The sequence below is a fragment of the Magallana gigas genome, chromosome 7, assembly GCF_963853765.1.
Source record: "Magallana gigas chromosome 7, xbMagGiga1.1, whole genome shotgun sequence".
Lineage (NCBI taxonomy): Eukaryota > Metazoa > Mollusca > Bivalvia > Ostreida > Ostreidae > Magallana > Magallana gigas.
The window spans coordinates 51,476,212-51,620,390 of NC_088859.1; the positions used below are offsets into that span (position 1 = coordinate 51,476,212).

The 144,179-nt window shown below is 35.8% G+C and overlaps 13 protein-coding genes across 13 annotated transcripts; 1 reads left to right on the top strand and 12 right to left on the bottom strand.

Moving 5' to 3' along the window:
- Positions 1 to 478: 478 nt before the first annotated feature.
- LOC105317904 (sushi, von Willebrand factor type A, EGF and pentraxin domain-containing protein 1) lies at positions 479 to 29,686 on the bottom strand. The gene is made up of 34 exons (XM_011414711.4): positions 28,808 to 29,686; positions 23,698 to 23,953; positions 23,209 to 23,385; positions 22,775 to 22,936; positions 22,504 to 22,683; positions 22,132 to 22,311; positions 21,108 to 21,308; positions 20,705 to 20,953; positions 20,386 to 20,622; positions 20,013 to 20,204; positions 19,793 to 19,917; positions 17,865 to 17,940; positions 17,637 to 17,777; positions 17,254 to 17,478; positions 16,729 to 16,890; positions 16,308 to 16,469; positions 15,734 to 15,895; positions 15,494 to 15,643; positions 15,189 to 15,302; positions 14,952 to 15,065; positions 14,663 to 14,864; positions 13,948 to 14,105; positions 13,672 to 13,870; positions 13,187 to 13,359; positions 12,841 to 13,077; positions 11,430 to 11,597; positions 11,100 to 11,273; positions 6,083 to 10,834; positions 5,491 to 5,664; positions 4,945 to 5,127; positions 1,261 to 1,356; positions 1,059 to 1,154; positions 857 to 950; positions 479 to 779 (listed from the first exon to the last, which is right to left on the bottom strand). Exons 1-34 carry the CDS (start codon positions 29,318 to 29,320, stop codon positions 689 to 691), a joined length of 10,575 nt encoding a protein of 3,524 aa, XP_011413013.3. The 5' UTR covers positions 29,321 to 29,686; the 3' UTR covers positions 479 to 688.
- Positions 29,687 to 33,780: 4,094 nt separating this feature from the next.
- LOC105317905 (uncharacterized) lies at positions 33,781 to 41,473 on the bottom strand. Its single transcript, XM_011414712.4, has 8 exons — positions 41,244 to 41,473; positions 40,990 to 41,109; positions 39,735 to 39,970; positions 37,196 to 39,105; positions 36,907 to 37,077; positions 35,534 to 35,814; positions 35,251 to 35,436; positions 33,781 to 34,589 (listed from the first exon to the last, which is right to left on the bottom strand). The coding sequence occupies exons 1-8, from the start codon at positions 41,334 to 41,336 to the stop codon at positions 34,095 to 34,097; spliced, it is 3,492 nt and encodes a 1,163-aa protein (XP_011413014.3). The 5' UTR covers positions 41,337 to 41,473; the 3' UTR covers positions 33,781 to 34,094.
- Positions 41,474 to 44,503: 3,030 nt separating this feature from the next.
- On the bottom strand, positions 44,504 to 49,561 carry LOC105338048 (uncharacterized). The gene is made up of 5 exons (XM_034459060.2): positions 48,109 to 49,561; positions 47,470 to 47,637; positions 46,381 to 46,658; positions 45,607 to 45,792; positions 44,504 to 45,499 (listed from the first exon to the last, which is right to left on the bottom strand). Exons 1-5 carry the CDS (start codon positions 49,445 to 49,447, stop codon positions 44,606 to 44,608), a joined length of 2,865 nt encoding a protein of 954 aa, XP_034314951.2. The 5' UTR covers positions 49,448 to 49,561; the 3' UTR covers positions 44,504 to 44,605.
- On the bottom strand, positions 49,479 to 54,346 carry LOC117684940 (lim and transglutaminase domain protein ltd-1-like). The gene is made up of 8 exons (XM_066065880.1): positions 54,200 to 54,346; positions 53,897 to 53,968; positions 53,710 to 53,736; positions 53,206 to 53,232; positions 50,748 to 50,846; positions 50,335 to 50,570; positions 49,576 to 50,117; positions 49,479 to 49,504 (listed from the first exon to the last, which is right to left on the bottom strand). The coding sequence occupies exons 2-8, from the start codon at positions 53,936 to 53,938 to the stop codon at positions 49,479 to 49,481; spliced, it is 999 nt and encodes a 332-aa protein (XP_065921952.1). The 5' UTR covers positions 53,939 to 53,968; positions 54,200 to 54,346.
- Positions 54,347 to 55,634: 1,288 nt separating this feature from the next.
- On the bottom strand, positions 55,635 to 61,363 carry LOC105338049 (uncharacterized). Its single transcript, XM_011443019.4, has 8 exons — positions 61,175 to 61,363; positions 60,616 to 60,750; positions 60,270 to 60,511; positions 57,603 to 60,157; positions 57,303 to 57,470; positions 56,900 to 57,165; positions 56,598 to 56,783; positions 55,635 to 56,408 (listed from the first exon to the last, which is right to left on the bottom strand). Exons 1-8 carry the CDS (start codon positions 61,208 to 61,210, stop codon positions 56,253 to 56,255), a joined length of 3,744 nt encoding a protein of 1,247 aa, XP_011441321.3. The 5' UTR covers positions 61,211 to 61,363; the 3' UTR covers positions 55,635 to 56,252.
- Positions 61,364 to 61,988: 625 nt separating this feature from the next.
- Positions 61,989 to 69,141, bottom strand: LOC105338050 (uncharacterized). Its single transcript, XM_034459062.2, has 8 exons — positions 69,085 to 69,141; positions 68,783 to 68,920; positions 68,141 to 68,382; positions 65,139 to 67,825; positions 64,871 to 65,035; positions 64,425 to 64,705; positions 64,131 to 64,316; positions 61,989 to 62,877 (listed from the first exon to the last, which is right to left on the bottom strand). The coding sequence occupies exons 1-8, from the start codon at positions 69,139 to 69,141 to the stop codon at positions 62,755 to 62,757; spliced, it is 3,879 nt and encodes a 1,292-aa protein (XP_034314953.2). The 3' UTR covers positions 61,989 to 62,754.
- A 3,002-nt stretch (positions 69,142 to 72,143) lies between these two features.
- LOC105338051 (uncharacterized) lies at positions 72,144 to 77,382 on the bottom strand. Its single transcript, XM_011443021.4, has 7 exons — positions 77,224 to 77,382; positions 76,702 to 76,836; positions 75,980 to 76,212; positions 73,599 to 75,670; positions 73,218 to 73,498; positions 72,933 to 73,118; positions 72,144 to 72,746 (listed from the first exon to the last, which is right to left on the bottom strand). Exons 1-7 carry the CDS (start codon positions 77,272 to 77,274, stop codon positions 72,516 to 72,518), a joined length of 3,189 nt encoding a protein of 1,062 aa, XP_011441323.3. The 5' UTR covers positions 77,275 to 77,382; the 3' UTR covers positions 72,144 to 72,515.
- Positions 77,383 to 78,756: 1,374 nt separating this feature from the next.
- Positions 78,757 to 79,212, bottom strand: LOC105338059 (substance-K receptor). Its single transcript, XM_011443032.4, has one exon. It carries the CDS (start codon positions 79,210 to 79,212, stop codon positions 78,757 to 78,759), a length of 456 nt encoding a protein of 151 aa, XP_011441334.3.
- A 4,769-nt stretch (positions 79,213 to 83,981) lies between these two features.
- On the bottom strand, positions 83,982 to 85,487 carry LOC105338052 (pyroglutamylated RF-amide peptide receptor-like). Its single transcript, XM_011443022.4, has one exon. It carries the CDS (start codon positions 85,226 to 85,228, stop codon positions 84,191 to 84,193), a length of 1,038 nt encoding a protein of 345 aa, XP_011441324.2. The 5' UTR covers positions 85,229 to 85,487; the 3' UTR covers positions 83,982 to 84,190.
- Positions 85,488 to 93,085: 7,598 nt separating this feature from the next.
- On the bottom strand, positions 93,086 to 94,108 carry LOC105338060 (bombesin receptor subtype-3). Its single transcript, XM_011443033.3, has one exon. It carries the CDS (start codon positions 94,106 to 94,108, stop codon positions 93,086 to 93,088), a length of 1,023 nt encoding a protein of 340 aa, XP_011441335.3.
- Positions 94,109 to 96,291: 2,183 nt separating this feature from the next.
- On the bottom strand, positions 96,292 to 100,730 carry LOC105338053 (E3 ubiquitin-protein ligase TRIM56). The gene is made up of 2 exons (XM_034459065.2): positions 100,585 to 100,730; positions 96,292 to 98,654 (listed from the first exon to the last, which is right to left on the bottom strand). The coding sequence occupies exon 2, from the start codon at positions 98,651 to 98,653 to the stop codon at positions 96,671 to 96,673; it is 1,983 nt and encodes a 660-aa protein (XP_034314956.2). The 5' UTR covers position 98,654; positions 100,585 to 100,730; the 3' UTR covers positions 96,292 to 96,670.
- A 13,751-nt stretch (positions 100,731 to 114,481) lies between these two features.
- LOC117684942 (FMRFamide receptor-like) lies at positions 114,482 to 115,685 on the top strand. The gene has a single exon (XM_034459069.2). It carries the CDS (start codon positions 114,589 to 114,591, stop codon positions 115,600 to 115,602), a length of 1,014 nt encoding a protein of 337 aa, XP_034314960.2. The 5' UTR covers positions 114,482 to 114,588; the 3' UTR covers positions 115,603 to 115,685.
- Positions 115,686 to 128,629: 12,944 nt separating this feature from the next.
- Positions 128,630 to 130,265, bottom strand: LOC136270147 (QRFP-like peptide receptor). Its single transcript, XM_066066810.1, is given in 2 exon segments — positions 128,630 to 129,847; positions 129,850 to 130,265. Coding segments are annotated over 2 exon segments (1,245 nt in total). The 5' UTR covers positions 130,048 to 130,265; the 3' UTR covers positions 128,630 to 128,800.
- Between the last annotated feature and the right edge of the window lie 13,914 nt (positions 130,266 to 144,179).

The following is a 144,179-nucleotide window of genomic DNA, read 5'->3' on the forward strand; positions in this document are numbered from 1 at the left end:
TTGAAATTGTGCACAGCATTCCATACGAAACCTATCAATTTGGACCTGTTTATTGTGACATTATATCAAATTATTAAATATTGTTCCCATTCGTTTCCATCAAATTTTACAGTCTTTTTTCCCTCCCATTCATGGGTAAACATTCATATATGGGTATCGGCGACAATATGGGGTATTTTAACAAAAGTTTGCAAACTTAATCTCAAAATTAAAATTGTTCTCTCATATTTCTTCCTTATGACAATTTTTATAAATTCTTTTAACTCAAGTTGGCATTAATATCAAACTTTAATCGATAGTTTTCAAACGAAAAAAAACATTGCAAATCCTGCCTTAGATCACTGGACTACAATTTTCAAAATCAATATTGTATCACCGATTATTCTTTATTCCTTCATATACGTGTAATCATTACGAATAGCCTCTATTTTATTCTTAAACAAACCAAGGCACTCTATATTGACGAAAACAAAAAAGATAATAATAAAAAATAGTTTATTTAGGTAATACGAAAATTTCCTTTTACTGTATATAAAAACAATAAATCAACTTTTATACGACGTGTTCGTCGTTTACCACAGTTATATTTTCTTTTGTCTAACTCTGATGTAATAAAACAAAGAATTTATGACATAGAATATAAAGAAAATTGAAAGAACTGGCGCAAATAGTCCAGCTAGGTGACGCTTCACTGCCAAGACCATCCTTCCGTCACGGTTGGCCGACTTGTTGTCGTCTGGCGCGCACGCGCCGCTCGTTCAAAAGTACGTAGATCTGACCTAAGAAACAAAGATTTTTCTTATAGAAGGATAACAAACTCTTTTATGTATTCCTTTGCACTAAAACAATTTCTTACTTTTCACAGCGAGGACCCTGGAAGCCATGTTGACAGTGGCATACGTTCGGCTTTTCACAGATTCCGTTATTTTGACATGGGGGGTTGCAAACAGCTGAAAACACCAAATAAATATAAAATAAAACAAGAAAGTCCACTAAGTAGACATTTAGACGAATTGATGGGTTTTTATTGACTCCTTATATGAGAACAAAATACTTACGTTTTTGGCATCGGGATCCTGTGTATTCAGGTGGACATGCGCAAAGGTAAGGTGAAATACAATGTCCTCGATGTAAACATGGTAGAATGCAAAGTGCTAAAATAGACGATGGTATGAATCAGTACATACCTCTATAAGAGAATGATTGTGTTTAATTGACAAATATAGTAAAAGATAAATGCACTGTATAAGAATGACACACCTTTCTCGCACCGTTTGCCGCCGTATCCAGGTGGACATTTACAGCCTCTGTACCCGAGGCAGGACCCGCCATTTTGACATCCACCCCTACACGGCACTGAAATTAACAAAGAATGGACATCGCACTTATCTGAGTGTGTTGCTGATACAAACTCATCTATACACCGTTATTGTGATACAAACTCATCTATACACCGTTATTGTGATACAAACTCATCTATACACCGTTATTGTGATACAAACTCATCTATACACCGTTATTCTGATACAAACTCATCTATACACAGTTAGTGTGATACATACTCATCTATACACCGTCATTGTGATACAAACTCACCTATACACCGTTATTGTGATACAAACTCATCTATACACAGTTATTGTGATACTAACTCATCTATACACCGTTATTGTGATACAAACTCACCTATACACTGTTATTGTGATACAAACTCATCTATACACCGTTATTGTGATACAAACTCATCTATACACCGTTATTCTGATACAAACTCATCTATACACAGTTAGTGTGATACATACTCATCTATACACCGTCATTGTGATACAAACTCATCTATACACCGTCATTGTGATACAAACTCACCTATACACAGTTAGTGTGATACAAACTCATCTATACACCGTTATTCTGATACAAACTCATCTATACACAGTTAGTGTGATACATACTCATCTATACACCGTCATTGTGATACAAACTCATCTATACACCGTCATTGTGATACAAACTCACCTATACACAGTTAGTGTGATACAAACTCATCTATACACAGTTAGTGTGATACATACTCATCTATACACCGTTATGCTGATACAAACTCATCTATACACCGTCATTGTGATACAAACTCATCTATACACCGTTATTGTGATACATACTCATCTATACACCGTCATTGTGATACAAACTCACCTATACACCGTCATTGTGATACAAACTCATCTATACACCGTCATTGTGATACAAACTCATCTATACACCGTCATTGTGATACAAACTCATCTATACACCGTTATTGTGATACAAACTCATCTATACACCGTCATTGTGATACAAACTCATCTATACACCGTTATTGTGATACAAACTCACCTATACACCGTCATTGTGATACAAACTCATCTATACACCGTTATTGTGATACAAACTCATCTATACACCGTTATTGTGATACAAACACACCTATACACCGTTATTGTGATACATACTCATCTATACACCGTCATTGTGATACAAACTCATCTATACACCGTCATTGTGATACAAACTCATCTATACACAGTTAGTGTGATACAAACTCATCTATACACAGTTAGTGTGATACAAACTCACCTATACACCGTCATTGTGATACAAATTCATCTATACACCGTCATTGTGATACATACTCATCTATACACCGTCATTGTGATACAAACTCACCTATACACCGTCATTGTGATACAAATTCATCTATACACCGTCATTGTGATACAAACTCATCTATACACAGTTAGTGTGATACAAACTCATCTATACACCGTCATTGTGATACAAACTCATCTATACACCGTCATTGTGATACATACTCATCTATACACAGTTAGTGTGATACAAACTCATCTATACACAGTTAGTGTGATACAAACTCACCTATACACCGTCATTGTGATACAAATTCATCTATACACCGTCATTGTGATACATACTCATCTATACACCGTCATTGTGATACAAACTCACCTATACACCGTCATTGTGATACAAATTCATCTATACACCGTCATTGTGATACAAACTCATCTATACACCGTCATTGTGATACAAACTCATCTATACACCGTCATTGTGATACAAACTCATCTATACACAGTTATTGTGATACAAACTCATCTATACACCGTTAGTGTGATACAAACTCATCTATACACCGTTAGTGTGATACAAACTCATCTATACACCGTCATTGTGATACAAACTCATCTATACACCGTCATTGTGATACAAACACATCTATACACCGTTATTGTGATACAAACTCATCTATACACCGTCATTGTGATACATACTCATCTATACACCGTTAGTGTGATACAAACTCATCTATACACCGTCATTGTGATACATACTCATCTATACACCGTCATTGTGATACAAACTCATCTATACACCGTCATTGTGATACATACTCATCTATACACCGTCATTGTGATACAAACTCATCTATACACAGTTAGTGTGATACAAACTCATCTATACACCGTCATTGTGATACAAACTCACCTATACACCGTCATTGTGATACAAACTCATCTATACACCGTCATTGTGATACAAACTCATCTATACACCGTTATTGTGATACATACTCATCTATACACCGTTATTCTGATACAAACTCATCTATACACCGTTATTGTGATACAAACTCATCTATACACAGTTAGTGTGATACAAACTCACCTATACACCGTTATTGTGATACAAACTCATCTATACACCGTTATTGTGATACATACTCACCTATACACCGTCATTGTGATACAAACTCATCTATACACCGTTATTCTGATACAAACTCATCTATACACCGTTATTCTGATACAAACTCATCTATACACAGTTAGTGTGATACAAACACACCTATACACCGTTATTGTGATACAAACTCACCTATACACCGTCATTGTGATACAAACTCATCTATACACCGTCATTGTGATACATACTCATCTATACACCGTTATTCTGATACAAACTCATCTATACACAGTTAGTGTGATACAAACTCACCTATACACTGTTATTGTGATACAAACTCATCTATACACCGTTATTCTGATACAAACTCATCTATACACCGTTATTGTGATACAAACTCACCTATACACCGTCATTGAGATACAAACTCACCTATACACCGTTATTGTGATACAAACTCACCTATACACCGTCATTGTGATACAAACTCATCTATACACCGTCATTGTGATACATACTCATCTATACACCGTCATTGTGATACAAACTCATCTATACACCGTCATTGTGATACAAACTCATCTATACACCGTTATTCTGATACAAACTCATCTATACACCGTTATTGTGATACAAACTCACCTATACACCGTCATTGTGATACAAACTCATCTATACACCGTCATTGTGATACATACTCATCTATACACCGTTAGTGTGATACAAACTCATCTTTACACCGTTATTCTGATACAAACTCATCTATACACCGTTATTCTGATACAAACTCACCTATACACCGTTATTGTGATACAAACTCATCTATACACAGTTAGTGTGATACAAACACACCTATACACCGTTATTGTGATACAAACTCATCTATACACAGTTAGTGTGATACAAACTCATCTATACACCGTTATTCTGATAAGATATTATTCATTCTGTAATGTTTACATTAAGAACATTTTATATTAAGGTACGTATTTGATTTTGTTATCTTTTTCAATAATTAGTAATGGCAAGAAGAATCATTCTGAAATTAGAAGGTAGATCTGGTGGGTAGTTTAATTAATGACAATCCAGTCTCCTTAAAAACCAATGTACATGTAGTGAATGGTCATCCACTCAGAATTCACACTGTAGTACCTTAAACGAAGAGAAATCAGAGTTATGTATTTCTTAAAAAGTACGTACAATAACACGCTATTTGTCCATCCCATTGGCCAGTGTCCAAGCACGTGATAATTGGAGGGTTTCTGATTGGTTGAATTCCAGGTCTACATTGGTAGCGGACTTGATCTCGATAAGAATAAGACCTTCCTTGCACTCTGATGATATTTATCATGTCTGTCACAGGGGGTTTCCCACAAAAAAATTCTAAACAAAAATTATCTATGTCAAAAGTGTTTCACTCATGCATTTTGAAAATACAATATTCTTCATATTATCCTTGCAAAACAAAATAAAAAATTACCGTTTACTAAATGTCTCATTTTATTTTACAAATTAAAAAAGATGCAGTTTTTTAAAAAAGGAATAAGTTCAAACTTATTCCTCTTTAACATGAATATACATTAAAAATACCGATAGTTGTATATGTAATTTTATTCTGCAAATTTTGAATTAATTTATCACCCGAAATATATTTATATAAACAATCATTCTATCAATTTAGTAATATGCTCTGTTAAGATTGCTATCCACCGTAAGTATTTGTCTACATGTATTTGACTAGCTTACTTCTACAATAGCCGGTTGGTGTTGACCATTTCCCGTTTGATTGACAGGTAACATCTAAACTTCCGGCCGTCTCAAAACCACCCTTACAACTAGCTGATCTTGTTTCTCCATATGGAAATTCTTGGTTGAAATCTTGTGTATTTAAAACGCCGGTTTCTCTCGGACAATGTACAACTGTTTGGGGATAAAGAAAAAGGTGCTTATGACTTACAAACACAATAAAAGTGATGGTGATAAGCTTCTGTAAATTTACAAATACTAGTATTTTAATGTGCTGTCCACATTAATACAATTTTGTTAAATTCAAAATTGTCAACTATAACATTAAAAAGTGACGAATAAGATACCAAATGTGACTGACTGATTAGATAAAATTTACATGTGAAACCATGAAATATAGAATAGTCGGTTTTACTTTTTTATGCCAATTCGATATCAGTTTGAAGATCAAAAACAGCCAATAAAAAAAAACACACACAAAAACAACCAACCAAACAAAAAATCCCCAAAATACAAATAATAAATCAATCGAAATTTACAAATAAAAACAATCAAAGCAAAAACAAACAAACGAATTAGCAGCACCACCTACTTTGACAGTTAGAAACGCTAGAACTCCACGTTCCAGAGGCTGTGCAGGCTATCGTCTTGCTACCCAGTAAGTCGTAACCATCAGAACATCGAAACACCAGAGAATCCCCAGAACGATACGTTCCGCTGTCAATAATAACATTGGGAGGAAGATCAGGTGCGGGACAAAGCTCCATTACACAAACCGGAAGTGAAGAATCCCACAATCCACTTCCTCCACACTGAATTCTATCGTTTCCCTGAAGAGAATATCCTTGATGACATCGGTACACAGCGTAGGAGGAGAAAGTAGTTGATTTATAACTAAGTGTAGCATTTGTAATCGATGGCGGACTTCCACAGTCTACAGGATCACAGCTAAACCGTTTACTCACAGACCAAACTCCAGTGTTTGTGCACACAGCTATAGGATCGCCGACCATCGTGTATCCATTGCTGCACATATAGGTCGCAAGAGAATTGCTTCTTTGTCCAGATACTGATACGCGAGCGTTAGGAATTTCAGGAGGTTCGCCACAAGTTATTAATTCACATCTAGTGACGTTACTGGACCATTTTGCGTTTGAACCACACACAATGGTCGCATCTCCTCTCATCTTGTATCCTGAATGACACGTATATGTCACAACGCCTTGAAAGAAGAAGTTGTTCCCTAAAATATCAGCGTCAGAAACTGTTGGAGGGGGTCCGCAATTAATTCTCTGACACAGAGGAGGAGGGTTGGACCAGGTCCTGTCGGCCCGGCATATGAGATCACTTGCACCAGTGAGTTCGAATCCCTCATCACAGATATAAGTGACACTGTTCCCGTAGGTGTACACATCGCCCACTATTACACCGTCCTCTATGGGAGTAGCAGGTCCACAGTCCACCGGATTACACGTGGGTCTAGCTCCACTCCAGGAACCAGTTTCAAGACAAGTCATTGAAGTTGATCCAGACAGAACGTAACCCGATCGACATGTATATGTAACGGCGCTACCGAATGTAATGTCTGTGAAGTGAGGATCACCATTCGCTATGTAACTTGGTTGTTCGCACTTGATTTTGGTACAAGTTGGTGCTGTTCCCTCCCACAGTCCTTTGCTGTTACACAATAATCTGCCTTGGACAGTCATTGTATATCCAGGTAGACAGCTATACGTTATTTCATCAGATGAATAATATTCGGTAGTATTGATGGAAACGACAGCGTTCGGGTGTATGGGAGGATCGCTACATACTACTCTTTGACAGTACGGTTTATTTCCGCTCCACTGACCGCTTCCAGTGCAGATTCTTTTGCTGTTCCCGACTAATTCAAAGCCAGTTGAACAAGAATATTGAACACTATCGCCAACATATAATTCATTGTATCGAACATTTCCATTACTTATGATATCAGGAATTGGACACGCTATTCTTTTACAGCTAGGAAACTGTGCGATACTCCAGCTTCCATTTGACAAACATGTTATATGACTCTCCCCGGTAATAATGAACCCTACATCGCAGAGAACAGATATATTGCTGCCAAAAGTTATTGAATCGCCAAGTACGTTTCCGTTCGCAATCGTTGGAAAAGATGGACATTGAACCTTTAAACATGTGAATGAGACGAGTGACCACGATCCACTTGCCTGACATTTACTTGTCAGAGAGTGGCTACTTTGGCTTCTATAACCCTCATTACAAGTGTATTCAACCACTGAATTAAACGTGTAAGTTGTATTCAATAGTTTGGAGGCAGAATTTTGGATCACTGGTGGAGGTCCACATGCGACGGAAGCACATACGGGTAACTGACCCAACCAGGTTCCAGATCCTTGACAGATGTGCTCTGTGTCCCCTTCCTGAATCACAAAGCCTTCATTACATTTGTATCTTACCATATCGCCATAAACAAAATCGGCCCTGCCGTTGTCAAGAACAATACCACCGTAAATAGTGGGTGGAGAAGGACATCTAATGACCTCACATGTTGGATCTTCCTGGGTCCAGGTTTCGGCTGTGGTACAAAATCTTCCAACTGATCCAACAAGTATATATCCTTCATTACATGTGTAGGTAATGAACGAGCCTATATTTCTAGAAGTCATCTCAATTCTACCATTACTTATGATTGGGATCGGGCATTGCTTTACCCTACAAGTAGGCTCTATGCCTGACCATTCACCTGATGTTAAACAAGTTCTGAGTGAGTCTCCAATCATTCTATAATTTTGTGGACATGTATAATGAACATTACCACCAACAGTCAATGTGGAATATGATGCACTTAAAACAATTGTGTCGTTTGGTAAAGAACAGGTAATTCTTTCGCATACTGGGCTAGATCCGCTCCACGAGCCATTTTCGAGGCAAGTTATTATATCATCACCGATAAGTCGATACCCAGGCACGCAAGTAAATTGTAGAGAAGAGTTGAAATGGTTAGATGGTCCAGAGATAATGCCATTATCTATTTGAAACTTTCCAGAACAGTACACAATATTACATATTGGATTGGATCCGCTCCATGAACCATCTGACAAACAAACTCTTGAAGATGGCCCTGTAAGAGTAAATCCCGTCTTACATGTAAATACAGCGGAACTTCCTACTGTTATATTACCAACAACGATTTCCCCATTCATGAAATTATCAATATTTAGACTGGTCGTGTTGCATTCTATAGGGACGCAGTTGGGTGTGTTGCCATGCCACTGTCCATCTTCCTGAAACTGAAGTGTAGGGTCGCCAACAAGCCTGTAACCATAAAGGCAGGAATATGTAATGTTGTAACCATTGCTCAACACAGAAGCATACTCCACATTTGGTTTTTCCTTCACTTTAACACACACGGGGCTTCGGCCGCTCCAAAAGCCACTTTCCAAGCAAGTCCTTTCTGACGCACCAAATAAAACATAACCACTGCGACACTGAAATGTCACGATTGAGGAGTATTCAGTCTTAAAGTTTGAGAAAATGCCATTTCTAAGATGAGGTCGAGCACAATGCACAACTTCGCAAATTGGGATTTCGAAATCCCATTGTCCAGAGATGAGACATTGTCTTCTGGATGCCCCGTTTAAGTTGTATCCAGGATCGCAAATATAGGTTACAACCGATTGGTAGGTCGATGAGTTGCCAAAACTTCTGCCATTTGAGATGACCTTGGTCGGGGTGTCGCATACAATAGGATTACATGAGGGGGCCGTTCCTGACCAGCTACCTGAAGATAGGCACGTTCGTTGCGACGAACCAGTCATGTTGTAACCAATATCACATTTATAAGTAACTATTGAATTGTACAGCATACCAGATACATTTCTTTCTCCATTTAATATATCGTCCGGTTCCACACAAGACTTTGGGGTACAAACTGGTTCATCGCCACTCCACGACAGTGTGCTCTCACAACGCCGGAAGTCAGTGCCATTAAGCTTGTAGCCCGTGTTACAAAAATACAACACAACGGATCCAAGCGACCTGTCCTTAAAATCAAATCTCCCATTTTCAACTGGTAGAGGAATCGGGCATTCGTCTGCGGCGCATGATGGGACTTTGCTTGACCAAGATCCGTCGGGTTGGCAAACTCTTATTGATTCCGCTGTTAGTATATACCCTTGCAAACAGAAATACTCCACCCTGGAACCAAAGACATCACCAGTTGTAGTGTAGTTCCCATTTTGTATAACCTCCGGTGTTGGACAAGTTATAGCTTCGCATACCGGCGGTAACGGTCCCCACTCTCCGTTTGCCAAACATCTCAGATAAGAAAAACCGTTCAATCTAAATCCTGTTTCGCAAGTGTAGTTGACGGTGTCCTGGAAATAGACTCCACTGGATGTTTGATGGCCGTGGATAACAGGCGGGGGACTACCGCATTCTTTCTTTGTGCATCCGGGCGCTGAGCCAGACCACATGGCACTTGCTTCGCACGTGCGCTCTGCCTCACCTTGTAAATCATACCCTGGATAGCAGCCATAGGTTGCTATACTTCCATATGAATCGCCATTCTCTTCAAACACACCATTTTCAATAGTCTCCGGTTGGCCACATGAGACAGGGGAACAAACAGGCGCAGTACCACTCCACTCCTTGTTTGACTGACAAACACGTGAACCGTTTCCTCTCAGGACATACCCATAATTACACTTGTAGGATGCCACGCTTTTAAACGTATAAGACAAAGAAGTAACATGTCCGTTTGCGATTAACCCTGGATCTCCACATTCCACAGGTAAACATTCTGGGGGTGAAGGATCCCATGATCCTTCCTCTAAACATTCTATAACATTTGTCGGGCCAAAGAGTTCATATCCTGGGTCACAGTTATACGTTACACGACCAAGATAAGTCAAACGCCCAATGTCTGAATCGGAGTGTAGAACTGTAGGTGGGTTAGGGCAGGTAACAATTTCGCACACAGGGATGTTGCTCTCCCAGTGACCGTTTGGTAAACAGCTGATCTGTCCTGTTGGATTAACTTCAGACAACCGAAACCCAAAATTACAGGTGAAGGTCATAGTGTGACCGACAGAGTATTCGGCTTTTGTATCTTGGGCCACGGCATTAGGGACCGAGGGCGTGTGTTTACAAGTCTGGGGGTCACAAGTAGGCACACTTTGGTCCCAGGTGCCGTCCTTTTGGCAAAAAACAAAATCATGATCGGTTAGAAGTTTGTATCCCTCTCTACAACTAAATATCACCGTATCACTTGCCTTGTAGTGTTGTTTAGAGGGTGTTGATATGGTATTTTCTGACAGAAGAGGAAGGGTACACGTAATTTCTACAAAAGAAAAATTCAACATTTAGCTCAAATACATTATTTTGGAGTTCTGCCAGTAAAAACTAAAACCATATATTGATATTTAAGTGTGTTAATGAGCTATATGTTTTATACGAGTCCTTGATTCTTTCACCGATCAACTCTTTTGATACCTTTTTAAATGTTTTTGTGCAAAAAGCTTACCTCAATCGTATTAAAATTAGACCTCTATGATTCGCTGTTCGAGACATACAATGTAACAAGCATAGGGGTGTATTGCGCTCACCTTCACAAGTTGGAGTGCTGCCCTCCCAGGTACCGTTCTCATTACAGTAACGCCTCTCGGGGCCCCTCAGCCTGTAGTTGTTGTCACAGCTGTAGCGGATCGTGCTCTCGTAATCGTATCTCCTTCCTGTTATTATTCCATTAGGGAGCCTTTCTGGATACCCACATCTCACACCTATTATAAAAGAAATATTCTCATTATATTTCATGTGAGTTTAAAACTCTGACGAGAGAATTATTTTCTACTCATTAAATGCAGTCATTTTTTCATAAAATGAAACAATTTGTTTTTGGTCGAGTCATGTTAGACCTGAGCCAAAAATACACCTACGTAAACACTGAAAGTCTGTTCCGCTCCATTCCCCCGTAACCAAGCATTGTCGTATGTTCCGTACCAAGAATTCAAACCCCCGCAGGCAGGAATAGGTCACAGTGGCCCCGGGGTCATTAGAAGAATACTCAGCCTGTGCGTACACGGGAGTGGCGGGCACTGGGCACCCTGCTCAGAGAGAAACGCGAGAGTAAGTCAAGTTAAAAAGCTTCTAATTAACTTTTGCCGCTGTATAAATACGATTTTATTCAAGAGAATGACAAGTTAGTTAACAGCCGTCTTACCGTTAACTCGGAGCATGTCGTTTTACTGGTCTCTGTTGAAGCCAGAAGCATTAGTGATTGCCTTGTATATTGAAGCAGTCGGTATGGAAGCTTGCTATTCAGTCGTACATGGATCAGTTAAATCGTCAAGCAATACATGTATTTTATGTCTAATGTTACTTATATACCTTACATGCATTAGGTTAGTGGCAAGTGTTTGTCACGCCATGTTTATGAAAACGCATTTTGTTTTGCAAATATTACAAAGGAAAACGACGTTTTTTTTCAATTTTTCTATTTTTTATTTTCTACTCGGGGACAATATTAAATTCACATGAACTTGCAATGCAGCACATGAGTGACATTTTACATTATAACAAGAATTGTAGATACAATTATGGATCTGTGACTTTTTCACTTTACAAAGTTTTCAAATATATGAAATGAGACCCGAGCTCTGCTTTCACACATATATCACAGTCTTGCTTGGGTAAGTGCACAGATACAGTTTATGTCACCCCTGATTCATTCATATACCACCTCAGTCCAAACACTGATGTTACACAAATAAATTATAAACAAAAGTTATAACACTATAATTTTCTAATATTTATGAAGTCTTCTATTGTTTTTGAGACACGGATGCATTTAACTTTTTTCCCTGTTAAAATTCTTATCAATGTTTCACAATTATAGCAATACTACTGAAAGTTTGGGACTCTTAGTCTTACAAATTTAGATTTCCATTCAAAAACGTGGTTTTTGCTAACTTCAAATTATATATTACATGTAGTTGATCAAACTGATTTCCACCAAAAGCTGCAGATTAAATATCCTTTTCTCTTGTACATTACAACGAATAAGATGACAATGAATACAAAAGCTTTTATATTCATAATATGATAATACATACATAATTGTACATTTAGCATCGAAAATGTATATGTATATACATATACAAAAACATGCATGCGTCGCTCGATTTCACACCATTATTTCGCAGTTTCTGACAAGAGGATGAAAAATATGCAATATAGTTCAAGCACATAATATATAATACAATCATGTAATAATAAACACTGGTTTAACTGGAATAGCACAGCCTTGATGTTAGCGTAACCATTCAAGCGTTCTCAATCACTCGTTACCTTCACAGAAGTTGGACGGTTCCGGTCTGAGAGCGCCATGGAGCCCAGTCTGGATGTCCACCCACGCAATCACGTTACCTTCGAACTTCTTACACGAGACTTTCATGTTTTCTATCTCGGTGAAGGTCAGTTCCCTGTCCCAGACATTTAGGTGGGTGATCTGACCTACAAACGACTCGGCGCTGTTGTAGGATCCGTCACTATCCTGTTCTTGGCCAATCACAAATGTCCCACCACCTAGGGGTCATAGGGTCAAAATGTTAAATCTCCGAAATATTTATCATAAACAACGTTATGGCAAGCTTAGGATCACTCAGAGGCGGCGAGCTGTTAGTAGATAACAAACCTTTGATGACCTGGCCCGGGGCCAGCCCGTTCCCAGTGTCGAACGTCACCCCGTCTTTGTAGATCTTCCACCCTCCTCGATTTGATGACCACGTGAACACGATATGATGCCACCCCCCGTCATTGGCATCCACGTCAGTGCTCACTTGTTGGTTGTTCACATATACAACAAATCTACAACATACAAAACATTATCGGCCGTGTGTCAATATAATGAGACTACATCCTCGTAAACCCACCGTCAGTCTCGCTAACTTTAACTGAGGGTGGCTCAACTCGCCGAATATTTCTCGCTCTCAAAAATAAAATCCATGACCTTTTCTGATTTCATGTCGTTTCCTCACATTTTCATGTCACCATTCAAGATGATGCATAACTGTAAGAAAAGTTCAACGAGTTGCTTACGGTCAGTGAGAGTATGCGAGGCTGCCTGTTGGTTTCCGATGACGTCATAGACAGAAAACCCATTAAAATTGATGCACATACCCATCATAACTTGTTAGTGTAAAGGCATTGTCCATTTCTGGACTCGATGCGTAGGAAAATGGAGTTCCCTGGTTAATGACGTCATCTGTTCTCATCCAAAACGAGACGGTTGCCGATGCCAGGTCTTTGTCGATAGTGGTAGAAGTGTAATTAAAGGTTCCGGCGAAGGGGAAGTCTAACAGATACTCCACTTCAAGCTCTGATAAAATATTAGTACATAATGCTAGCTTGTTCTTGATTTCGAAATAACAACAGTGAGGGCCCCTACCGACTTACCTCTCTCGCATCTTTCTCCGATGAAACCTTTCTGACAGTGACAGGTGAAGCCGTTCACATGGTCCTCGCACCTGCTCGCATTTAGACACGGGTCGGGACTGCAGTCATCGATGTCCACCTCGCACTGCTCCCCAGTGAAACCCAACATACACTGGCATCTGAATAAAAGAAATGTATTAAATTTGATAATCTGCAGTTTCGGGCAGAAACAAGCCAGTTCAAGAAATGTTTACATTCTTATCCTCAAAAGTACAAGATGGCCGCACATCCCCCTTAAAGATAACAGGGATTCGAGCATTGGTCACTTTTGCATGTAGTTTTCTATGTTTTTGTGCTACGGCTTTGAAATCTTAAAGTGGAATAAAACACCCGTCAGGAGAAAGTCACTAAAATTAACATTAAATTATTTGATTATGAAAGATATAATGATGAATAAACTGTGCACGTCGCAGAAAATGCGTACGTTTAGGTTTAAAAATGAATACCTAAAAAATTAATTCAGTAAGTTACAACATAAGCCTCTGCGGGATTCGAACTCGGAATGTGCGGATCACCAGGCCGACACTCGGTTATTGGGTAAGTTACATAATGTCGTCTATAAAATCCTTTAAATAAAAGTAAAACGAAATGTCGATTCGATCAGAGGTCCGCCATTTTGTGATGATCCACATCTATAACCTACTGCTCCCACACTCATATCATAACAAAATCTAACCGATATGACGCCGTTCCGTCTTCACATGTGCCGCCATTTTGACACGGAACGCTTCCACAGTCGTCATGGTTGATTTCACAGTTGGTGCCCCGGAATCCTGTAGGACAGGAGCAGTTGTACCCTCCTAACCTTTGCTGGCACACCCCGTTATTCAAGCACGGGGAGGGGGTGCAGAAGTCAACTGTTGTATTACAAGTCGGCCCTGTTCAAATGCAATTATTTAACAACGTTATTCAAGGAATGTGGAAGTTTCCAATCAAAAGCATTATTTATTGAGTGATATTCAGACCTTTGAAGAATTCCGGACAGCTACAGGCGAAGTCATTGGCTAGATCCTGGCAAGTGCCGTTGTTCTCACATGGCATGCTGATGCAATCGTCTATATTTATCTCACACTTACTTCCTGAATTTTGAAATTAATATTATTTGTTTAACTAAAGGTAAATAGCATCGTTTTAGTTCAGATTTCCATATTTGGAAACATTCAATAATGAGTTTGGCTGTTTTAGGATGGATTTCCACATACCTGTAAACCCTGCGGCACAGGTGCAGGTAAAGTTAGTGAGGTGGTTGTTGCACTGTCCTCCATTTAAACATGGCGACCCTTCGCAGTGGTCCAAACGGGATTCACAATATAAACCTAAATGTACAAATGTTTTTTCCCAGTCAAGTTCTGTTCTTGTTACTAATAGATAAATACGTGATGTCACCCTCACATACATCTAGATCTTGGCACGGTACAACTGTACAAGGAACCAACAATTACGCACATGGATTACAGAAACTAGCGAAAGATTAAAGAGGGAAAACAGTTTGTAGTTTTATTTGTACCTTTATATCCTGGAGGACAGTCGCACGTGAATCCTATCAGCTTTCTCCGGCAGGTGGCGCCATTCTGACACTTGCTCTCGAAGCAGTCGTTGTACACTACTACTTCCGGTTCGTCCGCCTGTAGCTGGTTATCGGAGATCGCTTTGGAACCTTTTAACCGAAAGTATTGAATTCAATGTCTACCAAAATAACGTAAATGCATGTTTTAACATTTAAATATAGTGTAGTCGAGTGACGTACCGCTGCAGTTCGTGACGTCAGTAGACGCCGTGAACATCGTCAGTGCTTTTCTGGGACACTCATAGCAGACTGTCTGTCCCGGATCTGACTGATAAGTTCCCTTGGGACACGGGAAGCAAGGCTTCAGTCCGGAAGAAGACACGTAACCTGGCTTGCAGGGCTCTGTAATGCAATCGAGAACGAGTCTCTATTGTGAATTCAGGGTAATAAATAACCTCTACCATATCCCTAGCCAAAGACAATTATACATGATATGACACGGGAATGTGTGTATCTTATTGTTTTCTATAATAGCATACATCATAAGAACAAGATACGTTATAATGCAATGCGGCATAAAATCAATCAATACACAGCGATACTATAAAGTGACGCATTATACAATATACTCTCATTTGATGAGACAATTCGATTCCATACATGATATAATACGAAATGATACAATATTATTATGATTTGAAAAACAACGAAACTTTATGTGACACTATTCTGTAAGAATGAAATTACTGCGTGTAACTATACTAAGAGTTAATCATAAATTCCACTCATTATCTGTAGTAACTCCTGGACACACCTTCACACTTTTCCAGCACCCTGGATCCCCTCCGTTTTGTGGTTGTTCCAGGTGGACATTTTACACATGTGGTCTGTCCGTACTCCTGTTGATAAAACCCGACCTGACAGGTGGCGCACCGCTCCAGCCCGTCCCATGAGTAGGTGCCCGGCAGACACTGGGCTAATCGGGGCCATTAAGGTAGAACCAAAATTGTTTATTATTCATCTGTGTTCAATGGTATATAGGCAATGTTTTTTTAATTCGTATTTCGCATCGATCAAAGAGAAAAAGATATATCAACAATTTATTTGTCATATTTTACAACTACAGAAGGCCAGATTGTTTTGTTTATAAGTTGTACCTAAAATTAACATTGCGCTATATATAGAAACTATGATATAAAACCCCCCAGAAATTATAGATTATATCTCTGTCTGACCTTTGCACTCCTGTTCAGACTTAGAGTTGTTGTGGTCTGTCGTGGTGTTGATTGGACACACTAGACACGCCACACTGCCCTCTAGCGGCTGGTATGTCCCAATCGGACAGCCGGAACAGGATTTAGAGACGACGTTGAAAAATGTCCCCACCGGGCACTTCACTGTTTGTAATTAATGCGAAATAAAAAAAAAAGATTTAAAGAAGAAATATGAGATGTTTGATTAGTTTAAATGAAATTAAAATATCAATTTGGTTTTTTCATTTTTTAGAGACTTAATATGCCTTATTCCGTATTAGTTATTTGTCTTGTGGATAACTTCTGCAGAAAATACATAAACCTTGATATTGTTTGATTACTTCCTATATACATGTATAATGTACTAAACCAATGGTTATTAGTAACCAATATCATTAACCACAATATCTATTTATGCTCTATCCCTGATACTTTTTTCTCTTTTCTGTTGTTGGATGTAAAATAACTGATAGTCACTGTCTGTGTAAAGTTTTGCGAACCACTCACCACAGGAGGTGTTGACCAACACCCCTCCCTCCTTACACTTGTAGCGGGGGCCCGCCTTGCTGATGGTCAGATTGGCGAACTTGGCCTTGGTGCCGCCCACTTTGATGTCCAATGTTCCCCCACCCCCCTCCGTCTTCACCACCGTCAGCATCCCCTTGAGCTGCTCCGTGACCTCCTGTGTTTGATTGGCTGCCGGTAGCTGCCGGGCCTTTTTCTGGTACTGACCTAGATAACGGACAGAGAGAACCAGGGTAAGGTGAAGAAAACACAGGTGCATAGATTTTAGACACCATACAAAATGTAAGCATTAACGTCAAAACTGTCATTGATTCTCTGTAAAACAATTGTTTTGAGATGAGATCAATCTTTGAGAGCAGGCTTGCCTCTAACAATGAAGTCAAACGTGATTGAGCTGGCGACGTGAGCGTCAGATCCCCCCACGCTATCTCCGGACTCCTTGGACACGATCCGGACAATGTCACGCCGTCGTCTTCGTCCCAGAATTATCTTGATTCGGTTGAAATCTAAAAACAATCAAAACAAAAGGCAAGCGTGAAAATATTTTACAGATATTTTAAATATTATAGTACCAAATCATAAATGACCTTGACCTTCGTCCTCCTCTTCACAGGTCGCCTCCATGTCAGCCACCTCACAGATCATATTAGCGGCACACAGACCGTTTATCTAGACGTGGAAGAGAGAAAACGGTAATACACCACCATGATTAAAGATTATTGATCAAAACGTTAAAAAACTAGTGGGTATTGTTTTTTTTACAAAAAAACACATGTCTCCCCTTCTCCCCAAGGATTGTAATATGGGGCAAATTTAACAATTGAAAAGAATGATGTCAGCTATATGTTACCAAGACCCAGACAAAATTTTATTATCTTTTTCTTAATTTGACCTTGAGTAAAACATAGGCAACGTCATATATAAATCAATAGTACATCTAGGTGTATTATAATTGCTCTTTGTTTAAAGTTTGAAGCCCTTCTGTCAAAGTATATTCAGGAGTTGAACAATGAAGTTTTTTCTAATATGACCTTGAAATAAAAATTCTAGGTCAAGGTCAAAAATTTTGGTAAGGTTCAACTAGGTTATATACCATCTATCTATGATACAAGTTAAAAGTCTGTATGTTAAAGGAGTCTTGTGTTATGGTCCGGACAATATTTTTTATGAAAACTTGACCTTTAAGTACAAAATAGGTCAAGGTCAAAACTTTTGGTGGCATGCACTCCTTCTCAATACCATCTACCTATGTTCCAAGTTTGAAGTCTTAATGTCAAAGGGTATTTAAGTTATGACCCAGACAATATTTTATTATTTTTTTCTTAATTTGACCTTGAGTAAAACATGGTCAAGGTCAAATATTATTCAATAGTACACCTAAGTGTATTATTATTGTTCTTTGTTTAAAGTTTGAAGTCCTTCTGTCAAAGTATATTCAGGAGTTGAACAATGAAGTTTTTTCTAATATGACCTTGAAATAAAAATTCTAGGTCAAGGTCAAAAATTTTGGTAAGGTTCAACTAGGCTATATACCATCTATCCATGATACAAGTTAAAAGTTTGTATGTTAAAGGAGTCTTGTGTTATGGTCCGGAGAATATTTTTTATGAAAAGCTTGACCTTGAAGTACAAAATAGGTCAAGGTCAAAACTTTTGGTGGCGAGCACTCCTTCTCAATACCATCTACCTATGTTCCAAGTTTGAAGTCTTAATGTCAAAGGGTATTTAAGTTACGGCCTGGACAAATTTGGATGAAGAAGAATAAGAAGAATAAGAAGAATAAGAAAGTCGACAAAAACAATATGTCTCCCCTTTGAAAGGGGAGACATAATACACTCAGCACAAAACTCATTTATAAAAGCTTGTAGTAAGTAATGGTGATGTACTAGTCTACATAGTAAAGAAGATAATTTATTTTAGCGTTACAGAAAAAATCGCCAGTATACGGCTCAAATATTTAACGATTTATCTTGAAAGTGAAAAAAACTAAGTACAAAGACATTTATTTAAAAAAAACATAAAAAAGGGGAACGTCTATATTTCACTAAGCTCAGAAATTATTTTAAAAAAAGGACGTCAAAAAGCCAATTATATCATCATTAAAGATATAACGTCAACGTACTACTCATTACGAAGATCAATTTATCAAAACGTTACTGAAAAAAACGTCAATGTTCTAATTGGCTAGATATACTATTTATCTAAACGTTAAAGAGAAAGCATCAATAAACCGCTCATAACAAAGACTATTTTTATCTTAACGTAGGAGAGATTAAATCTATAAACCAATCAGTACAAACACCATTACTCTAAACGTCAATATTTTAATCGGGTAAGTGGCTTTTATCTAAACGTTAAAGAGATTATCTAAACCTTATCAAGAACGTCAAAATGCCTATCAAATTTGACGTACAAATATACGAGTTATCTAAACGTGAGAGACATTTTAAATTAACGCTTACCATAGAACGTCATGATACCATTTAGCACAAATGTCATTTATCTAAACGTCAGTACTTACCACACCAGAGAGAGTTATCTGGAAGTCCGTTTGGATCTGGTTTAATACTAAATGATCACGACAGGGAACTTCTGCTATATATGTAATGGAGGCCGGGAGCTCTATACTATTGGTCACAGTTTTAACTACAATGAAAATAAAATTAAAATCTAGAATTGAACCTGAATCTTGTTTTTAAAGGCCAATTACAGTATATATTATAAATGCATTAGATATTAACCTGAGCAGTCTGAGTAAGGCATTTTATCTTCAGGAGTCCACACATTATCATAGGCGCAGAAATAAAGGTCGGCGGGTGGTATGGCGAAGGCAAACCCTTCATTGCACGACACATTACAGTATACCCCCTCCGCTGTCTCGTAGCAATGCCGTCGTCCGTTCACTGGCTCTGGGGGATACTGACACGGGTGAGCTAAAATATAAAAAAAAATGCGATTGCAAGAAATACAAAGGAGCATTTATATTGGGTTTTATTGTTCTTACAACTGTACCTTGAACTGATATAATTTTAACTTTTTGCTTTATTTTTTCCGATTATTCACTATTTTTAATTGAAAAAATCATCAAAGTATGTTGACACAAGGACATCTTACGTATAACTTCGATTTCCAATTTACAGGTACTGTTATTTCCACTCTCATCAGACGCTGTGTAAATAACTATGGTCATCCCTCTCGGAAACAGTCCAGGCGCATGCGTCCTTTCCACTTTCGGTGTCTCCCCAGAGTTATCGCTAAATTGTGGCTCATCCCAGATGACTTCCGCATAAAAAGTGGATGACACGGTAGGATTTGGGGAGAAACAACTGTCAACCCTTGGAGGGGTAACATCTACCAAACACAATATGTACATTGAGAAAACGGACCAAACAAAGTTCCAGTGACGAACAACGTGTGTTGGCTGTTCACTGACCTGCTATGTCCACGGAGAACCTGCATTTTTCCCTGTTTCCGCTGAAGTCCTCGGCTATGTACTTGACGTAAGTCAGACCGATGGGGAAGCGTTTGGGCGGCTCCACGGCCGGCACCGCCGTCATGATTGGGAGAAGTCCGGAGTTGTCCAGCGCGAGGGGCACCTGCCAGTTGACCTCTACTGCATTGTCGTCGTCAGGCGCCACCAACTTAATATCCGCGGGACAAAGCAGGAAAGGTGGAGATTTGTCTGTGGATTGAAATTAATCTTTCCTTAAAAACATCAGATATGTAAATCCCATCACACACCACACAAAGAAATTAAAAATTCACATTATCTATTTCCCTATAAAAATTTTGATTAGTTTGCTTTCAATCGATTGCTGCAAATTCTACTTGTGTACCTTCACATCGGCTCATCTCGCCGAAGGACTCGGGCGCCCACATCCCCTCCGGCGTACATTGTTTCCTCTCCGGACCCACTAACGAGTACCCGGACAGGCACTCCACCTGGCAAATGGTCCCAAAGGACACCTCTTTAGCCGTACAGATAAGGGGCTTCACCACCCCGTCCCTGACCTGGGGGAGGGGCTGACAGGTGATCTCTGTAATCAAAGGGAAAAGAGCAGTGTCTATACATGAGACTAAGAGACTGACATAGAGGGAACACTTCTTATCAGGTTAATACCTTTATTAGATTTTATCAAAATTTTCCATTAAATAATATAGTTTCATAAATCAATTAAAAAACAGATTTAGTGTGCCAATATGTCAATAACGATAAGTTAATCGAATGTATTGAATATGGAGATGATGTTGTGGCCCTTCCCTCTTAAATGTACGGGCCATCTTAACATTGTTTATCAAATTGATATCTCTGGCAAGACTGTGTTAAGCTGTTTACTGAAGTGAATCGCCTTAATAATGAAGCCCATTTTGTTGTTCTATTTTTTACATACAAATGTTTTATTATTTACACTGTCGTCTTCATTAATTTGTTAAATTTTAAAATGCCTATATGCTCACTACCTTGATTAAGCCTGTCTGTCTTGTGTCTGTCTTGTGTCCAACTTGTGTTTGTATTGTGTTTATTTTGTGTCTGGCTTATGTCTCTCTGGTGTCTAGTATATTGTGCCTATCTGATGTATTTGTCTGGTGTCTCATAGTGTCTGTCTAGTGTCTATCTGGTGTATGTCTAGTGTCTGTTGCCTGATGTCTGTTTTGGTATCTGTATAGTGTCTGTTTTGGTATCTGTCTAGTTTTTGTTTGGTATCTGTCTGATGTCTTTTTGTTATCTATCTAGTGTCTGTTTGGTATCTGCCTATAATGTCTGTTTTGGTATCTGCCTAGTGTCTACCTAGTGTCTGTCTTGTGTCTACCTAGTGTCTATTTTGTGTCTATCTTGCGCCTGGCTTGCTCCTGTCTTACCCTTACAGCGGGTGGGGATCCCCGTCCAGTAGGCAATGGCCAGACACTCCCGTTTCCGGGAGCCCACCAGCTTGTAGCCCGTATCGCACGTGAAGCGGCAGACCGTGGAGAAGGAAAAGTCGTCACGGTCACAGATCATGTTCCCGTGTTTGGGTGTAGGTAATGGCGGACAGGTCTTCACTGCAGCAATAGATAATGAGGGGTTATATCATCACAACTTCTCATTAGCCAAAGAGGCTTTAACATTTACCTTAAAAACCACTATAAATTATGTTCAAAATAAAGGCCTTTTGCTCGATTTGTCACAGAGTAGTTTATGCCTATCGCTAGTACGGAAATCAGTTGACCAATCACTTAGTACGCAGTGCTTACTGACACACCCGGCCTCCTCTCCTGACCAGACCCCGTTCTCCTGACAGATCCTGAGACTGTTCCCCCGTAACTCATACCCAGGCTTACACTTGATTCCACAGGCCGCATTAAACACGCTGTCACAGTAGTCGTTCACGAAGTAACCATTGGCTGGTTTCTTCAACTCGGGACAACGAAGCACTGCAACAAATGACCATGTAACTAATATTTTTTTCCATGCAAAAATAGGTTGGAAAATTGACTAAAACAAATAAGGTGTGATTGGCTTTACCTGAGCAGCCCGTCCCGTTGAAGGTTCGGAAACCTTTCTTGCATGAACACTGGCTCACGTGCGTGGCCCCCAAAGCTGTAGACTGGTTCTCATCTGGACATTTTTTGCACGTGGATTCATCGCCCAGAATTTGATTGTCTTTATACGTACCCGGTGGACACGCTGTTATGAAGGTGAATAACAAACTTATTTTTTTTTCAATTCAGATTTAATTCATTATATTGAAATTGACTTTGTTGAAGTTTCAGAGAATTAATATGTTTTTTTTTTAATTTAGGAAAGTGAAAATGTGGCTTTTGCTGTCATTACTGTATTTTTTATCTACCGAATAAGAAACGGCACCTGATGACATACCTTTAGACATCTATGTACAACACAACAAAATAATGTTGATCATGATAACGTTTTATTTTTACTGTGAATTTGAAACTTACGGAAGCATTCTCCATAGAGTCCGGTCCCGTAGTATCCCTTCCGGCAGAGACATTCAAAGTTACCCGTATAGGTGCCACAGCGGCAGGTCGCCATCTTGTCACAGCATGGCGACCGATTGATGCAGAGATGCTCACATTTGTCTGTCCTCTGTGTCACGTATGAACCTGTACCCAAATCTACATAGAAATTTATAAAAGAAATATTGAGGACCACTGTTTGGGATACATGTGAATTGTTCATGTATGTTTTTTTCATGTTCGCCATGTATATTTTAATAGATATACAATATAGCCCGTGTATATGTACATTATATGTATATGTACATGTACATTTAAAATGCATGATCACAAAAATGCGAGATTTCACTGCAAAAGTATTCTTAATTCTGTCCACAAGCATTGGAATTGATTTCTTTCAAGTGAAATTTCATTCACAATCAATTATCATTCTTGAATATTTGAACCTGCAATAAAAAAAACATAACATGCCTTCGTGCAGGGCCCGGCGAGCCAGCGCCTCGAACTCTTCAAACGTGTCCAGGATATAGCACGTCTCGTTCTTGGGGTCGGACGCCATGTCGTGAAGTTCCCGGACGTTCCCGTTCCGGATGCCAAACGTGAAGATTTTGACGCCGATGTCGCGCAGATACTTTGCTTCCGACCTTGGGTCGCCGCCATTGGAGAATCCATCAGTGACAAGGAATATAGCTTTCTGGGAGTTTCTCCTTGATGTTCTCAGGACCTCCTTAGAAATAAGGGTTAAGCATATGAGAGTTCTTAAAGAGACAACGTTTAACGACTGTATTTGTCTTTCTAATTTGCCCCAATGATAACGATTTTTACGGAATTTTCCAGCATACCCTATGAAAAACCACCGCAGCCCTTATGTGGACGAATTATTGGCCTTGTGATAAATCTTTGAACAATCTTGAATCTACACCTTTCAATGTGATGTTTTAAATTGCGCCAGATTGTCTTTTGGTCAGAATTTGCTCATATATTACTAAGAGTCATGATAGTTTTAAACTAGGAAAAACCGCTGCAAAGGAGAAACTTTTTTTCACATACGTCGAGGACTGAACACGATTAAATCAGTAGACTCACTGGGTCTTTCAGCGTAAGTGAAGTGAAACACCTCACTTATTGTTTTTGTTTGTTCTAGTGTCTTATTCTTAAAACAGCCCGCCAAATCTCTGCACCAGTTATAGTTTAACGTCTAATGCTGTATGAATGATAATTCGAAAGAATTAATATTGATGAATTTTTTTTAATACTCCGGGGGAGGAGGAGGGGGGAGAATCCGAGACCTATTTTCAATAATTCTACTATTTAAATTTAAGAAATTTGAATTTTCCGGGGAGGGGGTGTCCAGCCCCGACCCCCACCCTTCTAGATGCGCGCATGTTATGATTGTGGTATATCTATTGATTGTTAGAACTTTCAAACATATCCTGGAAATGAAGAAAGGACAAGTTATGAACCTCCTAAATTTCTATTTCCACCACTTTTTGCCTAATATTTCGATAGTCAGAAATATCTGTGTGCCCGAACTACATTCATCCACTAAAATGAGAAAAAACACTTTTTCTGTTTTGAAATGTCACATATAAAAGTTTTTAATACACAACCAAGAACAGAAAGTCTACAGGGATTTTGCAATGGAAACGACATGAAAAATACCCGGATGACAATGTTGAAAAATTGCGCGAGGTGTCTCAAATATTAACGAATGGAGAAAAGATGTAAACCTTTCCCATTACAAATCTGCGTGAGAAATTTCTTTTCGAGTGACAATGAAGAAATGGGGCATTTTTCTCCTTATATCGATTTCAATTTTACTACTTTGAGAGGTATGTGTATTCTCGCTTCTAAATTCGTAAAATAGTGACGGAAACAGTTCTATAGTCTGTCCCAAGTTATAATTGTTTCCATCACTTTTTGATAATTTTAAATTAAAATACACATACCTTTGAAAGAAATACAGTTGAAATTGATAAAATGGAAAATATTCAAGAGATCTTTATTGACATATTATCTTATTACACTCATTAAAGTTCACTGGAACGAAAACAATTTTCTTACGAAGATTTATAATGGGAATCGTTTACATCTTTTCACCATTCGGGACTCACTCGGAACCCTTTCAAAATTTTTAATGTTATCATCCGCGCTTTTAATGGCTGATGCAATGCAAACTACCCGTAGATCTAGACTTTCTATTTTGGATTGTGTATTGAAACATGAATCGGTGGAAGGGGCCTTTCAAAACAGATAATATGGGCATTTTTCTAATTAGTGGATGAATCGTAGTTTGAGCACAAACGGTAGTTATGATTTTCGAAATATCCAGCGAAAAGTGGTGGAAGCAAGAACTCCGGACAGAGTATAGTAACCTTGGACAGACTTTAAAATATTCTAACTACTGTAAAATCGTAACAACTAATTAACAACTAATTAACAACCATGAAATCATCGCCTTCGATTATTGTCATGTTGTAAATTTTGTATTTACCACCACCCGGTAAATTCAAAATTTACAACATAACAATATCATGTCGACGCATGATAAATGTAGCAAGAACTTTTGTTGAATTTTAAGGTGTTAAAGATTTACATATATTTTTAACACGTTACAAGCACATTGGCGCAGATGGTGTAAGTTGTCATTAACTGATTTTAACTGATGCTCGTGAATACAATTTTCATCGGACGACGACGCATGATCTGTAGTGGTAAGTCAAAATTAATGCGCGCAGCAGTTCAGTTACGCACAAGTTGGTACATATTAGCTTGTTCACACTCGTAGAAACCCCCTGAGAAATTGTGTAACTTTGGAATAAATTGGTCTTACTAAGTAAGAAATTACTTATTCTTACGTTTAAGAAACATGTATGAACGTATACAACGTAAAAACGCTCTAAACGTGATCTGGCCAGTAGCGTTCTCATCAGCTATTTGACATTGTTATACTTTCATGTTAAATACTGAAATCTGATTGGTTTAGACGCAGTTCATAATCTGTTCTATTACCCTCAGCGTTAGCAACGCACTTAGCAACGGGTAACATTACGAATTGTTACATGCGCGAAAATCATGTGCGTACGGTTCGCCTTAGAATTCACGTTATTCTTATTTAAAAGCAGTGATGTTTTCTTTAAAATTAAGACATTCAGTATAAGGATTCTGAGCGGTCTCAAAAAAGTATTACAAATAATGTTATTATACTTTCATGTTAAATACTGAAATCTGATTGGCTTAGACGCAGTTGATAATCCGTTCTATTACCCTCAGCGTTAGCAACACACTTAGCAACGGGTAACACTACATAAATAGTGCCTGTTTGGGAGGGTAACAGTTGAAATTGACACCCCGAAAAAACCATTGTCAACCGACGCGAAGCGGAGGTTGACAATGGTTTTCGAGGGGTGTCAATTTCAACTGTTATCCTCCCAAACAGGCACTATTTATTTTGTTATACTGAATGTCTTAATTTTTAAGAAAATTTTACTGCTTTTATATAGGAATAACGTGAATTCTACAGCGAACCGTACGCGCATAATTTTCGCGCATGTAACATTTTTTAATGTTACCCGTTGCTAAGTGCGTTGCTAACGCTGAGGGTAATAGAAAATATTATTAACTGCGTCTTAACCAATCAGATTTTAGTATTTAACATGAAAGTATAACAAAACGAATTGTTACATGTGCGTAAATTGCTATATAAAAGCAGTAAAAATATTCTCTAAAATTAAGACATTCAGTATGTAAAAATAAATAGTGCCTGTTTGGGAGGATAACAGTTGAAATTGACACCCCTCGAAAACCATTGTCAACCTCCGCTTCGCATCGGTTGACAATGGTTTGCTCGGGGTGTCAATTTCAACTGTTACCCCCCCCCCCCCCCCCCCAAACAGGCACTATTTATATAATGTGGTAAAAAAAAAGTACTTGCCCAAAACACCTTTGTAAAATCTATAGGTAAGTTATAAAAACATAAAGAGCTAAATATATGCTGTATAAATGAAGCTTTTATAATTTTGATATAATACCAACAGGTTTGTTGTGTATGTGTAACGATAGACACATTAATTGTATAATTGTTTGAGCGCTAGCAGCATGCCATTTCTACCTATTTGTAATAACAGCTCCTTTTCCTTGATCTTTTTCTCATCAAGCTATCAATAATAGCGTATTCATATGCCTGCGTGTTCGGTGTAATTTACATATGTTGGGTATAAGTTGTCTAAACCGTTTTAATGTAACATTGCCTCAAAGGTGTTCAATTATGAACTCATTTAATTTTTTTTAAAGGATGAGCATCACAGAAATGGGTCAACATAGAGTGTGCCCTTCTAAATGTTTTATAGAATAGTCTTGCATATGTCATCTGTGATCAGGGGATTCATTTTTGGGAGTTGATTTTAATCAACTCTCCTATGCACTTACTCGGGCAAACTGAAAGTGAAACAGTGTTTGGACCTAAGCACAAATCAATACCGCTGACAACACTTAGTTCCTGAAAATAATCGATAAATTCGATGCAATGTATTCTGAAGCATTGTTTTTCAAGAAAACTTATTTATTAATACCATGAAAATAGTAAGATTTTAAATGGTACAAACAGTTTACATATCTTTTGAAGTCGTATCATGTATTCATACGCTAGACTTCAATGTACTAGTCTCGTTCAACCAGACGCTCGGCTGTCTCCGTTAATATCCGATAAAACAGAGAGTCTCTCTTGCTTGTCGGAGATAAATGGAGACAGTTGAGCGTTTTGTTGAACAAAACTAGAGTTCAGTCATGCCTTGATCCATACAATTTCTCAGAAATATTTCGATTACTGATACTACTTGCCATGCAAAATCACATATATCGCTGATTTTAAAATAAATGATAATCGATAAAATCAACTTCCGTCAGTACTTCAGTACTTTGATTAATTTATACTCTCGTCTAATGGCTAACAACACGGCAATACGCATATAAAGTGTGACCCATTTCTTTAAGAAAAATAATTCATAAAATTAAAATCACGTATCACACACGATCGGATTTCCCCACATTACATGTAATGTGTACACTACAGACAGTTTGGGGATTTAGTTTGTTCTCTACATCATTAATTTTCATTATTTTATCGTCTAGATTTGTCGTAAACACCAAAAAAAAAAAAAAACAAGTTCCCCTTTAAGTAGAATTATAAATGAATCGTAGAATGCTTAGTTTTTGCCCGATTTCTGGTTTTAGATTCTTCTAACGAGAGAGTCCGATGTTATCTAACCTACAGTGAAATCTACACGCGTGGAATTTCCCTGGGATGGGGACTAATGTGTTTACTGAATATATTCTCGTCGTCATGCGTCTGACGTCCGTCTTCCAATAACAAAACTTTTTTTTTCCATATTCAATGTCATATTTTTCATTTATATAAATTCCTATTTTTAAATATATAACCTAATCTAATTTTGAGGTTGAATAGGAATGGGATGGCGCAACATTAATCTCAATTATTTGAATAATTCACCTGATTCTTTTTATCTTAGAGCATTAACAATGAATCCCTGTAATCAGGCCGCCGTCTGTTTGAGGTTCTTACCTTGGCCTCCTGGAATGCTCCAAGGGTGAACGTCCCTCCCCCGACGTACTGAATGTTAGGGACATCCTCCTCCAGCAGCGTGCACTTATTCTTGTCTTCCAGCGGCTGACCCACGTAGTCAATCTGCTTCAGGACGCGACCTTTGGAGGAAAATGTGATCACACAAACTCTCGTGTGGTTTGAATCGACCGTGAAGTCTGCCAGCAGCTTCCGGACGAACTTGATCTCGTACTCGAAGTCACGGCGCCCAACGCTTGAGGAGCTGTCCACCAGGAAAATTATATCCACTTTCTTGTTACTCACCCGCCTTAACGCCTGGATGTGACGCTTCAATACAGGCCCCAACGTGTCCACTTTACTCTTTGACGCGATTTCTTCCTTTGTTCGCCGGAGAACCGATTCATTGCTGATAACGTCTGCGTCGTCATCGTCCTGGGCAGACGACAAAACACAAAGGTTAATGAATAGGAAACAGAAACAGGAAACGTTCCATATCCATGAGGAAACATACATTGCCGAGCTCAGAAATGAGATCGTCTGCTACTTGTTTCCAGAGCGCGGACATTTGATACCATTGAATGTAGAGAGAAGTATCGCGCTTTCTGAGGGGGGAGATGGACGTTATCAATGACTGCGAATTAGCCTGGCATTTCAACACTGATTTTCCCACTGATAATCAGATCTGTAAATTTTTGAAACATCGTAGAATAAATATTTACATATGTTACGCTGCGTACGTTTTTGTACGTGCGAGGAACAGTGATGTCTGACCTTGTTTCCAGGGCCTCACCGGGAAAAAATACGCGTATTGCTGTACTGTATGATAATCCCTCAGCAACACGAATTATATGAGATGCCCGTCTGGTTGTAAATACCACTAATGTTCGTTAAATTTGGAATTCATAACTTTCATATTTTAGAATACATGTTATCCATTGGCCGTGGGGGTGGAAGAAGTGAGGGGTGTCGATTGATGTTACTGATGTATAATGTACATACATTTACAAAGCATGTTAGGTGATTGTTTTGCCTAAAGAATGATTTGACGATAGCGTCATAACAACTGTCACAAACCATTCGCATTTTTGAACGAAGAAAATGTCGAAACTCGAGAATTTAGAATGTCAGATCTAGAGCTAGCAGACATGAGACATGTCGGAAGCATTTCGAGTCATTGCGTCACACGGAAACCCCGCTCACAGACACACAGACAAGGTGGTGTCTATATGGACAGTATAATCCATGGATCATTATATCTATGTAATTATGTACATGTTTTTTCTACTGCGCTATTCATAATAAATTATGTAAAAACTATACATGTACTTTATTTCTATTATATACTACCGGTAATATTTTATATATGATTTTCTCATAATAAAAAATAAACTTTCCTAATAATACACACAAAGTCTATGAAAAAACCATATAACGCCAAGACCTGTGATCCACATGTAATAGTTCATTGTAAAAGATATCAAGATTCGATTCGGTATAATTTTTTTTTATAATCCGGTCATCGACTTTCAACTTGGCATTATTCGTGTTCTGACTCTACGTCAAATCATGAGAAACGGGCTATACATGTATGGAGGGTAATCGTGTTCAAAAATCCAGACATGTAAACTTGTAAATCCGAATATGCAATCGTGTTGATGTGTGAGCCTGAGTATGAATATGTGTAATTCTGATCGTGGAACCTATATAACTCGGGCATAAACACGTGTAAGATTTGACTCAGTTCCTTCGCATGATGCACATTTTGCAACTTTATTGTTTACATTAGTTAATTAAACCTTCAACTTTGCATACTTTCAATCCGTAGTTTCTGCATTTGTAACTTCAGGCTCGGCAATAGCACATCTGACATGATACAAATTGACAAATTTGACAGGACCTTATATGGCAACTGCCTTGCTGCGGGAAAAGGCATGCCGTAACCGCCGGAATGAAAGAAAAATAAACACCGGTATTATTTTTAGAAAAAAAAATTGAGGTATGATTGAAACTGGACCAAACAGGAAGAGGTTCATGTAGAAAAAAAATCGTTGCTGATGTGACGAATGCGCTAATTTCCGTAATATAATTCTCATGGTATTATAAAAGGAAATGCCTAATATCTTATTTCTCTAAAAAAAAATTTGACATGTAATTTAAACTGGAATATAAGTAAGTGCGTACTCTTTTCTAGAAATGAGACGGATCAAGAAATTTCCTAAAGGGGTGAATATATTTTGAGCGGCATGGGGTTCGAAGACCGCCGTGAGGTCGCATGTAACTCCATTGCTTCTGAATTCTAAGAATTTTGAGAGAGAATTTTTAACCGGGTTTCCGATTATTGAAAGAGTAAAAATTGCAGGCGGGGGAGTGGCTGTCAAAAAGGTACCCTTATTGTACCAATAACTCCTCGAACAGTTTTCAAGATAGGAAGTTGTTCTATTGCAGATCATTTATACATCAGAGGTATGCAAATTGCTAGGATTTTGATTTCTGATAATTTATCAAAAAATATCAGCTGTTGAACTTAGTCATTTTTGGGTAAAAACATTGCATATAGAGTACCCCATTTTTACTCATGTTATTTTTCTGAATTAGTTAGAATAAACGACCTGCAAAAATTTGGTAATTTTTCGCGGAAAAATTTATGTTACTTTACATGTATTAATACTTTTTATTGTTGTGTAAGTGAAAGATAAATAATAACACAATCTTCAATAATAATAAAGAACTAGCGCATATTTTTTGTGCGCTGTAAATTGAAGTTTTACTATGGGAGGCACTGTAGCTCCCAGGTCGTCCATCTGTATTTTTAGGCAGGGAGCTACAGACCTGCAGCTAGTTCACAAGTGGCTGTAAAGCTGTATTATACTAGCTCTCCAGAAAATTTTTATCAACCAACTTCACAAAGTGAGTCTGTATTGAACCGACATTCAGGACGTCATACTCATATCCCGTAATAATTGCTTGAAATAATAAAAAAAATGCCAAATTTTACCTGCATGATAGGCTTTCCCCCTATATATTGCCGACAATGCAAAGAAACATTTCTTAAAATAATTTATATACATTTTAATTTCACGACAGTTAACCTTATCTTTGGAATTTTTATTCATTTGTTTTAAAGAGGATGTCGCTTCTTATGTCTCATATTAATCACAATCTCAAAACCAATGTCTTTAAATAGTTTGTTTTTCTCGATAACTTTGCAACTCAGCTGACGGACCCCGTGTAGTTTTTCATCCGAGGCCTATACTTTAACAATTTGTTGCATGTACTCTAATAACAGTGGCGTCGGAAGCAAATTGAAAGGGGGGGGGGGGGGGGGGCTAGACTAATCATGGAAAATATTGACAAGAATTCCCATAATCATGAAAATTCTAACCCGTGGGGGAGGGTATACCAATAACTCTTACCTGTCCAATCCCCCCCCCCAAATCATGAAATTCCTAAACCCTGGGTGGTGGTGGTGGGGGGGGGGGGGGGTGCTAGTATACCTACTATGACTCTAATTTTCAATATCACTATTAATATTTCATTCTCTTTAAGGTCTTTTAAGGAACAATTTTGTTTGTTGCGAGGAAAAAGTAGGGGGGGGGGGGGTTGAATCCTCCCTGTTGCTATGTCCCTAATGGTTAGGTCTAACTTGGCAAAAAAGTGAGGGGGGGCTAAGTCCCCCCATAGCCCCCCCCCCCCCGGTTCAGACGCCTATGAATAAAAATGCGTACTAGTATATATCTTTATACACGTGTATTCAAACAAAGTCATTAAAAGTAATTTTTTTCAGTTCTAAGAGAATTCTTTACTCGCATCTTTTATACATTCTCTTGATAAAATGTACACCAATCTCATAATTTAATTTTCCGTAAACTAATACTCCATGAAATGTTGTTATCCAGAGATAGTATGGTAATAGGCTTACCTAATATTTTTTTTTATTTATTCCGTTCCTATTCCGGCGATTACGGCATGCCTTTACCTGCAGCTAGCCCTTTTTTATCAGTGACGTCACTGTTTCCATATAAGGTCATGTCAAAATTCGACAAACTTGTAGACTTTACATTTGTCAATTTGTATCATGTCAGATGTGCTATTGCCGAGCCTGAAGTTACAAATGCAGACACTACGGATTGAAAGTGTGCAAAGTTGAAGGTTTAATTAACTAATGTAGACAATAAAGTTGCAAAATGTGCATCATGCGAAGGAACTAAGTCAAATCTTACACGTGTTTATGCCCGAGTGTTATAGGTTACACGATCAGAATTACACATATTCATGCTCAGGCTCACACATCAACACGATTGCATATTCGGATTTACAAGTTTACATGTCTGGATTTTTGAACACAATTACCCTCCATATACATGTAGTTTGAGACTACCGGATGAGTCTGAGAAGTCGTTTTGGTTTGCTTCGGAATTAAGGTATTGTCATATTGGATGAAATGCGTCACGTGACTGCTGTCATCAATTCTGAAGACGGTGAATGGCAATAAAAATGGCCAACGAAATGTGTTTGTCTTTGTTATATTAGTATATTAACATTCCACGTATATTTTGCATGTAAAGCTACTGCAGATATAGCACCATAACACAGACAGGATACTAAAAGGTTAAATCACGAGTTTTAATTGTGACGTCACAAACGTTGAACGCTGATAAATACAACGTCACAAGCGAAAATCAAAGATCACGCTTGTGGCTGTTACTGTGGCTCTCTTCCATTAATTTGAACTTACCCATAGGATAATACAGTAATTTGAGGTATAATTGGCATTTGCGTACAACGCAAGAAGGTAAAAAAAAATGTAAATATAAGCATTAAATCCTTATTTTTTGAAAAATATAGTCTCATAACTGCAACGGTGTGTGCAAACAAATTTTCATAACGCGCTAAGGCGCGTTATTCAATTTGAATGCACACACCGTTGCAGTTATGAGACTATATCTTTAAAAAAAAAAAGGATTTAATACTTAAACAAAAGGTCCTCGCCAAAACAAAAGCTGATTAGGTTTATTACCAACTGTCCAATGATAAAATACTATGTCATGCTAGTATTCTGTAACAATGTTTTTATACATGTATCTTCTATTAAAAATATACATGTAGTGTAACAAGAAAAATCACTACATACTTATGTTTTCATCACTATTATTCAACAATTAAAGTCATCAGTAGAATATGCAATATGCATGTGGCCTTTAATAAATTAAATACAATGACATTTTAACAACTTTGTACGTACATTGATGATGAGTAATCTACAATAAATAAGATAGCGGATGCGAATTCAACCTTTCCAATCCGGAATGATACCAAGCTTCCTTTGATTACCGAATCCTTTCTTCTTGGTATTTCTGTATTCAAATATCTTGATCCCTCGCGGCGTCAGAGTGGAGGGGGTGTTGGAGCCGTTGGAGTAGAGCCCCCGGGGTGTGATTGGGGGGAGGGGCGGCGTGGTACGGGAGGTCCCATTGGTCATGCCCGTTCTGTCTGACAGCGGGCGGGTGCTGTGTTTCTGGGACTGGGTGTGCGCCGTGGACGGTGGACCGTGCCCGTTAGGACGGTGCGGTGACGTCTTCTGCCCAGGGGCGTGCCCATTCTGATTGGTGCTTTTGTCGAACTGGTTGAGATTTTCCTGGGTAAGGGGCATCACCTCGTTGCTAGTCCCGTCCGACCCCTCACTCTCGGCAATTGTCTCCAGTTCTGTGGCGTCGTCCGGCGCGAAGTTCTTACCCCCCAGGGACACCGCAGTGGCCTCGACCTCCTTCAGTTGTCTTGTTCCCTGTCACAAAAATAAATATCAGGGATAAGGCCATGTATGAATACATCACGTTTATCTTTATATCTCCAGCTTTCTTATTATATCGTTATATCGTTATATCTAACTTCAATTCACAATAAACTGCTGAACAGGGCTTATATGGTGTACTTTCATGTATGGCAGATGATCTAAAATCGTGCAAAGTGACAGTGGTTTGATTTACGTCTAAGAGGTTTACTGCAAATCACTTCTTTTGTAATCTGTTTTGCAAAACTGCTTCGTGAACAGTGAAAACTGGTGTACAATGGTGAAAGCTGATAGTGTTTATGAACTGCCGTCTATCAATATCAAGTCACGTGACAATCAAATTAAGGGCGTGGCGCTGATTATCACTCAATAAAAAACAATCGATATAAAAACCTCAGATATTTGTATCCTACGCTACCAGCAGAATATCTTATTTCTTTTATTTGCTCCTTCACCTATAAATGACGTTTTTTGTGAAAAGTTACGTTTCTTTTGTGATTTTCAAGAAAACGAATTACAACAAGTGAATACCTCTGGCAAATATTCTGATCAAACAGGTTTGAAACATTGAAACTTGATCAAAGCAATAATAGATGTGATTTGACGATGGAATGTGTATGATATAATTCTTGTGAACTGTCGTAAGAAAACGTACCCAGTAATGGAAGGCCGCCGCGGTAGGACTGACGTCATGGATCTGTTTCTCGGAGTAGGGATCTATCATGTCTTTACCGTCCAAAGCGACATCTAACGGGACGTCACGTGGGTCAAAATCAGCCATTTTGAATTTGATGGATTCCTTACCAGTGCGACTTATTATTCCTTGGCACTTCGGCCATGTCTAAAATCAAATTTTGTAAATACATGTAAATAATTTGTGTTTATCGACTTTTAAAATGATATACACATGATTATTGGTTGTCAATTCCTCGACCTACATCGATTTCCCAGGGTGGGTGTCCCAGGAGTAGAAGGGTACAGGACATGACCTCGTGGATTCCCGTGGGGGGACAGGTGTAGCGCTTCAGCTCCGTCAAGGCCTTGGTGTCCGTCATCATGACCTCCTTCCGGAGGTTTTTCAGGGTGTTGAGCCTGTCGAGAAGACGACTAGCCAGCATGATCTCCGAGTCGAGGATGTTGTTATAGTTACAGGCGCGCGCCCGGTTCAACCTTCGCTCCAGCGTGGGGATGTGTCTCTTCTCGTAGGCGTTGAGTAAATCTACAAGGTGGGATCAGTAGTTCTGACGTTGTTCACATAAAGCTTTGACGCTTTATACATAAAGTTATGATGAGGAACACAAATTAACATGAAAATTCACATCTCAGAAAGCTCGTAGATATATATTTAATAAGGAGTTTAGATTCACGACCAAGTAAACTACAACACATATCAAAAAAGAAAAAAAGAACAGATCTCTTGCATCATCAACTGCGGTAACACTGTTGACATATTTTTGCACAAGCGATGTAAGAATTAACGTATGTTAGTAAAATAGCATACATGGAATCATGCATTTTTAATGCATTTACACGAGAAAAAACTTGACGAAACTTGACATAGTAAATGTATAAAAGAATGTTTAGAAATGTAATGCTCAAAGAAAAGAAAATACTAACTAAATATGATACTACTATTTGTCACTATGTACATTCATAAAAATAATCGAAGTTCAAGACAAATACAAATGTATACTAAAACATCTAAAAAAGATCAAAAGTTTGATGAAACACTAAAGTTACATTGAATTAGAGGTCACAGATACACGCTGTTAAGATAATTTATAAGAAAACATATACATAAGATTATGTTAACAAGATAATTTGTAGAAAAGAAGAAGAGGCACACAACGATGAACTCATCAAAATTCCAAAATAGTTAAAATCAAAACAACAACGCAACACAAAATTTAATGTCCCCCCAAGGGCGCCATTTTGTGAATAGATACGATATAAATAAATTAATTAGGTTTCGATATCTTGAATTATTTTTTTCAATTTTCAGAAGTTGAAAAAAATCAGCTGATCACAATTGGAAAATAGCATGACTATAGGGTTTTGTAATTATCTGATAATTTATTTATTCGTTTGAGAATTAATAAATTCTGCCCAACCCAGTATTCAATGCGCCCAATGGGGGATGATCGTGTTACAAAGGGACTGAGTGAGTGACGTAAGTACTGATCATTGTATACACAGCGACTGAGTGAGTTATTGATCATTGTATACACAGCGACTGAGTGAGTTATTGATCATTGTATACACAGTGACTGAGTGAGTTACTGATCATTCGTGACATCGTTCTCTTGGCTACCTTTGCGGACGGCGAGCGCCTTCAGGGTTTGCTCCGCCCTCTCCAGGAGCTGGTCCTGGTTGTTATTGCTGACGTTCGCCGTGTATACCATCATCGCCTTCTCAATCATCCCAGCATTCTTAGATTCAATGGCCTCCTCCAGTCCCTGTACCATCTCCTGCTTCTTTTTTGCTTAAAACAAAGTCCAAAGAAAAAAATAATTAGCAAAACATTCTGACTCAGTCAATTTTATCAATGACGCCAAATTAAGGAAAAAGTGATGTAATTTGATGAGTAATTCAGCTCATACCTCTTGCCTTGAAGTGAGCATCCGGGTCGAACGCTGGTTGTTCCGGTTCATTGGCTTCCGCCGAGTTTATATCAAGACGACGTATTTTATATTTGGCGACATAGTTAAGGGAACCATCGGGGTTCTGTGTGATTACGTCAAAGTTGTATTCCCCAATTGACGCCAGAGGAACGTTAAACCAATTGCTGCCGTCTTTCCGGAGTGGTGCTACGTTCACTGTTTCGTTTTGATTGTCTTTTGGTGTCAAGGTAGCTACTATGTTTGTGGTGTCATCTGGCGCGGGGACTAATAACTCCACCTCTTTGGTGCGAAATGTCTTCGTGATTAACCTCGGGGTGTTCGATTTTCCTGTAGTAGGAATGTTCGAGAAATCAGTTACCCCTGACCTGTTTGACAATGAACCACGTGACTTCGACCTATCACTCTTGTTTCCCAATGGCTTCTTTTGTTTTCCCGCGGATATGATTAGGAATGAATAAACATGAACGACATTCGATTCCTTTTTCGCGTAAATGTTGAGTGTGTATTCGCCGGCCACCGGTAGATCCATGTTGTACGTGTGGAGGCGGCCTTCTTGTGATGCCGTGGCCATCATGGCGTTCCTTGCGTCCTCGTTTGTGCAGTCAATCTCATGTTTGATTTCGGTCGCCTCATCTGCCTCTATTTCTACAATAGCATTACCTTTTTTGGTTCTCACGATTGTCTCTGAAAACACAGCACGGACACCAAGTTTTTCTGCATTTTCAGATGGACCCAAAGAGTTGTTCTCAATGTGTGGGAATGGGTTATCAACCTCTTGTTTCCCATTGTGTTTTATTATGTAGTTTAACACATTTTCAACCTCTGTGTCCTTTTTAGGATTTCGAGCATTAATTTTCATGATGTAATGTCCAGCCTTTGGAAGCCTTGTATTGATGATGTAGTGCCCCTCCTCCCATCGGAGCATGACGTATTTAGTCAGTGTGGCGTCATCAACTACACCGGACCTTGTCTCCATTGTTAAATTGGAATCCTTTGGAGCTTGAATCTTGATTTCGATAATCCCATCATCAGTGACGATCTTAGATTTCTTGTGTGTTATAGGTTTTATTCCGCTTTTTAGCGTCGTCATATTCGGACCCCATCCGATTTCAGGATTGTCGGGTAACGGAAGAAGTTTCTTTTCTGGGACAGGTGCGCGAACGCTGTAAGTGCACATGAGGTCAAATTCCTGTAGGTCCGGATGATTAGCGTCTTTTCCATAGATTTCAAAGTTAAAAGTCCCACAAACCGGTACATCGAAGTCGAAGAAGAGATTCGTACCTGTCTGTTTCATTTTCACGCAGTTGTTCAGCAGAACGTCCACATCCTTGTCATCCTCCATGCTACCTCTGGATCGATAAAACACATATTTGAATCGCAAAAACTTGCTTCTTTTCGGGGGGAGATCAAGTTCAATGTGTCCAATGCCTTGTTTCAGAAACACGTTAACTCTGCGATTCTTTTTTGCGGGAAACTCCACTTCGAGCTCGTGCATCCGTTCTCGAACGTACACAAGTTTTTCAAACTCCGACTGTTTCATTGGATGAGGCAGCAGCTGCCATTTTTCGTCATCGGGTAGATGAGTCCATACCAGGTGGAAAGGCTCGGTGAAGAAGTAGCACTCATCCACCGGTTCCCTGTGTTCTAGTTTTACCTTTCTCTCTACCCTTCTCTTGGTGTATTTAGCCATGTGGATCTCCCCTGGGGTATCCCCGCTATTGATTTCTACACAGGTGGTGGCCCAATACACGTCGATCAGGCGCCATTCGTCTTTCACATAGACGGCGTTCCACTGGGCTTTGATGGCCTTTTTGTTGAGTGGTTCCCCGAGTTTGTATGCTGAGTTCTTTGTCATGCCATCCACTATTACGCACGGAACATCAACCATTCTAGAGAAAAAAAATATTATTTATCAATTCAGTTTAAAACATACATACATGTGTACAGACACACCCACAAACAGACGGCGCACACACAGACGCACAGACTGGGGATTCAATAAGTGCTGAATATATTTTTTTTATAGAATCTTTGAAAACACCGACATCGAAAGCATTAATGTCACGTCAATGTTGGAAAGAAATTGATATATGATATCAATTACTATAACACCCACTACTGTTGATATGTGTCGACCACAGAAATATGACGTGTTGAGAGAATATCAATGTACTATAAATGTTAAATACTAGCAGTGCTCACAGTAATAAAGCTTTCGATGGCAAAATTTCTGAAGAATGTTTGCTCTTCCTAAAGCGTTTAAAACTGTTGCTTGGTTCGTTTGCATTTTCTCCTGATATACCTGAATTGTGGTCCTTAATTGTTATTTGTCTACACTTGTATATTTGTATATACATGCACTTTATATATATATATATATAATAAATTTGGTGATGAATAAATACAGAATATAGTTGAACGGCAAAAATTGAGAAAGAATATCAATTACTATGACAACTAGGCGCCATAGAATTATAACATGTACTGGATTTTCAGTGGGTAATCCCAAGGTACTCACTGGCACAGGATGTAGAAGAGGTTGGCATGGTTACCAATGTTACACTGAATCTTGCTCAGGTACTCCAGCACGCTGTCTGCCGGCGGGTTGGGGTCAATCTGCAGCTTCTTCAGGTTATATGACGTCACCCACCGGAACACTGACCTGACCTTGACAAGGTCATCCTGCCAGGCGCCCTCGTCCGTGAGGTAGTCCGCCAGCTCCACGAACGACGAGTACAACAGTGCGTGAGGCGCCTACCCAAAAAAAGAAGAGTAGCGAGCTTCTATCATCGTACGCTAATTCATGATTTTAAGGTTTGCAGCTTATCAGCATATATAAAAGTTACAGTTAATAAATATAGGCATACATAAATAAAAAAAACCGTTTCCTTCCAAGAAAAAGCAAGTAGACAGGTACATTCATTAACAAGGAACCAGGGGTGGTCTTTTCACTTCGCTTTTTAGCAATAAGGGTGTTTCTTATAATTAACAAAATTAGCCTTTCTACTTTTATGGAAGTTTTAGGTTTGACAGAGTTTGTACAAAGCGTTACCAAAGAGTTATCCGTACAATATTAGAGCAATATCTAAAAACAGCTCTACCTCTGATATCATAAACGATACCTACATGCAGATGCTACCAAGACATAATTAGTACTTAGGTAAATAGTAATGGAGTCTCTCTCTCTCTCTCTCTCTCTCTCTCTCTCTCTCTCTCTCTCTCTCTCTCTCTCTCTCTTTCTATCTGTATCTTTTTAAAAAATACTTATCGACCAAGATATGTTCTATTCACATTTTGCATATTAATTACTCGATATTTATAAATGCCTTAGGATTCAAACAATGGATATATAAAAGTATGAATATTTTCCAAGATTTTTCCGTTGAAACATTCCCTCTACCTTATCAGGTTTCAATACACAGCCAAATAATGTGATATCTACGGGGATTTGGTATTGCAGTAGACCCGGATGATAACGTTGAAAAATTACGCGAGGTATTCCGAGTGACTTTCGAATGGAGAAGATATGTAAACTTTTCCCATTCCCATAAATCTCCGTTAGAAATCAGTTTTCGTTCCTGTTAATTTTTCTGAGCTAAAAATGATAATGTGTCAATGAAGATATCTTGGAAATTATACCTTTCATCGATTTCAATTGCACTTTTTTCACAGATACACGTATGTGTATTTTTATTAAAAATCAGCAAAAGGTGCTGCATAAATATCATGGAACAGACTATAGTATCATTTTTTTTCAATGAAACACGACTCACTTTACACGCATGATTATCAATGTACTCAAAATCCACATCCGCCAAAAACTCCTCCTTTGTCGTACTCGGGACATCCGTTTCCGGATTCTTATTTCCTTTCCTTTTTTTCCGGCTGGTTTTCTATAAGAAAAATGATTGCTATGAATCGTCTATACTAGGAAAATATTGTATAAAGGAGATACAGATTTAAAAAAAATAGAGAGAGAGAGAGAGAGAGAGAGAGAGAGAGAAGGAGAGAGAGAAAGAGAGAGAACCTTTTTGGGCGCCGTCTTTTTTGGTTTGGGCTCCTCGCTCGCGACATCCATGAAATCATCTTCCTCCTCGGGCTGTGAGGCACCCGACCCCATGTTGAATACCTTGCTTCACTCACAGCTACCAATGCTTAACTGACCAATCCAGAGTACTTCTATGATTCACAGGGGGAAAGGGTAAATATTTCTACAACTACTGTAAATATTTCATAACGCTGTCTCTTAACTCAAGCTGTCAGAGTTAAGACCACTGTTGTATTTTGTGAAGTTTAAAACATAATCTAATACACACATTTAGAACTTGTTAAGGTATATTCCGTATAAATATTGCTATAAGGGTTCAGAGGGGGATTAAGCTGCAAAAGAAAAAAAAGTGGGCTAATTCTGGATTAGGTTAATCGGTGAACAATTGTACATTTCAGGCCATTCTAGGTCAGTCATTCGAAACCATTTACTTCTGGATTGTTTTATTTTTTTCAGAGATGAGTTTGGTCTACATATAATGTATGTTATATTTAAAAATATCATATAAATTCAAACGACAGCATGTCCCGAGGTGATTAAGATAAATTAGCTCACTTTTGATCTCAATCTCATTTTCCAATTACATATTCTTTTCAAAAGGGAGACTAAGATCCATCTGAAGGGAGTTTATCTTTATCTAAGGCTCCGGGTCTGGTCAAAAAGAGCAAAAGACTGACTCAACTTGACTACAAATATCAGCCGGTCTTGCTGCCGTTTCAGAATGTTCCATTGCTAGACTGTTAAGATGATTATAACCAAAAAAATCAAATACCAAAACTTAAGAATAAGTATTCTCTTTAATTGTACTAAATAACAATAGGTATCTTGTTTTGTCAACAGATAATGGCATTGCTATCTGTGAGAAACTTCGCCCGTCTTGTGCCTATGGTTACACAGCTTAGGAGCGCTAGGATCCAAATATGTATACACAATTGCAATTCTTTTGGGAGATTTAAAGTTAGATCTCTTTTAAAAACAAATTTCATAGTTCACACTAGTTGGAGATAAATATGATGCAATATTAATCAGATTATAGCATACCTAAGCATTTATTTTTAATTCTAAGGAAATTATTGAATGGCTACATCACAACTTTCCTACTGTGGTCAAGATAACACATCATCTGATACCATTCCTATTATAATTCCTAATTTATTCAAAACAGTTGAGGGGCCACATCGCTCGCCCGAGCAATCGTATCCTATCTGGAATTGAATGACTAATTGGCTTAACTGATAAAGAAGTCACCACAAAACCCTGAAATAGGTTTTCTATTTACATATATTATTGTGATTAAAGTCAACGGTAGAATCGTATATATATCTGTATAATTTCTGGATATTTTTCCTTACTATTTTGTATTTCTTTTTACACATATATTATTGTGATTAAAGCCAACGGTAGAATAGTCTATATCTGTATAATTATGTCACCAAAACAATAAATGTTTACTTATATACAGTGTTAATGATTGAGTGTGCGTGGGAAAATGTAACTGAAATGGTCATCATATAATGGTTTTCTAATAAGAAAAATAAATAATAAAAAGACATTCATTTGCCATATTTGAATAAAATATTGGAGAAACCCGATTAAAACGCCGTCTTAGATGTTACAATTAAACACATGTTTATTATCTTATTTACATTCAAAATCGCATTCGATTATTTTAAGGCTCAGAAAATTTTTATTCGATGCCATTCTATGACCAATAACCGAATGTTCCCTATTCTTGGGGTTTGATATGCTTTATTAGATAACCGAATGTTCCCTATTCTTGGGGTTTGATATGCTTTATTAGATAACCGAATGTTCCCTATTCTTGGGGTTTGATATGCTTTATTAGATAACCGAATGTTCCCTATTCTTGGGGTTTGATATGCTTTATTAGATAACCGAATGTTCCCTATTCTTGGGGTTTGATATGCTTTATTAGATAACCGAATGTTCCCTATTTTTGGGGTTTGATATGCTTTATTAGATAACCGAATGTTCCCTATTCTTGGGGTTTGATATGCTTTATTAGATAACCGAATGTTCCCTATTCTTGGGGTTTGATATGCTTTATTAGATAACCGAATGTTCCCTATTCTTGGGGTTTGATATGCTTTATTAGATAACCGAATGTTCCCTATTTGTGGGGTTTGATATGCTTCATTAGATAACCGAATGTTCCCTATTTTTGGGGGTTGATATGCTTTATTAGATAACCGAATGTTCCCTATTCTTGGGGTTTGATATGCTTTATTAGATAACCGAATGTTCCCTATTCTTGGGGTTTGATATGCTTTATTAGATATAATATAGCAAATGTGTGTGTAGATTTCTTCAGTTTTATGACTCACACATACAGCGTGGTAGAAGTTTTAAGAACAAACTATCAAATACTGTAGATTCCTAATTAAAAGCGAGGAATTAATTTCTGCGTAAAATCGCGAGAAGCAACCTTCGCAGATTTTAAAGTCTCGATTTTATTTTTCAAACAGTTTTAATCTATAGGAAATTGTAACAAAATATTGTATTGGTGATCGCGATTTTATATTCTCGCGATTTGATACAAAATACTAGTAGCGGATTATAAATTTGCTACAAAAATAAATCGGCGAGATTTTCTGTTTGTCAGAGTCGTGTTTCTTGGCAATCATTGTGATTTTAATCAAGTCACAAATACTTCCTAACATTGCAAAAAATACGTAAGCCACCTCATTGTTCTTTGCCTTTATAGCCCATAGGAATTCACCAATATTAACAGGCACGTAGCATCGTATTTAAAAGTGGATGATAGACTTATCCCGAAATCTTGACAAGGGGGGGGGGGGTATAGGTACATATACCCAATACTCTTCCGATTCTGCTGAGGATTTGTAATAGTAGTCGAAGAGGAACAAGAATTTGTAGTATATTGTAAACACCTATGTTTTTTTCATCAGAGGTATGACGGTAGAAGGCGGGTACTAGTATTTGATATGAGGATAGTTTCGTGCTTGCTTTGTATAGGCAAGTCGTTTAACCTTCATTATAGCAAGAAATTTCACAAACTAGCAAGTTTACCTCCACAGCATTTGAATCATAATGTAACTAAAATTAAGGTTACCTGTATCAACATGCATATATCAAATCAATGTGCTACTGTCCACCATTCTCACATAGGCAGATCACTCTTGTTGTCAAACTTAAATTCTGACGAATAAGATGAGAGATAGGTAGCAGACGCTTAAAATAAATTGTAGAACTAGATGTTTCAAATAAAATAATTATTTCTTTTTTCTTAAATTAATGGTGGATAAATACAAATATAAATATTATGCAAGGGTACATGTACAAACAAAACAATATCATTGTCATACAGTTTGTTTAGGGAGGGTTTTGAAATCATTGAAATGTTTCCTTTTTTGATAGATGGACTGATATCCCTTGGGATCGTCGGGTTCTAGTTCGTTCACCGGATCTGTATCGTGGTTTATCTGTAGAATATCCGGTTCCATGCTCTGATTAAGAATCTGGTGTGCCTTGTAGTTTTTATAATACCCACGGCTGTCGATTCTCTTGACCTCCCCTTTGGTGGAGTTTTTGGAGGGAGAAGGCGTGCGCCTGTTCCCTAGTGTCTCGGTTTTAACTGGACTCACGTTACGGACATTTCTAGTCGGGTAAGATATACCCTTATTTGGTGCTGTTTTACTGAGCGAATTAGAGTTTTCCACTGGCTTTTTGGACTTGTCTTTCTTTTCATCAAGCTCCACCAAAATACGCGACCCTTTCGGATCCTTTCTGTGGCTTTCTCGCGGGCGTCGTCTGTCTGGTGACACAGATTTGTTCGTCGCCCTGAATAAATTATCTGGTGAGGGAATGTCTACAGGAGTCTTAGATGTGGGACTTTCACTTTCATTTTTGTTTCTCACAGCTCTTGGCTTCCTGGCATAATATTGCGATCTCTGTTGATGCCTTCCGGTGTAGGAATTCTTGGAGCTTACGGTGTCTTCCGTTAGAGCAGGATCCGGAGACGGATTGACTGCCGGTTTTTCCGGTTTAGCGTTTGGGTCTTTATCCATTGGGAATTTCTCTTTCATGAGTTCGTCTAACGTCACAAATTTGGTAGACGGTTCCTTTTTCTTTTTAGGCGGAGGGGGTGGTGAAGGTTCACGGGGGACGGGCGGGGGCGGCGGTGTCTTGGGTTTTGGTGGTTTCTTCTTAAGTACACCGCCCCTAGCTTCCACCTCCTTAATTACCTGTTCAGTCTAGAAATAGATATAAAACTCATGTAACATAGTGTTTATGGAATTTGTTATAGAATAGGAAAATTAACTAGAATCTAATTTTAAAGATTCCTATATTAAATACAGACCCAGTTATAGAAGGCCGCGGCGCCGGGACTTATGTATCTGAGTTGTTCCTCCGTGTAAGGTTCTATTGTTATTTTGGCGTCTAGAGCGTTCTTCCTGCTGACGTCATCGGGGTTGAGTTCCGACATCTTGTATCGAAGTCCATCTTGTCCCCTGTTTCCCAGGAGGGCCATGCATTTCTTCCAGTTCTTAAACAACATAGAGCATTAGTGACATTATGTTAGTTATACATGATACACTATGCAACAATTTTATATACGAGCTGTATCATGGATTTAAAAAAGAACATTATAAAGATTTATTTGTACATGTACTGGTTAATATATAATTTTACACAACATCGCAATAGATCATAAATGAATTGTCATACTATGCAAAATGGAATATTTTCAACATGTACTTAAGTTATGTTTGTAATTCATAAATCATATATGCTCAATTTAAACAACTATTTATTTCATTTTTATATTTTTGATGCGTATTCCTATTTTTAAAAACTGTTTCAATGTCAAATTGAAATGTTTTGTTGAATATAAATAATACAATACATTTGTTAGCAAAATGTTATACTGATGCTTCATGCAATTCAACAAACAAATGAAAAAAAAATCCAATATAAAATGCAAATTGATTATTTACAATTGTAAGCAAATGTTTCACCGATCCAAGAAAATATTTTTATCTCTTGGACATGTTGGAGTCAAGAAAAACCTCAGATTGATTTAGTTTGATTATTTTGTGTTAGTTATTCATTATTACTCGCTGTCTGAATTTACCTCTACTTCGTGTCGCGGACAGTCCAGCAATAAGAGCGCCGCCTTGATAGTCTGGTGAACGCCATCTGGCGGGTGAACCAACTTCCGGAGTTCGTAGATGGTTCTAATGTCTGCGTTGAGTATCATGTCTTTAAGGTTATTTTTGGCAGCTAAACGGTCCCGTAACCTTGAGGCAAGGGTCAGGGGCTGTTTCATAGAGGGGTCATTGATAGAGCGTGCCTTCACTATTGCCTTATCTAGTTCCTTCAAGTCTTGATCCTCATACGCTCTGATCAATGCTAAAAAATAAAACCTGCAGTATGACTAAAACGTATTGCGTCATTCACAATGACGTTATTCACAATCGTTTCTAAACTATTGAAGTAGAGAAGAGTGCCGCAAGTTGACAGAGCTTTTCTGATATATTATACATGTAATTCCCTTTAAACTGTGTTATGCTGTCTAATGTTACTTGATTAAGTATTCTACCTTGAGTTCACAATAATGCTGTTATACGTTTAGCATACTTATATACTTCGATTAATCAATCCAAAACAAAAACCTTTGTAATTTCTGTTAGAACTATTTCAAAATAAATGTTCAGACAATAATACCGAGCATGGACAGTGCCCAATGCGATCACAAACTCTGACTATTTTTACGAATCATTACTCATTAGCAAACAAATTATAGAAAACCCTAGACTTTACTGAAACTAAACAATAATGCTAGAGTAAGATATCAGATATAGATATGCCATTATATTAAATATTGACACACTTACAACACCATTATTATATCCTATTCTATGTATACATGTAATAACGGCATTGAAATACATTTCTGTGGTCTAAAATTCAATTTCTAAATACATGTTTAACTAACATTTGTAACCACTACATTTGTATTCATAATACAGCACCTCATAACCTTTCAACACATATGACAAAAACCAGCTTTTATGGATGACATAGATAAGACAGGGTTCCTTATAGAACACGTATTACAGAAAACAGCGCTTTACTTTACCTACATCAATAGGACATAAATATAGTGCGTGTTAACAGAATACAGTGTCGTTGTCCTGGGGACAACCGTCAGTCGTCTTACCTTCCTGGGCCTCGAGTTTCCGGAGAAGTCGGGATCCCTCCACCAGTAAATCGTCTCCCTGGGAAGGCTTTAGGTACTTATATTCGTTAAGTGCCCTCTTTATCAGAGCAGGCCGCCGGGAGTTAATGGCCGACTTCAGATTCTGAGAGAGCACGATCCGCTCGCTGGCTGTAAGCAAAGAAATTGATCTTAGCTATTGATTATTCTTAAGCGTTTTTCTAAATTTGTCTTCGGGTAGGAAAAATAACGGAAACAAGTCGTTATTTAAAAATAAAGAGGTATTTAAAATGAAGGTTTACACTGAGGCAATTAGTCGTCGGACGGGTGTTTGCTTTTCAATTTCTGGCACAAGCGTCCATGTGTGTCTTGCTAACTTATGATCTCAGGTAGGTATTTAAAAATGTTAAAAACTTCAGTGGAGATAAGAAATAAAGAAAGGAGAGTAACCGAGCTGTTTAGATGGCATGTCCCAGATTATTGTATTTTTCATTCTCTGTGCTCGTGAGTTCGTGAAGTAAAATAGTATCATTTTTTCTGCTGGCAGAACGCTCTTTTAAATATATATATTTTTTACTTTAACAGGTAAGTAATTCAATGACGACAGCCTACAAATGACTAGAGGGGATTCTAACGCCTGACCTTTGGGCTGCTCGAGTTGGACCTTCCTGTTGCTTTGTAACTGTTTTTCCGCCTCTGTTACGCTTTTTCCCTCCTTCTTCCGCTCGTCACGGATTATGCGCAGAACCTCCAGGAAGTCCTGAGTCTCTGTGACGTCATCATCGTTGTCTTCGTCCTCATTCTCCACTTTACGGATGAGGTATCTGGCTCGCATTTTCATGAATCCGACATCCTTCTTTTCGTAGATTGTAAAAACGTATTCCCCCACCTCGGGAACTTTGACCCTGTACAGTTCAATATCCTTCTCTGTGAAGCGCTCCACGGACTTAGACGTGGGTGGTTCATCAGACTTTCTCTTGGCAAGAAAAGCAATCAGATTGTCTATACACCGCGGTACGGGAAAGATGACCTCGTCGTCTGCAGTTTCAACGGTTTCTGTCGTTATTTCGTTAGAGTCTTTCCAAAAGTTTCTGTTGGTGTTTCCTTTCGATGTATTTGTCTGGCCCTTTTCTATTGGTCGTCCTGTTGAGTGAATGAGATACGTGAACGCATTATGTAACCGCTGGCTACTGTTTTTCTTGTAGGCGTAAAGGTTAAATGAATACTCCCCTTCGATAGGAAGATCTAGAAAATACAACTGATGACTTCTGTCCTCTTTCGTAACCACACGCATGCGCTCTGCTGCAACAGGATTGTTTGTGTTTAATTCGCATTGCAGCTGAATACCATCTTTAGCTTCAAATTCTAGCTTAGTGTGTCCTTCTTTGGCCTCAAGAAAACTCGCCTGCGTCTGAAATCCACGCACCCAAATTTTGTAAGCGTTTGGATCCTCACCGAGCTGATCTTGTGAAAAGCAGGGAAAGGGATAGTTCTTGACCCCGCGACCTGTGCACGTGATCAGGTAATTGTACACGTTAACCATCTCCGTGGCATTTGGTTCCAGAAATCCGTACAGCTTCAGGGCATACTTTCCGGGTTTTGGGAGTCGAGTCTGGATCAGATATTCCCCCGCGTGCCAGTGCATCATCACGTACTTCACAAGATTGACCTCATCTATGATAACACTTTTCATTTTAATCTTTAGTTTCAGTTTGTCACTTCCCTGCAATCTGATGTCTAGGATTCCATCTTCTGTTGTTATAAACGCTTCCTTGTGTGTAATAGGAATAAGTTTCAGCTTCCTGGAGCGCGCGCATTCTCCCCATCCAATGCGAGGGTAGTCCGGAAGTGGGTCCGGCTCCTTTTCAGGTGTTGTACTGACAACGACGTACGTACAGAGCAAGTCGAATTCACCGAGTTCTTTGCTTTGTTTATCGCGTCCAAAAATATCTAAGTAAAATCTTCCTGCCACCGGCAACATACACTTAAAATGAATTCTGTCGTGGATGTGGTCAAAAATGGTGAATCTGTTTAGTATCTTATCGATAGGTTTCTTCCCTTCCGACCGATTCGTGCGTCGAAAGGAATGCTTGAACTCGTAAGACTCGCCTTTCTTCTCAGGAAACCACAGGATGATGTCGGCTTTCCCCTCCTTTGCCTGTACGACTTGTTTGCCGTATAGGTTTCGTTTGATGCTGATCTCCATCTCATGGCTGCGTTCCCTAACATACAACTGTTCCTCCCAGTCCTTCTCAGACATCGGCGTCTTCATCAGCTGCCACTTGGAATCGTCGGGGAGGTGTGTCCAGATCAGCTGGCGCGGGTCCGTCAGGAAATACTGCTCGTCCACCTCCTCATTATGGTGGTACCGAATGAACGACGCCTTTGACATGACATCATCGTTGTCCTCCTTCTGGTCGTCAACAGACTCTTGATCTAGGAAGTCTCCGTTCTCATCGAAGTCGTCGTCCTTTCCGGAATCGACTTCCACACATTCGATAGCCCAAAATAGGTCTATCAGCCGCCACTCATCCCGGAGGTACACCGCATTCCACTGCGCCGCCATCTCCTCGTGGTTTAACGGATCTCCCACCGTGTACATTTTACTTTTAGTCATTCCATCAACAACCACGCAGGGAATGTCAAACAGCCTTGAAAAACGGAAAAGTGATATTTTATATTTGTCAGGGTCATAATGTAAATATTGAATTAAAAAAATCAAATAACTAACATCAAGGATTACCAATCACACCATATCACACATTGCAAATATTTTGATTTTAGCACACATTGCAAATATATTGGTTTTAGCACACATTGCAAATATATTGGTTTTAGCAATTAATTTCGTATGGGACACATTCTTACTGGCACATGATGTAAAACAGCTGAGCGTGATTGCCAAATCCACTCTGAATTTTGCTGAAGTATTCGAGGGGTGTGTTTGGGGGAGGGGTTTCCTCTATTTTCATTTTCTTGACGTTGTATGACGTAATCCAGCGGAATATGACCCGTACTTTAACTAGGTCATCCTCCCACGCGTCGTCGTCAGACAGGTACTTGGTCAGGTCCCAGAAGGACTCCTTCAACAGGGAGTTGGTCGCCTTAAATAATAACAAGTTCTTACATTAGTCCATAGAACCCACTGTGTAGTGTTGTTAACGATAGTTGTTATATACTCCTTTGTCATCTTAAGTCTTATGTTATGCTATAATTTGACTTATGAATTAATCACTCGTCACATTTATATCAATAAAAAGGTTGACTTTAACAGTGTATACTTTGAGGGCGTGATGGTCGATAACGCTGAAATCGACATCCTTCAGGAGTTCCTTCTTACTGGATCCAGGAGGTTTTACTTCCGGGATTCCCACCTCTTCCTTCAATAAACCATATCATAGATAAATCAAACAAACTGTCGATTTTAATCACTACTAGGAATTTGTACCAACAAAATTATATTGACACAAAAGCCATCAATACGAAATCTTGGATTGGAAGGGGGGGGGTGTCTTTTCCAGATATCACTGTCGCTGTCTCTTTGTTTAAAATTAATCACAACATTTTGTGAAAGAAATATGGAAGACAACATTTTTTTTTAACAATCTTCGACTTTGATATAATATATGTATGCATGCTATGATAGTGCATTTTCCTAATTGTTCGTATATAATAACAAATTTATGTTATAGGAGACTCACAAATGGAAATGGAGGCTGTGATATATAGTAGATCAAATAGTATATTAATATTTTATCTTAATAAATATGGATTTAAAATAATATTGCTAGATAAAAAAAAATCGGTTGTTTTATTCAGTTTTGATATGGTCCATTTATTAGCATATCAAATAGAAAAAAATCTCTTAGTTCTCGTGGAAGAGAGGTAAAACAGCATATTATAGTGTAATTCTGGTTGCATTTAAGCATTGAATCATTATTTTTTGAAAGATGTGGTCTCATAACTGCAACGGTGCGTGCATACAAATTGAATAACGCGCGCTAGCGCGTTATGAAAATTTGTTTGCACACACCGTTGCAGTTATGAGACCACATCTTTCAAAAAATAATGTTTCAATGCTTATATTTACATTTTTTTAACATTTGTTCTCTTTCCACAAATATGATTTATTTTAAAAAATCTCGGGCTTATTCAACGTGTAATGCGCAATTAACGGAGAGCCGTTGGAACAGCCGAATTATGGTGTCAAAAATAGTGCACAGCGTTTTAAATTCTAATAACACAATTTTAATTTTCATTCTGTAATTTGATGAATCTATTTTTGGTATACTAAGAAATTAATCAATTGAATTCATATAAATCTTAAAAAAATATTTACATCCATGAAATATTAATCAGCCCAAGTATAATATCAGGTCGTGATCCGGTTTGAAGTCGGGAGGAGAGTCAGTCATGTTCTAAACGAAGGCTGAATCTATTCATACGCACCAAATTTGGTGATTGGGTCTTCTGTGTTATGCGTAAATATTTCCATTCCAAATATTTTTTGTATGTAAAGTGTGTGAAAAGATACTGCAGTTATAAGACAGTAACACACACAGGGTACTCAAAGGTTAGAATGACTAGTTTCATTATGACGTCACAAACGTTGAACGCTGTAAAATGCAACGTCACAAGCGAGAATCAAAGTTCACGCTTTTGGCTGTTACAGTGGCTCTTCCATTAATTTAAACTTACCCTTAGGATAAAACAGAAATTTTGACGTAAAAATCACATTTGCAGACAAGGAAAGAAGTTTTGAAAAATGTAAATATAAGCGCGTTATTCAATTTGTATGCACACGCCTCTGCAGTTATGAAACTATATCTTTCAAAAAATGATGATTCAATGCTTAAATATCACTCAAATCGATCAATGCAATTTATTAGGGGGAAAGAAAGTGAATGTATATTATTTTATACTCTGTGAAAATAACACTTAGTTTAATTAGTTTAAATATTATTTTATACTCTGTGAAAATAACACTTAGTTTAAATAGATATGTAGACACACCAGTTTTATTAAAAAAAAAAAAAAATATATATATATATACATGTAATAGTTATTTCCATGCCAATCTTTCTGTCCACTAATTCGTTTTGAACATAAATTAAAAGTTCCTATTTATTTTAGGTCTTAGCCTTTAATTTCCTTTAAAAAATGACCTGAGCTTTATTTATTTCACAACGATTGATAAACAAGTTCAACAACTTATATTAATATCTCTCGTTGGCACGGATGTTAGCGCGATGGGGTCATTGGTGTGGGAAGAAGCCGGAGTACCAGGAGAGAACCCACGTGTCCAAGCGGGCGATCGACCGCCATACCCTATCACATACAACCACTGTCGATCACGAGGATCGAACTCGGGTCGCAGCGGTGAGAAGCGAGTGTATTGCCCACTTTGCTACTTGCCCAAATTCCTTGCTATATGCCCCTTTAAAATATTTCATGGTTGAAAATTACACGAATTGAGTTAATTATCATAAATCTACCTTTACTTGCAATCGCAACTTCTCGGGCCTTTCCGAGCTCTGCCAGAAAGGCCCGAGAAGCTGCGATTGCTTTACTTGATCAGTTTAATTTAAAAAAACATCCGTTTAGTTAGCTTTGGTGAAAACAAAGAGCAAATATCAATATGTTAATGGTTATCAAAGCGTATGGTCATTTGTTCGAGAGGAAGGCGTGGGGGTGGGTGGGTGGCTAAACTGGGCGTAAGACGGTAATGTACAGGCTTACCTTTTCTTCTGTTGTGTTCGTAGCTTCCTGTTTTGGTTATATATAATTTAATACATTGTATTTTTGTAACACAATTTGTAACCGCAATTCAATCTTTTCTTACTGTGGAACACATTATCATGATTTGAGATCTAATATCTCCATGCAAGTAAATGCATTACAAAATATTTGAAAAGAGCTAAATAAATTTTATCTATTCCATAAAAAAACAAATTTTAAGATCGTACTAAAAAGTTTTTCTTGAATGTTTTGAATAACAAAGAGTAACTATAAGAATACTAAATAATAATTGCGATGGATTAATTTGAAGCGGGATGATGGGGGGGGGGGGGGGTCCATTACTGATTCATGTAACATCAAAACGTGTGATATGGAATATTCATCAGTTGTGGGTGTTATTATGGATTATTCTATTATTTGTGTTTTGTACTGTGATATAACTACTACCGTATTAAAAAATTAATTCGGGGTAGGAATAACATATTACATACATGTATATACTACCTCTCTATTGTCAGTGGGTGCATTCTCCTGGTGGAAACAAACAGCAAATTCACATTAACTGTGTCTTTAAATCAATATCTAAATTAATATCTTGTTATGGATACCTCATAACGAATACAAGTTTTCATATTTCCCAGTGTATCTAGGTTTCGCTTGAATTAATTGTCCAGATTTTACTTGGTCTTACCGGCTTAGATGCAGAGGAATTAGGTTTGTCTTTTTTCGGCATTTTAGACAGATATTTCTCTTTTTCATGTACCTGTAAAAAATTATACAGTATACAACAAAACCTTTGTCCGCATCAATCACAGCTGTAGAGAATAACTGTCAACATTACAAAAAAATCAACATGGCCGCCATATATAAAATTATAGAGAAGTACAGATGTGTATTCAATTTGTCCTGTATATTACAACGCGAACTTACGTATCCTATAAACAGAAGAATTTTTTAAATAAAAATAAATAGAATATGAATTATAAATACTTACGTGTGTTCATTTTACATCAATAAGTTTAACCACTATTTCTGGCCTAGAACTATTGCAGGTACACGGTCCGTAATAGCCTTAATCCCTGCTGTGTGCTGATCTTTGGCACACACCATTCGTTAATCCGGTTAATCCCCTACCTGACACTTTATTGTGGATTAAACTACAGAAATGGAAAATCACCTTGGCAGGGTTTTTTCTCTGGACGATTGACGATAGATAAACCTTATTAATATTGCATAAAAACAGGTACACAACACACTGTTGTTGGCGTTCAAAATTTCAATAAATATTGCAAATAAACATGTTTGCTAACTTTTATTGGGTTTCGGGATACTATTAATATTATATTTTCTTTTAAAATATTTGACTATTGATGCAAAACAAAATAGGATACATCTGACATTTGTTATAAAAGAAAAGAGGTTTTTTTTTTACAATCAGATTCTACGTTAGTTTTCGACAAATACAAAATGGATATTTTGACGATGTTAACAGCCCGTTATACTTTTTCTGTTTCAGGTTATATATCGTTTAAAACAGTTGTGTAAACCTTTTATTTAGGTCGGATCATAATTCAATCATTAAACCCCGAAATTTAATCCTCAAAATAATTACCACATTTAACTAGGTTACTTTATAAATGTATGAAATAATTTCAAAGGGGACCAGTCCAAGATTTATACATATTATAAACATATAGATCAAACAATCAGTGAATTCCTGTGAACATACCATGGCCATGATAAAGACGACTGGATAGTTATGGCCATTTTTGGACTATTTTAACCTCCTTCAGAAAGAGTCTGAGCTATTTATAAAGATATAGAAAAACACTTAATTTTAAAGCTCAATAATTATGAATTTTACTTCACTTTGTTTATGGCTAAATATATCTAACATTTAAATGGACATCTGGTGGTTATTCAAAAGTTGACCATCCACATTTATTGCCTTGTGCTCTTACATGCAAGTATGTTGTATTAACATATATTTATATCAACCGAATACGTCTCTCTATTTTTTTATTGAAACGTATAGCACTATAGAAACAGACAGGACTGAAATCTACACGCCCCGTTTATCGATTGGTCAAAACCTACAACTACCTAAGGAAAATCACGGACTGCATCATAATCATGATGATGTCAGACAGATTCCCATAGTACCGATTTGGCTGTTTCTTTTATCTAACGTACTGATGTACATAAACTGAAAATTAGTGAATTTTACGTACGTTTTACAATCAATTTATTAATTTGTTAGAAGAAAAATGTAAATATAAACAATAAAATGTTTTCTTTTCTTCATGCGGGTTATGAAGGTAGCGGCTATTGCAGAAAAAAAAATCATATCCCGCTAACGCGGGTTATATGTACATATTTTCTGCAAATATAAACACAAATGCCATCATACCCTTAACACAAAAAATGTTCTGTCCTTCTGCCATTTTAATTTAAGCAAGAAAAATATGCATTATGACTACATATTTCTATTGCTAAAATCAGAATTTACCCTAAAATTAAGAATTAAACATGGACATATAAAATCTGCCCTAGTCAACATCAGCAGTTGGATATCGTTTAACTCTTCTGTTTAACTTCTTTGCCCTTTGTATGTTAGGATTTTCAATTTATTATATTATGATAAATGAAAAAAAAATTAAGTCGTGCGCATTTTACTTTTGCATAAAAATTATGACAATAACATAATAACAGAAATTAATTACAATAGTTTGTCAACGAAAATAATTTTTGATATCAGATATAAATAAAATACTGTATTGTCATGTAAGTATAATATCACAGTAGGAGAGATACGTCATTATTAGGTCTTTTGATGGATAATTCATCACGTCTTTCATACTTCCTTTCCATAAATTAAATAAAAATGTAGTTCTGCCAGATGATAATGATCCTTATGCTGACTAAGTGCTGGGAGGGGGTAATAGTGACTCTACATTCCTCAACGAGTTTGTCTTGGTGCGTTCAGTGGTCTACCTTCCTTCAGACTGCTGCCTGTAAGTCTCGGTGCGTTTAATGAGCGGGTTTTTCTACAGTTTGAGGATTACGGTTCCGTCCCTGCGGCTGATATACTCTGGGAGGAGTGTGGGGCGCGGGGGTACACGTTTTACGGAGTGGGTGGATTTTCCGGAAACAGCCCTGGTCGGAGGACGGCTTTTTTGGATGTCATGCAGCATGGCCTTCACCTAAGATAAAAGATTTTGAACAATTATTTACATTCAGCATACATGTATGTCACAAATCACAAACCCCAACACGTGTTACTCAGTGAATTTACATCCACTGTTGTAAATATGACACACCCTAAAGAAATAATGATTGATTACTTAATTAAGTGTCAATTTGCGACAAAAATGTAACTTAACCATACTTACCCACATGTAGAAGGCGGCGGCGCCTTTGCTGACGTCAAGGATCTGCCACATACTGAAATCCTTCAGTAGTCTGCTCACAAAGTCAACGCGGTCTCGAGGCACACTCTGAATGTTAAAGCGCGTGATTCTGCGCATTATGTACAAGTGTCCTGTACGAAACAGAAGGCCCTGACATGCACTGAAGTCCTGCAAGCACACATCATAATATAATATAAATTTGTCATATAGTATCATATAATATAAAACACGAATGATACCAGCATTATCTTCAATCAAAATGTTTAGGCTTAGATCAGATTTACCTTGCAGTCTTCCGGCTGGTCTCCTAGCAGGACAAGCGTCGCCATGATGCACTCGTGCACCCCTTCCGGTGGGTTAGCGTACTGCTTGATTTCCGTCAGTGCGATCTGGTTGATTTCCAGGGTGACTCGAGTTACCTTCTCCTTCCGTGTCATTTTGTCGATGATCTTATGCACCACCACCACTCTGACGTCATCAGGCGTCTTGGTGACATGGATTGTTTCATCCATCAGAACCGGGGTCTCCATCTTGCATTCCTGCACTAGTCCTGCAAAAGATAAAAACGTATCGAAATCCTGCATTTCATATCAATCTAAAAGAAAATAATAGCACATAATGCAACCCAAATAAAAAATCATTGTATATTTTTGGCTCATACTTGTTCTAAAATCTAAAAGACCATACTTTGTTGATCTTTAATCTTCTTCATGACATCCTTAACGGCCTTCGGGAAAATGGTGTCTCTTTTCGTTTTGGACGTTGATTGGTATAGTTCCAGATATTTCAATATAAGATCAAGGTCTTTAACTTTTAAGGCCTTTCTCAATTTTGCCTTCATCTCTCGATTTGTAGCTGTTAAAAAACAAAAAGACTGCTGTAAGAAACTGCTATAAGACACAAGCAGCGTAATCAATATGCATGTAATCACCATAGTAATTTTTTTTTACTTCACTATGACCGGTTAATAAGGATAAATATTTATACCATCAGTAAATCGTCCCTGTAGGATTTCGTCCAGGAGATCGGTGCTTTTGATTGACCTGTTATCGGGGACCACCGTCCCGTAATCCACCTTATCTGACAACTGGTTCTTCTTTGTGGATGTTTTCGGTTTGTTTTCTGCCTCTCTAGTCGGTATCTCCTCATCACTGTCGACAAACACGTTCCCACCGAAGCCAAATCCATCAAACAGTTTAGAGTCGGACATGGACTCATCTTGGCTGGGGTTGGAGGTAGGGACCCGGATGACTGTGTATCGTCCCACTACTTTAACGCGCGGTCCAGTCTCCTTACTCATGACATCCACTTGATATCTGCCGTATCCTTGGATTCGAACCTCGATCCCGTCTTTAGTTTTAATCACGGCTGCCTTGTCACCGGGTTTGTCATTGGCATCTGTTTTAGTCATTGATGTAAAAACAGATTTAATTGGATGTTCGATATTGATTTTAACAATGTTTTTTGTTGTTTGAAATGTTCGGACATCTAAATCATCTTTCTTCTTTTTCTTCACACCATCATCTTTTTTATCAGCTTCTACAATGGACACGCCTTTTCTGTTTTTTGAAAGTGTTTTGTCATCACCCTTTTTCAGAACACCTTTTCGAGGGGAACTCTTTCCGTCACTTTTCGAATCTTTACTCCCCTGTAAAGAGGAATTTTTAGATTTTTCATTATTGTTATTGTGGGTCGTCTGTTGTTTTGTCCCGTTTACTGTTTTATCTAAACTTCCGGTTGTTTTGATACTTCCCCGAGATGGTTGTCGCCCATAGCCCGTGGAAGCCGGCGGTTTATTGGTACTGGATCCATCGTTCGTTGAAAATTGATCACTGATTGGGAATACGTCTACATCAGTGCCAGCCTGTTGTCTATTCTTTGCCATGTCGCCTGTCTCAGAGGATATCCTCTCTGTGGAAATAGTTTTTGTATCAGTCCTAGCCTTGGCTACTTGGGATTCACTGTCAAGGACAGTGTTCGATCTCTCAAAGCCAGACTTCATGTCTTTTACGCCTTTCCTGGCTTTACCCTTTTTTGCCAGTTTTTCCAGTTCCTCTTTACTCAGCGATCCTGTGGACTGAATCAGAAAACTGTAAATCTCCTCCACTTTTTTGTTTTTCTCCTTCTCGTTCCATCCAAAAAGATTCAAAGAATAAAGTCCAGCTACTGGCAATTTGAGACTGAATTTCCAGTTGCCCTTCTCATTTGTATCTTTGACACTCATGACCTTCTTAGCAATTGGGTTTGATGTAGATAATTCGCTAAACAAGGCGGCATCTTTACTAGCCGTCAAATTTAAGTCAAGTTTTCCATCCCAAGCCATCAAAACACCATTGCTTTCATCCACAGCTTCTACATCCAACTGAAACGCTCCTAATTTAGAGCCGATTTGACTTCCCAGAACAAACGGATAAGGATCGTTAGTGGCGTCCCCAGTGAACTCGATCAGATACGTCATAACCGTGGAGTCAGGGATCTTTCCACGCAATGCGTCAACATCGGCAAATATTTTAAGAGTATAGTCACCTTGCTCCGGAAGTCGCACGTACACGAAGTATTCCTGTCGGACTGTGTCCAAACGACCCAGCGCGTGTCTGCTCATTGTAGCAGCATCAAACTTGGTGGAGCCCAAGCAGTGGCTAATTTCTCGGGCTTTGGACGCTGGAAACCGAATTTCAACGATACCAGTTTCTGTTTGTATAACGCTTGACTTTGGACTTATGGGAACGATCCCGAGTTCTTCAGCGAGAGGATGTGGCCCCCACCCATGTTCTGGGACTTCGGGAAATCCTTTAAAGTCTTTGACTGGCACTCCACAGTGGATTAAATATGATAACATGAGATTAAATGGACTGTCTTTAGAATTATCAGTTCCGTATACGTCCAGCCTGAATCGACCAATGAAAGGAAAGCTTACACCAAATTGTAACGTGGTTTTTGATTTGCTCATCATCACGTATTTGTCAAGGTCACTGGTATCAGTATTTTCCTCTACGTCTAACTCTGTAACTGAGTACTTGAAATCAAGATTTGATGACTTGTCTCTCGGTAAATCAAAGCTAATCTTACAGGGTCTTCCATCCGGCCGCAGGATACAGTTGTCGGTGTCGGAAAATCCTTTACTGATGCTGAGACCAAGATGGTGGTAGTGTTCCCGGAAGTACGGTTGCTCCTGGAATCGTTCCTCTGTGATAGGATTGGCCAAGAGTTGCCATTGCTCCTCGTCCGGAAAATGAGTAAATATGAACTTTTCTGGGTCACACAGGTAAAAGAACTCGTTGACCGGGCGGGGTTCTCCCTCCGTGTCCCCCATCTCGGTCGACAGAGTTATCTGCCCGTTTTCATCCACGGTGATTTGGTCCCGGTACTGGGCGTAGGGGATGGAGGTGTGGGCCCAGAACGGGTCGATCAGGCGCCACTCCCCGTTCACGTATACCGCGTTCCATTTTGACGCTAGTACTTCTTTCCTGATCTGATCACCCACCTCATAGAAGCCGTGCTTAGAAACGCCATTGATCACGACACACGGAATGTTAGCAGACCTTGTAAAAATAAAAACTCTCATTTACTCTAAATTCTACATTAAGATTTGTGAGAATATTTTATAATTAAACAAGTTATGAAATGCTAATTTATCAATCATTTTCTACTCACACACATAAGACATAGAGTAGATTGGCATGATCACCGAAGTCCGATTGTATTTTTATTAGGTACTCTAAAGGGCTATTTTCTGGAGGAAGAATTTGGGATATGATGCTCTCTTCGTCAAATGACGTCATCCATCTAAATATAGCACGGATTCGAAACAGGTCGTCAATGACTTTAAAGCTTTTGGATACCACCAGGTGATCCGCGATGTCCCAGAAATTCTCTAATAGAAGCTCTGGTGGTGCCTACAAAACGTATTAAGTGGTTTGTAACGTATTATTGCATTATCATAGAGAATATTGATAGTATGTAGACAAACGGTAGGTTGAGCGTCAGTGCTGAGTTTTACCTTGAGAGCCGTTTGATCTATAGAAGCAAAGTCCACTCGCTTGAGGAGTTCCTCCTTGGTTATTTTTGGAGGGACCACGGGGATATCCGCTCCCTCCCCGAACGTCCCTGAGGCCTGGTCAAGTACGTCATCAGCCTGATAAAACAACATAAACATCAGCAATGTAAACAATGAACAAAAGCATTCATCCTTGTATCGAATGCTTATAACTAGCAACTTGGAGCGTGTGAATTTTATCTATCTATTTATTCATATATATATATTAATTTTCATTTATTTATTTATTTGTTCATTTATGTCTTGGAAGTCATGGATCATGTTTTCAGCCGCTGTTTCAAATATTAAGAAAACGTTTTGAATATTGTAAAAAAAAAAAGAAAGAAAGAATATCAATCTGATCTTCAGTGTCTTTCAAATTTCAAAACACCGTTTAAAGGAATTTCAGTACATGAGACATATTTTATTATACTTAGGACATGGCAATGACTTTTAATATGCTATACGTATTCACAATCTTCGAATAATTTAAAGAAAAAGGCTAAAACTGTTGTTTACGTACCGCGAACACCCTGGGTCCCTGAGCCTGGTTCCCCATAGTCTCACTTCAATATAAACAGACTCTTAGGTGTTCCTCTCAGCATCTATCCCACAATGCAGTGCTATCCGCGGGTTTCCAAGACTGCCGGAGACAATTCTGACGTGACCTATGGGTCCGCTTTATCCCTCTTAATCGTCCTACAGTTAGTTATTGTCCCTATACTGGACAGCAGAGGGGAGCGAAATGTTTTTGTTGAAGATTACTTTTTTACTTATCCCTCTACATACTTGGAGCTAACGTCCGACACAATGATAAGACGAAGGGCTGAATTTAAATAGCTCTCAATTCAAATTAAATTTGTGTTTTTATTTCTACTTTGCGCTTAGCCTTATTATTTGCAAGTGGATGTTTGCTTAAATATTTATGAAGTTAAAGCAGAGAAATAAGAAAAATGTGTCAAGAGAATATTGTACTATATTTACACCCATTAAGTGTTGTTCTCCACTATTTCTTAAGAATTAAAAAGTGACATGAGTGCATGAATTCTACACAATCTAGTTTTAACCAGTTTGAAATATACACTTTCAATTGCATTGTTTTACTATTTAAATGTCAATTTTGTTTCAAATACCTATCATGGGTTATTATAACATCATTCATTAACAATTCTTTCTTTGTTATTGAATACAATCTGTGAATGTAACATAAATGTATTTTTTTAATTATGTTTATTGTTTCATATCTGAATAATAATGGATATAGAAATGGTGTAAGTTCAAGTTCATTTATTTCACTTGAATCATAAATTATGTTGCACGAGGTACAGAGAAAATAATTACAAAAGGATATAAAATGTAAGGTGCTGTGGTAAAGCAATGTACTATTTGTAAAGTAAAGCAGGATTAAAAAATACAAAATGTACATTCCTAAGTGTTAAGGTAGGAGAACCGACCAGCTAAAAAAAATTGCTTATTAGTTTACATATATTTTGTATATATACATGTATGGTACATGTATTACTGATATAATTTATAGTTAATATTTTGATGTAGGTGAAATGAGACTATCTCAGTATGTCTTATAGTCATATTGTAAATTTACAAAGGGTCTCCAAATAAGCACATTTTTGTACAAATCAGAAAAACCAATAGTAGGTACAAAACAACATAAGTGAAAATCATATAATTTTTTAATAAAATTAATGCAAAATATCGATACAATTGTAACTGTACTTCATACAAGCGACTTATTATTCTGTAATAGCAATGATTATTTTTTTTCTGTGGAGATGATATACAGTATATCATTTACGACGAAGAATTAAAGATGGGCAGGCTTAAACTGTTTGATTAATTTTGTTCAATACAGTTTGGTTAAGCTACATGAGTACACTTGATCACAATTTCTCAAACAAATTAAGATATTCATCTTTATCATCGATTGAGGTTTCCTGGGTACATTAAATCGTAATACGGTTCGAATACGTTATAATACCCCCCCCCCCCCCCCCTCGCCCGCAAAAACAATTAATCCTCGCACCCCACCCCGGAAAAATCCAGATCCGCGCTTTCATGACGTCATCTCTCAGTGTAAGTATTCTTCTAGCGTTTGCCGCTGGGAGGCGCCATACTGGAGGATCTAGGCCCGATGTTCCGCGCGGACGTTTTCCCGCTCTTCCGCAGTGAGTTTCTGTAAGACTCCGCTTGTTGAACCATATTGTTAGCCTAAAATATTTCAAAAGACTTGTGTGTCATACTTGTAACCACTGTTTGAAAGAAAGATAACTCTGAATATTTAAATGACATTGTGGTAAAAAAGCCCATTGAAGATTAATAAAACGTTCATCTTTGCATGAACTCAAAGATCATTGCTTATACATGTGTAATTGTCTAACGCATTTTTATGTACATAATACTACAGTACGTTACGTTTTTGCGAATGAAATTATTTCACGAATGTCCTGGGTACATTATTTCACGACTGTGAATTTAAAATATAACAATGTCATATTAGAGATGAAATATGACACGTCATAGTTCATTTAAACAATAACGCGGGTTATGTAAAAATAATTTCTGCAATGATCGCTACCTTCATAACCCGCATGACTCATCAAAAAAAGCATTTTATTGTTTATATTAACATCTGTCTTTTAGCTAATTAATAAATTATTTATGAAACGTAATTAAAATTCACTAAATTACTGTTTATGTACATACACGTTAGCTAAAAGAAACAGCGAAATCGTCTCCTGAGAGACTCTGAGCCTGACATCATCATGATTATTTCGTGCAGTCAGTGATATTTCGTAGGTCGCTGTAGGTTTTTATCAATCGATAAACGGGGCGTGTCAATTTCAGACCTGACAATTTCTTCTCAGTTTCAGCGCTGACCAATTGATAAACGGGGCGTGTAGATTTCAGTCTGGCTGTTTCATAATAAGCTATGAATTAACTATACGTTTTCGTAAGAAATAGAGGGAATAATATTTGGTAGATGTAAATATAACCTAAAAGAAACAGCCAGGATGACAGGACAGATATCGACACGCCCTGTTTATCGATTGGTCTAAACTTACAGCGACCTACGAAATATCACGGACTGCACGAAATAATCATGATGGTGTCACACTCAAAGTCTCATAGGAGACGATTTGGCTTTTTTTTAGCTAACGTACATACGTACATTAAGTGTATTTTAGTGGATTTTACTTACTTTTCATAATCAGAATGTCAATTAGAGAGATGTTAATATAAACAATAAAATGCTTTCTTTGATGATTCATTCGGGTTATGAAGGTAGCGATCATTGCAGTCAGAAACTTTTTTAGACAAATTTGGACAACCTGCAAACGCGGGTTATGTTTTTTTTCTGCAATGTCGCTACGTTCATATCCCAAATGAACCACCAAAGAAAGCATTTTATTGTTTAAATAAAACAACAAGAATGAAAATCATAACAATGTATCACCACTTACCCAAGTAAAAAATGCTGCCGCTCCCTTGCTGACATCACGAATTTGCAGATACCTAAAAGGACTCAAGATTTTCTGCGCAGCTGCAACAATGGTAGGATTGGTGTCTTTGGGATCAAATGCCGCAACACGTCGTAGAATGTTCTGTTTTCCAGTTTTAAACAACAAAGCATGACATTTTTTCCAATCCTGTTTAAACATAAATAATCAAAATTATTTGAACGTGCTCGTCAATACAATATCGACAGTTAATTATTCTAGAGAACTGAATTGGATATTGGGTAATGAATCGGTCACCTTGACAACTGTAGCCCCCTCCCCCAGGAGTAGGAAGGTTGCTCCCAGGGTCTGGTGTACCCCGTTGGGAGGCTGGGTGTACTTCTTCATCTCTGTGACGGCGTTCTGGTTCATGTCGATGACCGTGGTCTCTATCTTCTTCATCCGGATGTACCTCTCCAGCAGACGGTTAGCCAGCAGGATCTGTACCGTCAGCGCCATGTTGTAGTTATACTTGTGGGCACGGTTGATCGCCTCCCGTAGGATATCCGGGTCTTTTGATAACGTGGCATTTATCAAATCTGGATAGTTTATCAGTAAGGGTTTTATGAATTGTCATAAAAAACTAATATTTTCATTAAAAAAAAATCACGCAATACTCTTTATATATGATAAGAGAAGCTCTTAAAAAACATACACGTAAAATAGAGCCAGATATATCTAGCCTCATTAATGTTTAAGCTTACTGTCTTTGGCTTTCAGCTGGTTAATGATCCGCCGAGCTTCCTTTAGTAGTTCATCACTCTTTGGAGGCTGTGTTGCTTTGTATTCTCCAAATATGCGCACCAGTTCCTTCAATTTTCTGTTTCGTATCGCTCTGTTTAACTTACGGACAATCGTACGTCGACGTGCTGTAATCAATTGAAAATATGGTTACATGTATGACTGTTTTGAAGAATCCGAATTTACATCATTTATTTGTTTCTATAGGCATAATATAAAATCATAACTGACCAGCACGGTATTTATCTTTGGTATCTTTGTCCATGTTCTTTTCGTCAATGTCGGGCTTAACTTCGGCCTCAGATTCCATGGTAAGGCGCTCGTCTTCATCATCGCTGTAATCGTCGTCGTTATCATTGTCCACCTGGTCCTCGGCGATGACATGCGCTGCCACTTTCCCGAACGCGGACACGCTTACGCTGTCGTTCCGCGTGGAGTCCTCTCTGTCGCTTTCCTGGACCGTGAAGATGCTCTCTGAGTCTACGTCCCCGAGGCTTCTCCCGTCTGAGGAACTAAAGACATCGTCACTTTCCTTCTCTTGGTTGTCGTCTGATTTGGTTGAAATTGAGTCCCTATTCTGCGTGCCTTCTTTAACAACTACACTGGTAACAGTACCTGCGGCAATTTGGTTTTCAGCTGGAATGCTATCGGCTGAATGACGACCTTCATTTTCCTCTTGTGTACTTTTTGGGCGATCATTGCGATTTTCGTCAGTGCTGACATTCTTATATTTTGAACTTTCTTCTTTAAGCTTAGTTGTGGTATGGATAAAAACTACAGTATTAATTTCTGACTCTTCTCGTTTTTCATTGTCGTTTGTATTTATTTTGTCCTCTTCAGCATCACTGCTTGATTCTTTATCATCTTTCTGAGTATGAGAAGGTGTCTCAACTTCACTATCACCTCTCTTCCTGATTTCACTTTGGCGATCACTTTCTTCGTCGTCTCCTAACACTTTGCTTTGATCTACATCATCGTTTTGTTGCTGCTCTTCATCATTCTCGTCTATCGCTTCCTCTGCTTGTTGCTGCTCCTCAATATTCTCCTCTATCTCTTCCTCTATTTCTGCTTGAGGTTTCAGAGATTCTATCAAGGCGTCGATATCATCAGTATAGGAGTCGATAGAAGGCCGGCGGCAGATAGCAAACCTCGCTACAGTGTCCAACACGTTTGATTTATCCTGAGCCCACACATCCATCACGTACTCACCATCCTCTTTTAAGGTGATGTCGAACGTGTCGGAGTTGACCGCCACGGAGGGTCGCGTACCGTTTTCTCCGTCTCTGCCGTCGCGGCGACTTATACGTGTGAAGACTTTTTCTGTCACGTCTACACGCGGGATTGGGATTGTGATGGTTTCCTCTGATGTCCTAATAGTTGCTGTAATAATGTCGTCCTCCTCCTTTGTATCCTCTGCAAACTTCACGCGCTTAACATCACTGACAATGGAAGTTATCATGTAACTTTGAATCTCATAGACATTGTTACTGTCCTCGTCTATGGCCGCTAGGACATTCATAGAGTAGTCGCCCGGAACGGGAAGTGTTAAGTCAAATACCCAATGGTTGTCCACATGGGTGCTCTCTATCTTACCTCTTGCTTGGGCGTCTTTGTTACTTGAAGACAAGTCACACATTAGGACCAATCCCTCGGAGTGTGTTTCAAACTCAACTCGTGCTTTCCCGCCCCAAGCTTTGACCATTCCGTTTTGATAACTTATGACGTCAATACCAAACTTTTCTGCGTAGGGCTTTGTTCCTACGTTGCCACCAGCAACATTAGGGAAAGGTTCGTTTATCTTTTCGCCTCCATCGAAATAGAGGAGTAAGTTTATGATGTCCTTTGGAATATAATTCTCTATTTTGTTTCCCCCGTCGTCGGCGAATATTTTCAATGCATATTCTCCTTCTTTTGGTAATCGAACTTTCACTATATACTTCTCTTTATCTCTTCGCGACAAAATGTACTTGCTTAATAATGCTTCATTGATTAGCACATTTTTCAAAGAACTAGACAGAAAAGGAATATCTTGTACCTCGAATATAAATTCAATTTCTCCGGTTTTCGTGGTGATTCGTCCACAAAGGTTTTCTTTATTTCTTAAACGTATCCCAGCATCCTCTGCGTGAGGTGTTACACCCCACCCTAGGTCGGGGCAATCAGGAAAAGGCAGAATAGAGTCGCTTTTCCCATCGCACTGAATCAAGTAGGTACAAAGAAGTTTGTAGGATTTGGAATGTTGCACATCAACCGAAAAAATATCAAACTGGAACATTCCAGTGACCGGTAGTCTGATTATGAATTTGACTTGTTCCTCTGTGTGCTCAAAGAAAACAAAGCGTTCGAGAAGTAAATCTACAGGCTTTTCCTCGCCATTTATCACTTCCATTTTCATCTGACTAAGGTTGTAGGCGAACTTGTAGAATCTTCCTTCTGACATTGGTAACGTAAACACAATATTGACCGGATCCCCATCTGTGTAGAGAATACAGTTTTTACAGTTATTTCCAATCTCCATGTCCAGTATGTGGAGCTGTTCTCTAACATAAGCCCTCTCTTGAAATTCCTTCTCTGTAATCGTAGACTTCACCAGCTGCCATGCAGGCTCGTCCGGAAGATGGGTCCACAACAACTGTTCCGGATCGACCAGGAAATAGAAGTCATTGAATGGCACGGGGCCCTCGCCGTCCTCCATCACTCGCTTTAGACGGTTCTTCTTTGTGAGTTCCACTCTGTCTATTGAGTTCCTCTCATCAACACACACGGATGCCCAGAAACAGTCCACAATTCTCCACTCTCCTTCCACATACACGGCGTTCCACTGAGAGGCCATACTCGTTCTATCCACTTCTCCACCAAGCTCGTACATGGCGCTCTTCGTCATCCCGTTGATGATAACACATGGTATGTCCGCTAGTCTATAACAGAAAGGGGAAAATTAATTATCTAACATTCGTTTGATTAATGCATAACAACACTAATAAAATACCAAACGCGTTCTGTAAATTATTAATTAATGTTACATCAAATAAAGTTAACTGTTTCGTGTTTAGGTATAAAAATCACATGTGCTTGTTTCATATAGCTAGTACGCTCAATCAGCAAATACAATAACATTCTTAATGTTTGTAGTAAATTAATTAAAATGGACATGGGCATCTTAATTTGCTAAATAGTTCTGTATTAACTTAGCAGAATGGGAGAGAAATATGGAAGAGGAATACTCAACGCACGAGCACATGGTGTAGAAGAGGTGGGCGTGGTCGCCGATCTCGCACTGAATCTTCAGGAAGTATTCCAGCGGGGATCCGTCGGGCGGTAGTACGTCGGTGTCGATGTTCATTATGTCATACGACACTATCCAGCGGAAGATGGCGCGAACTTTGAACAGATCATTGACGACCTGTCCGTCCGGCGTCACAATCATGTACTCCACTACATCCCAGAAATCCTCCACCAGAAGGTCGGCGGGAACCTAGGGTGTGTACAGACACAGATAATCTACATGTAGGTATCATAAGCAGTGGAGATCACATACACAGGTAATGAAGGTATCATAAGCAGTGTGGACCAAACACACAGGTAATGTAGGTATCATAAGCAGTGGTGACCACATACACAGGTAATATAGGTATCATAAGCAGCGTGGACCACACACAGATGATGTAGGTATCATAAGCAGTGTTAACCACTGTGACAGACACAGATAATATAGAAATAATAAGCTGTGTTCCAGCAATAGACATGCAATGCATATTTTTGCAAGCAGTAAACAGACAATATATACAGGTTTGTAAGATTTAAAACATTATTGTTTATGGTTCAAATATTTGTTAATTTTTTAACAACTAGCGGCATTTCTCTCAATAACCCACCTGCAGCGCAATATCATCGATAAACTTTAGGTCGACGTCCTTAAGGAGTTCTTTTTTTGAAGTAAGAGGCGGATGTGGACTGGGCTTCCCTTTCTTACCCACAGTTCCACGGTGGATTGGCGCGGCTTTCTTTGAATTCTGTGTTTAAAATAATTAGATTTATTTTAGCAAATTTCAAAAGTGTTTATAATTGTTACAGAAATAGCAAAATATCAAATAGTCCATGTGTTGTTAACGTAAAACAATATATATCCAGCTACTCATGAACAAAATGTAAATGAACCCTTAACAGTAATTCTTACCTTATCCTGACTTGCTGATGTGTCAACAGATGGCGCTTTAGATGCCCCTGACCCCATTATTGTCCCTCGTCATCACACAGCAACACAGAAGCGGTTCTTGACTGACAATTCCAGTGTTTTCTGTTTCTCTGTTATGTGTGTAAAACTTGACCGTTTGACCTACATTTAACATTTTCATAATCCCTTATTATTCGATTACTGGGTCGCGAATCAAAAGGATTAGAATTATTAAATAGGTGTCGATTTCAGAGTGTAATCCGCAATGATTTAGCTGCCCTCGTCTAGTCAGTATGTAAAGGTATGTAAGGCAAAACTGTCCCCTTTGTCAGATATTGGATTGTTAACCAGGGTATGTTTATTGTGTTTTGATGTCATAAATATGTCAATCCACATTAATTTAAAGTTTTCTTAATGGCTTCGCACCATTGGTTATTAAAATTCCTCAATACATTAAAAAGTTTTGCTGAAAATTTTGAATTCTGGAAATTAATTTACCCCAGGGGGGAATCATTTTAACTTTAACATTAACTGTTAAGAGGTATCTTCCAAGTTCCCCATATACCATAAAGTTGAGGTGTTGAGGATCTCAAGTTCAATAATCAAAAGAGTTGCTTTTACAAAATATAACATCTAGGTATTTAAAGTTCTTAACATTTTCTTATTGGGAACCTTAAAAAGTAAAACAGTTGGTTTGATTACCTCTACCAAATATTACAACTTTAGTTTTTTTACTAATAACCCTAAGACACTCTTTACAATATCTTTCCAATATCTTTACAATATCTAGAAAAAAAAGCATTGAGTAAGTGTTGAAAATCTTCTGGATTGTTTGACAATAAGGTGGTATCATCTGCATCTGCATACAATAAGACAAAAAGATATAAACAAAGATTAAGATTTTTCCTTATGTTCTCAGACAGGCGTGGCAAACCTCTGACATTGTTTATATACAGATACTCCTTAAAGGGGCATGGTCACGATTCTGGTCAAAGATTAATTTTCTGATTTTAATATTTACAATGCTTCAGAAAGGCATTTTTGTAATAGGCAACCGAAATTTGAGTGTCGTTTGTTAAGTTATAAGCGAGTTACAGAGCTTGAAATTCTTCGCTATGTAAACAAAGCGTTTGTTTATATTTTGAACGTTGGAGTAAAAAGTTCAGTTTTAAACCTAAAACGAATGTGTTGAACGTTAAGAACTGTTTATCTATGCTTAAAATAAATAAAAAGAAAAATAAGCTAAAAATATTTTTACTGGTGTATTGAACTTAGTATGTGAACAAAAACAGGGCACGAGCCTTGTTTATATGACAAAGAATTGTGAGCCGTGTATCTTGCTTATAACTCTACGAATGACTCTCAAGTTTTATTTGGACATTAAAAATTCATTTCTAAAGCATTGTAAATAATAAAAACATAAAAATAAAATTTGACCAAAATCGTGACCATGCCCCTTCACGATCATTCAAATATAAATTTTCCCCTTGTCTTACTCCTACTGTACATTCGAAAAATTCAGAACTTAATCCATTGACCAAAACTTTAGACGTAATACCTTTGTACATATAAGTGATAACTTTAAAACATTTTCAATCAATATTCTTCGATATTACCTTGTGCCAATATGCCGAACAGAGTCAAATGCTTTCTCACAATCTATAAAAGCACAATATAATTTCATCTTATGCAATTTGAAGAGTTCGATAAGAGAATACAATAAAAAATATGATCTATAGTACTATGTCCTCTACGAAAACCTGATTGGTTCTCTAAAAGGAGTTGGACATTATCAGCATATTTGTTTAACCTTTCATTAATGATAGCAGTGAATAATTTTCTAAAACAACTCAGAAGAGTAATTGTTCTTTAATTTTGGGGTTCTGTACTATCCCCTTTATTCTTATAAACAGGTATAATGTTACCACTAACCCATTGTGGGTATCACACCAGATTCAAATATTTAAATATTTCTTCACGAGTTATTGATTGATTATAATGAGAAGAAGTAGAATGAAAACTAACTACTAAACTGTGATATCTGGTCAGGAAAATTCTTGATGTGTCCATGCAGGTGCCTTGCTCGTTGTCTTAATTTTACTTAAATGAAAGACATATGATAAAAAAAAAATCATATTGTACACTTTACATATACTAGTTTCTATCATATTGTACACTTTACATATACTAGTTTCTTGATAGTGCATGTTCTGTATAGTCCTTTTGCGACGTGTTATTGGCCTTGCTTATCCCATATTGATAATTCTGTAATCGAGTGTCATTTCTAGTATATAAAAAAGTTCAGAATAAAATCTTGGAATTCGCCAACAATAAATTTAATAAAAACTCAAGCAGGTACGCGCGTTACTTTACTCCGTTGAAATTAATATGAAATAAAAAAAACCATAATTAAATCAGGAGACGAAGTTTTAAATTAGTATATTTGTTGTTTACTGTTCCATTATGAGATTTTTACATGCATTGCCTTTTAAACCAAAATTTTAATTTTTCTAAAAGAGGCCGATTAGAGAGGACTCACATTTTCTCTTTTTAAATTACAAAATTTGAGAAGAATGTTTGACTGTTCATCCATATATATAAGTTTTATCTGAGGTGTAGAGAACTCTACTAAAGAAGAATTAAAGTATATAAAGCTAGGTCCACAAGGAGTACATCATTAATGGGGTACTTGGATGAACAGAGTACATGTAAAGACGACCAGGCACATGTAGTCCTGACAGCTAGGGAGTATTAAAGCAATCGTGTTGCCATCGCTTTCACAGGTCAATGATCACTTCAACTATATCAAAGCCTAAGCATGGTGCTGCTATTGTTTGGCATGTTTAGACTTTGCATATTAAAAGTGGGACTTCATACAGACTATTTAATTAGTAATGGTATGATACATGTAAGTCGACATCATGTTGTGTCTTTGTCATTTTTTAAGGATTAAATTTTTCTTCGTTGTGTTTACAAACTCTAAATAGCGGGAAAATTGTCAAAAGATTTAATTTGTATTAATCAACGAACAATTATTAAAAAAAATATTTGAATTTGCTGAATTGCGACCGTTTAATTACTTGCTTACTTTGATGAATAACGTTTATTTAAAGACAAGCATAAAAGCATAGGATAATATTTTTTGTATCATAAGTACTGATACAATATATACAAGATAACCATTTGAACTGGTTTATCATCTTCCAAAATGTGCAGATGCTAGCCTGTGACATATATTCACGAGAACAAATTACTTTTATATACCATTCAAAAATAATTTACATGACATACATGTATGTGCAGGAATACAAAATATTTTCATCCTATCTTTATATACATGTACATGTATATTGTAAATGTCTTTATATCTTTGTCTTTTATATCTTCGCGCATTCAGTTCGCAATTGATTTTAGTGCTATTTGGATTTGTTTGGTCAAGAGTTGCGGGACTTGACGGTGTAAGTTCTGTTGATGGTATCCTGGGTGTTGTATCTAGGGAGTTTGTCCGGTAGCTGGGGTAAATGTGACCTACTGGTCCGGGCCGACGCCGGACCCCGTGAGATTGTTTGTTCTACATTTCGGACATCTTCGGTCACTTTCATCCACTCGTCCATTGGACGACTAGCGCCCCCTGTCTGTTCTACTTCGTGTATCATTCCCGACGCCTTGGTAAAAAAGTAAAAAACCAATAAAAAACTTAAATATAAAACCGAAAAAACAGTAACACTAGAAAAATGCACTTGTATCGTCTCTTCGTTCACTATTCAGGGCATTGTTGCGCCCGATTTTCTTTTTAAAACATTCAATTAATGCATCTATAAAAGATCTTTAAAATTTGCAGACTGAATTACCCAGTTGTAAAAAGCTGCCGCGCCATTGCTAACATCCCGAATTTCCTCCAGCGTGAAAGGAGAAATGATTCTCTTGGCCTCTAGAGCCACATCCAGGAAGCAATACTTAGGGTCAAACATGGAAACCTTCCGCATAATAGACTCTTTTCCTGATCTTGAGAGAATCGTCTGACATGTCTTCCAATCCTAAATTTCAGATTCATGATAAAGTCAATGCTACTTGTATGATGAAAAAGTGCATCCAATCATCGACAAAAGAGAATACATGAGATTGTGTACAAATACCTTAACGTCCTTTCTAGGATATTCTAACAGAACCAAGACGGCCATGATTGATTGACGAACGCCCTCTGGCGGATGTGTGTAGGTTCTCAGCTCGGCTGCAGTTGATTGGTCCATGACGAGGATATTGTGACGTAACTTTTCTATCCTGGCAAGTTTGTCACGCAGGCGCTCAGCTGTCACGATCTGAAGGTTAAGAATTCCGTCATAATTTGCCTCTTTAGCCTCACGAATGGCACGTTTCAGTTTTTCAAGATGGCGAGTTCGGGAAGCGGCTGCAAGTTCTAAGAATAGAAAATTAAAACATAGCAAATGATGTCGTACAGTAGTGTAGAGCAAATTAAAGAAAATAAAGATATTGTTTATCATTAAAAGAGTCCTTACGGTCTTTAGCGTTGAGAAGGTGCAACAGTTTCCTGGCGGATGTCAGCGTCGGGTCATTCTCGGCCGGCTTTGTTTCTTCGTAAGCAATGACAAGCTGCTCTAATGCATCTCGATCCCCCAGTTCCATGGCGCGGCGTTTCAACATCAAAATGTGACGTCGTTTTCTCACCATGTCTAAAGTAGCTCCAGTTTTCTTTCTGTCCATTGTTTCCGATTTTGTTTCTGATTTGTCTTCATCCTCCTCTACCTCTTCCTTGATTCGGTCCATTATCACCATTGGGTCGTCTTGCATGAGCTCTGTTGTTGTTTTACGGTTGAGTTGGTAACGGGCTATACAATTTAAGAGTCCGAACTCGTCCTTGTCGTAAAGGTTCATCATGTACTCGCCGTAATCGTTGAGCTCCGCCAGGAACAGCTTGTCGCTGTCGTGATCGATGATCTCAATCTGAGAACTGTCCGGGGGATCGTTTGCGTGGAGACGCTGAAGACAGCAGACGACATCCAGGTAACCACGTGGTATGGGAACCAAAGCCTCGTTATCGGCTGTTTGAATGGTCTCTGTTAAAACTCTGGTCGGTTTAAACTCTTCCTTGGTGTCTCTATAAGCGTGTCCGTCTGAGAAAACGAGATATGAATGGACATTGTACACTCGACTGCGTTTTGGATTTTCCCGCGCAAAAACGTTTATGGAGTATTCTCCCTTGACAGGTAAGTCTATGTCAAACGCCCATCTATCTTCGATGGTCTGACGGTAGGACTTCAGGTACTTCATCGCCTCGGGGTCTGTCGTATGAATCTCAACCATTAGTTCTACATAACTCATTGCTGCAAATTCCAGACGAATTCGACCATCTTTCGTTTTAAACCGACCCTTTTGGATTCTTGCATTGACTCCAATGTTTTCAGCTATGGCCTTTTTCCCAAGCATGCCATCGGGGACGTTGGGGAAAGGTTTATTCTGAATATCATCATTTGAGCAGCTAATGAGGTAGTTTAATATATTATCCGCATCACCTGGGAGTCCTTCTTCATTAGCGTATATCTTCAGAGCATACTCCCCACCTTGTGGAAGTCTGATGTGGATGAAATGTTCTCCATTTTCCTCCCGTACAAGAATATATTTACTGAGTGTGGCTTCATCTAAAGTGATACTCTTTAGAAGCTGATGTATCTCCATTTTTTTGTTGGTTCCTAGTTTAATGTCAATTTTGCCGTCTTCAGTCACAATTACGGCACTATTATGGCTTATTGGCACTACCCCCGAATCCTTCGTCTCCTGAACTGGCCCCCAACCAATGGCCGGCTGGTCAGGCAAGGGGAGGCAATCCTTCTTTGGGACCGTGCAGTGAATCATATGAGAACATATCAGATCGAATGATTCGTGTATCTTTTCATCCTTTCCATAAACATCTAATTTAAATTTACCTGACAATGGGAATCTCATTGACAGCCTCAACAGACCGTTTGTTTGTTCAAGCAGAACAAACCGATCCAATCTTAGATGATGTCGGAACTCTTCGTCCGATTTATTTCTGTACATTGCGTACCGGAACTGTAGGTCTTCCGTCTTTTCCTCTGGAAACCCAAACCGTAACTCGAGTTCCCCTTCTTCCGGTATAATAATCTCTTTGAACTGGAACTCGTCAAACAAGTTGATGTTCATGGAGTAAAAGCGTTCCCGGAGATAGACGTGCTCCTCAAACTCCGTGACCGAGATCGTGCTCTCCAGACACTGCCACTCATCCTCGTCAGGGTAGTGGGTCCAGATGAACTTTTGAGGGTCCGTCAGGAAATAGAACTCATTGACCTCGTTTTCGACATGCTGGTAGGCACCATCATCATCTTCATCTTCATCAACGTAGTTTCCGTCAGCGTCCACTAATTTCCACTCCTTGGACTTCTTTCCAACGACGCATGCTGACGCCCAGAATGCGTCAATAAAGCGCCACTCTCCCTTTAGAAAGACGGCGTTCCACTGAGCTCCCATGTTCTCCCGGTTCACTTTGCCTCCGACTTCATAGGCGGCGCTTTTAGTCATTCCATTAATAATAACACAAGGGACGCCTAGCATGCTGTAATAAACGAATATAAAGGAAATGGGAAACTTTATGACATAGATATTGATGTTAATTTTTAAAATTCAAAAGTAAACTGCCATATATTTACAATGCCAAAGCGTAAGTGCATTTACATGTTATTCAAATCTAAAACTTGCAGCAGGTTACTGGATATGAAATCATCCTGAAAATCGGCTGACCCATAAACTTAAAAGTACAGTTTAGTTTTTAAATAGTCGATATCACATGTTATGAATGTAAAAATAAAGACGATTCGTCAATTAATATTACTTCATAGTTTTACCACCAACAAACGATGCTCACTTGCAGAGACCCCATATTAGGTGCGCGTATCCACCCTGGCTGGTCTGCATTTTGATGAAAAACTCGAGGGGGGAATTTGGGGGTGGCTCATCAGCGGCCTTCAAGTTATAGATATCTTGATGCACGACCCACAGAAAAATGGCGCGAGTCAGTGCCATATCGTTCCAGTAGTCACGGAATTTAAAAAAGTTGATGACGTCATCAAAGGTTCCAACCAGCAGCTTGGATGGTGCCTGTGTGATAAAAACGGCATAAATAGTAAAATATCGTGATTGATTATTTTTTTATATGAATTGAATTAAAAGGTAGCATATAATGAAATTTTAATTAAAATTCCTTGATAGGCTTCCATATCAAGGAACATGAAAGTAACATATAACAAAATTATTGCAGGGTTCCTGAACCAGTCAACCAAGTGAATCAATTTGAACCAAGTTTAAAACTCTAATGAGCGGTCCAAATTAAAGGGCTGAATGACCATTAAAATTTTTAAACTATATTGATCTTTGGAGCACATCTCTGTATAATAATACATGTACAGGAAATCATCAAATTTCTTTGCTAAAATTTATGAGTTTTTAAGTACTAAATAATAGAAAACTGTTGATATTTTTTAAAATCATATTTGAAATTTATAATAGGATTTGTTGATCACCAAGCTTCCTCAAGTCTTAATCACTGTTAAACCGATGTTAAGAATCTGATGAAACAATAGAGGTTACCTGTAGAATGTAACTATCGATGTCCTTGTACATCGGCATCTTGAAGAACTCGTCTTTGGTCGTGATGAGGCTGCTGGGTCGGGGCAAGTCCTGCTTCTGCTCGGGGATCTCCCCATTGAGCGTCGGGATGTGTTGCTTTAAAAACAAAACACATAAAAGGATACAATGTACATATAAAACCCAACCAGTGCTCTATATTGTGACGTACTTTCTTTGAACTTTGCCATCCATAAACTTATTACTTTGTATATTCTCTTTTCACCATTCTGTTGTCTAACAGGTTTAACCGTCACTGAAGTTCGCCACAACTAGGACAAACATTTTTCCCTTTTTCAGAGTTTTTTGAAAAGTACATTTGGTCAAATACTTAAGAATTTGAAAATTTAAAATCTGTGATTGCATTTTGATTATAATATTTCATTCATACTGATGGATTAAAAACAACAAAAAGATTGAGAGGCTCGGGGTTATTTGACGGACAAAGAGCGTGTTATATAGCCCTGTATGATGGCTGGCGGTTACCTTGTCAAACTCGCTGATGGCGTGCAGATTCTTACTCTGGTTTATCCCCATTCTGTCAGGATAGTGAACAGAAAAATATCACAGAAAATTTCACTCAATATCCGCCATTTTTGTTCGGTCTGCGTGTATTGGTATCTAATGAAATCGGATTAGTGGGATTATGACCGGATCAAAACGAACTGATTTACATGTTGTTAGAGCCCCGAAATAAAGGCTTGCCTGCTTGTTTAACTATGTTTTAATCCTCGGTTATTGAGAAAAATACAGCATGTTTACTTCCTTAACGCTATGTTTGGATCTATTTGCATTGCTTGTGGCTTAGACATTTTGTAAAGCATATTATTTGGACGCGTTAAATTATTGTTACTTTCCCTTCAATGACGGCAAATTAACAATTAACGGTGTCATTACAACACATGTATATCTATACATTATTTCTTTACCGGAAAAAAGCGCACCGAAAAAAGTGATGGATATTAGAATGAACTAAAGCAGGATTCTTTCCTTAAAAAAATCATTTAAATTCTAATGTAATTTCAAAACATGTTTGCGGTATCAATTATTGATATTGTTTTTAATGATAATCATTGTTTATTGCTTGATCAAACATTAACCTTTTCAAGTAGTTGTTTATGAAATCAACTGGATTTTTTAATACATTTTATTCAAAACATAGCAATTGAATCTAGAATTCTTATTTCACACTAAAGAAAAATAACAAATGATTGTTGCATGTTTTACTGAACAAGACAGAAACCCTTAAACTGAGGTCACTTTTGTATCATTTGCTTCGTATTATGTTTTCCTTTACTTAGAATAATTATCTAAAGATACCACAAGTCGTCCTCCAAAACTGTACTGTGGATAAAAACTTTTATTGTTTAAGTCGTTGAAATTCAGTAATAGAAGAAGAGAAAATAAAGTTCTTGTGTTAACATGATTAGTCGTAGTTCATACGGTCGACGTCACCGTCACTTGTCGTCTGCGCAAAATGGCTGATCGTCTGCAGGAAAGAATCTGCTTAAGTTCCACCGAAAACAGGTCGTCCATGAACGCATAAACGATTGGATTGGCAATGTTATTGACAACAAAAAACATGTCGACAAATCGGAGTCCAAGCAGCATTCCAGAAGACTGCGTGTCCCAGAACCGGTCGGAGGTAGTTTCAAACAAAAACAAGATCGTCTTTGGCACAAATCAAACGAAAAAGATGGCGGTTATCAACATAAACATCAGCGTCACTTTATAAACTTTTAATCGGTGTTCTTTTAATTTACTGCTACTTGCTGTTGTGTTTTTAGTTGATTTTGTGTAGCGGAAATAAATCTGTTTACCCACTTTCACATAGAGAACTAGTAACAGACAAACAATTACTGCACCCATCGACGTCAAGATGGCGCTGTAAATAAGAGAAAATGTCTTCCAGTCGGCAGAAGTTAGTCTACGACAGGCATTTCCTGTGATGTTTACTTTCTCTATTTCAACCAAATCTAACCCGTAAGTAAAATAAGACGGAACAGAGACGATGAGAGATCAAAGGAAAGTCAGGAAAACTAAGAGACGTTTCCAAGGAAGCGACATCTGGCGGCCGAGAGGTTTACAGATCTTCAGGTAGCGCTGGACGGCAATCACCGGTAACAGTAATACAGACATGACAGTTGTCAGATACCCAAGGAACCAGCTGTATTTACACAACGTCTTGTCATTGTAATTCACAGGGAATAGATTGAAGGACAAGTTAAATCCAGCGGAGAAACTGACGGAGAAGGCGTCCACCAGTGCTAGGTATGGGACAAAATATCGACCCTCGCCCTCCCCGCCCAGTCGGACAGTGTACACAAACACGACAATAGCGTTACCAAGGACTCCAATGAAGATACAGAGCGCCAAGAAGACGGTGTTTGGGAGGAGGACCCTAGAGATCTCCTTGCTTATCTCTGCGAGGCGTACCTCCGCTGAAAGATTACCGGAAGTGTCCACGATGTCCATCTAGCGCCTCATGTCTGGCTATCAATCTGCCTGAGGAACAAGAAAGAACACTACAGAAGTAGTGGCTTTTATTGATGCCGGCAAGCATCGATTGTATTAACCGAATGACTTTCATTTCATAATTGTTTTTATTTTATTCAGGTATATCACAGAATACCATCATATACACATATGATGGTATATAACAGAGAGAAAAAGAGACATTATCTCAGCACTATGCAACTTCATAAGGAGTTTTTATTAATGTGGTAATTAATGCATTACTGATACTTTCAATATCAAACTATTTTAATTTTTTCCTTATTGTTAAGTTAGACCTTAAAATTTTATCAGGATTAATGATTATTTTTTCCTGATAACCCTAGTTTTTACGGCATTGAACAAACCATGATGGTTATATTTTTGTGTAATAAAGCCCATCAGTCAATGTATATTTACATTCTGTTCTTAATTAAAATTGATAGAGCATGATGTAATATATGTTCAAATGGGATTTTCTTTTTTTCCTTGCTCTTATTACACGAGTTATTGTTTCTGTTAATAGTATTTAACAAATAGTCATATTTGTGTTCCTTTATTTTTAACATTTCATGATTTAATTAATATAACTAGACCGTTCATTCATTCATTCATTCATTCATTCATACAAGCCTCGACAATATTTAAATCAATTCAACTCGTTGGATAAAGTAAATATTAAATCACACAACTATAGATGTTCTATTTATCTCATATAGTTTGATTTATATTATGAAGCTTTTAAGACAGTCCCTTATGTGACTCGAATTGAAGTTATCAAAGAGCAAACGATAATGCAACGTTGTGTTATGCGGTTATTGTGACCTTGCGCAACACAATTTAGTACGTCATTTCAGAGATAAATCTAACCGTTTTTATGTAAAGTTTCTTTGAAATAAATCTTGAAATAAATTTTTTAGCTATAGATACTTTTTCTTAGAGCTTAGTCAATTGATTAGATAGAAATACTGATCGGAAGCTTGAATAAATAAGTTTGTTGACATACACAAAGTTGCGAATGCTCGTTTGTGCGAGGAACAGTTATTGTTTTTTATTAAAGCTTACTGGTGGTGAAAAAAGTGTTGTGAGTTTCGGTAATTTCGGTAAGCTCTGGTATAGAATCACAAATAAAGCGTTCTGTTTTCATCGCGTCGTCAGGATGAACTCATTGATAGCTAACATTATTTGCAGTTTTATAAACTACACAGTTATGTGTTTTATTTCATATTTATAATTTAAATCTTCGACAAAATTCATTTTATATCAATTTTTGCTTGTAGAAATAGTAGATGTTAAATATACTTGAAAATTTTCAAAATCACTCAAGCGTGAAGCGAGGGGCTGTGTCAAAAACAGTTCGGACCGGAAGTATCTGATAAAACATCACCCGTTTGATAAAGCTAAGGTTTATTACACGGGTAGTATAAATCACACGTATGAGATAAAAAAAAAATATATACCCGGTTTAAAAGTCATTGTGGACACGGCATATGTGAGAATTTAATCTTCGAAACAATGATCCTTTACAGGAATGAAGTAAAATAACACATTTCTTTTTTTAAAGGATTTTTTGTTAATGTTTTCTTTAGAATAAAAAAAAAAGATGCATAAAACAACCTTTGAAATCGCATCACGCGAGACGTTTGGTATTTGTTCATTTGTCCCTGGTTGTAAATAAACGCATATAAAGTACATGTATCCTAGCTGCAAGTCTGTAGCTCCCTGAGCCTGAAAAATTCGGATGGACGACCGGGGAGCTATAGTGCCACCCATTGAAAATATTGTATATTTATTGCGCACAAAAACTTGCGCTAATTTTGGACTGATTAACCTTACCTACACGCAAACTCTGTGAAAACAATAAGTACCATTAAATTCTTCTGATATTGTCTCTTTACTTGTTTCTAAATGTCTTCGTAGCACGCCACCGACTTCGGAAAATCAAGTATGTAAAATTTACTTCGAGATCAAGAGTCGCCATTTTTACATGTAAACAAACTGCACCACTTCACTTTGCGGGGCTTGTGATGGTGTTTTAAGACTATCAGAGGCAAGTAAAGAGACTAATATGCTTATGCGCATTCTTGTAATGAGTTGCTTTAAATGGAGATGTTATGCTTGATTTGGGTATTAAAGATATATCACTTAGTTTTATATCATACTTACTTATATCTTAAACAGTAATGTAAGTGTGAGGAATGTTTCCAAATATACCTATTGCAACAATTTTACTTCAACTACACATCGTACCACTGTTAATACTATCATAATTATTTAAACATAGAGTCATGGTGACGCACAAACCCATGATTTACAAAATACGGAATTTTTACACGATTTCAACATTTTATATATGTTATGAAAAGATAAACTTTTAAAAAATTACATAGTTCAAAAAATAAATCAAATTAAAAAGAGAAAATTAGAATTAAGCGTTGGGCCAACACATAAATATTGAGTTTCCAGCAGTCTTTTATTGAGACATAATGTCTTCAAAAAGTATTATATGTGTTAAGATGAACTCTCTATAGATACATATTTTTTACCACAGACATCGAATAGCTCCAAATTCAAATTCCTCTCAGAGTACCAATCCAACTGTATTTATTTTTAAACAGCAATTACAGTCTTAATGTTTGAATGACATGTAAAATGATGTGATATGTAGTATTGTTTGGAATCTAAAACTTTATATTCTTACATAATGTGTACTGCAGTAGTGTTGAGTATGAAATGCTTAATACGCAATACATGCGATCTACCTGAAAAAAGTATAGCCGGCATGATATCTAAGTGTAGTTTTCAAAATGCTACTACGCAAACATAAATAAGCTTTCAAAAACGATGGTATGTTTATATTTGGTGTAAATCTCAAGGCATGGAGAAGAACCAGTGATCGAATTTAACTGAAAATGCTTGGTATATATTCGTGGAATATGTATAGCAATAAACATCTTTCAAAGACAACTTCCAAAGTTAACTTAAATGGATAAAAGTCAAACATTAACAATCAGTCTGATGATAAACGCCTGCTATAAGTGACTGAAATGCTTACATTTTTATCTAAAAGTGCAGACTGTAAAGTCGAGATACCCCACGAAAGTATAGCCGATTATCCTTAAAAACCCGCATTTTTGATTAGCGCTTTCCATACATTGGTTCTCATTCAGTATAATAAAAAAAATAGTGCCCGTTTAGGATAAAAAACGGCAATCGGTTTTTAGAACGCAGTTCGCAATTGAATAGTGAACTAGTTCGCAATTAAAAATTTAGAATTCACATTTGGGGCCCGAAATCAGGGGCATCTACTAGTGGTATTTCACTACCACTGTGAAAATATGGTGATGGAGTTATATCTAGTTTTTTAAGAATCGGGCTTAAATGCAATGCTTCGCGTCGGTTGACAATAGTTTTCTCGGGGTGTCAATTTCAACTCTTACCCTCCTAAACGGGCACTATTTATATGTTGTTAAATAGGCCACATATAACTCTAATAATTGCTATACGCATGAATAAGTAGACATACGACTGTGTAAGCTTGTGGTTATAATGTCTAATTGAAGGATCAACGATTTGTGGTCATATACAAGTGACGAAATGAAATTTTTTTTATGTATACCTAACTTTGAATTATTTTCTATCTTGAAATTAAACTGTCAGGTCGAAACGGAATTTCAATCCTGGTTTTCCGCAGCTCTTCCCAATATTTAGAATAGATGAATGAGTATAAATTATGTTGATTAAAGAAAAAAATCTATTTCCTCCACAAAGGGGAAACATATCAAATTCCTTGATGTAAAAAATTGGCTCCATCACTACAAGGATATGTGCTAAAAAATGCACGTGCCTTTACCGGGAATATGAGACAGACTTACATAATGAGGTAATCAATGTCAGGTTAATGTGTCTTTTAATAATGTAACAGGTTAATTCCTTTTTTATTCCAGATGTTTTATTGGTTATCGTATTAAAAATTCAGACAACAATTTTTTCCGACTTCAAGGAAGGCGCTATTACATTTGTATCTCTCGACCCCAGCCCATCCTTAAAGTAGGCATCATAAAGTGTTGATCAGTCACTGTGTTTAAAGAAATCAAAATATCATAGCTTAAAAAAATGAGTGAATATGTTCGAAAAATCCGCCCAGTCTGCTTTATCTGATTGTATTGCAGCACTAGTAGCTGATAACTGAGTAGGGTAGGGCAATACTAAATCATGTTTATACAAGTATTAAATATATCTTACTTTTCCAACGACCAAAATGCTACATGTATCAACAAATTTTAAACTGTGAGGTTTATTGGTGTTACAGTTCAATTCATTAATATACATGTATTCCTCATACAATATTATGCATTTATTAAATGACATTCTGCGACAGAATTCACAAAAAGTTTTAAGAACAGGCAATAGAGCTTAGGACCTAAGGACCTCAGACAGACCCCTGTCCAGGATCTCCGAATTTTAGATGACAATCACATTTATATCGACAGGTGTCCCATACTTCAGGTGGTATGGGACACCTGTCGATATAAATGTGAATAAAAGTACAATATAATCGAAATACTTTCACCGGTTTACAAAATTTGATCAAAAATTAAGATTTAAAATATTTTGAAAAGTTAAAAATTATAAAAGCCCCGGTGGGATTCGAACTCATGGGTTACAGATCCGTAGGCAACCCTCTAACTCATTGCGCTACGCTGTTAGCTAACTGATATAGAAAAAAGAATAAGAAATTGAAAATAATAATTGGTTTCATTGTTTATTTCGATAGAAAGTAAGTCACAATATGGAGGTGTCACATACCACCTTAAGTTAATAACCAAGAATAATCACTAAATGAACTTAAAACAACTGTATTGTACAAAATGAAATATAAATAAAAACGTTTTAAGTCTTCTTAATATCAGTCCAAAGAAAGAAAACGGGTTGATAAGATTCTTGAATTGATAACAGTTCATACAGTTGACGTCACCGTCACCTGTCGTCTGCGCAAAATGGCTGATCGTCTGCAAGAAAGCATCTGCTTAAGTTCCGCCGAAAACAGGTCGTCCATGAACGCATAAACGATTGGATTGGCAATGTTATTGACAACAAAAAACATATCGACAAATCGGAGTCCTAGCAGCATTCCAGAAGACTGCGTGTCCCAGAACCGGTCGGAGGTAGTCTCAAACAAAAACAAGATCATCTTTGGCACAAAACAACAGAAAAAGATGGCGGTTATCAACATAAACATCAGCGTCACTTTATAAACTTTCAGTCGGTGTTCTTTTAATTTACTGCTCCTAGTCGTTGTGATTTTAGTTGATTTTGTGTAGCGGAAATAAATCTGTTTACCCACTTTCACATAGAGAACAAGTAACAGACAAACAATTACTGCAATCATCGACGTCAAGATGGCGCTGTGAATAAGAGAAAACGTTTTCCAGTCGGCAGAGGTTAGTCTACGACAGGCATTTCCTGTGATGTTTACTTTCTCTATTTCAACCAAATCTAATCCGTAAGTAAAATAAGACGGAACAGAGACGATGACAGATCCAAGGAAAGCAAGTACAACTAAGAGACGTTTCCATGGAAGCGACATCTGGCGGCCGAGAGGTTTACAGATCTTCAGGTAGCGCTGGACGGCAATCACCGGTAACAGTAATACAGACATGACAGTTGTCAGATACCCAAGGAACCAGCCACATTTACACAACGTCTCGTCATTGTAATTCACAGGGAATAGATTGAAGGACAAGTTAAATCCAGCGGAGAAACTGACAGAGAAGGCGTCCACCAGTGCTAGGTACGGGACAAAATATCGACCCTCACCCTCCCCGCCCAGTCGGACAGTGTACACAAACACGACAATAGCGTTACCAAGGACTCCAATGAAGATACAGAGCGCCAAGAAGACGGTGTTTGGGAGGAGGACCCTAGAGATCTCCTTGCTTATCTCCGCGAGGCGTACCTCCTCTGAAAGATTACCGGAAGTGTCCACGATGTCCATCTAGCGCCTCATGTGTAAAGACGAGGCGAAGGAAAGTGAACTGGCAGTTGTTGTGTTCAACAGGAAGAAAGACCCCAGGACGAATTGCTTTTTGCTGATGCGTAAACCTGTAGATAACATCGATTGGGTTTTTTGTTTTGTTTTTTTTGTTTCATAAAAAAACTATATCATTCATGTGGTAATTAACCAATACTTACAACACGGAAATACATTGTTAAACTGGTTTTTTTTTTAAATTAGATGACTTCTAGATGTACATTCATACTTTTGTGATCTCTTTTTAAGTATTATGATGTTCATTCGTATATTTTTAATGATACCCTTTGTGTAATACTACATTAAATAAAAAGATTCAGGGGGATTTTAATACTTTTTCTATTACTCTAAAAATTTAAAAAGTCCATTATATATAATATATAAGTTTATGATACATAAAAAGTATATACGTAATATATTTAAATCAATATTTTTTCTTGCTATTTATAAACAAGAGGCCCATGGGGCCACATCGCTCACCTGAGCATCAATGACTTCATATGGGCGTTCAAAGGATATTGTGCCATATAGCCCCTCGGTAGAATAACGAAAATAAATATTGTAAAGTGTTCGAATTTTACACTTATTTTTGCATGCACTTAATATTTGACATTGTACCTTTCTACCATTTTTACCGAAAATAAAAATTCCTATGCAAGATATAAAACTAATCTTTTGGTAGGGGTACACTGTTATTTTCCAATTCCGTATATTTTCGTTCTGCCCACCCGACCCCCCCCCCCCCCCCCCACACACACACACTTTATAAAGCGATCAAAATATATGAGAGCAGAAATCTACATTTTCTTACTCAACTACTTACCAGTCATTGTATTTTTAAAACAAATACATGTATATTATAATAGTTATTGTATTTTATTTAAAAAATTCCTATAGATGTGAAGAAAAAAATTGTACTTCAGTTCAGTGCGCTTAATTCCTTAAATCAAAAACATTCAAAAACTACTTTAATCTTCCTTATAACCTTACTCAATTGATTGATGAATACATTTGAGAGAAAAAAGTTGTCACGTGACAAACTCAACAAAACACATTGCATTAATCAGCCATTACGCAAACCAAGAGATGTTTGTGAAACATTTATGCCCCCCCCCCCCCCCGAAGTATGGAATACCGAACCCGAAGTTATGAATTGATTGAAACGCGCATTTCCTTTATTATTATTTTCGTAATAACTCAGACTTGAAACAGAATAAGCCCATAAATTTTGCAATTTATATTTTCCTTTCCATGAGGATTATTTATGCTAAATTACATTGAATTCGACTCAGTACGTAGTTCTTGAGAATAAGATTTTAAAAAATGCAGCCCCCTTTTCTTACATAAAGATAGGACTTTAATATCTGCAATTTATACTTGCCATCCTTAAGGATACTTTGTGGTAACTTTGGTTGAAATTGGCCAAGCAGTTTTAGAGAAGAAGTTCAAAATGTAAAAAGTTTACAGACGGACAGACGGGCGACGGACAAAATGTGATCAGAATAACTCACTTGAGCTTTCAGCTCAGGTGAGCTAAAAGGTGTGTCTAATTACATGTATACACCTGTATTGACATCTTCGAGTGTGCTTCAAACAATAAAATGCTTTCTTTGATGATTCATGCGGGTTATTAAGGTAGCGATCATTGCAGAAAAGAATTTACATAACCTGCTAATGCAGCTTAATATGTATTTTTTCTGTAATGTCCCAACCTTTATATCCCGCATGAATCACCAAATGAAGCATTTTATTGTTTAAATAATTCATTTTTAAGTCCATATTGACAGAATTTTACGCGCGTGGATTTGTACTTAAACTCATCTTCCAATAAAAGGTAATGGTTGATTTGCCATATTTAACAATCGTTGAAAATTTCGCACTTTCATAACGAGAATTAAATTTTTAAAATATATTTCTGTGAAACTATACATCACTAGATATGTAAAATCAATAAAGAGTTTATTTAAATGAAATAAAGGCAGACAAGCCAGCTACCTTCTTTTTTAAAAGCTTATGACAGAGTAATTGATCTTTTTTTTCATCAGATAATCATGTGTCGGTTCGATTAAATGCTGAATTATTTAGTCATAGAGCAAAGCTTGGCAATTCAGCTGAAAATGCCATTTACGGTGAATTTTGATTAAAAATTTCTTCCATTAATTTTTTTTTTTGTCAAACGCTGAAGCACTATATCAAAAGTGTTCAGAGTTTAACAAATGGTTACCGCTTCTAGCATTCGCAAAATTGTGTTGAGTCTTTTTAATTTTTTTCAGCGATTTAAAACAAACATACATACATTGTACTTATAAGCATAATCTTACGCCTTACAAGTTGTATCCAGAACAGTCGGAACATTTTCCTAACTGGTGTTTCCACATCCGACAAATCGGGCTTCTAATCTAAAAGTACTTGCAGTCCAGCTGACGTTAATCTTATATTTTGATGTATTCAAGAAAAAATAGAGTTTAACAGGGCAATAGAAGATTACGTTTTCTACAGATTTGTCTTGTTAATTTGACTGCATACAGATTTTAAAATGTTATATCTGACGATCTTTTTTGATTCAGAATTGCCAATTTTCATTGGATTGGGTTGTGTTTGTGTTTTACCAATTCATAAAACTTGTGTAATTAAATTCGCAAATCCCATATTATTCTATACAGTATACCACTTAAATTGCTTGAATCTTGAATCGTTGCTCCGACACAAGGCAATGAAACAGTTCATTTTTAAAATTGTTTTGAAGCCGAGTAGCTCAAAAGATGAATAAGATATTAGAAAATATACTATTTATATAAAAAAAAATAGATACATTTGCATGAAATATTCAAGATAGAATACGATGTACCCATAATATGCAAAATTCGATACAAATGAAAATACGTTTTGTTTCGGTTCACCCGACTGTTTTGTACACCATATGGCGATTATTTAGTACACCCAATTGTCAACAATCATAGATTCAAAAATAACAACTCACCAATAGTGTTCCTAATACTTTTTTGTTGCACACACTAGCAATCAAATTATCATTGCGAAAAGCATAACTTCATAACAGATAATCGCGTTGCATTGATTATTATAATCAAATTCTGACACAATAGGCCTCATTCACACCACAACTGGCCGTGCGTGCGTTTGGTGTCTATAAGCAGGTTCTAATGAAAAATCTTGTGAGACACGCAAGTGCATTTTACGACTTTGGAAGGACGGTTTCCTTGCGAGATGTAAAACCTGTAAACCCATGTCCAGTTGTACTTCACTTAAGGAACCCGTGGGATAACCTTACGATTTGACTTGCACGAATGATGCAAGGAGATCTCACTTGTTCCTTGCGTTATATGTACGTTTACTGCAAGTCGCTTGTGCTCACCATCAACATATTAAGCCTCAGCCACAACTGACCGTACGTGATAAATGACTTCCAAGTGACCTACAAAGAGAATTTTAATATTACTGTCATTCACATCGCTAACGTACGTTTGTTGCACAATAAACGTAAGACTCAAGTACGGCTCATATGGGCATCGCACGTTGCGAGTGGCAACCCGTCTACAAACAAAATTGTACGTGACACCTACGACTGGCACGTCAAACGTCCGTTTGTCTTACGTTGCATTCTTAACCATTTCAGCACGATTTATAACGCTATGATCAGCTACGGACGCCAAGACTGACAAACCCGTAAAACACACAATCACCAAACACGTACGGCCAGTTGTAAATGAGAGTTTAGCTTACAGCTAGACTTTAATTTATTTTTCAAAGCCAAGGCAAAGTTACAAATTCAAGCTATAGCAAGTGTCTGATAAAGAATATGGGATTGTGTCCCTGTAAATGTACATGTACAGGTATACATATTTTGGTCTGTGTTTAATAGGCAACTCATAACTCCAACAATGGCGACATGTATTTGTAGACAAAATGACCGAGAAATTGTAACTGTGTAAAATTATGGTTCTAATGTTTCAAATGTTAATTACTCACAAATAAAAAAAGGATCATAATATCTTTGTATTATTTTAATTTCGAAATTTGATTATATCTTCTTTCTATGTAATTATTTTAATTGAAGTGTCAGGAATTTATTTCGTATCCTTTGTAGTTTTAACTAATACTTTAGATTGAAAATTACTTAAAATTTCACTAGTTCAACAAACTTCTTCCTTTCAGAGAGAGAAAAATAAAGCATCAAATTCCTTTATGTAAAATCAAAGGCGATATGATACAAGGATATGTGCTAATAAAGTCGCGTTCGTTTACCGGGGAAATGAGACAGACTTACAAATGTGGGTCATATTGCTCAGCGTTGTCAAACTCATTCATAAGTGTTAATAATTTTAAAGGATGATTTCTATCTATGCATGATGTTTGATAGATTATCATACGAAATTATCAGACAGCAATGATGTTTCCCGTCCTCACGGAAGACGTAATTGGATTTACACGTCCCTTTCCCACAATACATCAAGTTTAAAGTATTGTCTATTGTACAATTTAGTATTACAATTAACATGGTGCATCACGTGAAATGTATATTTTACCTGTTGATAGTTTATATGCATTAAATAGCCCTGATCACACCACCATGCATCTATGATAGCTTGATAAACAAAACTTTATGGAAACAGTATGATATGATTTGAAAAAAACAATTCAATCTTTGGTTTATAAATTAAGAACACTGTATATGCACTTACATGAATACAGGGCGATTATAAGATTAATATTATATTCGTAACAATGTGAATAAATACTCAAACAGCAGTATATTTTGTCTTTTACAAGTGTGACATTGGGTTCTTTCCCAATTATCTCCAATAATTCTTCCGCAGTCCCGATCAAATATATTTTAGTTCAACATTTCTCCTTTGTTCGCGAAAGAAAATTTCGCGTTTATTTGCGGAACTATGCTTTGCGGTTTTTGCCAAAAGTTACTATTGAAATGTTTTGCGAAAGTAAAGCGGTTATATTACAAAAGTTACGCTTTTATTCTCAAATTTTGAATTGATTCCCAAAAATTACTTGTTTTTGCAAACGTTTTGCTTTTATTCGCGAAAGATACGCGTTGATTTGCAAAAGCTTCGCGTTATAATCGCGATTAATTACGCTTTTATAAGCTGTACGGGTTTTTGTATATTTTCACTAGATTTCATTTATAAAAAAAACCCCAAAAACAAACGACTTAGGAGAACTCGTAAATCAACGGAAAATGAAAAAATATCGCATTAACATAAGCATGACCATTATTTGAGTTTATGATGATGTCTCTGAAATGATATAAAGTGATCAATAATTCATATCTCTTAAAAGAACTACAGAAGACCCTAAATTATTCTTTTTTCATTAAATGAAGCAATTTATTAGCGAAAGTCTAGCATTTTTTTCGCGATAGTTGCGCGTTCATATGCGACTTTTATGCGTTTTATCGCGAAAGTTACGCGTTACGCAATATCATTATCACAATGGTTGCTAGTTATTTGCGAAATAAACTTCAAATGCAATTGCTTAGGTTTGAATCACAGGGACCAAGCCCGTTTTAACATTAATTTCAATGTAACCATAAATAAAGAAAGGGGTCGAACCCTGACCCAAATAAAAAAACTACCAGCTCGCTTCAAAAGTCTAATAAATCAATTAATTTTTAAAACACTCGCAATATGCATGTATTTTCATAAAAGTAATGTCTGAGATACACTCATGCCGAATTTCAAGTTGATGGGTCTTAAAATAGCGGAGATATACGTCATTATTCTCTCGAAGCCGCCAATTTATTTTTACTCGGACATTTACCGGTCCAAGGATCACGATCATGGGATTTTGCCTCTGACAACAGCAGTATTGCAACAAGTCGAGAAACCTTCGCACTCATCTTTTAAAATCTCACATCAAATGCACGCTACTTACATACAAAAACTCCGATAAAATATCTTAAATACTCTCCATACTGAACTTGTATTCATACATTGTTATAATAGCTTCTTTTTTAAGACTGACGAATAGGTACCAAGAGTTGTGCATGTGAAACTCATAATAATATAATGAAAATGATATAATTGATGGCGTTAAACATGTTACCATGTTGACTAGACGGAGACACTGTATATTAAGTATTTATCTGAATGGTTGAGTTATTGTTTTTTCAAACAAATGCCTGTATGTCTTATCATCAAAAAAATGTTTCAATTATCTAATATATTACGATGATCTTTTCCTGTGCGGAATGTTCGGGCTTTAGATCAAAGAAAAAAAGCGGGAATTTTTTGACATACTTTTAAAAATTATCGCACAACTAAAAATTAAATCCACAGAACATCAATTAAGTTTCTATCATTTCAATTTAAATCAGATTAAAAAACAAGTTATGTTTTGAACAGTATAACGTTGATGATCATCAAATGTCTGGATCAACAGATTAACGCTGAGTGATAATCTATCGATAACCTAGTCTACAGAAATAATCTGTTACAAGGTTCCTGTTTCCGCTATATAAATATATTATAATAGTTCCCATGAAGGTTAAAACCAATGTATGCAATAGATCCAGTATTTTTTATCCCATGAGGGTCCGAATAATAATTTTGTTTGCCAGGGATTATGGGAGGGGGGTTAAGTTATCCGAGGCCTTTTGTGTACTTGAAAAGTTTTAAATTCACCAAGAAGGGGTCGTGAGCACCAGCCCCACCCCCACCCCCCCCCCCCCCCCAATCTTCCTCCCACTTATTTCTACATCTGCGCATACAACGTACAATTTCAGTGTAAACATATATTGCGTTATTGTCCCTTTCCAGCTAAGAGTGATAATAATTTGCCAGAAGAAATCTCAATAATTACTTAATGTTTCTCCAGTCGAGAGTTGTCGTTCATGCCATGGCTAGGGTCACTGAACCTGTTAAAATGGTTTGTGACTATATACAATGTATATAACAACAAAAGATGTGAGCACAATTTCGTATCACTCCCTTAATAGACAAAATATTCAAAATAAGAGCACAAAAAATTGAGTTGCAGCATTCATATTGTGTTCACCATTTTAATTTATAAATATTTCGAATGTAGTGAGGTAGGTTTTACAAAAATAAGTGGGTACGTAAGTGATGACAATTTTTTAATCGTTTTCAAAAATGTTATCTTCTATAATTTATACAGTGTAATTTGATAACAGTTTAAACCCTCCCACTCCCTGCTAATTTTATTTCCTCGTCTTTAAGTACTACAGATGACCAGCGTAGATCAGGAAGACCGCGCACTAGTATCTCATTGAAGGCCATTTCCGTTACAATCCTATAAACTCCAATGACTAACAACAAACTCATGCAATTTTACCATCTCTTTTACAGAAAACTATAGTTCATTATCACACCTCCTTGTCTCATTTTGACCTTTTGACCATATAGATCTTGTCTGTCTTAAAATAAACCGTCCTTAGAGGGCTTGTCTGTCTTAAATACTAGTAACGTTTATCAATGCCAAAACAATAAAAATTGTCTTTTTAATTTTGATCGCCATATATAATAATCTGACCCGCTTCGTATTCGGGCCGAAACACTTCTTCCCTAAATAATTCAGTTGGCCCAATTTAGGCTTACTCAGGATAAATTCATTTACATGAAACGTTTGTGAAAGTCAGTTCAAGCGAATAGCGAATTTAAAAGTGTGATTTGTGTGTTGTTTTACTTGGATTTCTGCTTACACGAAAATATAAAATAGTTTTTTTTCCCCAAACACACTTCAAAACACTAAAATAAGATTACTTACATATACGCAAATGAACCACAAGCAAAATACATGTAAGAAGTTCTACAGTAATTAACTGACACGTTATAGCGAGTAGTCTAAGTCACAGAATATTTTCTTCAGCTGCTGTGAGAACTTGACGTCCAGAAAAGCATATACGAACGGGTTTGCGATGTTATTGATAACGAAGAGAACGTCGAGGAATCGAACCAGGAGCCTGTCACTGTAAGACAGAGAGTCCCAGAACCTACTGTCTACACACTCCAGGATGAAGATGACGACCTTGGGCGAGAAGCTGACGATGAAGATCAAAGAGATCAGCATAAACATGGCTGTAATTTTGAACATTGTTTGCTTGTTTCTGTCGGCTGAGCTTGTGCCATTGGTACCATCGTTCAAGTTTGTCATCTTCACGTTATTGTCGTTGGTTCTTTGACGTTTCCACTGCTGCATCTGAGAGTGAATTTTTCGCCCGATTAATGTGTATAAAATGATTAATGCCCAGACTACGCCAGCGACGATGACATTGCAAACAATAGCGTGAATAAGAGACAACCATCGATTCTCTAGAGTCAGTCGTCGGCAGGCACTTCCGGTGACGTTATACCGAGCGCTGTACGCAGGGTCCAGCCCATACGTTACTGGAATAGGTGCCGAAATCAGAGCCGCCGCAATAAACGTGCCGAGCACCGCCACTCTTTTCCACCCTAGCGTCATCTGCTTACCAAACGGTCGACAGATCTTCAGGTACCGCTGTATGGCGATGACCAGCAGCAGGAATATCGACATTACTGACGCCATGTAACCAAAGAACCAGCTCCATTTACAGAGTTGCTGGCCCTTGAACCTGATGGGGCTGACGTTGTACGAGATGTTGAAGCCCGCGGTTTCACAGAGAGCCAGGAGATCGACCACGGCAAGGATCGGGATGAAGTAACGCTCCTTCGCTCCACGCAGTTTGAGACCATAGATGAGGATGACGAGGCTGTTTCCGATGATTCCATTAACGATACATATACCCAGAAATACGGAGCTCGGAATCAAGGTCTGGGACAGTTCCGCGTTCCAAGAGTTGATCCGGGAATCCTCTTCCGAGATGTTTGCCATAATTAGTCGGTCTGTTCTGATCAATAGGTAGGAGACGGTCAAGTTATATTATCAATATACATGTACCTCTGCGTGTGAATTATCACTTATAAAAGTAAAGTGATTTTAACTTCCTTCCTTCAAAGATGGGCGGGATGATAGATTAATTATTTTACTAAATTATGTGGGATATAAAGTACCACAAGGCTCACGTATTGATAATCTTATGGTAGACCTTTTTATTTTGAAATAAGAAGTATTTGTAATCTATTCATTCGGTTTTTAACAGATTTCCATAGTACTGATTTGTCGCACTGTATAAAGGTAAAAAGTGATTTCAAAACATTTTCTGTAATTCTTTAAGAGCAAGGAAGAAAATGTTATAACAACTATGGTGGTTTTGATTGACAAGTATTCTTCTTACAATATTTCTCTGCTAGATTGGGCCCACACGTATAATGCACTTAGTAGTTTTACTACAGGCTTATTCTACTTGACACATATATAATTCCTCTATACACTTCACTTTGACATTAGGATCATTGAAATTTTTCTACGTATATACACGCGTGTAGCGTGTCAGACTACACGTTTTAATGCTGACCGTTGTTAAGATACAATACCTTTCCTAAAAGAGTGATAACGCACACTTGGACAGATATCTTTTGACCTTAAAAACCAATTTAATATAATTTTAATTGAAAGGCCATGTCAAGGCATAGCTCAAAATATTACATCTAAAAGTTTGAGATAGATATGATGTGTAATTCACTGACTTTTCAGCCTCCTTAAATGTTCTGTTCTGATTTCAACAATGAGATAAATATATCGTCTAATAATTTGTGAAAATCGGAGTCATTATTTCGAAAGCAATTTCGTATGTGTAAATGGTGTATGAAAGGTTGATGAACCTTTGATAAAGATAATTTGGTTAACTTCTAAATAAGAATTTGTTTTCATGCAATCAATATCTATCATGAACAAGTAGAACTATTATAACAAGGCCTTGGACTACCAGTAGGACGTTACTATGATATATATTTCTTGTGTCAAAACAAGTTAAAAATGAGGCTGGTTTCGAGTGAAATATACACCGATTGCATTGCTTAGCTGAAAAGCCAGACAAATCTTGTTGATTTCAAAAAGCAATGGCTGAGTGGCCTACAATGAAATAGACAGGCCTACCTCACATTGCTGTTTGACACAAACTACCCAAAGTCCAAGCTCTTGTTAAAATGGTTCAAATACTCTTAAGTGGACTAGATACAGAAGTAGTCTAGCATATTCTTTGTTCAAACTTTTACAGAAGTCTTTGAGCCCGATTTTCACTTCCACTTAGTTATAATTACAAGTTGCTGTCCTTTAAAAAAGGACATATTTCATAATACTGATAGTTCATATCACATGCCAATCATTTCTTTAAAAGGAATACCTTGTCTGTACCGTTTACTGACAACTTTACAATTACAGCGCCTTTGAACTTATATGTGTCATATGGCACGGAATCCCGATCCCGATTCAGATAAACTTGTGCTAGCCTGGTTCCCTGAGCTACCCATTACGCACAGGAACCAGGCTAGCTCATGCGCAGGCTGAATTTTCCCTATAGCATCCGGTTTAACCTCGCTTATATATTTTCTGCGTGGACCTCAGGGTCCACGCAATTATTATATTTGAAGATGATGGGAATCACATTGCAGTGATCGCTTTCATGTGAACTTCAGAAAACAAAATAAATGGGAAACATCTGGAGAATTTCACCGGCAGATGATCTTATCAACAGTATCTTATACCAAAGAAAAAACACAAATTATACAAAATAATTAATGTTTTATGGAAAAAACCAATGAAAAGTCTTTTTCAGTTAAAAAGTAAGCGAGCGCCGGTTAACCGTTAAGTAATGGCGTCAATTGGCTCTCTACACGAAGGTGTTTATTCCACCGATTTCTTTCTCGTTTATCTTGTAAATAATATCAACCAATCATATGCTCGATTAAAGCTGTCTGTATGCCCCATATCAACGTAACCTTCCTAACAGAAGATTTATGTATTTTTCTTTCGATCATAAATGCACGCTGTATTGAGTGGAGCTGTCAAGCAATTTACCTGGGATAACTCAGACCAGAATTATTTGATTGTAGGTTAAATAGATTCGCATGTTCAATGTTAAACCCCTGGTCAATTGAATTCGGAAAAGAAAAACGTTTTCAAAATAACGTTGTAATTTTATTCTTGTTCAAGTAATGGCAGAACGTGAACATCAATTCATAAAATCAACAAACGATAAATTATGTAAATAAAGAGAAATGATTGCGGTCTCTAAAATAGTTTTTCTTGTAGAATTTTCAATTATAATAATCATTCAATATGCATTTTAGTCATATTGTATTTTTTGCACAATCTGTTTCTCGTGAATTTGATAAATCATTGCCATGTTACACTCCGGATCTTGTAGTTGTTTTCTAATATGTGCTTACAAATATACATTCAACTCTTAAAACTTCCATGAACGGTAACATTTCAATATGATAAATACTTATAGTCTTCGGTGTAATCAAGGGAAATGTGTAAGAATTCAGTCACTTAAACTGATACTATGTGAACCCACGGACTATTAGGTGTAAACAAACTCGTTCCAAATTCAGTAATTGCCAGTTGTCTGGATCTGACACAAATAGCATAGGGCATCTTTATGCCATCTCGAGCAGACAGAAACTTTTCGTCAATCATGTGACCTTCGTCTGATATCGCCTGGACGTCATTGTTGTCCAAGCAGACATAAATTGTTCCCATCTTATCCGAGGCCACACCCCACGGGGCGGCGTTTGGAGTGTGTGTCCATTGTACCTGACCCTCGGGACTCATGCAGATCACCCGCCGAAGTTCATTGTCACTGACCACAATCATACCGTCCCGTGTGACCGTCAAGAATCGCGGATCACGTAAAATACGCGACCGCTCCACGGAGATCTGAACGCGACCCACCCTGTTAATGATGTCAATGCACTTAGATCCACGGTAACTACACGTCACGAAGTTCGTTCTCTGATGTAAGCAGATTATGTCATATGCCTTATTGGTCTTGAACGTCTCTTTTATCGCCAACTCCGAGTCTGTGCTGATGATAACTACCTGCTTTTTCTCGGGTTGAGTAACGGCCACTTCCGTAGGATTGTCCATTAGAGTGATGCTGGTGGCGCCCTCTAACGGCAGTGTTTCATGAGTTGTGAACGTTCCTGCTATGCTACACTTTCTTAATAGATTGTTATACGAGTCGAGGACCAGAACATAGTACCCTATAAACACTATCCCGTTCAAATGCCACGTCGTAGTGTCTTCCTGTGGGTTTTTGACGCTGATCACAGACTTACTCTTACTACGACTCTGTGCGTGGTTATTCTGGGTTATCCTTCTTGGCCTACTTACAGTAGAGGTAGACACTCGCCGGTTTCCGGGAGCGGCGAACCTCGGAGCTGCCGAGGAGAGAGGCGCAGAAATAAATCCTAGATTCCCGTCAGTGTCGGGCTGTGTTCTTGGTGTGATGTCTTCCGTTCGGTTTGGGAGTTTAACCCTCAGGGTGGCTAGAGACGGCGGGTTGCTCAAGAACCGGGAGAATGTCGGATGATCTGACATTTCAATATGTCTTGGGTTTCTCTGTGATATGGCCGCCAGTGCTCGGTCATATTCTTCTGCCTGGGACTCGATCCTTCGGTATGAATTCAGGATATCCTGGGTAGAATTTGTGCTCAAGAGGTTATCAAATGTCAGTTTGGTGTCCTGTATTCTATCAAAGAGAGCAACCAACTGCCGTGTTTCTGAAGGCAACTCATGTCCCGCTAGAGTTATTTTCTGTTTTAATTCTTCAGCATTTTGGAAACAGACCTGAAGGAATCGGTTAATATTTGACTCTATTTCATCCAGACTCTCCATAGCCCGCGATTTTGACTGCTGTAAGCTGTTATGCTCCGGGGAACCATACTGCACTAGCTGTTGAACACGAAAAATTAAGTTTTGAAACCTCACATGTAAAGAATTGGCTTTCGGTTGAAGTCGCGACACAGCTTCCTCGTATGCTACACAGTCACATCGACGTGTTCGATGGTTATCGATCGCACACTGAGCACACAGAACAGTGTTACACCCAAAACAGTAGTACTCCATTAACCGTCCGGTATGTACGTTACAATGCTGGAAGTTCGGGTTAGAATTCGACACAAGAGGATGTAGCCCTTGGTTAGTTTGAGCATTGCTACCCGGCTGGCCTCCGCGTTCTTGTTCATTGACAATGGAAAGAAGGTTAAGGGCGAACTGGTCCACGGGGAACGACGACGCCCACTCCCGGGTGTGGATGCTGGACCCCGGCCCACTGACCAACCCCCGGTCTATCGGACATTTGAAGTTCCGAGCGTTAGGACTGAGGACGGTCTGTTGGATGTAGTCGGACAGACACTGCTGACAGAAGGTATGTCCGCAGGGGAGGAGTCGGGGGGAGGAGTACCGCCCCAGACATATGCTACAGATTAGGTAGTCGTTCTCTATATTCTCCACCACTCGCTGCTGGGCCATCCTAGAACAAAACAAGCGCTTGTATTATATAATCAGAGTTTTTCCGATTTTTATGTTTACCATGCATTGATAAGCAATCAAAATTTTGAAAATAGCGTTCAATGCCCGTCGAATCCCCCGCACTTAGGATATTTAAACGAAATATGTAAATCTCATCAAAAGGAATCTTACATTTAATTTGATAGTGTACATGTACATCAGTATACGTGTAATATAGAAATGCATTATCTGACCATTAAGAACATTTATTTATACTTTATACGTTTCTTATTTTCATTTCTGTGTTAATTTTTTTAACATTACAACATTATTTCAAACAATCTTTGACTGTGCTAGTGCATGCTATTTTGTTTATTTAACGTTATTTGGAATGGACAAGAACATTATGTATTTTTTGTCACCGTCTAACGGATTTTAAATGTTTTCCAAAATAATTCTAGATCTTTGACAAAAAAATTGAAAAATAATGTTTCACCTAAAAGGAAGCAAATGCGCAGGATTTAAACAGAGAAAATTCCTCTAAAATTCGAACACCCTCTCAGACAAGCGGTGCTGTACACAATCCTCCGCTTATCACACTTAGCTAATTTGACACATATTAATTACTGTGAACTTTTATAGTTTGACAATTATAAATGAATTTTTGTGAAACCGCGATTTTTGACCCATTATTGGTCTAGACTATACTTTAATAAATCAATAATAAAAAGAAATGAAAAATTATCCTGATAATAAAAGTACTTTAAGGATGGAGTCTAGACCCATTTGAACCAAAACATTGCAAATTAGCACAGTAAATGGTCTACATCTGGGCACACAACGTCGTGTGGCTTAATTTGGAAACCTATATCTCTTCATTCTCTTGTGTTTATAGAAGGAAAATATGCTATTGACATGTATCTTGAAATTTATAGCATAAACAAAGTATACAATCAAGCCAAGAATACATTTTTTTTACTAATATTCAAACAAGTTCTTTATTTTTTGTTTTGCTCAAAGTGGGGGTTATATAACGCTTTGTACTCCCCTGTCATTTGGATGTCATTGGTTGGGTTATAAGCGAGATACAGAACTTTGAACCATTCTAACAAAGCTTGGGCTTTGGTTAGTTGTGTCAAACAGAAATGTGACGTAGTCCTGTCTATTTCATTGCTAGCTACTCAGCCATGGCTCTTTGAAATCAACAAGATTTGTCTGGCTTTTGAGCAAAGACTTCGCAATCGATGCATATTTCGCTTGAAACCGCGTCTTTTTTAATTTGTTTCGACGCAAGAAATAGATAGATACGCCCTACTGAAAGTCCAAGGTCTTGTTAAAATGGTTCTACAATTCTTTGCTGTGTAAAGAAATCTTTTGTTTACATTTTGAATGTTGAAGTAAAAATTCCAGTTTCAGACATAAAATGAATGTGTTAAACAGTTTATTGAAATGACATATTAGCTTGAAAAAGATTTTTTTTACTGATATATTGAACCTATGTAAACAAAAATAGGACACGAGCTTTGTTAACATGACAAAGGATTGTGAGCCTTGTATCTTGCTTAAAACTCTATGTCTGACTCTCAAATTTCATATGATCATTGGTAATGCATTCCTAAAGCATTATGGATAATAAAAACAGAAAAATAGAATTTGAACAAAATCGTGACCATGCCCCTTTAATAATCTGAACAAAAAAAGCAACACATGCATCTCGTTTTAATTATGTTGAAAAAACATAAGTTAACATGTAACTAGCAATGCGTTCCTTTTGTATGAAATGTTTACACTGCATGTTCCTGAATACCATACACGTGTATACACTTACATTAATGAAAAATGATCAGTTTTAACTTCAAAATTCACCGATGCAATGCGTACAGAGCTGATTTCAAATTTGTTTTAAGAATATAAAATGACACATACAAATAACGATGAAATGTTTCCCTTACCTCCTGTTTTGGTTTCTGTTTGGGTGACATTAATACCTTAAATCGCCATTTTAAATGGATTTAACATTTGTTTCATGTATGAACAGGTTGCCAAGTCTGAATGTCGATTTAAATTTATCAGAACGCGCCATAAACTACAAAAGAATCATTCCATGCGGTGTTTACCAGTCATTGATCTATTATTCATTACTCAGACCTTTAATATCGGGGCGATTTAAACTTTTACAGAGTATGAGAGAACTATATTACACCTTTACCATGAGCAGTTACTTATTAATTGATAATTTATATAGCATTTAAATAACGTGCAAAATGGGGAAAATTTTAGAACACAGACGATATGAGAAGAGTTCAATATGCATTTGTATATACCGTATATACTGTGACTGTTGACGATATATCGCCGCAGTGTTAATATGATTAGGGTATGTTATGTTTCTTTGTTGATTTACTGAGGATATGCTATTTTCTATTGTACATTGTTCAAAAAATTAAATGAACGAGAAAATAGTATGTTTCTTGTTGTTGACGAGGACATGATTTATTTGGTTTTTATTTCATCAAAACATGTTAGGTGTTCCTCTTGACTATGGAAGTTTTGCTTATGACGAAATATTATATTAATTCTAATGTTGCGATTTCTGGGAACCAGCAATAGAAATGCCACTGATTTCATCTCATTATGATAATCTTTATAACTAGTAAATATAAATTTTCCACCTCTTTCTTAAAGTGATAAAAACCATATAAGTGTTGGTATACAAATAAATTTCCAAGTGATGTACTGTCAATGCACTATAAACAACAGAATAATATTATATTATGAGCATGAAAATGTACTTAATCAGTGATTAGCTATATGACTTCGAAATGTTGTACATTTATGCACGAAAGAAAAGTTAAAATGGAGTTTTTATTCTTCAAGAAATCAATTACTATATAATAATTCACAATTTAACATTTCAAGAGATTTAAACAATGTATATAATAAATATATGCTATTGTTGTACAATATATATATATATATATATATACTGTAAATTCCTAATTAAACGCGAGGAATTAATATCCGCGTAAAATCGCGAGAAGCATCCTTCGCGGATTTTAAAATCTCGCCATTATTTTCTGAGAGTTGAAAACTATAAGAAATAAGGAGAAAAGTTCAACGTTCGCGATTTTATATTCTCGCGATTTGGTAGAAACCAGCGGGATCGCGGAATTAAGTACTCGCGTAATATAAGGAATTTACAGTATATATATATATATATATGTATATATATATATATATATATATATATATATATATATATATATATATATATATATATATATCACACGGATTGTCTAGTTTGACTGATGGTATAGTTTATGTCACATATCAAGTTTCTAGCATGACTGATGACCCAGACCATATCACATAACGAGTGTCTATTGTCATGCAAGGCTACATGAAGTATCATATATTTTTTTTAGCTGTTCAAAGATGTATAAGAGATTGTGGCAGATTCTTGTAATTTCAATGTTACTGCCTAGACTAAATTCAAACAGAACTGTTTTACATGTACGTTTGTTCAATAACTTAACTATATTAGTAATATCCATTTCTATGTACTTTACATTCTAAACTACTATACAGTTGTAAATTGTTATACTTGGTAAGAACCTCGTAAGTTGTAAGAACTTGTGTTCGAACCATTTATATATGTTTATGCAATAAAAACCAACATGAAGTATTTAGAATTTCCTTATTTCTCGGTTAATGTTTCTAACCAAAAATAGCCTGCATTTTGTTGCCTTTAAAATGACTCTATGTTTATGGCTATATTCTTTTTTTTTTTTTGGACCAAATTAATCTTCCTAAAGGAGAAACTCAATATAAAGATTTAGGAAAACCTTCAAACTTTAAAGCTAAGATCTTTGGTATTTTTCTTTACTTAATGACAGTTAATTGCTATATACGAGGGTTGTTCGGAAATTATTGAGACAACATGGATATTTCCCTTCCTAAGTGACGAATTAGGGGAAAAATTGGCATGAACATTTAAGAAACCTAAATATACGATGACAAGGGATAGAGGGCTTCAGTTTATCGTCTTCTTTTACTAATTGTTTAGCTAGAATTCAGACAAAGTGACTAAATATCAAGTACTTTTCGCACACTAACTGATGTCAACAGTTCTAAAATATGTACACAGAATGACTGTAGGAGACATTTCACACTTATTTGACTTTTGATTAGAAATAACCCGATTTATTCCCCAAAAATGAAGAATGGAGAGAATATGTGAATGTTGACATCTTGTAATGTAAACAAAAGATGAGAAATGAAGAATTAATTCTAATATCCCTTTGTTTGTTTGGTGTTTAAAACATAGGATCAATGAGAAGCGTTAAAATGACGTTGCGGTAAGTTTGCAGTTGCGCCAGGTCACTGGACGAAGGCAAGATGGTCCGTTTACCAGGAATGATCTAATCATGCTATGGACACGAAACTTTTTACATTTATAAACTATATCCTGGTGTACGTTTTGGTGAAATTTAAAGGGTTTCTTTTTTCCCACAAGGAAATAAGAGTAAATGTCTCAATAATTTTCGAACAACCCTCGTATATCATTTCTCAGATTTTAGGGAGGATCTGATGGATAATTTGTAAACCATCCAGTCTCCTTCACGAACTTTGACTTCATCTTATAACATGATGTATGAATATTATTATATCTATTTATAAGTGGTTACAAACGCTCATAGGTATTTTACAAGGACTTAATTGTCGTAGTGTTTTCATACCCTTGAACACCGAGCCAATCATAAACAAGAATTATGTAAGTGAATAAAAAGTATTTTTTCTACTCATTTTATCTAAGTTTATTTTATTACATTTACATTGCAGAAAGCACAAATCTCCAAAGAAAACATTTTATTGTTTAAATAGTTTCATTGCACAATAAAACTTTTTGTTTTCCCTCGGACTGAAATGTCACATTTTCATTGGATTAAACATGGCACGTGATTGCCTCATATATCTCTATGTAGGTTCTTTGAGGATTAATATTAGGCAATATGGCCGTCATTGGCCGCCGCCGCACCTACTCATCTCGATATTTCATATTATTTAACACAGAAATCGTGTTCAGTAAGTCATTAAAATATTTAGAGTAGTGGCCCTTTGAAATTATTTTTAAATTAGAGTAGTTGCCCTTTGAATATTGACGTCACATTGTTGTGTCTGGAGCAGAACAAAATGGCAGCGTCTAGGCCTAAATTTGCTCAAATCTCTGCAGAGGTTTAAAATTGAATAGCAACAAAACATTGTAAGTAATATGGGTGAAGCGAAGATTTTTAAAGCGCATTTGAAAGGTGGTTTTGATAATTTTGAAGAGTTTAAATGAGTTTAATTGGACGAGATATAAGGCATCTTGTATACATGGCTTTGCGTAGATCACCGCTATTTGTGAATGAATATGTCGCTTGATAGTCCTCGGGAAAACAAAACACTTATTAGGTTAGTTACTGACTCACTACGGAAATATATTGGGTTGATCAATCTCATAGACGGCTCGGCTTCGCCTCGCCATCTATGAGATTGATCAACCCAATATATTTCCGTAGTGAGTCAGTAACTAACCTAATAAGTAATAGTGTGAGTATACCTGATTAAAACTGACAAAATTCAATTCACCTCAAGTGTTTAACACAATAAAGAGACATATATTTGAGGTGTAAAATGGCTAAAGTTCTTAAAGAATACGTTTGAATCGATCATAAAAAGCAAACATTGATCAAACATTTTCAAATTTTATGAATTACTGGTAGCAGTTTCATACTTATTAATATATGTTCATGCATTAAGTATTGTTCATTATTTCTTAAGACAATTTGTTAAGCAGTAAATATTCTGTAATCAAAACTACATCTAATCAGTTTTATCTATATTTACAGACAGAGAGAGTCATATTGTTCATAAGAACGTATCGAAAAGTTATTTACATTTGTTCTCAATTATAGTTTCTGTGAAAAGTTTAAACATTTTATACATAATATTGATATTGTTATAAAATTATTAATTTTATACAATTACAGGCTTTTGACCTATTTTTGGATCAAACAATATCGCAAAATCAGCATAAAAGCAAATGAATATTTTTTTACGAGTTCTTTCACTATAATATCGATCAATTTATTTCATATATAGCATGTGAAAACTTTTGTTTAGTTGTCGCATTTTCTTTAGGTTATTTGAGTGTCATTTGCCTCTGTACAAGAAGTAGAGTCATTTTTATATGATTGCTTAGTATGGCAAGAAAACCCTTTTTTAAGCTCCGTCACAAATTTGATGTCCATAAAGGCATAAACAAATGGGTTGGCCAGATGGTTTACAACGTACAATACCTCGAAAAATCTTACAGCAGCATATTCTTCTACGGTTAGGGTCTCCCACATACCAACAGTTATTCCCTCCAAAAGAAACGTTATCACTCTGGGCGAGAAGCTCACCAAAAATATTATTGTGATAATCATAAACATCAACGACACGTTCGTCCTCTTCTTGCTGGGATCTGTCCTGTTTTGTTTATTTTGTCGGTGGATGACCTTTGCAATTAACGTATACAGTACGATAAGTACAATTCCCCCAGTTACAACAAAAAATGTGCAGGATGTGCTATGAATCAGGGACAGAGTCTGCGTAGTGGAGGTCAGTCTACGACAAGCAGTTCCGGTTACGTTCAGTTCTTTGTTGTAAACTCTCTCCAGTCCAAATGTGAAGTATGTTGGAACAACGAGAATACTTGTAAGAATAAAGGACAGAATCAGAGAAAAGCGCCTCCAAAACAAAGTCATTTGCCCTCCAAACGGTTTGCAAACTTTCAGGTAGCGCTGTACAGCAATTATCAGTAGCATTTCAGAAGCAAAAACAGTGGCAAAAAATCCGCATACAAAATTCCACCTACAAAGTGATTCCATCGTGTAGGTAACAGGAAAGAAATTGTTGACCGTATGAAGCTCTACTGAAATAACCACAGCAAGGAGATCGGCTAGAGCCAAATAGGGTATAAAATAACGTCCTTCATATTTTCTATGAAGTCGGAGTCCATAAATATAAATCACTACGGCATTGCCAACAAGTCCCACAACAGCGCACAGAAGCAGAAAAACAGTGGTTGGTATAAATGCCTTGAATCGTACGTCATCCCAAAGTTTGAGACGTTGCCACTCTGTCCAGTTGAGTTGAGACCCCATGGCAAGTGAGAAAATTAAAATTTACATCCTAATTCGTGAATTTGTTCGAGATATATATCTCTTATTTCCTGAATAAATTCTATTTTCAGAGTAAGGAAAAATTTCATCCTGTTCATCACACGGGCTCTTACTTGATTTTAGATCCTGTTTTCCTTAAATGTATATAATACACGGAACTCTCATGTATATTGTATGTAATTTAAGGAGAAAAAATCTCTGTAACGTAGTTTGAAAGTAATTCTTAATTTCTATCAGATCTAAAATTTACAATCACTGACAAAGTTAAAAAAAATAAGTATTACATGTAGCAAATAAGTATTTGCAAAGGAAATATTTATTTTAATTTTGAAATAAGATTTGAAAGAAAAACGATGAATCTTATTTTGTTTCTGACTATAATTAAGTGACTTGAATTAAATGGGATTTTAAAAAGTGCATCTTTAATAAAACTGATGAAAAATATCATCAATAAAAACAATTTGGTAAAGATACATGCACTGAAAGTTTATTACATTTATTGTCAAACATTGCAGTTTAAAGGAAATATTTGTAATTTTTTGAAAACATGTCTTTAAGAAAACCAGCGATAAATAAAATGGTTAGAAAACAGTATGTATATATTTAAAAAGTAATAGCTTACCGATGGGAAAAATGATGACCTTATATATAAACCTTAGTGGGTTTATTTATATCAAAACGATACTTGTGAATTACTGAATGACAACGAAATGCCTTTTGCCTCAGCTGCACTTAATTTGAAGGTTATATGGTCCTCAATTTGAAATGTCTTTTTAAATTGTTTTACATTTATTTGCAATTTTTAATAAGCATTCGACACATATTATAAAGGAAATAAACCAAAATTATACCATTTGACAAACTACAATCATATCTGAGAAACAAATAACATACATAAATGAAACATAATTTTGAGATGGTTGACAGTTTGTTACTGTCAATTTTCATTTACAGTTTGATTTTTTCCATGTAAAGGTATCTCACTTTCCCTACACATAGACTTAAACGTTTTAAGACACTACGTCACATGACAGTGATTTAAATGATTTATAAATTGTTTGTTTCAATCGATTCGGTTGTATTTGTCATTACTTAGTGGCTAAAGTACCGTGCTCATAAACCACAGATCAAGAGTTCGAATTCGCCTGCGACTTTTGATCATATTGACTGAATTAAATTTTTAAAAGGACATTTCTGTATAAGAATTGCAATTTGTTTAACCTATTTGACTTATATACATTTTATCAATTATTCAAGTATTTTCAACTGATCAAAAGTAAAACTGTTTCAAGGTGAAGTGAGCCCCATTAATTGAGTTGAATTACTGATTAGCAATAGAGCCACTGGTGCCTAAAAGAGACACCGTGGATGTCAGAAAAAGGATGATTTTTACAGACCTGCAAACAAGTTGAACATTCGATAAAACTAATGTTTTATCCACCGTCGCAATTATTTTTCTATTTTCTTGATATTCATTGATTTGTGGTGATAACGAACAATGTTCGAAATTACAAGTCCAAAGGAAAAATACAAAACGGGAGTAAACACGGACCTCTACAAAAATTTAACCGGTTACAGGTAACAGGTAACCGGTAACACCCGCCGTGTGTTCTTTGTCGTAATTGGTCAGTCAGCATTCGACCTACCGGAAGATTGTATTTGTATCAACCTTAGAACTTACAAAATGATGATTTTAATCGAGACTGTTGATAATCTTGTTTAATCAACTTGTTTGTCAGCTTAATCAGGGTTCTATTCCTGGCAGCTGCCATTGAGATTAGAGTAGGGTAAAATATTTGTTATAGTTATAAGTCTGGGAAAATGAAATTTAAAAAAATATATTATTTGTCAGTAGCTTGCCTGGTTCTTTTTATTTTTTTTCCTATGTAGAGCATGCCCTTGCGTATTGAATCAACTGGGAGACAAAAACTCCATATGCAAGTGATGAAGGTATATTGCTACATAAGTAGAGAAAGTTGACGATAGAAAACTAAGTCCTCATGTTTATCATAAAGTGTTATTATTAAATATTATATATTACATATTATTTGTCAGTAGATTGCCTGGTTCTTTTTATTTTTTTTCCTACGTAGAGCATGCCCTTGCGTATTGAATCAACTGGGAGACAAAAACTCCATATGCAAGTGATGAAGGTATATTGCTACATAAGTAGAGAAAGTTGACTATAGAAAACTAAGTCCTCATGTTTATCATAAAGTGTTGTTGTTAATTTACTATCGATGTTTTTTTTCTAGTAAAACATCTGAAAATGAAACAGATGCCACTGACTGACTCACTCTGTGGTGTCTTTTATTTCAAGTTGACTGGTATATATCGCGTCGACGTAAGAATGGAAGTAACTGTTACAATTGGTGATTGATAATATATCATCAATATACCTAAATGTCGAGTTGCAGGCGACACAGCGAGTGATTTCTTTTTATTTTTTACCATTTACAAGTCTTTCAATAAATTCTGCTTCACATGAATTTAGAAATAGGTCTGCTAACAATGGAACGCAATTGATACCTCAGGGAACTCCAATAGATTATTGGAAGAACTGATTTCCAAAAACTACATATATAAAGAAAGCAGTACCTTTTAGAACAATGTTATTCGATTTTTGGTTGTATTCTTATAAATACTATGAATTACCATCCAAATATACAAGATAATCATAAAGTTTTTAAAATAGTCTAGTGTGGCATAATTCCACAATAAAAAACCGAACAAAGCAGTTATTTTTTAAGCATAAAAATGTGGTAAATGAACCGCAAAATTGTTTTGAATGTGATTGTAATCTTTGGGTTCTTTAAAGTATCTTAGAATTAATATACAAAAAACTTCTTGTAACCAATTGTTTTAAATATAAGCATTGTTTTAAGTGTCTACACAATACATGTATATTGTAAAAGGTTTTTAAAAAAAAAATAAAAAAGAATTATCAAGATACCTTAATGAAAGCCGTTGTAAAATTACATAAGAAAATCTCAAAATTCAAAAAGTAGCGTTTGGAACCTTATAACCATTAAAGTGGCATTTTGAACTGGGCTGATAATTTTAATTCAAACATGCTAGGTAATTAGGAAATGCAGTAAATGAACGTTGACCTCCTAATAAAACAACAAGCTACTGTATTATTTTTACGTAATTATATTGTTAAGAATAAAAATGCAAATATGTGTAATGCTTACTTGATTTTTATTTGTAAGTCAAACAAGATATCTGTGAGCCAATGCTCACTAGTGATACCCCCGCTCTGATGTGAATATGCAAAATAAGCAAAGTCGACATTTAACAGAAAGCTGGCATCCGATTGGTACAGAAATATACCCCACAATATGGCATGCCTAAACAAATAGTGTGTTAAAATTCAAAGCATCTGCGATAAATAGCTGCTGAGAAACCTTTGAGGAAAATTTGTTTGAAAATTTTGGGTAAAATAAACAAAGTACTCATTTAACAGGAAGTTGACGTCCGATTGGTACAAAAATATATCCCACGATATGGCATGCCTTAACAAACACTGTGTAAATATTTCAAGCATCTGCAATAAATAGATGCTGAGAATCTTTGACGGAAATTTGTTTGAAAATGTTGGCTCAAAATAAACAAAGTCGTCATTTAACAGGAAGTTGATGTCTGATTGGTACAAAAATATATCCCACGATATGGCATGCCTATACAAATATTGTGTAAAAATTTCATGCATCTGCGATAAATAGTTGCTGAGAAATTTTTGATGAAAATTTGTTTGAAAATTTTGGTTAAAAAATAAGCAAAGTCGACATTTAACAGACAGACACACAAGGGTAAAACAGTATACCCCCTCTCCTTCGGAGCGGGGGTATAACAAATATAAAAGCGGTGATATTTCTGGCTGGAATGCCATTATAGGTTTGGGAGCGAAATCTGGATTCAGGCAAATAGGGTAGAGTCCAGAAACGGAATATTTTTTCGCATTTATCACGAAAACGAACGCTTTCAATTAAAAAAAAACCGCATATTTTTCGAGTTTTCATGGTTTCCAATGAAGAATTTGATCAAACACTATACAAATCAAATAAATTACCACCACACTAATTTTCACAACAGCAAACAAGTGGCGTTTCCTGGAGTTTTTTCTTTAGTCTTTTAAGATGGAGTAGATTTCTAAGAAAAAAAGGGTTTGTTCCACGATATTTGTTCTAAATAAAGAATCTTAAGGACGTATTAAAAGAAACACGCTAATAAAGACCTGGACCAAGAAAAAGTACACACTTATGAGCACGAATTTTAAAAGGAAACAAGCTTATAAAAATCTAGACCAAGAAAAAGTACCCATCAATGTGCACTTAGTATTAAAATAGGTTCAAGAATTAATACTACAAAATTCAAAATAAGTTTAACTGCGTGTTTCAATAACCGCACTCTCGCACGCGCGCGCACACATCGTTTTTATTTGATTTAAAAAATATATATATATCAAAATCAAAACCATTACAATGCAACAAGCGTAGATTACCTCTGTGAATGAAATGAAAAATGTTTAAAGGATGATGTTTCTTGAAATGTAAACACCAACTTTGCTGTCAATTTTTTATGATATATGTAGGTTTTCTCTTTTCTGTGCTAAAAATTCGTTGTTTTAACTTAAAGGTTGAATTGTTTCATTTGTTTATATTCTAAACAAAAATGATAAAACCAACTTGAAGGTTAGAACACAACTTAAAGGTCCAGTAAGTCAAACGTGGTAATGATTGGATCTAGGAAAATAAGCTTCAGCCTTCTATGGGTATCTACTTGGTATTGGACTCAAGTAAATCCTGACCCAAACATTCTCAACATTATAAGCTGACACAATTTCTTGACTAAAGCTTTTGAATATTTTTAAAATGAAGGTTTAAAATTTTTATATTTTGCTTTTATAGATTTTATAAAGTGTTCACAACAAGGAAGATATGGTATATCTGAGTATTTACTCCCACTTCTTCTAAATGGAGAATGTTCTGAGAAGTTCATTTTTTTGGAGCGTTTATCTTATCTTTGCACACAAAATTAAGGAAGGAAAACCAAATCTAAATCAAGGTACTAGATACAGATATTAGGGTTTATGTCAACGCTGTTTATATCAACTATCAGGAAATCAAAGATGTTTTCTGGTTTCTGGTTGTTGTTTTTTTTTTTTTTGTTTTTTTTTTTTTTTTTGTTTTTTTTTTTTGGTCAATACTGCATTAAAAGTGATGAAGTTTTATCTAATTTATTAATCCCACATCGTGAAAAGAAGCAATACTTTCTCCACGAAAATATTCGTTTCAACTCTTATCCCAGGGGTCTTGAATTTTACACTTAATGTAAAAGACTTAATGGACATCATAACCTAAGTCACTCAAGTGACCTAAACATAGTGGAAATGTCTCTATTTTCATATCAAATAGAATCGTAATATTATGTGTGTTTCCTACCTGAAAAAAATATAAGGCTGATTTTTTTTCAAATGTTCTTACTTAGCTAATGGAATTTAAGGAATAAGGAATCATTCTTTGAGTATTATGAGGTGATAATTTTGGTCGGGACGTGGTCAAATTCAAATCCAATAAAGCCCTTCGGGCTTTATGATAGATTTGATCACGCCCCGACTGAAATTATCATCTCATAATATTCAAAGAATTATTTCTTATTACTTAAATTTATATAATGTTAAGCCATCCTACGATTAAATATTTAAATATAAATAAGCAAACCCCTCTGGCGCCTCATTTTGGCGTCATTTGAAGTTACGCGTTATATAATACAAAATCGATTCGAAGTGTTATTACAGGCAAAGACACTGGAAAATGTAAATATATATCAATAAAAACACTTTAGAAGTAAAATTGAATGAAACAGAGGTGTTGAATAAAAAATCTTTCAATAATTCATTTAAAGGATGATGTTCATGAAATTTAAACAACCACTTTGCTGTCACTTTATGTCTTAAAATTAGTTGTTTCAATTTAAAGGTTGACTTGTTTATTTTGTTTAAAATCAATGGTAAAGACAATGATAAAACCAAGGTAGAACACATGTTTCACGATTTCATTTTGAAGTTTGCATCTACTACACAGAAAAGCTGTTAATATGTTTAAAAGTTATAAGATGTATTTTTGATAGAATTAATTGATATTTTATTTGATATAAATCCATCTTATATGGTCAATCCTTGATAATATGATTGTATTATTGTGATAGAGTGATTTTTTTTATTGTTAAATCCTGATATAATCGATATTATCAATTAACACACCTATAAAGTTTTTGGTATTTATGAAGTCAATATAAATAATTTTATGCACAACAGAATTTAAATAGCTGCATAATTAATTAGATACTATGAAGTCATAATGGTCAGTGTTACACTTGTTTTAGTTAATTGTATATCACTAAGTCAACCTATATTTGAATTTTTAATTTCATTGGTTCTCCAACCACACCCCACCCCTCTTTGTTTTGTCCTTTTTTGTGATCGGCTTTCATTCCTTAATTTACGATGGAATGACAACATCATTTAAATCTTTAATTGCACGTAGATTAATAAAAGCGTTACTCTTATCCGTTTTCCTTGAAAATAAAACACTTATACAGAATTAAAATTTCAAGTCACGTTTTTCTTTACATTTGCATGAGAATATTTATCGGAAGTATAATTCGCCTACTAAAAGTCAAGCTTATTGATGCCTTGCTATTTTGGAAATCATCAAAACGGTGCTAATAGTTTATTGCATGAATAAATGACAATAACAAACTGTCAACCATCTCAAAAATCCATCAAACAAAATAAAAATTTAAAGCAGAGCAACACGGACCTGTACAAAGATAGTGGTAGGATCAGGTGCCTATGAGGAGTAAGAATCCTCTGCTGACCGGTCACGCCCGCCATGTGCTCTTTGTCGTAATCGGGAAAAACAGAAAAGTCCGTAGACAATTAGGCGTTTAATTGTGGTCTAACAATTAATATGAAAAACGTCAGTCTGCATGAGACCCAGTGGAAGATTGTATTTGCTGACAAGGTCGTTATATTGACCATAGAACTTAAAGAAAAGATGACTTCAAACGAGATTGTTGATAGTCCTGTTTTATCAACTTGTTTGTCAGTAGCTTGCCTCGCCTTAGAAACTGTTCATACGAAGATCATGCCTTGTGTATCGCATTAACTGAGAGACAAAAACACCCTATGCATGTGATGAAGGTATATTGCTACATAAGTAAGGAAAGTGACTTTAGAAAAATTGAAGTTTTGTTCTAGGGTTACCATCAATGTCCATTTCCAGTAAAATATCCAAATATGAAGCAGGTGACGCAGACTCTGTGGTATCTTTATTTCAAGTTCACTGGGATATATCGAGTCGACGTAAGTATGGAAATAACAATTGATAAAGTTTAGTTGAAGGCAGCAAGTGTTTAATCTTTTTCACGTACACGTTTTTGAATAAATTCTGCTTCTTAAGAATACAAAAATAGGTCTGCTAACAATGGGGCACAATTGGTACCCATAGGAATTCCAACAGACTGTTGGAAGACTTGATTTCCAAAAACTACATAGATGTTCCATGTAGCGTGTAGCGTAGCGTATAATGCATGTAGCGTAAAGCTTTCGTGTTATATTAACAGAGCTAACAAAATATATTATATGCCGATGATTCCTTTTAAAAAAGAATATTTGTTTATTTGTTCACTAAACTAATCAGATGTACATGATATACATACAAAGGTATATAAACTTGTTAGATGGTTGTTTTATACTTTATGCTTTGTATATTTGGCTATAAATTCCATCGCAAGTTCATTACAGGAATTTTGTTTGGCATTGGGCTTCTGTATTTAAGTAGCATTATTTTTTCTTGATATAAGTTCAGCGGTCGAGATATTACTTCGAATTAGCTTTCAACTCGTTAAACATGATAGGGAAATCAAGTTATGTTGTCATGAGCAAGGAATTATTTGTCATTGAAATGTCAAGGCCATATATACATTTACATGAAAATATTTTGATTTTAAACTTCTATGCGTTTACCGATCATAACTGTAATCAGTTAGCATCATTTTGACTCTATTTATATACGAAACTCATATTAAAGCCCTTGAAGATTAACCACAGACGGCTTAAATTGTTCCTATTGATCTTGTTGGTATACAAAACCTCAGTAATTTGACATATAATTTTGAACTTGGCACGTGTGATGAAATGTCTCATTTGAACATATCTGAAAATACTGATGTGGACGGTACTCACAACAAAGTATGTCGTTTAGAAACAAATTATCATGATTGAACCATGTATTAAAAATGATGAGCAAGACTTGAATATATATTCATTATATAAGATCACCATAAGTAAATGTATCTTAAAAAACGAAGTCCAATCAAAAAGTTATGACTCAGTAAATAAAATGTATGAAATTTTACTTTGTGTAAATTATTTACTGGGCAATGCAAAACAATGACTTTGAGATTATTTATGATCATATTATTTACATAACTTTTGTTTTTATTTTTCTTTAGAAATTGTGAATTACAAAAATAAGAACTACAATACATAAATAGATTATTTCTCTATCAAATTTAAAAATCTATAAAGCAGTTTTATACGTAGTTAAGACCAAACGGAAAACTTTTGTTTCCTTCCTCGTGGTAATTTAAGAAGAATCTTATTTTACTAGAAGTTGCCGAAAAAATAAAAATATACTGAAAACATTACAAATAATATAAATGATACCAGGATAACTTAATATGGGATCAACTCACAATTTGTCAGAATGGGAGCGCCTCACCCTTTGGGATAATATGAGATTTGAAGCATTTTTGCCAACCACAATTTTTCTGTTTTTATGCTTTCCGATAGGAGTTTTTGGCAATGGAGTAGTTATTTATATTTACGGATTCCGTCTTCATAGGAAATACGCTGGGCGTTATTTCATCCCTTACTTGGCCGTCGCAGACCTATTCGCAGTGTTCATTTCCGTAGAACTTCATGTGGTCAACAATTTCTACCCTGTTACGAATAAGCTGGAAAGCCTTTGTAAATGGAACTTTGTTTTTGGATTTTATGCCTCTGTGTTTTCAGCATATGTCCTTCTTACTATCGCCGTCCAGCGCTACCTGAAAGTTTGTAAACCATTTAAAGGGCAGATGACTTTATTTTGGAGACGATTTGCATTGTGTCTTTGTCTTGCTCTCACAATTCCTCTTGTTGTTCCAACTTATTTTACATTTGGATTAGAGAGAGTTTACAACAAAGAAATGAATATTACCGGAACTGCTTGTCGTAGACTGACCTCAACTACGCAGACTCCTTCTCTGATTCACAGCGCCATCTGTACACTTCTTGTTGTTATAATAGGAATTGCATTAATTATCTTGTATCTAAAAATAGCGAGTGTTATTTATCGTCAAAATAAACTAAAAATGAGAGAACCGAGGAAGAAGACAAACATATCATTGATGTTTATGGTTATCACAATAGTATTTCTGGTTTCATTTTTGCCAAGAATGATCACATTTCTTTTGGAGGGTATTATTATAAATGTGTGGGAAACTCTTTCAACAGAAGAATATGCCGTTGTGAGAATGTTAGAAATATTGTACGTTGTAAATCATTTGGCAAATCCCTTTGTTTATGCTTTTATGGATGTCAAGTTTGTTAGCGAATACAAAAAGGTGTTTGTCTGTTTCTTTAAAAAATCGACCAAGAAGAAGTCGCCCCCTCCTTCAACCTCTTCAGAAACATATGGTAATCATCAATAACATTCACATATATGGATGAAAGACATTTGAGGGTAATAAGATGATGATACATTTGATCACGCCTCGACAATATTACTCGAATAACGGGTAAACTACATAGTACATTAATCAGCTTAATAGTGATTTAATTGTTCAAACATGTCAATATCAAAGATATCCTCTGTTTTGGATTTTTTTTCATATTTTTTTATATCTCATTATTGACACTCTTTTGTTTTTTCTATTTGTTATAATAATGCAATCCCCGCTTCCATAATAACAGTATGTTATATGTTTTATCGATGAAATTATCGAATTACACATTTAAAATCTTATTCGTAGTGTTATCACTGACAAAGACACTGAATGAATTAAAGTTGGTAGATCTTAAGTTATAATGTAGACCAACATTAATTAGGATAGAAATCTAAACTTTAATTATATGTTATTGATATGTTGCATTGAACAGAGGGGACACAAATGATGTTAGCATGTTGTTGTTTTTTTTCAGAATCCAACAAATTATGTTTATTGATATGCATTTAAAAAAAGTGGTAAACCAAGCAATATCTATTTCTAGACCAATATGTAATTTAAATGGTATATACAAAATTCCTTTTGGCTGTATTTGAAATAGCTTAAAGTTGTTTACGGATACATTTAACGTTAATGATTTTAGCATGTTTTACTGCTTCAAAAGTTAGAGATAACTTTACAGTGTGAATTACACATGTACATATATATACTTTGAGTTTTTTCCTTCCCATACAAGTATGATAGTATCACACGCCATCGTGCGTTACTAGTAATTCTATTTTTTTTCCTTTTTTTGTACATGTAAATACGTTTATGCACTTTTCCCGTATTTCCTAATCATGTTTGTACATTTTTGTTATTTGATTATGGTTATTTTCAGTGTAGTTTATGATATCATATATAAGTCTGATATTTTCCCCAATAAAACTACCAATAACAAAGCCTGTCTGATCATTGCTATTTCATTTATCTTAATTATCTGATTATAGATAGTTCCATTTGATTGAAAGTACTTAATGTCAATTGTCAAGGACCTGAGGACCCAAATGAAAGAAGATATTTTTAAAAACATTTAAAGCTACTATATATAGATATTTAAAAAAAACACGAACTTTATTCACAAAAAGTAAAACCAAAAATAGTGCAAGGCTTTCTTGGTTCTTATTAATCTAATTCTAGAGGGGTTTCCACATTCTTTCAACATTAATTGTGAGGTAAGCATTCGTGAATAACACAGAGATGATATTGAACACTATTTGATTTTAGATGCTATTGTAGATTATTTGCACTTTCTACTTATAACTATATATGATACCAATTTGCATGTACTGTAATTCTGTTCTTAATTACTAAATATCCCCAAGACTCTTCCCATGGTATTATATAAGACAGTGAGTTAATTTGCTTTTTAACAAAATATTAAGCTCTTTGAATTACTTACACCATAATAGCCCTAAATCTAGACAGGGAATGTACATTTAAATAAATACACTAAAACTAAATGGTGATTTTGGAGAAAATTATCAGATACTAGAATGTTAACTTGAAGAAGAAGAAACCCTATTAAGCAAGCATGGCTTGATTTTTTTCAAATATTAGAATCCTTGCTTCCTTTGATACTATCGGTCAAATCTAAAATCAGATATAGTTTGGATCATTTACCAGTCATTATGTTGTTAAACCAGTGAATGCATGTGAATAAGGCAAAGGTTTCTAGAAGTTTTAATTATTTTTTATTAACAGATAAGAAATATGTAATTAAATCAAGGAAGAAATTAATAAAGTGAAGCTTGAGTATGCATGCCCCATATATAAAAGAGAAAATATTCGTAATATAGACAATGAGATTATCAAATTTGCAATTACAATTTACAATCACAAGTGCATGCGTGATAATGTGTTTTATTGCAAAATGCAAAATACACAAACAACAAGAATTAATTGAACAGATTATAGATGAATATTACACTGAAAAGATAAAGATAAAGAAAAAAACCTCAATGTCAACTTTTGTGATCAAAAGTAAAGTTAACTGATGGAGGAGAAAAATCAGTTAATACTATCTTACACTAGAATCTAAACCCAAATACCAAAACTACGTCTCGTTAAAAATGACAGAATATCAACATTTACAGACATTAAAACATTTTTAATCAAAATGTGTACTAAAAGAGAACAATATACTTATTAAAGTGATATTAATGACAAAATGAATGCACGTAACTTGCCAAAATTTAGAAAAATGCGTCGGATAGTCTTGAATGGGACTAACAAAAAATGAAACATGATAAAAACCAAGGTATTAATGGTTTAACTTGTAACTTTTTTTCATTCTCCTGGCATTACTACGGTTCATTTATATCATGAGCCATTAGCTTTTTAAAAGATATTAAATATTTTTCCGAATCCATCGAATTATATGTTTATTGATATGCATTCAAAAAAGTGGTAAACCAAAGCAATATCTATTACTAGACCAATTTGCAAATTAAATGTTATATACAAAACATAAAATAAGTTGTTTACGGATACATTAACTAGCAGAGATCAAACTATATATAATTTAATGAAATAAACTGAAAAGAATATATCAGGATTACTAATGTAAACTGACTTTGGATAAACCCTCTTGATTCTGTTTCTTGGCAATTTGTAATACACTTGAACTATTTAGTTTTTAAAATTAACTGAAAGATTGGATACCAACCTTTTATATGACATTGAACTTGTATTATTTAAAACTGAATTATATCAGATTATTTTTACCCACAAAGACGGCGCAGATCAGGTTTCAAAAAAGCTCAGCTCAATCTTTCCATGTTGACTGCTGATTTTCATTTACATGACAACCTTTTACAAGGATGTAAACAGGTACAGTAATTATTAATCTTACTTTGATGTTTAAGATAGTGTACAGTCATATTAAATACCATTCTCTAAAATCATAAACAAAATTGATTATGGTAGCACACAGACATACACTCTCACACACTTAACACGCACAGACAGACACAAAAAGAGCCCATATATCATAAATGTTAAACGTATTGAACAGTTCAATTTAATTGTTTTAAACTATACTTCGAATTGTCATTTTTTTAAAGGTGATTTCAATGTATTCTCAAAAACCACCAATTTACTTGGGTTTTTTTTTGACAGGTAACAACAGGGGTAACAATGGCACAGAAGTCGCTTTAAGTTTTTTGTGTATCATATGTTGGCACAATCGTTGCCATCGTAAAAAGTAGTACATATTAGTACAAATATATAGTAAGAATTAAACTAATTAGTACGAATGAAAATCATATTTTCAAATGCAAACTTTCTGATGAATTTAATTCGTAATTTAAAAACTTCACAAAAGAACTACAGTCAGTCTGAAATCGATTAAGTTTAACATAAACTTAATGTTTAAAAAAGAAACAAAATATGACATCAAATTGATATCATTTTTGGATAGGATTATGTTTTGATCTAAAACTACATTATCTTAAAAACAAATTTGAAATTGTTTGATGCATTGACTAGCTTTTGATAGAAGCTTAACTTAATGACATTTATCTGAAATCAATTACCGGCAGTAATTGGGAAGTTTGATTACATAAACTGAATTTTGAATCATTCAGTTCATTTGTACCGGAAGTTAAACATTTTTAAATATATCTGTATTTTACAGTCGCAACTTAATTGATAAAGGCTAAAGTTATGTGGATATTTCCTTTATGACGATTCAGACAATGACACTATTTAAATGAGTGGCTACATACGGGTTTTTACAATGCGGATATTGACTGTTACATTAGTTTTTGTGCTAAAACTTACGGGATACGAAAGGTAAGCTTCCTGAAAATAGCTTTTAGTTTAGTATATCACTTTTACTTGCATTTTTTTAATCTCCGATTTCCTGGAAAACAATTTCGGAATGGTGCTTTTCTGTGATCACCTTGGTGAACATTTAGTTTGTTTTATTTCCTTTTAACTTGCTGACGACATTACTGTAACAATAACTTTGATAACTAGTAAAAATAAATTTAATAACTAGTATTAATTGATATACAATGTAGCACAGATCCTAAGAAAAATAATCAATAAGAAAAATCATTGTCCACGAGTACATTTATTCAATTGTAAATTCATTTGACAATATCAAGAATACTGAATTAATATTGATCAAGAACATAACATCACAAAATAAACCCAGGAATTTTTTCCCAATCCTTTTTTTTTTTGACAGTCTTTAAAATATTAATAAATCTTTTAAAACAAATAAAAAGCAATGACATTTTAATTCTCTAATCGTGTTTAATGTTTTACACCTCAAATACTGCAGAAGAAGGAATGAAAAGAGACAAAACTTATAAAACATTTAGAATTCACAAAGATGCATACATGTGCGCATTCTTTAAGAAGAAGAAACAAACTATAATTTCAAATATAGATTATTTCTGGACTATTAGGCAATGAAAAGCTCTTATGGGAGAATCCAAGTTTAATCGAATATCGAATTCTCGCGTGTTATATTTTCTTATACTTTTCCATCAATTGTTTTTATACTTCCCCATCATAACAAAGGACTATAAAATGTTTTGGAATAGAATTCATTAAGATGAAAAACGCCAAAGCTGAAATTCCTTTAGACCGTTGCATGACCAACATAATATATCGTTTAAGCCTTTAATATAAACAAAACAGAATTTTGATTTTGATCAAAGAAGTCTAGGTATCCAGTTTTATTTCAAAGCATGTTTAAACTATTCTATGACAATTTAGTTTCAAAACTGCACATTCTGTAGTCTTTGATTACAATATTTCTTCAACTTTATTGGCTCTTCAATCCAAAAAATATTTTAAAAATTTCAAATTCTTTTACATTTTGGTGTCTACGTTAAATTACCGGTATATAAGTATAACATGATTTAGGAGTTTCTTAAAGACTTAACTTCTTCAATTTGTTTTCGACATGGGATCATTTTTTTAATTTCACTCACAAATTTGACATCCATAAAAGCATAAACAAATGGATTCGCTAAATTGTTCACAATGTACAATACTTCCAGCATTCTAACGGTCGCGTACGCCTTTTCATTCAGTGTCTCCCATAGACCGACCTTGATTCCCTCTATAATAGAAGTTATCATCCTTGGTAAGAATGATACAAGGAATATTATTGTTATTATCATGAACATCAAAGATGTGTTTGTCTTCTTTTCCTTTGATTCTCCTAAATTTTGTTTCCATTGTCGAAAAACAACCTTTCCTATTTTCCAATACAAAACAATAAGTGCAGCTCCTTCTGTGACAACAAAAAGCGTACACGTGGCGCTATGAATGAGAGTAAATGTTTGTGAACTGGAGGTCAGTCTACGGCATGTAGTCCCGGTAACGTTAAGTTCTTTGTTGTAAATTTTCTCTAATCCAAAAGTGAAATATGCTGAAACAGCAAGAGCCAAAGAGAACATAAAACAAAGACTCAATGCAAATCGCCTCCAGAACAAAGTCATCTGCCCTCCAAAAGGTTTGCAAACTTTCAGGTACCGCTGAACGGCGATAATAAGGAGAATGCCCACTGAGAATACTGTTGCAAAAAATGCGGCCATATAATTCCATTTACATAATCTCTCTAGTTTATTGGTAACAGGATAGAAGTTGCTGACAGTATGATGTTCTACTGAAAGAACTACAGCAAGTAAGTCGGCGACTGCTAGGTAAGGAATAAAATAACGCCCAGCATGCTGCTTATATAATCGAAGTCCGTAAATATATATGACTACTCCGTTTCCAAAAACACCAACCGCTGCGCACAAAAACAGCAATATATTGATGGGCATCAGAGCTTCGAGCCTCGTCTTGTCCCATAAGTCAAGGCGTTCTAAAGCCGTCATGTTGAGCTGATCATAGGATCCCATTGTCACCAACGACACCCAAAAACCACGTCCAAGTCTATCAGTTTTGGTATGAAATATAATTCTGATTTCCTGATTTCAGTAGGAATGACAATGTATTGATACCAACACGGAACCTCATTTCAGTTTTAATAGCTATCCCCTTACAGTCGTTCATGACATAACTTTCGTTTCATAATAATTTGTTTATGCCTTTCGTTAAGAACAGAAGTAGTTTTTACGTTGAGAACTGGTATACATGTATTATATATCGTATTGGTAATTAAGAATTTCAAAGGATTATCCTGTTTGGTTTATTTTCATTTCGGTCTTCACATAATTACATCTGGTGACCAAAAGCAATTGTATATTCCGGTGATTTTTTATGTGCTTTGGCCAACCAAAGGTTTCTCTGTATGAGGCATCTGGCATATTCAACTATTTGCGCACGCATTTCGCTTCATATAAATCGTAATTACATGTAGATTACTTACAACATCACTCTAATGTAGCATTTTAATTAAAACATTATACCGTTAGATAATGATTCAAATTACGTATTTCTTTATATGCGTTAGAAATTTAATTGAAAGTACGCTTTGCTCACGAAGAGAAAAGTTAATTAATTCCTTGCTATTTTGGAAGTCAACAAAACCGTGCGACATATCCTACTTAAGTTTATTGCATCAGAAGTATATCATTGAAATCAGTAGACAAAACATACATAAAAAATACAAAGATAATTGGAGGTCAGTGTTCATCCCTCCAAGTTAAGGCCAATCTAATTTGACCTTTTTGCAAATATCAAATGTGAAAAATGTGAATAATGAATAAGGTATAAAAAAAAAAAAGATTATATTGAAAATTCAGAAAATTGCTTGTGTCTGTCATTTCGTCTAAACAAAAACTTCCCCATGAAAAAATATCCCCCCACAACATGTTTGTTTCTTGAATTCAAATAGAATTTCTTCATGAATGTTGTGTGATTATGAAAAAAATCTTTCTGTAATGATTAAATAAATAAAATCATTTTCATTTAAAATATAATGACCATCTGCGCAATGAAATCAAAACGTGAGGAGTGAGATACCTTAATTAAGAATTTAAAAAAAATATATTCTTGACTAATGGTTTTGGTTGTTTTCTTTGTTTTTATTAGACTCGACAATAAAGAATCGATCATTTAATGAAACTCGTTACTTTCAGACAAAAGTAAATAAATCTGAGCTTTACAGAAATATACGATAAAAGTTTAATGGCATCAACCATGTGGCACGTTTAGTCAAAGATATAGCGGCATTCCTGTCTGATGTAAGCAAGACTGGTCTCTTTTGTTTGTATTATTTCCACGTCACATGAAATGAGGCAGTTTAAAGTTGAAACAAACAAAAAAGTCAATCCTAGATTGCAATCATATGAATTGGTTGGAGCACAAGTGAACATTTCCCGGAGTTCCTACTCATGATTTCTTATTGGCACATATTCTGGCATAATGATCGAGAAGACATGCTATATTTCTTTTTTTTTAAATCTTATTCTGTTTACGAAGCAATTTATTTAATTAACAAATGTTTTATAAATATGCTTTTAATTATTACAAAACAAAGTAAACTGCAAAAAGCAACGTTTTCAAATTATATACGGAGCTTTTGCAATTATTTTTTTTCAACTAATACTTGAATAATCAGTTGATTTTTTATTTCAGAATTCTATTAAACCATTAAACGACTCATGATTATCATCGATAACATGACTGATAATCAACTTAACCTAATTTAGAAACAACACAGGTATTAATTTGTTGTCTCTAAACCAAAACAAAATCGTTAGAATAAATGTAGAAAAAATGATTCTATCTTTAAATTGTATTACAGCATTATTGTAAATAATAGCATTTATGTAAATTGTGATATGTTATTTTTATGCCAGTACCAAAAATAATAGTCTAGTCATGATATAATTGTAATTCTAATATTTGAGTATTTTTGAGTATTTAGCTGATCTTCTTTAATTGTCTACATTAACCAATCAGAGTGCGGCGTTTAGTCGCGCGATGTTTTGACTACGTCATTTTAACTGTCAGCTGTCAACAAGTTTGTAAATACACTGTTTTTGGCACAAGTCTTGATAATTTGTTTGTTTGTTTGATAACTTGTTGGGGTGTCAAAATTGTAATTATTCAAATAATAATTAGCTCATGTGCACCTATCTGCATGATTTGAGTGTAAATTTGTACACTCAATGAATAGTTGCATTAATTGTATATTGGGTACAATTTAGAAATTTGATTTTATCAGTTATTAAATATTTTGTAGGCGTTACCATGCCAAAACGCAAACATCCTGTGGAGACAAGCGAAAGTACTAGAGCAAAACGTAAACCTCAGGCTGAACCAATCGATTACCAAAGACTTGCGCAAGAAATTGTTAAATTGTAAAATCCCAACTCTGATGCTTCAAGTAGTACAGTGGTACCCCTAGAAAATGCTGCATGTGCTACATATGCAAACACCGTCAATGAGTTACCTGCACCAAAGACTACTTCTTCCTCTATGCAAGATAACCCTATATTGTCAGTAGTGTCTCAACTTTTAGAAAACACAGGTGAGCCAGTAGGCACAAACAAAGGTTTATTCAATGCTGATAACATTATCTCTGTAACAGAGGGTATTCCTCTTGGTGCAACAATACCACAAAAGATAAAGGCAAAAATTTGGTCAAATGAATTTTTTGATTTAAGAGTACTATTGTCGCACCAAGATGAAGAACCTCTTACGCTGTGCATTACTCCGGGGGTCATTAATGTGCAGCATAGTTTAAAATCAAAAACCCCCATGTTCATCAGTCAGTGGACTGATGCCTTTCTTATCTTTATTAACATTAGAATTCAGAAACACCCATCAGAAGCTCCCCATTTATTAAAATACATGAGCTTTATTAGAGAAATGCAAAGACTGCATGGTGATGTTGCTTGGAGAACGTATGACGAATCTTTCAGAAAGCTTAGGGAGTCTTTGGCTGTAGATTGGCAAAAACCTATTGAAGAATTAAGAGGTAAATGTATTGCCATGTCCAACAAACAAAATTTTGGACAGCCCTTTCGTGGTAAACAACCGGGCAAAGTTCGCTTCTGCTTTGCCTACAATCAGGGTGGAAAATGTAAACTCTTCCCATGCCCATACTCCCATTCCTGTCAATTGTGCAATGGTAACCACCCAAAGCACAAATGCTCATCCTCTACCCAGCGAACACGGGAGGCTAGAAATTACAACTCCAGTAAATTGGGACAAACTAAATAAAGAATTAGATGGGTATGATCAATATCTAAGATCTTACTTAGTGAATGGGTTTAAGAATGGTTTCTCCATAGGTTGTGTTTCTACGCCCAATGCCCCCTTTCCAAAAAATCATAGTTCTGCTTTGAAACATAGTAATGTTATTCAGGATCACATACGCAAAGGTTTATCTTTGAAAAGAATTGCTGGACCCTATGCAACTCCACCTTATTCTCAATTTGTCTCATCTCCTCTAGGCGTAGTTCCTAAGTCGGAACCAGGAAAATTTAGAGTTATTCATGATCTTTCTTACCCAAAAGAAAATTCAGTCAACAGTTATATACCAAAAGAATACTCTACAGTTCAATATGATACAATTGACTTGATCATACAACTAGTTCAAAAGTATGGAAAAAACTGCCTTATGGCCAAAACAGACATAGAGGACGCATTTAGAATCATTCCAGTGAACCCTGCTGACTATCATTTGTTAGGATTTTCATGGGACAATGAATTCTATTTTGATAAATGCTTACCAATGGGCGCGAGTAGTTCATGTCAGGTCTTTGAACGTTTGAGTGTTGCTTTACAGTGGGTAATGCAGACAAAATACAAAGCTGGTGATATGTCACACATATTAGATGACTTTTTCTTTATTGGGCCAGCTGATTTACCAAACTGCAAAAATGATTTAACACATTTTCTGTATCTTTGCAAAACTATTGGGGTACCTATCAAAATGTCTAAAACTCAAACGCCTACAAAATCCATTATTATCTATGGCATTGAAATTGACTCCACAAAAATGGAAGCACGTCTTCCTCTTGGAAAAGTTGAAAAGATTAGAACACATTTTTTGAACATGCAGAGTAAGGAAAAAACCAATCTACGTGATCTTCAGTCTTTAATTGGTCTTCTTAATTTTGCTTGTTCGGTTGTTGTTCCGGGTCGTGCTTTCCTTCGTCGTTTAATAGATTTGACCTGTGGGGTGCAAAACCATGATAATTTGATAGACCTTACAGATGAAACAAAATCAGATATTGAAACATGGGTTTCATTTTTGGCCTCGTTTAATGGTAAATCTGTGTTTTTGTCTCAAAAATGGTTTTCATCAGATCATATCACACTCTATACAGATGCCTCAGGTTCTTTAGGCTTTGCAGCTATTTTTGGTTCAAACTGGTTTGTTTCACATTGGCGAGAAAATATGGAAAATTATCAAATTGCTATTAAAGAGCTCTTTCCAATTGTCTTGGCCATTGAGATTTGGGGTGAGGAGATGAAAAACAAAAAGGTTCTCTTCATGTCTGACAATTTAGCTGTTGTACAGGTTATCAATAAACAGACTTCCAAAGAAGTAACTCTTATGAAATTAGTACGCCGCCTAGTGTTAGCAACCCTGAAATGGAATATTCATTTTCGAGCAAAACATATACCTGGCAAATACAATATTGCAGCTGACAAATTGTCTCGTTTCCAGTTTCAGGCAGCCTTTCAATACATGCCTCAATTGGAACCCAACCCAACACTCATTCCAGAACCCCTGTTGGAACTTTAACTTTGCAAGCTCAGCAGCTTTTAGGTGCGGCATTATGTGACAACACAAAAAATGCCTACAAAAGAACATGGAATCTCTTTATTCAACACTTTCCAAATATAACTTCCATTCCTCTTTCACCTGCAATATTATGCAATTTTATTGCCTGTCTGTTTTCTCTTGGCTATTCCCCAAATAGTATATCTTCTCATGTTTCAGCCATAAGCTATGTACACAAAATTCTTAGCCTTCAAGATCCATCTGAAACATTCTTAGTTAGGAAAATCATACAGGGATGCCATCATTCTGCACCTAGTAAAGATTCCAGGTTACCGATTACAGGTCCCATTTTGTCAAACATGTTAAAATCAATGGATCTTTCTGTTAAAAATTTGTACACTAGGATTCTTCTGAAATCCATTTTTTGTTAGCTTTCAATGCTTTCTTGCGTTTAGGTGAGATTGTGGTAAAATCCAAAACTGATCAGTGTAAAGTAATTCAAAGAAATGATGCTACTTTTGAAATGCTTCAAACAACACCTGTGGCTGTTGAAATTGTGTTAAAAAATTTCAAAACAAATAAAACACATGACATTTTTCAAATCCATCTTAAAGCATCAAATAATAAGGAAATGTGCCCCGTTCAAGCATTATATAATTACTTGCATACATTTGGCCACAAGTCAGGTCCATTGTTTCAATTTATGGGAGGTGAACCAGTAACTTATGCATTTGTAGTGAAAAATCTTACTAATATTATTGATTTTGTTGGTTTGAACCCTGCTTTATACAAAGGTCACAGCTTTAGGATAGGGGCAGCCACTCATGCAGCACATTTGGGTTATTCTGAAAACTGCATTCAAAAAATGGGAAGATGGAAATCTGATGCTATTCGTAGATACATACTTTTGTCAAGCTTTACATTTTAAATACATATAGCAAATGCTATGTATGTATATTTTTCTGGAAGGTTTTCACAGTTCAGAAGTTAACTGCTGTGTTAAATAATTGTATCTGATATGCATTGTTTGTGTTGTTAATTCAATGTATAGATTAGTTGTATGTCAAAATTCAATTCTCATCACAATTCCCTATCATTTGTCTTACATTGGACATTAGTCAAAGTGTGATTCATGTATAACATTTATCTATACTATGTGCATGATGTGGTTACACATAACATAACACAGGTCAGAAGTAAACTGATGTGTTTATGCCTGCTGTATAGTTTTTTAACCATTGTTTCTGTTGTTTGATTTTGTCATTTTAGCAACATGTGCCTACTGGTTCATCTGAAAATGTTTGATTACATGTCTATCTGTATTTTAAAACATGTTTGATAGTATAAAAACTTTTAACATGTATATTATACTGTCATATTAACACAGGGCAGAAGTCAACTGATGTGTTAATGCTTGCAAGGTTAAAAATAAGATGTCCATAGTGGTATGCACATTTTTAACTGGTTTGGTTATACATGTATAGATAATCTGTGCCTTCATGATATGTTAATATTTAAATCTCCATATAAGGCAGAGGTTAGTCATTGCCATATGTGTTGTATGTACTGCCATCTTTCATATTGTTGACTACCATGATCTGGCTAGTCCACCTTGTGTGGGGTCTTTTTGTGCAAACCTGCTGTTTGCTTTTGGTGGCTGTTTTTGTTCAACAATATGTTTGTTGTATGTATATTTGGTACATGTTGATATTGTATACATCTTTGTTTAATATGGGGGAGGTCATTTGCTCACCTTTTATAACTTACATTCAATGTCTGGTAATTGATATTATGACTGTTTGAAGACCTCCCCTTATTGCCTAATTTTTCTTATTAGCAAAAATAAATGGCAGTATATACAAACAACCATGTTTTATGTTTTTCAATCAATCCTAGCCAGATCAACAATATTACATAATACAGCATTATTGTAAATAATAGCATTTATGTAAATTGTGATATGTTATTTTTATGCCAGTACCAAAAATAATAGTCTAGTCATGATATAATTGTAATTCTAATATTTGAGTATTTTTGAGTATTTAGCTGATCTTCTTTAATTGTCTACATTAACCAATCAGAGTGCGGCGTTTAGTCGCGCGATGTTTTGACTACGTCATTTTAACTGTCAGCTGTCAACAAGTTTGTAAATACCGCAATCAACCCACCCTCCTTCCCCTTCATCACCTTTATAGTTGGGGATTTATTTTGCACTGTATTACACATGTATGTTGCTGTTGATATGTACAATGCTGTTTTTGTTCAACAATATGTTTGTTGTATATATATTTGGTACATGTTGATATTGTATAGGCTGTTTTTGTTCAACAATATGTTTGTTGTATGTATATTTGGTACATGTTGATATTGTATACATCTTTGTTTAATATGGGGGAGGTCATTTGCTCACCTTTTATAACTTACATTCAATGTCTGGTAATTGATATTATGACTGTTTGAAGACCTCCCCTTATTGCCTAATTTTTCTTATTAGCAAAAATAAATGGCAGTATATACACACAACCATGTTTTATGTTTTTCAATCAATCCTAGCCAGATCAACAATATTACATAAATATTATTATTATAACAAAAATTAGAAAACTTTTTTAAAACAGAAAGTTCATTTATCCCACCTAAAGCCAAGCTACTCTCTCTCTCTCTCTCTCTCTCTCTCTCTCTCTCTCTCTCTCTCTCTCTCTCTCTCTCTCTCTCTCTCTCTCTCTCTCTCAAAACAAAATTGTAAAGCGGTAACGATAAGAGAAAAAGCGAACTTTTGAAGGTGTCACTAATTTCTACACATAACGTCTGTTTGAACTCAGTCTTAAATTTGACATCCAAGAAAGCATACACAAATGGATTAGCTACGTGGTTCAAGATATACATTACTTCTAACACCCTCATTGCAGCATACTCTTCTACATTCAGGGTCTCCCAAAAACCAGTGTTGTTGCCCTCCAAAACGGACGTGATCATTCTAGGTAAACATAATACAAGAAATATTATTGTAATTATCATGAACATCAACGAAATATTTGTCTTTTTCTTCTTTGAATCTCCCCTGTTTTGATTGTGTTGTTGATATATGACCTTTGCTATAAGAATATACAAGACAGTAAATACAATTACACCGATTAGAATGATTAAGGTATATGTGACGCTTCGAATTAGAGACAAAGTTGGTGTGCTCGAGGTCAGTCTACGACAAGCAGTTCCGGTTACGTTCAGTTCTTTGTTGTAAACTCTCTCAAGTCCAAATGTGAAGTATGTTGGAACAATCAAAATACTTAAAAGAACGAACGTCAGACACAAAGAAAAACGTCTCCAGAACAAAGTCATCTGCCCTCCAAGTGGTTTGCAAACTTTAAGATAGCGCTGCACAGCGATTATCAGCAGAATATTTGAAGCAAAACCGGAAGCAAAAAATCCAAATACAAAATTCCATTTACAAAGTGTTTCCATCTTGTAAGTTACGGGAAAGAAATTGTTGACCGTATGAAGTTCTACTGAGATAACCACAGCAAAAAGATCGGCTAGAGCCAAATAAGGTATGAAATAACGCCCTTCATATTTTTAGGAAGTCGGAGTTCATAGATATAAATAACAACTCCATTGCCGAAAACCCCAACCACAGCGCATAGAATCAGAAAAACGGTAGTTGGAATTAATAATTTGATCCTTGTCTCATCCCACAAGGACAGGCGTTCAGATTCCGTCCAGTTCAGCTTATATCCCATGATTAGTAAGAACAAGTACTCCTTTGGAAGGATTGAGGGTCCTTTATAAATGTAAATAATACTGAAGGTTCATAATGTTATGAATAAAGGACTAGCATAATTATGTTGCACTATTCTGGACAAGATTTTTAGTTGTTTTCCAAACTACCAATGAATTTTTATAAATTTTTAATGCAGGGAAACTGCACTTTCTAATGAAATTCTTCCGCATATAACGGAAAAAACTGCTACGTAGCGGGATCTCCCAACAAAGCTTTAAAAAACGTGAGTTTTGTCTTCATTTTATAGTATAAAAGTATGCGTCTCATGCTAAATACAGCAAACGATTGGATGCTAGACATGTCTATTTAAAAATTTACATGAAAATCAAAGTGCAGAGGAAACTCGGTAGTGCAAAGGTTAATTTGCGCAAAATTAGTTACATTTGCAAAGTGCCTCGTGTGCAGTCAACCGTGATACATTAAACCAATCACAAAAACAATTTATCTAGCGATGATTTCCTAAAGAACTTTTTTTTCAAAAACAAATCACTTCTCTAAAATGTAAAAAAAGTTTCTGTTCCCCAGATAAACTTCCACTATTGGAATATAATATTTGACTGGGAAAAATACACAAGTTTAATTTATCAGCTAATTTTATGCTAATTTTACTTTTTGCTATATTGAGGAATAATTCACAACAGGCATTAATGAAACATAAACATATTTTGATTTATAATCACATTTTTGATTTCTTTGTTTTAGGTTAGATTAGATGTAGAAATTATTTCTATTCGTTGTCACCTTCAATTTTTGCAGTGCGGATATTCGCTGAAATGTTAGTTCTTTTATTAAAAAAAAAACAAACTGACATGAATATTAATCATAAATCTAATGAGAATGTATTCGTCCAGTGCTGTAATTGTGAAGTTATTTTGTTTCATGACTCTTATTTCCTCGTGAGCGTTCTTTTTTTTTAGCGTCATTTTGTTTCATGACTCTTATTTCCTCGTGAGCGTTCTTTTTTTGTTCGGAAAAAAAATATTTATATCACCCCGTGGAACATGATACGTTTATATAATCGTATGATTATATTTTAACTGAAACGGAAATATAACTAATATATAGTAATTTGCAAATACAAAAATTTGTCTCGATCCATACGGTTTTGGGAATAGTATTTGACACAACTAAAATAATATTGTGGCCGTAATATTGTATATTTATAAGCAATCAAAATATCACTGACAACTCACCAAATAGAGGAAATATTTTGATTTTAATTTTAGGATGTATGAAAAGTTACTGCAATTATGTCAAGTATTCTGGCTCTGAAACAATTTGCATTATGACTCAAATCAAAATGTTAATTTGGTCTTTACTGAATTTTAAATAAAACGATGATGTTTACCTAAAATGAAAATATGTTTGTGTATTTTAAGTAATGTATGCGAAAATTAGGTGTATGTTAATATCATTGCTTGAAATGAACTACAGGAAAATATTTCCTTACATATATTTATAAAAAATATAGTAATCATTTGAACGAGTATTTTTTTTTAAGTTTCAGGATTATCAGACACAAAAACCATAAACTAAGGTTATGCCTGGATCATAATAATACATTACTCTTTTATTTTCCTGGGTCTTACTATTTAAACTCTAAACATACACAATTTAAAAATACATAATTCTCGCAAAATCAGCCGATTTAAATTTTGCTTTTAATGTTAATCAAAATTTTCTAGCTTAACTTTAAATGAAGGAAAAACTGAGTGAGTAAAAATCCATATACATTGTTAAAAAGACTCATTAATAAATATGTTCCGTTTAAGTATATACATAGTAGTGGCTACAGATATGTTATGTTTAAGGATAGAAGTGAATTGCCAATGTTAACGTAGTGGACACCGGTTCAACTTACAAAGTTCCATCATACCCCTATGCCAACAAACAACCTTTTGGCATAACGAATAACATACTTGTAAAAATCCTTTTAATTATCGTATTAGGACTCTGCTATGTAAAATTTGGTGGTTGGCAAAAATGCATCGAGCCTCAAAGGTTAACGATTTCCCATTCCAACAATTTCCCGATTGTACACCATGGTCTTTTCTGTTTTATTTGTTATCCGTACGATGTATTCCCATTTCCTAGAAAACTTTAAGCATGAGGAAGGAAATAACATCTTCACTTTTGTATATCTTAAGTAAAGAACAGCTGCAATGATTTGATAATTTGATAGAGCAAAATGTATTCATGTTTTGCAGAGTTTTCTTTCCGCTATCCACAATTGATAAAAGAAACTTTTAAATAAAACCAAGTAATTCATATTTTCTTTTATTACCTTCAATTTCGAAATTTGCATTAAAAATAGAGACGTCAAATAAAGTTAATTTACTAAGAAAGTTTTCTTGTTGTTTAAATAGACTTCGCTGATTAAGTAAATGTTTGTAAACTTTTTCTGAGTACCATGACATTTGATGCAAAACGAATGGCAAGGAAAAGGTTCAACAACATACTTAGTACATGTTTCACACAATAAGTTATAGCCTTTGTGATTCCATCTATATTTTCGTCGATTCCTTTGTGTTAGTTATCAATTTCCAAAGCAGTTGACAAAAGTGAGTAGTATTCAAATCCCATTTAAAATACCTTGGTAAGATTTTGTCATTTTCAAGGTCATTTGGGACAGAAGATATTAGTATATGCAAATCGTGTATATTTTCTCATGATGTTTGAGAGAAGTGTGGAAAAAGCCTTTGCATCTCACAATTATTAAGACTTCAGAAGAGACATGCAGTTTAGGTTTGTTTATAAAAACTTAATTAGTTACTATTATTAACATATATGGACCAAAGTTTCATAATACTTGTTTTTATGAAAAAAGTCAGAGATACTCTTTTGAACATAGACAAAGACTACTTCACACTATGTGGAGATTTAAACCTTACTTTAAATCCACTTTTGCATACAGAAAATTATAACAATGTTAATAACCTAAAAGCAATGTATAAGGTTCTTAAACTGATGAAGAATTTTCAATTACCAGATTATAGGATTCTGAATTCTAGCAAAAAATATTTAATGGGCGAAAATGGAAATCATCTAAAACAAGCCCGGCTTGATTATATATTAATATCTGAAAGCTTGTCAGATATGGTAGAAACAATTTCTATTAAACTCTGTCACTCTGTGGTTCTTTTAGAGTTAAAATTTAACAAATTCGTAAGAGGCCTTGGACTTTGGAAGTTCAACAACAGCCTTCTGACAGATATGATTTATATTAAAAAAAAAAGGTTAAACAAACTATTCTTCAAGCCTAAAATCGATATCTACAGGATGATGATATAAATCATGGTGTCTTTCTTGACGTTTTACTTATGGAAATTCGAAGCAGGACTACAATGTATTTCATATTCCTTTCTTCATTTAAGAAAAAAGAATGAGATAAAATTGAAATTGCTTGATTGAAAGATAGTGAGAATGTTGAGTCAAAGTCGGGTATTGACTTTCAGCTTTTACATGAAAGAAGTTTGAACTGAAAAGTGTCAGAAAGAAAAAGCTTCAAGTTTATATTAAAAGATCACGGGCTAATTAGATAGAAAAAGGAGAAAAACCAAGGACACATTTCGGCTCGTTATAATCTCGCAACCTTCTAAACAAAACTAATTTTTAAAAAAAATGAAACTCAAAGATTGACAAAGTTAAGATACATCTTATCACTCAAGATTAACTAAAAGTGGGATTTAAGATGCTAAAATTTAACTTTTTTTAATGTCACTAAAATGCCCCTAAATTAGGAGACTTTTTAAAAGTAGATAGATATTTTTTGGCGACAAATATTTGCATAGTATTATAAAATATAGTTATGTTTTCTGGAATGATATACATATTTTAATTAAATTTACAAATGTTTAAAGCTTTGGATTACATTATTATCTAAGCAAAAATTATTTTCTATGCTTGTTAGGTACAATACAAATAAATTTGCTGGTAATAAAACAATTTATGTCAAGATGTGGTATAAACATGCAGTAAAACTTTTTAGTGACTTTTTTTTAATAAAGATGGACATTTTTTATAACAACATGATTTGGAAAATATTAGCTTGCAAAATGTTTGTACAGTGTAATATAATAGAGGTAAAAGTGCAATATCTACGTTTTTCAAAACCATGTCAGTAAAAAGATCTGATTGGAGAAAAGATTGTTCACCAGTCATTCCTTTTTACTTTGAATATAAAATTTTGAATGAAAAATGTTCCAAAGTTTTGTATCAATTCATTGATAGTAAAGACATTGTTCCCTAGGCAGTTTATAAAATGGAACACTGAAATATCACTTCCCTTGGATATATATCGTGCTGTTTTATAACATTTCAAAGTTTGTTAAGAGACAACTACTTTAATGAAATGGCTACAATAAAGAATTGTCTGACTAAACAAAATTATTCAAGGGAAGCATGTATCAATTAGGCTATTTTATAAGATATGAGAATGTGTATACATGTACTACCATGTATATTATTTCTTCCCCAACGGATTTTTGGCAAGTACATTAGTGGTTTAGCCTTTAATTTTTCATATTTGTGCTTACAGAGAAATCCTAACCTTAATAATTATTATAAGACAAATACAAATTTTGAAATAGTAAACTTTATCGATGGAAACGGAGTCATTTATTAAGTGTTTACTTGTTTATAAATCTTTGCAAAATTATGCATCATTATATACATGTAGAAATATTGTTCATTGTATTAAATGAATAAGGAATCAGTCTTTGAGAATTATGAGGTGATCTAATACGTTCAGGAATAAACACAAACTTTTTAAGCAAAATTGCATGTCTTTATTAGAAAAAAAAACCAGGAGAGAGAGAGAGAGAGATTATTACCACATTATCAGATTTTAATTATTCTTCTTCACACTTTTTTTTAATTATAAGTATATGTATTATCTATTAAAAGTAATTTCTCTCGCCCTACTACATGTACCCATTATAGTTACCACAGTTTCGTATACACTTTATTGTCATCCTATATCCTCTTTTCTAGTAATCCACATATGCGACCTTTTTGATATTATCTTTAACTAAAGATACAAATGTACTTCTACATAGAGACGTATAGACGTATAGACTCTCATTATATTATTATACGTTCCTGTTTTACTGAAAATTAATCAAAGCATGAGCTAAACTAAAAAGACAACCTTAGTTGCTTTCAGTTCAGGAGTGAATTCTGATTAGCACAAGTGTGAATGCCTGCAGGGCTTTTTTTTTTACGTGTGTTTACTTGAAGTGAAACCCGCTGCAAATACAAATACACCGGACGAGATTTAAAAACAAAGAGACTAATTGGTGCGTGCAAATTATCGTCAAAATACTCCTGGTTTTTTTCCCTTTTTTCGGTGTTTTAAACAATTGGTCAAAATGTAATCCGCTATCAATATTTAGATTCCATAAAGTAATTTAATATGTTCATACATGTACCATACGCAAATGGCCTATTGGATTATGTAAACAAAGACATATCTCAGATACATTTACATGAGTAAAGAGAATAAAAGAATTTCTAATAAATGACTACGGGTAGAACGTTTTCTTATAGAGGAAAGCCGGACCTTAAATGTTAACAGTAAAGGTCCGGCCGGACCATATTACGGTGCGGACCTTAAATTATACGACACCGGCGAACAAAGGGTGATCATTCCTCAATGGCACCTGATCCTACATTTAATGGTTTAGAGGTATGTGTTTTCTTTATTCCTGTTTTGTATTTTTTCTTTAGACTTTTGATTTTAAACATTGTTCGTTATCACCACATGTCATTTTGAATTACCTTACCTAGATTGGATACTTAAACTTCCTAAAAATCCTTACAAACATACATAAGGGGTTCTAGTAAATTCTCTACCAAGCCACTCTCATTACTCCTTACTAATGTCGTGTAGTGATAACGAATAGTGTTCAAAATCAAATTTTCTAAAAGTTCTTTGCAATTCTAAAGTATCCACATCTGATTTACACCGCTTCTTGAATATACCGTTGCACAGTACACTTGAAGTTTATCCTTTACGTCAGTTAATTCTAGATAAGGAGTAAAGAAAGAGGCTTGGTTTGACATTTCCTAGAACCCGCTATATATCTTTGTAATAATGACATCAAAAAAGAAGAAACCTCAAGAATACCTTACACCAGATCATTGCTACATTTAATAAAGAGCAAACAAAAACATACAAGCAAAACAACAATTAAAAAACAAAACAAAACACACAAAACGAAGCAGAAAAAATTAAATGCTCAATTTTTGGTTCATTTGGAGAGTAGTGTTTATATACATATTGCTGTGTTTTTTTCAATGTTTTATATTTAAAAAAGAGATTGAATGTTATACTTTATATTACCATCATATATTTAAACTTTGTATGCATAAATAAAAATTTCAATATAAATTAAAAATACCACGCAACTTTCTTATGTCGCTATATTTTACACAAACACATCCGTTTTATTTCAGCCTTAAATTTGACATCCATGAAAGCATAAACAAATGGATTATACACGTGGTTTAAGATGTACACTATTTCTAACACTCTCATACCAACATATTCTTCTACAGTCAGAGTTTCCCATACGCCGGGGGTTTTACTCTCCCAGATTGACGTGGCCATTCTAAATAGGAATAATACAATAAATATTATTGTAATAACCATAAACATTAACGAAATATTTGTGGTTTTCTTGCTGGGACCTCTCCTGTTCTGTTTGTTTTTTTGATATATGACTTTTGCTATCATAATATACAAAACAATAAGTACAACTCCCCCGATTACAATGATTAAGGTAAATGTGACGCTGCGGATTACATTACAAATTTGGTGTGGTGGAGACCAGTCTATGACAAGCAGTTCCGGTTACGTTCAGTTCTTTGTTGTAAACTTTTTCAAGTCCATATGTGGAATATGTTGGAACTATTAGAATACTTGCAAGAACCAAAGACAGGCACAAAGAAAAACGTCTCCAGAACAAAGTCATCTGCCCTCCAAAAGGTTTGCAAACTTTCAGGTAGCGCTGCACAGCGATTATCAGCAGAATGCTTGAAGAAAAAATGGTAGCAAATACTCCACACACAAAATTCCATTTACAAAGCGTTTCCATCTTGTAAGTTACAGGAAAGAAATTGTTGACCGTATGAAGTTCTACTGAGATAACCACAGCAAAAAGATCAGCAAGAGCCAAAAAGGGAATAAAATAACGGCCCTCATATTTCCTAGGAAGTCGAAATCCATAAACATAAATTACTACTCCATTGCCAAAAACCCCAACCACAGCGCACAGAAGCAGAAAAACGGTAGTTGAAATTAATAATTTTAATCTTGTCTCATCCCACAAAAATAGGCATTCAGAATCCGTCAAGTTGAGCTTAGATCCCATGGTAATTAAGAAGTACTTTTTGAAAAAATCTAGGTCACTACTTTTTGTTGTAAACAAACCAACAGATGCACGTTAAACACGCTATAATAATTGTTGACAGTATAAAGCTTTACTGAGATTATCACAGCTAAAGGATCGGCTTGAGCAAAATAGAAGACAATCTAATTGAGCTGAGATTACATGACAAGTAAGAAAATAAATATTGATTTGTGAATTTATGCGATATATATATATATATATATATATATTTAAAACACTTCCTTAACAAATTCTATTTTCGTTTAGGAAAAAGTTTACGCTATTCATCACACGATCTTTCTTAATTTATGATCCTCTTTTCCTTAAATAGTTGCTATACAAGGAACTCTGAAGTATATTTTATAATATTTTAAGGAGAGAAAAATTTCTGTATTGTAGCTTGAAAATAATGTTTAATTTCTTTTTAAAATCTATAATAACAGAGTTCAAAAAATTGAAAAATATAGAATTTTTTGCAAGCAAAACCTTATTTGCACAAATGTAATAATTTTGAATTCAAAATAAAATTTGCAAGAAAAACGGTGAATCTAGATATTATTTTTTTCTGATTATAATTAATATGTAACTTTTTATATCATTTTGAGGAGTAAATCTTTAATGAAACAAATCAAAACATTCTGAATAAAAATTACTACAGCTGGTATAGATACGTGCATCAAAAAATAGTACATTAATTTCAAATCTTACGTTTTTAAAGGAAATATTAAAATGCGTTTTTTAAAACACGTCTTAAAGAAAACTGTAGATATATTAAATGTTTTGTCTTACAAAACAGTGTACACACACACGCACGCAGATCACTTGTTAAACTATTGGTAAATTTTATAAAGTAAATAAGCCATGACCAATCCCAATCTGCTGTTTTCTTTTATAAATGTTGGTTAACTTTTCCTGAGTACCATGAGATTTGATGTCAAACGAATGGCGAGGAAGAGGTTCAACAACATACTTACTTATAATATGTTTCACATGAGTAGCTATAGTCTTTATGTTTCTATTTCTAACCAATTCCTCTACGTTATTTGTCAATAGTTTAGGATTTAAAAAAGGACAATTTTCACCAGACCTTTATTCTGATGCCGATAGTTAAAATATTCCCTTTGGCAAATATATGTACATCCAAAGCGGATGACTACAGTAAGTAGTATTCAAATCCCAAGTAAAATAACATTGTAAGATTTGGTCATTTTTAAGTTGAAATGTCATTTAAGACAGAGGATGTATCATTCATTTTTTTTCATAATGTTTGAGAGAAGGATGGAAAAAAAGCCTTTACATATCATAAGCATTAGAAATTAAGAAGAGACACGCAGTTTAGGTTTGTTAATAAAATCTGAATTAGTAACTAGAAGAGAGAAGGATGAAAAAAGTCTTTGCATCTCATAATCATTAGGAATTGAGAAGAGTTACGCAGTTAAGGTTTAATAACAAAATTGCTAATTAGTTACTATTATTAACATATATGGTCCTCATTATGATAATCCTATTTTTTTAAATAAAAAAGTCAGAAAAAAAAATTTTGAACCTAGACAATGACTATTTCATACTGCGTTGAGATTTTAACCTTGTTTAAAATCAACTGTTAGATATTTAAAAAATCATAACAATTTTAATAACCCAAAAGCAAGGAATGAGGTTCTTGAACAGTTGAAGGGATTCACAATAAAGGATTCTGAATCCTAGCAAAAAGGTATTTACTTGGGAAAAAGAAATCCTCTAAAGAAAGGCCAAATTGATTATATATTAACACTGAACGATTATCAAATATGGTAGAAACAATTTCTACAAACCTGGTTATAGATTAATTAATTCAACAAACTAATAAAAGGCCTTGGACTTTGGACGTTCAACGACAGTCTGTTGACAGATATAATTTATAGTAAAAAGGTTAAACAAACTATGCTTAAAGTCCCAGATTAATATCTAAATCATAGAATCTTTCTTGAAGTTCCTTTTATGGATTATTTCATATTCTTTATTTAAGAAGATAGATAAAAATAAAATTGAAATTGCCTTATTGAAAGATACTGAGAATTTTGAGTCAAAGTCGATTATCAATTCTGAGCTTTAACAAGAAAAAAAAGTTTGAACCTGAAAAAAAATTAGAAAGGAACATTTGCAAGGTCCAATTATAAGATCACGGGCTAAACGGATAGAAGAAGGAGAAAAACCAAGGACATATTTCTGCTCGTTGGAATATATTTCGCAATTTCTAAAGCAAAAATATTTAATGAGTTAAAACACACAACAAAAATACTCTATATGATAAATCTGGTATCCTTCATCAGATCAACATTTTGTATGAATTCCATTTCGCTTGTAGAGATTCAGATCTTTTGATATTAATCTTGAAGATATGACAGACATTCAAGGTTTGATGCATTTACTTTAATATCACTGGGAGGCGACATATCGGAAAGTAAAAGGTGTAATGTTTTGACAAACATGTAAAATAACAAACTCCAGGCAGTGATAGTTTTACTGATGAATTTTTAAAGTTTTTCTGGAAAGATTTGAAAGATCACATCGTTTCAACACCATTTTCGTTACGAAAGAGTTCCCTATATCACAAAGGCTATGAATTATCACATGTAAACCAGAGGGGAATCAACCCAAACTTTTCTGAAAACCTAGTGTGCAATTACGCTGTGGTATAAATTTCAGGATGTCTTAATAATATAATCAAATCTATTTCAAATTATTTGATATCAGAAACTCAGTTTGGTTTCATAAAATGTCGTTACATAGGACAAAATTATCAGATTTGTTTATGATCTGTCTTTTACTGAAAGAAGGAATGTATTTGGTTTATTTGTGCTTATAGATTTTGAGAATGCTTTTGACTAAATATCTTAGAAGTTACGTTATAAAGTTTTTAGAATATTTGGGTTTTGGGGAATTATGATTATATGGCTTTTTATCATTTTAAATACAGATCAAAGCTTAAGTCTTTCAGTGTTGATTCCTTTCAGTACAGTTTTGATACAGATAGAGGATGTAGACAGGGATATCCTTTTGCTCCTAAATACTTTTCTAAACAAGTAAATCTCCATGTAAGATCGAAACTAGTGTAGGGGTGTACAACATTACGTTTATTGGGAATAGTCTGTATGTTTGGAAAAAAACTATTAACCTAAACTATGATATTCAGATACCAAACATGAAAGCACCGGCGTAACAGTAAGGCAGGAGAATACTTACTCTCATTGGTCGGGTCAGTCTTGGTAAACACTACTATATCCTAGCTTAACAATCTGTTTATTTCTCTGCCAAACCCTGATAAAGAAACTTTATCTTTTCAAAATAATCTTTTTTAATTAATGTGTAATGGATCTAGAACATTGACAACGTTAATATACATCTTTCACTCAATATTACTTAAAAGTTGGATTTAAGATGCTAAAATGTCACAATTTTTTTAATGTCACTAAAATGCTCCTGAACTTGGAGACTATTTAAAATTTGTATTATAACAACTATATATATTAAACTTTAGATGAAATGTTTTATCAGAAATATATCGAATTAACACTATACACACTTGACTAGTAATTGTGTATTGTACATTTAGTAAGACATGCGAGTTACACCCTTTTCAAGATGAATGTAATCGCCCAATTGTAAAATAAAAACAGGGCACATTCCGGTTCGGCGATCTAGTTCTTCCAATGAATATTCCAGCTTTATAGATATATTTGTTTTAATCCAAACTGATGATTTTTTGTTAATAATGATAATCCAACACCAACTATTACTTACATTCTACCGAAATAGATAATAGGTAATAACGTGTGGCGATGACTTACCTTTCCACCGTTTATATATGGCTATAATCTATTTTCTAATCAGGTCGGATTACACACGTACATCATCTATTTCGAATGAAAATGTTAACACATTGCATGCATTGGTTTATCATTTTTATTAAAAATATTGATATTGCTAGCTTTCATTGCCTGTACTGTTTCTGAGAATGCAGCTTTTAAACCTTAGATATGTCTGACGTCATGACGTCAGGTAATAATGTCTGACTAGTGTGCTTTTTGTAAAGAAAATGTGGAAACAATTCAGGATGCATTTATGATTTGTTCAGAAATACTCCTATATGGAATAATCTTAGTATCTATACTACTATATTAAAATAATAGACTCGAATTTTTTAGCTTTAATACCGATTAATCGGAAGAGTACTGTCTTTTGTGTTATACATCCTAAACATCATTGGTACTTGAAGATTACCAATTTGTTTTTATTTTTTCTCAATCAAGCTTCGCTAATTAATAATCAACGAAAATTCCTCAAAAAATTCCGGAAATCATCTGAATTTTTTGGATTTTACAATCTTGCGCATGCGCATTACATTCACGCTAAATCACGGGTTTGTTTCCACTATATCACATTTGCATGGATAAACTCAGAGATAATAAAACAAACACGTAAATTTTCATGGGAATTTTTTTTTTCTGTTCATCAAAGAAAATATGGGAGATAACTCTAACACAGTGCATTTACTACAAAAAAAGCCTGAGAGTTTTGAATGTCAACATGGTGTGTAAAAAACGCTGTTGAAGAAATGTTGAATTCTGCAATTATAGAATCAAACTTTTCAAAGAAAGGTATTTACACGCTTTAAAATAGTTTGTTATGAACAATTTGACTGTTATTTTCAATGCAACATTATTAATTTTCTCCAAAATCGTATTGGAGCGATTTTGCAATTTTCTGCTACATTAGGGGTATATGGGAGGCATTTTAACTGTGATGAAGGCCTTTCCCCAGACAGAGTAATCAGTTACAGTATTCCAACTAAGCTGAGTGTAGTGAAATTAATAGCATATTATTGTAGGCTTCAAGCTTGGTTATATATGCAAATGTCAACAATATATACGGTGTGGCGATGTATCTATTTCGTAAATGTCCTATATCATATGCTATGTCAACCCGTGCACGCACGGGTCAAAATCTAGTGCATATTTAAAGAAAAACTTAAAATATATTTTTAATTCTTCAAAACAAAACAGATCCTGACATTGATGATCTGTTGCAACATCTTTTATTCAAATATAAGGCTCCAAATATATAGCAATCAAAACATGCGAAATGATGAAATTAATTAACTCTGAGAAGATTGGAAAAACATATTTGAGGTATAATTTTAAACATGGTAACCAACTGATCTTTTTCTATTTCTTTCATTTTATTTTGTTTGCTTTTAAGAAAACGTAAAAGGGTGTGAAAGAGTGTAAAAGTATTGAGAATGCTTGAAAAAATATCTACAGATGTGTTACTTTAATTGTGAAATGATTGTGAAAATGAAGAAAATGAAGAAAAGATAATTCACCCTTAATAAATACACCAAAATATGTCGCAAATCGTGTGATTAGTTGTATTTTATGTAGAAGGATCATTTCCATGTCTTTATATTTGTTTGCTTAAATTCATCCTTTAAATAGCCTTTATTCGTTCAAATAGGCATCAGCTAGGTTTTTTTATTTCTTTTAACATAAGATGCAGCATGGCTGATCAATAACCAATCATCGCCAATTATGACCGAAATGATTATAGTTACAATAGCATGGTCACTAAGCCATGAAGCTGAACCAAGTCATTTGGTATCAGCAAAATGCATTGTTTAAGTTGTAGAACATGTACTAATCAGTATTAAAACAATTTAGATTATGTAACACTTAAGAAATAAAAGGCATTGTTAAATGGTTCACCGGGATATGCACTTGGTTGGTCATGTGATCAAATCCTAAACCCGTAACTTCCATTTTTTGTGTTGATAGTTTAGAGCAATGACATAGAAGCGATTGTATAAAAGGTATATCTATTTTCTAAGGGGGGAAATTTGGTTTATTTCGTGTGTTATATAGTTTGAGGTCAAAATCTGTTTCAGAGTCTCTTTTTAGATCAATTAGTAAATCGTTTTTAAGAGGAAGTGACGAGGAAATTTAATACCATTTTTTTTAGAGATATTTTAGATTCTGCTTTGTCAAATAAAAAAAGTGTTATTTTATGATAAATTTTTACGCGCTTTGTTAATGTATTGCTAAATTTTACACGAAAACATCCGTTTTAATTCAGTCTTAAATTTGAAATCCATGAAAGCATACACAAATGGATTAGCCACGTAGTTTAAGATGTATAAGATTTCTAACATTCCCACAACAGCATACTGTTCGACAGTTAAAGTCTCCCAAAGACCAGCGCTTTTACTTTCCAAAATGGACGTGATCATTCTAGGTAGATACAAAACAAGAAATAACATTGTAATTATCATGAACATCAACGATAGGTTTGTCTTTTTCTTGCTGGAATCTCCCTTGTTTTGGTTATTTTGTTGATAAATGACCTTTGCTATCATTGTATACAAAACAATTAGTACAATTCCTCCGACGAGACCAAGGAGGACATAGGTGGCGCTGCGAATTAGGGACAAAGTCCGCGTGGTGGAGGCCAGTCTACGACAAGCAGTTCCGGTAATATTCAGTTCTTTGTTGTAAACTGTTTCAAGTCCATATGTGAAATATGTTGGAACAACAAAAATAGCGGTTACACCGAACGTCAGACACAAAGAAAAGCGCCTCCAAAACAAAGTCATCTGCCCTCCAAACGGTTTGCAAACTTTCAGGTAGCGCTGCACAGCGATTATCAGTAGCAAATTTGAAGCAAAGGC

What these genes read in the sequence shown, in the direction of transcription:
- LOC105317904 (XM_011414711.4), bottom strand. Translation starts at nt 29,320, where the DNA reads ATGTATGTTTCCTCATGGATATGGAACGTTTCCTGTTTCTGTTTCCTA. An exon ending in ACACTAACAAGTTATGATGG is followed by an intron (nt 13,360 to 13,671) that starts GTATGTGCATCA and finishes TGTATGTTGTAG; the next exon opens with ATTTGTTGTATATGTGAACA. An exon ending in TGGACAAATAGCGTGTTATT is followed by an intron (nt 1,357 to 4,944) that starts GTACGTACTTTT and finishes TGTTAATTTCAG; the next exon opens with TGCCGTGTAGGGGTGGATGT.
- LOC105317905 (XM_011414712.4), bottom strand. Translation starts at nt 41,336, where the DNA reads ATGGGGTCGGGTGCCTCACAGCCCGAGGAGGAAGATGATTTCATGGAT. An exon ending in TTGATAATCATGCGTGTAAA is followed by an intron (nt 39,971 to 40,989) that starts GTGAGTCGTGTT and finishes TTTTTTGGGTAG; the next exon opens with GCGCCTCACGCACTGTTGTA. An exon ending in GGCGCTCGCCGTCCGCAAAG is followed by an intron (nt 35,815 to 36,906) that starts GTAGCCAAGAGA and finishes CCCACCTTGTAG; the next exon opens with ATTTACTCAACGCCTACGAG.
- LOC105338048 (XM_034459060.2), bottom strand. Translation starts at nt 49,447, where the DNA reads ATGTTGCCGGTGGCAGGAAGATTTTACTTAGATATTTTTGGACGCGAT. An exon ending in GAAACTCGAGGCCCAGGAAG is followed by an intron (nt 46,659 to 47,469) that starts GTAAGACGACTG and finishes TTTATTTTTTAG; the next exon opens with CATTGATCAGAGCGTATGAG. An exon ending in CCGCGGCCTTCTATAACTGG is followed by an intron (nt 45,500 to 45,606) that starts GTCTGTATTTAA and finishes ATCTATTTCTAG; the next exon opens with ACTGAACAGGTAATTAAGGA.
- LOC117684940 (XM_066065880.1), bottom strand. Translation starts at nt 53,938, where the DNA reads ATGCCGAAAAAAGACAAACCTAATTCCTCTGCATCTAAGCCG. An exon ending in CGAACACAACAGAAGAAAAG is followed by an intron (nt 50,847 to 53,205) that starts GTAAGCCTGTAC and finishes GGTTTATTGAAG; the next exon opens with GAAGAGGTGGGAATCCCGGA. An exon ending in CTGTTTTACATCATGTGCCA is followed by an intron (nt 50,118 to 50,334) that starts GTAAGAATGTGT and finishes CCGTTTTTCAAG; the next exon opens with GCTGTTTGACATTCCCTGCG.
- LOC105338049 (XM_011443019.4), bottom strand. Translation starts at nt 61,210, where the DNA reads ATGGGGAACCAGGCTCAGGGACCCAGGGTGTTCGCG. An exon ending in ACCAGCCGGAAGACTGCAAG is followed by an intron (nt 56,784 to 56,899) that starts GTAAATCTGATC and finishes GTGTGCTTGCAG; the next exon opens with GACTTCAGTGCATGTCAGGG. An exon ending in CCGCCGCCTTCTACATGTGG is followed by an intron (nt 56,409 to 56,597) that starts GTAAGTATGGTT and finishes CTTTTATCTTAG; the next exon opens with GTGAAGGCCATGCTGCATGA.
- LOC105338050 (XM_034459062.2), bottom strand. Translation starts at nt 69,141, where the DNA reads ATGGGGTCAGGGGCATCTAAAGCGCCATCTGTTGACACATCAGCAAGT. An exon ending in TCGATGATATTGCGCTGCAG is followed by an intron (nt 68,383 to 68,782) that starts GTGGGTTATTGA and finishes TACACACCCTAG; the next exon opens with GTTCCCGCCGACCTTCTGGT. An exon ending in CGGCAGCATTTTTTACTTGG is followed by an intron (nt 62,878 to 64,130) that starts GTAAGTGGTGAT and finishes GAAATATTTTAG; the next exon opens with GCTAACAATATGGTTCAACA.
- LOC105338051 (XM_011443021.4), bottom strand. Translation starts at nt 77,274, where the DNA reads ATGGGGATAAACCAGAGTAAGAATCTGCACGCCATCAGCGAGTTTGAC. An exon ending in TCGATAGTTACATTCTACAG is followed by an intron (nt 76,213 to 76,701) that starts GTAACCTCTATT and finishes TTTATCACACAG; the next exon opens with GCACCATCCAAGCTGCTGGT. An exon ending in ATCCTAGAAAGGACGTTAAG is followed by an intron (nt 73,119 to 73,217) that starts GTATTTGTACAC and finishes TCTGAAATTTAG; the next exon opens with GATTGGAAGACATGTCAGAC.
- LOC105338059 (XM_011443032.4), bottom strand. Translation starts at nt 79,212, where the DNA reads ATGGACATCGTGGACACTTCCGGTAATCTTTCAGCGGAGGTACGCCTC.
- LOC105338052 (XM_011443022.4), bottom strand. Translation starts at nt 85,228, where the DNA reads ATGGACATCGTGGACACTTCCGGTAATCTTTCAGAGGAGGTACGCCTC.
- LOC105338060 (XM_011443033.3), bottom strand. Translation starts at nt 94,108, where the DNA reads ATGGCAAACATCTCGGAAGAGGATTCCCGGATCAACTCTTGGAACGCG.
- LOC105338053 (XM_034459065.2), bottom strand. Translation starts at nt 98,653, where the DNA reads ATGGCCCAGCAGCGAGTGGTGGAGAATATAGAGAACGACTACCTAATC.
- LOC117684942 (XM_034459069.2), top strand. Translation starts at nt 114,589, where the DNA reads ATGGGATCAACTCACAATTTGTCAGAATGGGAGCGCCTCACCCTTTGG.